Source organism: Chlamydotis macqueenii, chromosome 4 (genome assembly GCF_036417535.1).
Source record: "Chlamydotis macqueenii isolate bChlMac1 chromosome 4, bChlMac1.mat, whole genome shotgun sequence".
Classification (NCBI taxonomy): Eukaryota; Metazoa; Chordata; class Aves; order Otidiformes; family Otididae; genus Chlamydotis; species Chlamydotis macqueenii.
The window spans coordinates 50,152,219-50,296,397 of record NC_141559.1 but is presented as its reverse complement, the minus strand read 5'-3'; the positions used below and the strand labels follow the sequence as shown (position 1 = coordinate 50,296,397).

The 144,179-nt window shown below is 37.5% G+C and overlaps 1 protein-coding gene and 1 long non-coding RNA gene across 5 annotated transcripts; one reads left to right on the top strand and one right to left on the bottom strand.

Annotated features, from left to right (window-relative positions):
* Positions 1–7,381: 7,381 nt before the first annotated feature.
* On the bottom strand, positions 7,382–9,802 carry LOC147600983 (uncharacterized). Its single transcript, XR_015258405.1, has 3 exons — positions 9,742–9,802; positions 7,639–7,756; positions 7,382–7,535 (listed from the first exon to the last, which is right to left on the bottom strand). It is a non-coding gene; the product is annotated as an uncharacterized LOC147600983 (long non-coding RNA).
* A 26,803-nt stretch (positions 9,803–36,605) lies between these two features.
* Positions 36,606–140,898, top strand: FAT1 (FAT atypical cadherin 1). Of its 4 annotated transcripts, XR_015258481.1 has the most exons (28): positions 36,606–39,873; positions 66,309–66,623; positions 84,703–84,764; positions 91,371–91,700; positions 92,237–92,447; positions 96,617–96,756; positions 106,024–106,299; positions 106,507–106,717; positions 109,208–113,275; positions 113,915–114,111; positions 114,899–115,052; positions 116,518–116,751; positions 118,064–118,453; positions 120,112–120,326; positions 120,737–120,874; positions 121,198–121,341; positions 123,506–123,703; positions 127,963–128,764; positions 129,611–129,742; positions 129,851–130,014; positions 130,621–131,083; positions 131,594–131,747; positions 131,992–132,102; positions 132,329–132,960; positions 133,213–133,350; positions 133,823–133,876; positions 135,353–135,412; positions 138,197–138,211. XR_015258481.1 is itself a non-coding variant. In XM_086747114.1 (27 exons), exons 1-27 carry the CDS (start codon positions 36,606–36,608, stop codon positions 139,797–139,799), a joined length of 13,809 nt encoding a protein of 4,602 aa, XP_086603240.1. In that variant the 3' UTR covers positions 139,800–140,898. The 4 variants fall into 4 exon arrangements, 3 of the variants coding, with proteins under 3 accessions (XP_086603240.1, XP_086603241.1, XP_086603242.1); XM_086747114.1 differs by lacking the exons at positions 133,823–133,876; positions 135,353–135,412 and adding an exon at positions 139,174–140,898 and having other exon boundaries at positions 138,197–138,232; XM_086747115.1 differs by lacking the exons at positions 133,823–133,876; positions 135,353–135,412; positions 138,197–138,211 and adding an exon at positions 139,174–140,898.
* Positions 140,899–144,179: the final 3,281 nt, after the last annotated feature.

Here is a 144,179-nt window from a genome sequence, read left to right as displayed (position 1 = left end):
TGGTCTTTATTTGTTCCCATGAAGAAATCTTGCAGATCATGCTTACTATGTACATGTACACTCTTGCTTTTATTTCATATTTACTGGAATCCTCATATTCATGAAGATAGTGAACATTTTCCGTGGTCCTGTAGTAAATAGCACCTGTAGGAAAAGCACCATAGTCTGGTCCTGTATTTATAATCCCTTTTCAACTCACCCACCCCCCAACCCAATAACCAAACCAAAATAATTGTTCAATGGAAGCTGCTTGGCTTAGCCAGCATTAATCACTAGCCACTTCTATTCCAGAATTTTATTACACTAAATGCTCAGTTCTGCAAACTATTATTGATTAGGGCAGTTGAATTTAAAAACTGATAATTATTGCATTTCCCTAGTTCACTGGGAAAATTATGGAGAAAGCACAGACTTGGAATTACGATAAATCAGAGACCAATGTCAATATAGGATACATTCTACACTGTGATATTTTAGGATATATTTAGGTAGTCAATTTTATAAATTACAGCCCACCAATGCTAAGATACTTCCACATCATAAATAAATGCCTCCTAGAAAAATAGAGAACCCACTAAAACCATATACTCTAGTCGTTAAATAAAACAAAACAGAGTGATAAATTATATGATTTTGATACTGCATTTGTAAACCTTTGATTTGAGGCTTACTACTCTTGTTCCAAATAACCCAGCTACCATATAGTTGTAGTATAAAATGAAGTAAAGTTAACTTCTGAGAGTGGCTGGAATACTCTCTCTGGTCGACAAAAAGCATGTGTGAAAAGAAGCATATGATTGTTATCACTTAATGATTTGATTTGACATTGTGCTAGGTGCTTGCTATTATTTCTTACTTCAGTTGTCCACAATTTTCAGAAAGGAATTATCATCTCTGTCATTTAATGCATTGCAATTCTGTAAGTATGAATGTGGATAACTTAATGAACCTTCTGGTGCTTGCTGGATCTTAATGGTGAAACTGAACAGGACAGAGCATTAATTAGATCAATAAAATTGCAAATACTATGACAGAAATTGCTTGACAGTTACAGTACTAAGCTCTTCTAAGTTATATTTTGATCTTGTAAAACATTGTTCATGCTATTTCAATTAATGAAATTATAATATACAATTTCATTAAATAATATCCATGTATCCATTATTCAGGCTGAAAAAAAATTGCTGAAGTCCCTTAAATAATAGAACAACTTGAATAGAAGGAGAAAAAGGACATCAGAAATGCTCAATCAGTAATAATTTTATTTGGTCTTCTATTCTTTTTTGAAGTCAGTCCAGTAAGTTTATCATACATGGGTAACAGTATTTAAACTCACTCAGTTCTCTTTGCATGGAAGAAGACGTGAGATGATTATGTGAGCTTTGCAGCTTTCCAGAAGGCTGGCAATAACAAAGAGCAACAACACTGGTAGTATCTTAAAATAGTATATCTATTTCTGTAATCAATATCTGATCATTGCTTTATTTCAAAAGAGCCCTCTTTCTCAGGATTTCATAGACATGAAGGTTGAAGGAGAGAGAGAGAGGCGCTATATTAATACCTCGGATTCTGGGTATTTCAGGTAAAATTGTCTTTCATTCTTTTTTGGTGGAAGCTGAATTGCCATGGTGTATGGTCTTGAGTTAGAAATAAGAATATGGGAAATCTTTTATAGAGCATCTTTTTAAAACTAAGACATTTGTATGCCACAATTGCTGACTCAAAGTCCAGCTGAGTTTTGCTGTCTTTCCTCCTATAATCTGGAAAAATTTCAAAGGAGCTGATGACAACTTATAAAACTCTAAGGCTGAGTCTAAGTCAGAGTTACTGGCAAATGCCATGCTGATGTTACCTGACCTTAAGATGAACATATACAAGAGTACATATCCTGGTATCTGACTACCCTAGCTAACAGTGTCTAGATAACTCATCCAGAATATGGATTTTTCCTGTTGGGCCTGGTTTTGCTTTGACTCCACCACATTCATTTGGAGACATTGGTGGAAATCAAACCCTTATCTTTGTAGATGTATTCCAATGCTTCCTTAACAACGGTGTTTATTATTTTCAAAAAAAGCACTTACAAGATTACAGCAACGGATCCAATTTTACTTAACACATTTCTGCTCTTCAGCAAGAAGCTGTAGAATAAATCATTATTGAATTGCTTGATAATAATAAAGCAAGCACTTTATTCCACTGTTCTATGCATCTATTTAGATTCATATCTTTTCCAAGTTTTATTGGAATCTCTCTGAAACCAGTTTTAACCCTGCACTGGCACCTTCAGTTAGAGGATCTCAAAGTGAAGAGAAAACCAAAATGCAGCAAATGCTTAGATGTTTTAAATTCTGATACAGTTCAAACATATCTCTATCTGTATTTTCTGTCTCAAAATGGTTTTACCTGCACTAAACTTGTTTTCTGCCAAAGTTGAAGAAATTAATAGGACTTGGACAGTTAAGTAATATTAATGTCTTAAAATCCAATTTAATTTCCTAAATTACACAGAACACTACCCTATTATTTCAATAAATATTGGATGATCTGTGTGTTTATGAGGAGCAGAGGTGATAGAAGAATTATTTCACTCCATTTTCAGCAGAGGTTATACAAACCAAATAAGAATAAATATTCTTCTCAAATTGAGTTAATGACAAGATTCGTCATGAGCAGTTAGGAACATCTGTAGGCAGTAAGGCTCAGAGAAAATAATTTATAAGATTACTCTAGTTTTTATTTATTTTTCTATAATTTAAATATCATTTAGTCTATGTTATATTCATATGTAATGTATGTAGCTTTACTCAGCAAGTCCTCTGTAGTTAGTCTTCAGATGGTGTATTCCTCTGTCCAGGTGAGCTGTTCATTTAAGATTTGTATCTGGTAAAATGTAGATTGGTAGTAGACTACCATATCATATCTTTCACATAAATTACGTGACTCACTCTTGGAAACAGAGTAATAGCAGCTAAAAATGATAACACTCTGAGGAACTACGACAGTTTGTGTTTTGCACAAAAAAAAATAGTGCAAGTGAATGTAACAGATTTTGATCTTTCTCCAATTATTTTTACAGATATAGGTGTATCACTGTATCCCTGTTGGTGATACACTGTGTCTAGAAAAGGAATCAAGCTATCTTCAGTATGTTAAAAGCAATTTTGAGTTAAGTTTTATCATTTATAATAACATAAGCTTTTGTATTTAGGATTTCTCCTGATGACAGAAGTAGCTGTCTTGAAAAATGGGAAACATATAAAACAAACAAACAAAAAACAAACCCACTATTTCTTTTATTTAAATGCCTACCTAGTAGGCTGGGAGATAGAAAGCACACATGACTTTTTTTTTTTCTCTCCCTCATAGAAATAATTGTGGATTTACAGAACTTTACGCTTTCCTTTTAGAGTTAACATTTCAACTGTCAATACACAAAATTCCTAAAGAAATGAAAGATTTTTTTTTCTATAAGAGAGAGAGAGAAAGGAAGGCTAGAGAGCTGTTATTTTTGGTTAAGGATATTATAGTTTATAAAGAAAGCTCCCAGAGAAGAATGCAATGTTTATGTGTGCATTCCTTACAGATGATAGTCATTTAAGAGAGGCTTTGTGGTTAACCCCTGTCAATGGGAATGTATGGATTCTGGTAGGAAAAAGAATTATATACTACCACAATTTGTAGGAAAGTTTTATTTTTAAAGTTAGACTACATAGTTATGAAAAAAGATGCTTGAGGAAGGCAGTAGTGAAGTTAGGATTTCTTCTTGCTCCTCCTGAAATCAGGAGATGAAATAAGCCTCTTTGGTTTAAAAGAAGGAAATATAGTTCAGGAAATTTTATGCCAAAACTACAGACCATCTTCTAATTCTATATACAACTTACAGCATGTTTCTATAGCAGGAAGTTGTAAAAAAAAAGAAATTCCATTAACTTTAAATGTTTTACAGCAACTTCTCTGGGTCAGAAAGATATTTTGGTAAACATCAGATGTTAACTATTATAATTCTGCTGGGTCTCACTATGTATCAACAGCTGAATAAATTATTCTGTGACGGAAACCAAATCAGAAACATATCATTACTTAAAGTTGTAGAATAATAATCACTACTGTCACCAGTAAATAATAATATTTCAGAGAAAATTGTTCTTCTCCTCTATTTGGTAGACTGACTTCCTGAAGAAAAAACAAAACAAAACAAAACAAAACAAAACAAAACAAAAAATCCAGAAACACTGAAATCCAGAAACACAGAATCATGGAAAGAACTCCCTTTAGGGTTTTCATCAAGATTTTACTTTCCAGCAGCTGTATGGCCTTTCAACAACTTTCGTTAGGATGAATAAATATGGAACACTTTGCATTGTATTCTACATGCTATTTCATGCTGACACACCTCCCCCAGAAGTCTGACCACATATCTAATCTTGATTAGATGTTAATAAGCTTTAAAGAGATATAAGCTGATATATGAAGTTTAATCTCTTCTTATGCCTTAAGAAGGACAATTAGGTCTAAATTTCAAAAAGACTTTTTTAAAAGCCATGTAATAAAGTGTGTTGTGGCAGAAACAGTATTTTTTTAAAACAAAATGAACACGTATACAAATAAATGCAATTTTGCAAATTATGACTAATAGTCATATAGGGGAAAGAACTTCTCCAGTTTTAATTTTATTTGATATTGCAGAACAGCAGAAAACATGCATGAATAGAATTTCTAAAAAGCATATTCCTAAGGTAAAATCAAGTTTCTGCTCTTTAAAATTACTAGAATATCTCTGAAGAATCATCTAAAGTTTTAGAATTTTCATTAAACAGGTTACATTTTGAAAAGTTCTTAAGTTAATTGTCTCATTCTTATTAAAATCAATAGCAGTCAGTGCTGGCTCAGTACAAAAGACCCAATCTTATTTAGACAATTTTCATGGCAATTTTTCATTCTTAGGTGCTTGCTTGTCTGTTGGAATCCAGAGCTCTGAGCTAGGTGGATAATTTTCTCATGAAATGCATGGCAGCTTGCCCAAAAAGGACAATGCATCTCCAGAAGTACAGCTGTGATTCCTGCTCAGGTCTGTCTAGGCCAAAAGTGTTTAAGATCCACAGGCACAGAAGTTTGAGCATTAGTATTTGCCAAATACCTGAAGTTGTGTTTCTCAGTACACTGAAGAGCTCCATTCCTGATGCTTCACAGTTCCCCACTTAATACACATCAAACCCAATAAAGATCCATCTTCTAAGCACCTTGTATTTTCAGCTGTCTAGTCTATTTGGCATACTCCAGCACTTCCTATCACATGTGTATGAAATCAGAATTAATCGAAAACCTCTTCCCCCCAAACCCTGCCCCCCCCCCCCAATAACACTATTTGCTGGCACACGAGTGAAGTGCTTATCTAATAGCTTGGAGTTCCTCACTCAAGGGCCTTTCTCACTAAAGATTAAACTCTAGCTGTTCTGGAAGAATGCTCAGACCCCAAGCTATTTAAAGAGAAAAGGAGGGGGAAATCTTTTCTTCTTTTTGAAGCTGTTTCACCAAGGGAAAAAAATCTCGGTTGAGACAGAAAGGGAGAGAGGGATTCCGGCTATGACATTATAATATAGATTATTTATGGGATTCAAGTTTTCCTCCTTAGTCAGTCTGGGGAATGGTCTTGCATTTGATTCTCAGAAGGTTTGTGTTCATGCCTTGTCCTTTGGGTAGTAAACTCATCTCAGCTGCCATTTCACTCTGTGAGTATCAAATTGGGCAATACAGAAGTTCAACTGTTCCAGTAAAAAAGCATAAGATTATTTGGGACACTCAGGAAACCAGCGAATTCAGGAGTTCTGTAGATGATATATTTTTTTCTTCAATGATGAAGTTAGACATTCACAAACCCACACCACCAATCACTCTTCCTTCACCTAAGATAATACAATAGTTTGTGGATGGGCACTATGAACAGAATGACTAAAATAAATTAGGATTGAAAACCAAAGAATCTTTGTAACTAAGCATCCAGCTGCCTTTTAACCAGGTTTTAATGACTCTTAACCACTGAGGAAAGGTCTAAAACTGTAGTTCACATCTACGCTTATCCATACCATGTGGCTTGGAGATACTACTCTGCACCAACTACAGTAGCTCCAGAACTGGAAGCAGTGTATTCGCACTGGCAAGATGTTGTACCCTATATACATATCCCTGTAAACAAATGAAGAGAAGGAGAGAAAAATATGATGCTGTATTCTGTCAAGCTGCCTTTCTGATACCCTGGAGCAAAGCTACAGGTCTCAGTCCCTAGTTAAACTGGCTATGCATGGTGCTGTTTGCATGAAGTTAACTGAGACATCTTTGATACAGCATGGCACGATGTGGTGTAGAAATATCCTACTGTAAATCAGCAGAAAGGGAAATGGCCAACTACTGGGGATGTCACTACTGGTGTTCTGGATCATGTTGCACACTACAGCTTTTCTGTGTCAAGTATCACAGTAAGATAAACTGACTAAATATGCAATGAGTTTCAATATAGGTAATGTTATGAGATATCCCTACACATAAGGTTGATAGTCACAGGCCCAGATCCTCAGCTCTTACGAGCAAATATCAGTGGAGCGGGATTAACTTGAAACTGCCTTGATTTACCCTTGCAGGGTATTTGGTTTGTGTTTTTGTGGGGGCAGGGTCTTTCCTATTCCTTTTGCTATAATCTATGTTTTTAATATCTTTAGTCTGCCCTTCTGCCCAACCTTCTCTTTATCTGTTCACATATGTTTGAGCACTACATGTTGTTGCACATTGTGAATTAACTTAAAATTTAAACCTTAGAAGGTCACAATCCCATTTTGCAAGACTTTGTTTAGATGTCATCTAAAATCAGCAAGAGTAGAATATGTTGCATTGGGAAAAAAAAAGATTTAATGAGGAGAGGCTTAATTATATACAGCTATATGAAAGGTTGGTGGGAGAAGGGAAGATATGAACCAAGAACGAGCTCATTTTCATTGCTGTATTCAAATATAAATTGTATGCATAAGCTAAAATGATGAGCACTGACATGAAAGGGGAAGGAAAAGGCAAGGGATTGAAGTTTGTTGAGACAAAAAGAAACGTCTGAAAACTTTGCAATAACACTTATAATTCATATTCTAAACATGTAAAATTGCTGTATTTTATAAATTTATCCTTATGTCAGATAGGGAAATGCAGAGATGGGAAGGACAAGCACAGTACAAAACATTAATCTGTTACAAATTCAGCACTGCATTGCATGGTGTTGCTGCTCAAAACAAAATAAATGTTTCAAATCCCTTTCCGCAGTTTCTAAAATGCTTTAAACAGTATTATCACCATCAAACAAATCATGTCCTTTCTTGCTAACTGGAAGATGCAACTTTATAACTGTATTAAAAAGCTACTGTGAAACAATGATCCAAAGTAGTGTTTAAAAGCATTTGTTGGGGCATTCTTTCATTTTGTGGTTGTACATGCTGAGGGCACAGTTCTTGACAGGAACAAATGGAAGATTGCATTTTGATGGCCAAAGATACCTACAAAAACAAGAGAGAAAAATTTACAATGCCTTTTTCTTCAGTACATCACAGTATAGTGGAAAAGAGCAACTCTTAAAAGAATAAGATGCAGACAACCTACCTTCTTAGAAAGGGGAGCAGAACACTGTCTCTGAAGTGCTGCTAACACACGCTGATCCCTTGCTTACTCGCTGCAATTTGAAGTAGATCACCATGGAAAATGTGGTGGATCTTGAGCACTGGAAAAAGCACGGATAAAAAGAATGGAAGTCAGATTCAGATGATACACAGACTTTACAAAATTTCAATTAAATAAAAAAATAAAACTAAAGAAAAACCCTAATATAAAGCCAGATTGTCCCACAGAGTTTAGACATATGAACCTAATGAAAAAGTAGAGAAAGGTCATCTAAAATCAGATGAAACTAGAAAAAAAAAAACTAAACAAATAAGCAAAGAATAAATCCCTCATACAACCTTGTATGAACAAGATCAAACCAAAAGACAGTAAACAGTTGATTTTACATACCTGAGCTACAAAGTAAGGGGCAAATTTTCAGTATGTCACTCCTCTTGGAAACTAATTTTATTCTTCAGTTCAGCACAATTAAATCTTTGCTTTTAAGGCATCAGTGGAAGGAAATGGGAGTTATTTGCTTTTTTTTTCCACCCTCAATGATGTCTCTTCAGTAGCGGACAGGAATTTGCCCTGTTTTCAGTTTGTATAACATCATACTGTGCTTAAATAACCTACAGGGTGAAATTCAACCTGCCATAGCTTCAGTTCCTTCAGGAAAATACAGCTATATTTTCCTTAGCAAGTTACCCTTCAGAGATGTGATACAACATCTGAAATACAGCATTTTAAGGATCAGAGGAAATGTCACCCCTGGAGTACAGTGATACCGAGAAACACGGAAGCCTCAGCTCTTCACAGGGGAACAAAGTTTAAATAAAGATACAACAAACCCAACAATGCTGGGTCACAGTAAACTGAGAAAAGTCAAGAAAACATGCATGGGTCATGCTTCACTTGCAGTCTTACAGACTACATCCTATAAACATCCTTCAAACAACAATAATTTTAATCTACTTTTCTAAATACTCAACATATGTATTTTCTTTAGATAAAGGCATAAAATCAGAGGGCATGCTTTTGCTCTTGAGCTACTTTTTAAAAAATTATGTCTATCTATATGGTTTCTATACAGTTTTGAAGCTGATTTTTGAAATAAACATTCAATTAAAGAGGAGTAATTAGTCAAATTTTTAGAATGATTATGCCATTCCACATAGGTCCTCAAATACAGGCACATAGGACACTCCTAGAAAGTAAAGATGGGAATAAAATTAAAAAAAAAAATAACAGAAGGTAACTTCAGGGACTTCCACTTCTTATTTTAAAACAAATGTGTAAGCAGTAAATAATTGCTACAAACAGTAGGTTTTTTTCACAGCAAAGGATGTATCCAACAAATGTATCATGGTTTTAATTCTGTGTTATCCAATAATAAACCCTAACTGCTGTAATTGCATCCCTTATTCATAGGTACAGTGTATGGATCTACAGCCTGAAAACCATCAACATAAGCAGTATGCTCCTTGCAAGTCTACTTGGTCAGTCTCCCCATGTTATTTGCAGTAGTCACTTAGGTCACACAGTGCTTTTTCTTGTCTTGCTGGATGAGTTGACTTTTTTTTAAACAGGATTATAATAAAGAAAAACAAGTAATAATTAAGAGGAAATGCTGTTGTATCTACTATCTATTTTGAATGTGAAAATCAGATATGTTTGAACTAATTTGCATTTTGAAGACTTAATAAGTTGCATGGATTTCAATTACACCTTTTTATCTGAGGAGAAAGAATATATTGTCTAGTCTTTGGAAAATATTTATTCCTACTTAGGATTAACCTATAGATAGAAAGTCTTTAGATATTACTATTTGTACAAGACAAGCACGATTAACACTCATTTTTCCCTTCAGAAATCCTATAGTTGGTAGCGTCATGTTCTCGAGATACTGTGAAGTCTGTGCTGCTCAGTGACACTCTTCAAACTTAAAGATCTTCCCTCTAATTAAACTTTATATTAACAATCAAATGCAGACAAGTGCTCCTGCTTTCAATTATACGAAGTCAGTAATTCACTGGCTATATGCACATTAATTTACCTAGTTTCCACTTAATGGAATTTGCCTACCCAGTTTCAATTGATACTCACATTTGCAGAGCTATGCTGAAACTCCATTCACATTCCATATATTCTTGCTTGGTGAAAAAATAGTTGCACATGCATGTGATCGCCTCTTTGGATCCCTTTCAAAGCCTTCTTTAGGAATCTGAATACGCCCTTCTGTGGGAAAAACTGCAGAAACAAAAAAGGGAATGAAAATCTTTTTAAGACTGTCCTTCCTCCCAGAAGGTTCTCAGAACTTGATTGAGAGCTTCAAATACAAGGGATCCTAAAAGAGCAGGAAGGATCAAAGCCCCCAGCATCAAAACATTTTGGTTTCACCTTTCATTGCACCTCCTACTTACAGCCATTGGTGTTGAAACAGTAAAGCACAGAGAGGGAGGAGATGCAGCTCAGGAAAGATGTTTAAATGGGAATTCCACTGTGGAGGGAGCCTGGTGGAAAGGTTATCTAAGTTGTACTACTTTTCTGCTTTGATCCCTGCTGGGAAAATATGCACCTTTCACTTTCTCAATGTCTGCCATCCAAGAGAAATTGCAGAGTATCTGGAGCTACAAAAGAATTGTGTGATCTATACATTCATGCACACAAACACACTCAAACATACTGAGAGCATAAATCAGCAGACACTTACAGTGATTCATTCACTGTGAAATCATACTCCGCCAAATCAACAAATTACTGCTGTGTAACCGAAGGTAAATTTCACTCATCATGGACGATTCATATCTATTGTGTTTGGCAGGGTTTTGTCAAAAAGTAATTTAAAAAATTATTGTATATTATGCATGAATAGTACTGTAAACATCACAGACTATAATGTGAAAGATATCTTTAAAATTTTAGTTTTGAACCACCGCATTTTGGGCACAGTGAAAGAAGTCGAGCCATTTGGTGGTTACATGACAATTTTCATCAGAAAAGTAGGTTTATTTTATAGTTCCTTTTATACCTAGATCAAAGAAGCTTGTGATGTGCCTCATGATTCTAAATAATATTATGTCTGTCCCCAAGGTCTTCACATATACCAAGGGAATTGGCAATATGCATCAATTGCTGTATAGGTGTAAAGTATAATAAATGAGTCTTGGTGTACTAGCTATTATAAATTATAGCTCCTCGTGTTTAACTGATTAGTGTGAGAGCGTCTGTATTACTTACAAATGACGCTCAGGGAAGTGCATACCGGTTCTACCTACTTATGAGCTGAATTACTGAAAAGGCCTTGGAACATGAGTGTTTCTCAGACCCTACGTAGCGTAAATAACTATGAAGAGTTCAGACGTAGTATGCCTTGACCTCTTTCATGATGCTTGAACTGTAGGTGCCTGTGTTTTCACGTTTGGAAGGAATGACGAAAAAACAAACAACTGTTCATACGTTGTTATTACTCATTTACAGTGAAGTAACTATCCCACATTGTATGAGCAAAATCTACCCAATGTGCAATTAATTAGATGTGAGGATCAAAGCTGCTTGTTCCTTTTGATGTATTATTTTTATAATATATTTTTAAATGTTCTGTCTTTTTATGCCAGCAAAGAATAATAGAATGGCAAGTGACATGTGAAAAGAGATGTTCACACTGCGTTAATACAACACATGCAGAGGTTGAAGCCAAACAAGAAATTTTGCACTAATTTATTCCTTATGTAATTTACAGAAAATTATGGTAAGAAAGATCGTTCAGAAGGACATACATTTATTTCTATGGGCTAAGTTCATGGGTTAGGATTGTCAAGGCCATTAAAGGACAAAGGTGCTCAGCATGAAAATTAAATAAACGACTGGATATTCATGCAATCTCTGTTTTTTTTGTTTTTTTTTTCCCAGGGAACTTAAAACATCACAGCTTTATTTCTATCCCATCTTTTTAATATCAGTTAAGGGCACATTGGTCCAAGTGGTTCTCATTATATGTTTGGAATACGATTACAGAAAATCTCTTCATGGAAGTTCTTGCTTTGCAGGCCTGGGGATGTGTTTGGGAGGGGTAGGAGTCCTGGGACTATCTGATTTAAGAACAATCTCTTTCTACCTTAGTTACTAAAAGAAAAATATAAAAATGGTCATAACAGGTCCATGTAGGCCAGTATCCTGTGCTCTAACTGTGGACAAGAGATGCCTGGGGAAGACAATTAGTATCAGATAACAGCCGAACAGCTGGGCCCAGAGGGTTGTGATCAGTGACACAAAGTCCAAATGGAGGCAAGTCAGTGTACACCTCAGAGGCTGATACTGAGGCCAATGCTGTTTAACATGTTCATTAATGATCTGGGCACTCCTCAGGTAAGGAGAGGTTGAGAGCTGGAACTGTTCTGCCTGGAGAAGAGAAGGCTCAAGGGGATCTTATCAATGTGCATAAATATCATATGAAAGGGAAAGGAGATGAGGGAGCCTGACTCCTCTCAGTTGTGCCCAGTGACAGGACAAACGGCAATGGGCACAAACTAAAACATCTGAAATTCCCTCTGAACATAAACACTTTTTTTCCTGTGAGGATCATCAAAGCCTGGCACAGGTTGCCCAAAGAGCTCATGGAGTCTCCATCCTTGTAGATACTCAAAACACAACTGGACACAGTCCTGGGCAACCAGCTGTAGTTGTCTCTGCCTGAGCAGGAGGGTTAGACTAGATGATCTCAAGTCCCCTTCAACCACTCAGAGACTCTGTGTTATTCTGTGACAATAGGAATGCCTAGGGAAGAATGTCAATATAAGGTAAGCACATAGAGATATTTCTCCTGAACACTCATATAACACTTTCTCTCAGGAATTTCTTTCAGCCAGAAGTGGTGTTTTGATATGTAACAGAACAGTCATAAATTTCACAGTTTCCCATAAAGTTGTTCTTTCTTTCTTTCTTCTACCATTCGTCCAATGATTAAACAGTTAACACTGGAAAGGCACTAATTTCAGCCTGTCTACAGACTCAAAAGAACCACTGAATTATTTCAGGCTGTTATTTTGAATATTATCCCTGCAACCTGTAAATGCATTTAGGGCCTAATATCATTTACAGATGTGGATAGATGAGTTCAGTGGCAACTCACCGTTTGTGTTAACTTTTTGAATTAAGTAAGTACTTAACTTACTATGGCACTTCTGAAAACACCTATAAGCATTAAACTGCATTTTCTGTTGCACAAATTACCTTTGGACACTGATTCCTAGTATCTTAGATAATAGCATGCTAGAAGCTAACACATAGGAAATTGCACTTGCTTGCTGAGGTAGCCCAGTTTAGTTACTATTTTTGTGTATTTCCTTTTTAAGTTACATCATAAGTGGTACTTGATAGTACCCTATATTTGTATCAATAACACTTAATCTACTAAATCTCTTCAGGGTCTTTTTAGTACAGCTAAAATTTATTTACCTGCAAGCTTGCATATTTTTCATGCAAATATTCTTATTTCAGGAAAATTTTCATAGAATCTAAAAAATTCAATAGGGATTAATATAGAATAAGTCTCGAGTAAACATATCTTGAGATATAGATCCTCAGATGGCTGATGAAAGCAGCTTTTTGCTCTCCATTCTTTGGTTTTTTTGAATGAATCATAAACTGTCAGTATATTATTACACTGCAATAACATGTTACCTTCCTAAATGATGGTTGTATGCTTTTCCAAGGCTTAAGAGTAAAAAACTTGATTTGAAGCCACTCAGCAGGTTCACTTTTACCTAGCAGCTTTAAGAGTAGATGCAGTCACCACAGTTTCTCCTGTTCAGAATCAGGTGTAGCACTAGAAGTAACAGCTAAAGAAAGTCTAGCAACATGCAGTTGGTTTTGAAGTTCGCTCATATAAAATGTTAATTATTGTTGTTCTGACTTTACTGGCTTATTTTTCATGCCTCAGTATTTCACAACTAATAATTTAAAATATGGCAGTCAGGTGTTCGAATATCAATAGTACTCAGTGAGATTTCGGCATCAAAGTAATTAAAAAAATGGACTTAGGCATGTTAATAAAAGCTCTGCTTTGTGTTTCTCTTCCTCATGTATGAAATTAGTATACGCAAACCTTCTAACCACAAAGGGTTATAATAAAAAGAAGCACATTAAAGTTATGAAGTAAACAATGGTTATATGATAATGTAAGACGGTAGTTAAATAGACTCTTAGCACTGGATTTTAAGATAGATCATTGATATATGACAGTTCCACGCTAAAATTACTTATCTTATACTAGAAGGGCAGCTCTGCTACATTTTTTACTTCTCTTCTGCAGAGAAAATGCAGCTAAAATGCTAGTGGTATGCTACTGAACGGCATTTATTTTATCTAATTAGCCAATGAATTTAACAGTTCAGTTCTTAAATCTTGGTATTTACAGTCAGAAAAAGAAAATACCCAAAATGCAAGCTTCACTTGCCCAGGTAACCTTCTTCTATCCTACATGTTCCCTAAAAACATTGAAGAGTCTTGTAACACGCTCAGAAAGTTGATTCATTGGATTCTGAGGAGCAATGAAGAAGACCATTCCATTGCCATGGATCTAGAAAGAGCAATACTGTGAGAGAGAATGAAATAAACCAGCTGGAACTGGGCTTTTCAATAAAATGAGTGTCTTGTTTTTCCTATTGGTCACATACAAAAAAAAATATTTGTCTAAGCAGATAGAATATGCCAACACAGATGTGATTCAAAGAACCAAAAGAAAACTGCTTACACAGAGTAAAATATCAGCTCCTTAAGCCAATAGACGTACTCAGGCTGACCAATTAATCCTTACCAATAACTACTTTTCTTATGGGGCCACTGAGCGTCACAGAGATGGGAATCAATTGGTGTCCTTGTTACCTGCATGTCCCTTAGCATGAACAAAAACAGTTGTGCTCTGAAATCAGTTTCAAAGCTTTTCTCACTATCACTCTGGTGTTTTCTTCCTCTCAGTTCATCTCTCGTAAGTCATTTCCACACCTTGATGACAGAAACATCAAGGAAATCGCGGAAGGATCCTTTTTTAGCACTTTAGGATAGAGGATCATTTGCAAATTCTATTTAACATGTTGTTACTTTTACAAACATTCTCATATTGCCATCTGGAAATACACAGTGCAGCACAACACAGCCATCATGTGACATTCTTCAAAAGAATTTAAATTGTTCAGTTATTAAAATATCTAGTAAGTATCTTGATCTATTGGGACTCACTGGCCCACAATGTCAGCCTCTCCCATAAATGTTTTCAAAATAACCAGTTAAAATTCTTCTGAACCAACACCAAAAGTCTCCTTTGTGTTTCCTAACAACAGCTAGTTTACTGGCAGTGATACCTAGTCCTCTCCAGCTAACCACCACAGTCTCACTGCTTCTGAATACTTCTTGTCACCATTTTGTATCTATTTTGCTTATACAAACACACATTATGAAATCTTTGGAGTAGAAATTTTTTGTTATCTACACAAAATCCAAGAAAGATTGTCCCTGAAAGTGTTAGCAGAGAATCTAGGCTCTATTTATAGCAATACTTGATAATAGCAACAATAATACACTTTAAAGATTTGTGTCTTTGCTGAGTAATCATGAAAAGCTACTGAACAGAAGAGGCAACAGTAACATATGTTGTGATTTTGACCAATACACCAAACACACTTAAATAAAAGGTGAAGAAAGCAAATTCTTAATTTTCTGTAGTTTCTGGAGGGGAGGGTGGGGAGGGGAAGCAAGCAAGAGGTTTTTTGTTTTGTTTTGTTTTGTTTTGTTTAAAAAAAAAAAAAAAAGAGCATTCCTGACACTTCCATTGTAAGGGGGAGCACACTTGTGTGTGTCTTTCTACTATTGTGCCTGTTTTAGAACACATACTAACTACTGAAAGGCTCATCATGGTATTAAGAAGCCAAAAAAGATGTTTATTTAGTAGCAGAATTAAATGTACACATAAATAAACTAAGAAGGTCTAACTTAGACTAGACTATATTACACAGATCAGCTTGAAGAAATATTTTGAGATCTTAACCAAAAGGAGAAAGGAGTTAAAAAAAAAGATCAATCATTGGCTAGCTGTGTTCCTTTTTAATAACCGCCTAATTCACAACTGGAAATCTGAAAGGTGTCTTCTTATAGATAAATAATAAGAAAGCTTTCCTTGGGGTTGTGTATGACATTTTTCATTAATTTACTTCCATCAAAAATCAGTCTGGATTTTTCCACAGTTTAAGATTATGGCAAACATTTTTTTGATCTTGAAGTTTGCTTAAGGTCCAGTTCTGCAACTGTTGCTTACACGGGATTTTTCTTGTGGAAAGTTTCATTCAATAGTAGTCACAGAAAGTGTCCTTATGTTTAACCAGGTATCTTTTAAAAATAATTATTATTGTCTGCTGTAATCTGTAAATAGTCTGAGAAACTCAAGTCCTTGATGCACAGAGCAAACATGGAGGTACGGCACTACAGGCTTCACTGTATTGCTATTACCCGCTTACGGGCATTTCCAGCGAAAATGTTAGTCTTAGGATAAACTCTATAGAAGTATCCATTTTTATCTTCTGAACCTTTGAGTGCATATAACATCTTTTTCTGCATCCTAAACACATATCTACACAGACCTAGATTAATTCACAAACAAATTTCTTACAGCCAATGATGAGTTATCAGAAGGTAACAATATTCAGTCTCCACCGGAATGGGTCAGCTTCAAGCCAGTGACCCGGCAGTGAAAAATCCATTCTCACTCTCCTGAGCATCCATCACCGCAGATAGCCTTTTAACTCTGTAATTATTTATTTCCACTAAACTCTAAAGTACTCTATGATGCTTGGCAAGATACAGGCAATTTAACTTTTATATTTGATATTTCATCAAAATGCAGAAAACTCTTTCATGGTCAGAGCTTTTATTCTTCTGTGCAGTGATCTTTGCAATAAGGACACAATTGGAGAAAATACAAAAGAAGAAATACAGTCCACTGTGTGTGAAGATACTCTAGAAGAAATGTTTTAATCAGAACTGAAGGCAGCAGTCAGTGTTGACAAATATTAAAAAAAAAGGGCAAAATCTACGTAACACTTTTTACAAATACAGTTAACATAATACAATCAACAAATGCTCTGTTACAGCCACTGTGATTTAATTATGTAGAATCTTTTTTTTTCAATGAGCCTACTCAATCAAAAACATCCATTTTATTCAGAAAGAAGGCCAGGACTAAACAAAATAATTTGAATAGTTAATTTTATTTGCTCAATTAGATAGTTGCACAGTCCTTGCCACCACACAGATTAAGCACTTAGTTTAACAATGTATTTGACTGTTTAAATCAAGCAAGAGGAGAAGACTTATATACAACAATACACAGTTTCACATAATAAAGTTTCTGCCTGCCACCCCTAGTAATGAAATAAGGAGATAGTCAGAATATTTCAACTAGTTGAGTAAAACGCTTATCTCCTACCAGCTCAAACATAGTTGCTTATTGAACATACAAACTTATTCCATTACTGTGAAAGCAGCAAGTCTTTTTCAGTCTGCATTTTAGTTTGATTTTGAAAAGATTAGGAGAGAATTATGGTAGTGACTTCAGGAGATACAATCACTCAATTGCTTTTGATTCCCTGACATACTTCAATCCTGACAGGAAAATACAGGTGATAAATTCTTGCATTTATTTTATCTGGTTTTCTTTGAGTCATAAATTAAAAATTCTAGTGTAAAAATATTTCTGGCTCAACACATCCTTTCCTTAGAATTGCTTCACTTGAAGAGTGTCTTGATAATATCAAATATAAAAAAGGGAGTGATGTGCTTTAGAGTAGAAAAATGTTTACAAAATAATCTGGATTCACTGCATTTGTGGGAAGAAAGTTTCAAAACCAAGACCTCCTGAAACAGAAAGGCCTCTTATTTATATTCAGGAAACACTAGATAAATTATTCTGCTGATCTTGGGCAGATTTTCAGCAGAAGTTCAAATGAAGGTTCAGTTGAGTGCCTTATTCCTGAACACTTATGGTCGTAACAGTAATAGGAGAGAAAACTGAGCAGAGAGAAAAGTCAATAATTTGGGAGCAGAGAAGGAGTTATCATTAAAGTCAGCCTTTCATCATGCACTCAGATCATGATTCCTATTACAGTCATGGGATGATAAGTACACAGAAAAATTGTGAGACAGACAGCATGAGCAGAAATATCCTTAAACCTACTAAAAAGAGAAAGAGGGGAGGGAAAGACAGAAAATACAAACAAAATGTCAACCAAGAAAAGGCAGGACTAGGTATGATTTTTCTTCCAAATTATTTCATTTGATACAATGCCTTGGAAATGCCAAATGTAAAATTTAAAGCAACTGTTTTTCTCACTGTTTTCTCTTAGTAGACTACTTTTGTAGACTGTTCTTGATTAATCCCTTTTTAGCAGGGTCTGTATTGATAGGACAAGGGGTAACAGTTTTAAACTACAAGAGGGCAGATTCAGACTAGACACGATGAAGAAAATTTTTACAATGAGAATGGTGAAATACAGGCACAGGTTGCCGAGAGAGGCAGTAGATGCCCCGTCCCTGGAAACATTCAAGGCAAGGCTGGAGAGGGCTCTGAGCAACCTGATCTGGTTGAAGATGTCCCTGGTCCTTGCAGGGGGGTTGGACTAGATGACCTTTAAAAGTCCCTTCCAACCCAAACTAGTCTATGATTCTATGAACTGAAATACATTTTCCTGTGAGTATTAATCAGCTTGTGATGGATAAAATACACATCGAAGTATTCTTCATTGGGGAAGCACTGTGATTTATTCAGAATATTGGAATGAGCCTGGCAGGGTTTTTGATTCAATAGTCTTGAACAAAGTATTTAAAATTCCATCCATAGGTCTGAAAAATTCCATCTGTACAACATGAATATAAACGAATGAATCATCACAAGCATTTATTACTGGCTACATCTGCTTCCAAGGTACAAATAGATTTAACTACACTGGCTAATAGATAAATCTGCAGGAAACATGCAAAAATTGTCTGGAATAATGGTAAGTTTGAGCATCTTAACTGAATGTCACCTCTGTAGCTTGCATAGTACTTTTTCTGAAAGTATTTTCTTCTTTCTTTGTCATGCACCATCCGTGAACTCTTCCCAATCTATCTCACCAAACTATTTTTCTTCTTTCTGCTCCCTGTGTAAGACCTTCGTGGCAGCTATGCCTTTCTATTTAGTTTGAACTAAAGTGAATTTTTCTGAAGTTGAAGAAGCTGGTTAGGAGTTGAGTATAGGTGGCATCTAAGTTTTATTATACAGCTTCAGCTTCTGAGACACTAGCTTTGTAAAGATTGTCAACATAAAATAATAATAAAATAGAATTTTATTTTAAGGGCAATTCATGCCTGAAGGCATACTCTACAACTTAGTGTATGTAGGTAATGATGTTGCAATTACAAACAGAAAAGGACACAATATATTTTTTATGACTGACACATTTATATATGCTTATGATGTGAAAATGGGATATATTGATACTGATTCTTACTTAGATCAAATTTTAATATATGCTTTTATTTTACAGGCATTAACCTTTATGTGATGTCATTTATACGAGGGAATTTTTCCACACACTCAGAGTGATACAATATTGGTCTGAATAAACACTTCTGCAGTGTTCATTATTTGGCTAATTTACATAGTAACAACCCTGTCTGGTGTGCTGTAACAGTACTAAAGATGGTATAGAGTACGAGAGACAGCATAGAGATTAGAACTTAAATATGATATAGCTTTGTTACGGAGGATGGGGTGTTACGTTGATCTTGGATGTTCTATGAGGCTTTTAATGATTTATTTATGTAAAATAAAGAAAATTGCAAAAGAAAAAAAAAAGCAAAGAAGGCAGCAAACCATGTTCTTTGTGTTTATAATTAAAAGGAAACAGAAGGTTTGTAAGTCCTGAAAGAGTAAGAGAAAAAACAGATTGTCAAATCCTATTCAGTAATACAGAATACATGGGAAAAAAAAAAAAAAAGAAGTAGATAAGTTTACACTGAATATATGTATTATTTCATTCAGAAATTTTGTTTTAGTATCATAATTTCTTTGCATATACCAGCACAGAAACACAACAGTTCCATGAGAAGGATTACAATGGAAATTCAGATTAGGTAGACTACTAAGTGGGTAGAACAAGATCTTTCTATTACACTAAGCTTCCAAAAAGGATAGTAAATTACCTTCAAATATAGGAAAAGTAAATTTTGTTAATATTTAAAGTAGAACACTTGACTTCTTAAACAGGAAAAAAATCCTAGTGACTAGGTAAGACAGAAAAAAAAAAAAAAGAGTTCAAAAATTATTCTTTCCCTGCACACTGTGCTTTTGCAGGAGGGGTCCTTGTTTCACACGCTGGATTCATTTCAGCTAGATGAGTAACGTTTTGAGAAGTAAAGAACTGCCCCTTAGTACTCATGAAGCCACTTTACAAGAAAGAGCGTGCGCAGAGAAGGGCAACAAAGCTGGTGAAGGGTGTGGAGAACAAGTCTTATAAGGAGCAGCTGAGGGAACTAGGATTGTTTAGTCTGGAGAAGAGGAGGCTGAGGGGAGACCTTCTCACTCTCTACAACTACCTGAAAGGAGGTTGTAGGGAGGCGGCTGTTGGTCTCTTCTCCCAAGTAACTAGTGATAGGACGGGAGGAAATGGCCTCAAGTTGCCTCAGGGCAGGTTTAGATTGGATATTAGGAAAAATTTCTTTACTGAAATAGTGGTCAAGCGTTGGAACAGGCTGCCCAAGGAAATGGTGGAGTCACCATCCCAGGAGATGTTCAAGAAATGTGTAGACGTGGCACTTTCAGGACATGGTTTAGTAGGCCTGATGGTGTTAGGTTGACTGTTGGACTTGATGATCTTGGAGGTCTTTTCCAACTCTGAAGATTCTATGATTCTTTCCACCATCCCTGGCAGATAGCTGTGTATCAACTCTCTTTTCCTTTCAGCAAATTCTCCCTAAAGCATAGACTCTAATTTCCTTGCTATGATACTGTGCCTGAACTAGACAGCTAAAAGGGAAGCGGACTTCTTGTCATGCTGAACACCTTCTGTTTGTTACTCAGGTATTCAGACACTTGCAAGATGCAATAGGCATTCATTAAACTCAGATTATTTTCATTGATTTAAGTTGGATTTTGGCTAATAGTGTAAAGAACACCATATAAGCAAATGAAGAAGGAGCTTTTTCTCGTGTGTACTCCTTCTGGGTTAGGCAACTCAGTTTACAGTAGGTAAAATGTCATGTGGGATAGGAATGTCTAGTCATGAGAGTCCTCTCTTCCACTGGATGAAATAATATTCCCAAATATATTTGGGAATTCCAGAAGCTGGATATATGTACAAAAAGCTTAATCAGAAAGGTATTCTAATATTAGTAAAATAGGATAAAACCATCAGTAAAAACAGGAATCTTCATCTTGATGAAATCTAAGGGCTCCGAGCCCACAGTAAAAGAAGATGTAATACTTTATACACACAAGGGACTTAATCTTTATGAGCTTTACAGTATGCAGACAAGCACTGGGTTCTCAATTCTTCATCTTTGAAAATCCTAAACTTATCTGTAAGTCTAGATTAATTGCAACAGGACTAGGCATAGTATTCTGTACTATGGAGTAAAACATTGAGCCTTAATGATGAGGGAAAACAGCTTCCTTCCTATCAGCTTTTCAAAATTCTGAAGTCATCTAAGTTTTCAGCTATTTGGATTTGCAAATCCTAAACCAAACCATAACTCAAGATTAATTAAAGCTGGAGGAATAAGCAATACCTCTTAAAGAAACATGAAGCTTATGACATTGCAGATGCCAGCTCAATTAAAATCTCTTTGAGCCTTACAGTATACTGAATTCAATTAGGTTCTAGACTTACCTGCTACATATACTCTAATACTATAGATTTATAACCTGTCAGTCTAAACCTAGTCTTTGTAAAAGAACAGATGACCACAATAAAAGGGGTATAATGACTTAGTACCAGTAGAGACCTATGCCTTTCCTTCTTCTTTAAGACCTGAAGAATTTTGAAGACATTCAGAGTACTAAATTACAACATTAATCATCTTAGACTAAATTAAAACTGGGCTACTAATCCATGAACACTAAGCAAATCCATGGCTTACGCAGATACCAACATTATTCCTGATGTTTATGAGTACCACAGTCACTGAGGCTCTCTACTTTTCTCTACAGTTCTTCAAACCCCGATTCTAGCCTTAGGACCAGTTTTAGAACTAGAAGGACCAGTACCTTACTACAAAACAGAATATAGTACTTTACTTTAACACCAGCCCTTATTTTACTTCATTCAGCCCTACCTAATACTGGTGTCACCTGAGCTCTTCAGACTTTAATTTTGTGACCTCACATTGGCTCTGGGATAAATGGAACCTGGACAACTAATCCCAACTGCTGAAAAACAAGGAAGTTTAGTTCTCAAGTTGTCACCATATTTTAGCACTATGATATATTAATATCATCTAGATGCCAACTTTTTTAGTTTTGAAGGCCCTAAGCTTCAAATCAATAAATTCCAACTGAAGAATGAGCTCAAGAAAACAGGAGGTTTAAGATTCAGTGGTGAGTGGATTTATTTCACCTCTTTTGTCCTACAGAGTGCCAAAGTCATGTGGGCTCTGGACTGGTGAGCCTGAAGATCCTGTTCCTGACTCCAGTGTTAAACCTGTGCTTCACAAAACCAAAATACCAGCCTACACAGTTTATTTTTTTTTTTTAAAGTTTCATCACCATTATAGCCTAGCCCTTTTCTGATCTTTTGGAACACTTTAACCATCCTTTAATTGTTTAAATCTAAATTCAAGAGTTCCTCATGTCATAGGCACGGGACTGAACTGATGCTTTTCTGCCTTGAGCTCTACAGATTTGAACTCGTTAGCGCAGTCCAAACACCACTCAGTAGAAAGATAGCCACGCCTAATGGAGGAGCAGGTTTATCCTACCATGCTGAGCCAGACAAGACAAAAATCCCTGCAGATCACCATACCATCATCATTCCACCCTAGGGAACACTGAAGATAAGTAGGATTTTTCACTTCTGTTTAGGATGCACATGCACAAACCATTACCCTAACTTAACTGTCCATAACAGTGCAGCTGGTTCTGTTCCAGTTTGCCAGTATGGCATAGAGTAGGAGAAATGCCGTAAAACCAAACTTACCTTATGTGATGGTTTTTCATTATTTATTATGCAGACTTAAAGTAATCTGTTTGACCAGCCCTCAGCCTGAGATAGATTGGTGAAGAAAAGTGATGTGGACAAGTGTCTTGCTTGTGAAGTGAAGCTAAAACGATTCTCAAAAGTTGACATACACAGGGGTAATCTGTAAGATCAAAATGTTGTAAATATGAGGCTGTGTTGCTCACTGTTGTTTAAAGAATGTATTTCTCATTCCTGCTGCTTGGGGGAAAAAAAAAAATAAAAAATCACTCTTTTCCAGATCAGCTGCCTCTGCCAGTTCAAAGGCTCAGAAAATAACTGTTCACATATTTGGGTGTCCTCCTCGCATTAGTACTCAAAAAATTAGTTGCATCTAGAAACATTAAATAATATTTTAAGTATTTTTTCTTTTTTTTTTCCTCTATGGAATTGCCCCGAGTTTTCTTTACTATTGCATATGTGTTTATTTAGCATATATCCACAAATAGCAGTAGCTTGTAGGTCTAATGATTGAGTTGCCTCAGTAAACTCCTCTTTAGGTTCACAGGGCACACAATGGATTGTCAAGTAGCTGAGATTGTTCAGCATTTCATTGTACCGACACTGATATATGACTATTATTTTGACATTGCTGCCTTGAAAGTCTTGAAAAGCACTGTGAAAAGGTACCTAATTAAATAGTCAGTGATATTTTACACAGTAAGAATTCTCTAGGGTAAAAGAAAGTCAATAAAAATAATTAAACTATGAAAAGTTAAATATGAAAATCTCAGATTCTGTCCGATAGAGATGCATGCAAAGGCAACACTAAAGATTTTCAGGGGTTTTGCAAAAGTTTGGCTTAGGTAGAAAAATGCCAGCACTCTCTCAAATGTGTGCCTCATACAAATTGCCCCCTTTTCCCCTCTAGAAAGGAGAAGATGGGGGAAATGGACAGTTGTGGTTCAACCCAAGTTTGCAGAGAGTAGGTAAGAACAGCCAGAAAGGCTGAATTGTTTTTTATTCCCCAGGTCTGCATTTACAAGAGAGAAAACAAAATAGAGCAGTAAAGGAGTATACATCCTTGACTGCAGGCCAGGGAGAGGATGTTTACCAGGTTTTTGGGAGTTGTTTCGCCGTGTTTTGCTTTCCAGAGGCTACAACTAATTGAGATGCTTGGGAGTTCTTCCTGAAGTGCTGTCATAAGACATTGGGGCCAGATGAGTAAAAGAAGAATGGCTGGAGCAGAGCTGCCGGAGCAGAGCTGCCAGAGCAGCCTCCCTCTCTCTGTGTAAACACAATTTAGATAGTGTACAGGTTTTGTGTGAGCTTTTTGTACTGTAGTTAATTTTATTCTTACTGTAAAACTAATGTCAGATCTGTTCATATTTAACTGATGGAGAGCTTCCTTCAAACCGCACCTGACCCCATTACTGAGAAGATGTATTTGCCCTCTGCCACAGAGGCTCAGTGTTGATGGGCCCTTGATTGCCCCTGAGTCACAGGCGGCTATTGTGTTCGAAAGTGCCTTTTCTGAAGCTGCACTTGGTGTAGCAATTGCAACTCCTTCGCCCTCATAGAGATCAGGCCACAATTATCCTCACCTTTGCCATCTCTGAGCCAGTGTAATTCAAAGTGGCAATTTTGGTCTCTAAAGCTTTATGCAGCTGAAATCCCTACAATTTTAAAATAACTTATCTTTTACAAAATGGGAGCTGAGAGATCAGTCCAAAGTACTTGAGATATCATTCCCCACGTGCATACCTGGGGATGGTAGCAGGAAAATTTCTCTGGAGGACACTTGACTTCAATATTTACTTCCGTTCTATTGACTTACCCAGTTGATCTATCAGGTCCTATTTGTTAAATATATAGCAAACAAGTTGAGATCTATGAGGCTAGGTTTTGAGGTAAATTAGTGAGAAGAGTGTTAGTGCCATAATGCCTTACAAGGAGATGATGATTATTTTTATTATGTGGGAATATAATTTCTGATTGTCTTATTATTTTATTATAAGAGTCCTCTAACACAATTGTTTGCTGACAGTCCGACACCAGATTTTTATTTTAGTTTTTGGGACATAATTCCAAAGCTGAAGTATGTTTCTCTTAAAAGAAAACTGCCTAATCCAGAGAACTATGTTTGTATTGATAGCTGAGCTAAAACTTGTTTCAGCTTAGGTAGTTTCATAAGGACAAGGATATATTGATAGATGACAGGGAACACCGAACATATTTTGCTACAGTGGTTGTGACTGGAAGTTTTTCAGAGCAATGCATGGTGCCCTAGACACTGAAGCATGATTTCAAGTATTCTTTCCTATAGGTTAGCAAAATGTAGCAATACATTAATTTTCTTTAGGCTAACATATCAAAAAGATACCCAAGGAAGATTAATCTTTAAATGAGGCAGTCAACAATAATAATAACAGCTTTATTGACACTATTTCCAAGAACAAAAATCAAAGGGCAGAGAAAACATGAAATAAAAATGGAATATTCAGTGACTATCAGAATGAGTTTGTCAATAATATTAATGATGTTAGAAACTTATTTTAGAAGGTAAAACTATATATATCAAGAGAACTTATGAATACACTTGCCTGGACATCTTGGCTCCAACACTCTACCTGAAGTGCTAAGCACCATAACCCACTGTTAGAGAGTGATGGCATATCCCTTTATTCTTCATCTGAAGTACTTACTGTCTGCATAGCATGTGCATAGCAGGATATCCAAATCAGAAGCCCCTGGTTTTTGGGTTATCTTTAGCAGCTACTTTTGAGAGATGCTTCTGTCCCACTTACAGGAGGTTAGTTCAACTAACCACCACTGTACTTCTACAGGCATTGAGAATTAAAGTTTAAACAAAATCTAAACAACCTGCTGCTCTGGCCTTTCGTTACTTAACTCAGCAATCAACAGCCATGAATCTGAAACGCAGCAAATTTCACACTCCAAAATTGCAACCTTATGGAGTAGGAGTGTGGCTTACACTCATTTCTAGCCCTTAACTATAATGCCTTTAAAGTGTTTCCCTTTTAGTTATTTTCTGGAATGCTATTTATTTTATGAAGCTCACTTGGAAGCAGTTTTCACAGAAGGAAAGATCATTTGGATAAGGACTTAGTATAATTCCATTTAGGGTCCTGTTCTGGTTTTGTTAGTGAGGGGGGGCCTAAGGTGGTAGCTTCTGTAGGAAACTGCTAGAAGTCGCTCCCCTTTGTTCAGTGGACTCGGCCGGGCCTAGGGCGGACCTGCTGCTGGCCAAGGCTGAGCCAATTGGTAGCAGAATGTCCCGTGATAACACCTCTGCGATAACGTATTTAAGTAGGGGAAAACAGGAAAAAGAGAAGAGAAGATGTGAAGAAGCTGAGCGGGGGGCAGAGAGGGGGAGGCGCGAGCCTCATGGGCCTTGCAGGCCTCACCCTCTGGCCTCCCGCCGGGCAGCCGACTGGGCCCAACTCGGCCCGGCCCGGCTGCAAGAAGTGGAGAGGAGATGAGAAGTGAATAAGATGTAAAAAGGATCCTGAGAGACGTCTGCCAGCCTGTTGTGAGGAACGGCTGCAGACGCCAAGGTCAGTTCAGAAGGAGGGGGAGGAGTAATATGGCTCCTGGCCAAGATTCCTCTGCAACTCGTGGTGAAGACCATGGTGGAGCGGGTTGTCCCCCTGCAGCCCATGGAGGTCCACGGAGGGGCAGAGATCCACCTGCAGCCCGTGGAGGACCCCACACCAGAGCAGGTGGAGGCCTGAAGGAGGCTGTGGCCCGTGGAGGGCCCGCTGGGACAGCTGTTCTAGAGGGACTGCACCCCGTGGAAGAGATGACCCATGCCGGAGCAGTTTCACGGAGGACTGTGGCCCGTGGGAGGGACCCCACGCTGGAGCAGAGGAGGAATGTGAGGAGTTCTTCCCCCGATGATCATACAGCGGCGTAAAACAACGCGTGATGAACTGACCGCGACCCCCATTCCCTTTTCCCCCCCCGTGCCGCTCGGGAGGGGAAGGTAGTAGAGATAATGTTAAGCCCGGGAAGAGGGAGGGGTGGGGGGAGGTTATCTTGTTCCCTGTCTCATTCTCCTGCTAATTTTAGAAATAAATGGATAGTTTTCCCCAAGTCGAGTCTGTTTTGCCCGTGACGGTAACTTTAAGGATTTCTCCCCGTCCTTATCTCAAACCTTGAGCCGTTTTTCTTATATCATCTCCCCCTGTTCTCTGGGAGGGTGGGGTGAGCAAGAGAGAGACTGCGTAGTCTGGTCCCGATCGGGGCTGAACTACGACAGGTCCTCAAAAAGTAACTGTGATGCTAACTAAATCAATCAGCTGTGTCTGTTGTGGAAATCTACAAGGTCAGAGAATTTTGACATTAAACTTTCCAGACAGGTTCATTCAAAGCGATCATTCTGAATTGGCTTGTATGCCCTGTTTGGAAATGTACTTAGTATTTATATACTGCAGTTTGTATCTGCTCTTCCTAACAGAGAATATACTGCATGCTCACTTGGCTGACAGAATTTAATGGTGTATCTTATAGGAAATAACGATCCAATGTCTTCAGAAGTCAATTTGACTTTTGGAGGAAGGTCATGACTTTAAGGTTCTTAGGGATACATGGTGTCATAAAAGAATATTTTACCTTCTGAGACTCTCAGAGTGCTTTACAAATTTGGTGTTACACTATCTCTCAAGTAAATAACTCTTAAAGCAGTTTTTGTAGTTCTTCCAAAATTTCATAAATCTCACCATTCAGGACCTACTCAGGAGCCTGCTTTCAGATTCCTGCCACTTAGGCAGACAGTGTTAAGGGGGAGAAAATGGCTGGGGCTTACTTTAAACGAAGGAGAACCACAATATAAATATGCTTGATTGATTTTGATTTATTATTTTTTTGAGAAGGAGCTGTCATTTTGCTTTTTTTTTTTTGGGGGGGGGGACGACAGTGGAAACCCTTTGCTGTTCCTTGAAAAATACAACTCCCCTGAAGGAAAAAAAAAAGGAAGGAAGAAAAAAGAAAAATAAGAGAAAGAAGAAGAAAAAGGAGAAGAAAAATAAAAAAGAAAAAAAGAAAAATAAAAAAGAGGGAAGGGAAATAGAAAAAAAGAAATAAAGGAAAATAGGAAAACAGGAAAAAAAGAAAACAGAAAAAAGAAAGAAGAAAAAAAGGAAAAAAGAGAGAAGAAACAAGGACAAAGGAAAAAAGAAATAAAGGAAAACAGGGAAAAAGAAAAAGAAAAAAAAAGAAGAAAAAAGAAAAAAAAGAAGAAAGAAAAAAGAATAAAAAAGAAAAAAGAATAAAAAAGAAAAAAGAAGAAAAAAGAAAAAGAAAAAAGAAAAATGGAAAAAAAATGAAGAAAAAAGAAGAAGAAAAAAAAAGAAAAGAAGAAAAAAGGAGAGGAGAACTATTCCAGTCTTAACGAGGCTGGGAGCGAGCGGGAGATTCCCGTGCTCAGCCCACTGGGAGTCACCGATTATTTTAGCGGCTGTGCCCCGCTGCGGAGGAGCCGTGCGGCGGGGAAAGCGGGATCCCGCCGAGCCGAGCGGCGCTGCGGCGGCGGAGCCAGCGGGGCCCCTCACCGGCGGCGGCCGCGGCAGGGGGCCGGGGGCGGCGGGGGTTTGCGGGGCGCCCCGCCTCGCCTCGCCTCACCTGCGGGCGAGCCGCCCGAGTGCGCGGCAGTGTACCCGCGCGGAGCCGCGCACGCTGCTGCCGCCGCGCACCGCTGCAACGGTGGGAAGAGGGAGGGGGTGGTGCTGCCGGGAGCAGGGTCCGAGGGGGACGGACAGAGTGCGAAAAAAGACAGAGGGAGAGGGAGGGAAGGAGGGAGGGAGAGAGGCGGGGGAAGGAAAGAAGGAGGGAGGGAATCAGCGATCGGGCGCAGCTTGCTCACTCTCTCGGCGGCTGCAACTCCTCAACTCTGCTCGTTCTTTGCCTGGACATGTCTTAAAAAGTTGGATCTGTCCCTCCCTTTCGTCGTCTTTTTTTTTTCCCCTCTCCTTCTCCCCCCCCTGCCCCCTCTCTATTTTTCCTCCCCACCCCCGTTCCAGTGTAGAGCCGCCGATGGGTCGGAGCCGACATGCCGCACTGTGGCGATGGGGACGGGCGCCGCGCTCCCTGCGCGCTGGGGCCGCGCTGAGCGCCGGGGCCGCGGAGGGGTTGACGCTCTAGAGGTGTGTGCGTACCGGGGCATTTCTCGCTTCTCCTCCAAAAGACAAAAAACAAAGGGGGAGAGGAACCGTGCGGCGATGAACTGAGCTGGAGCGGACTTTGGGAGAAGAGCGCCGGGTCCAGCGGGTCTGGTGAGTTCTTTGTTTAATGAGTTTATCATCAGCAGGGTGCTTGGAGGGGTGGCTCCCATGAGAGTTTCCGTGCTGTAGTTTGTTGCGTTATTGGAAATACTCAGGTTTTCGCTTCAACCCGTAGTTTCTAAGTGTGTAGTACAGGCATGTTTCTGTGTCTATCAGTACCGATATGTACACCCACACCGACTTTACCCAAAACTACGCGTGCCTGGGGCTGAGGGTACCCGGCCACCTTCGCGGAGCGAGCGGCACGCAGGTTTCCCGACCCAACCCCCTGCAGCCAGAGCCGGGCTCGGCGCCTCCGGCTGCCGGCTGGGCTCAGCTCAGCTCAGCTCAGCTCGGCCCGGCCGCCGCCGCTGTGCCTGCCCGCCCGCCCGTGCGCTGTGGCGCGGCGCCCCCTGGCCGGTCGCCGCGGAACTGCGCCCCCGCCGCGGGGCAACGGGCCCTGGCCAGGGGCGGCCGGTGCGGTCCCGGGAGGGGGCGCGGGCGCACAGCGGAGCCTGCGGGCTGGCGAATTTGGGAGCCGGCGGTTTTAGAAGGGGTCGGTCTCTTCTGATCTGCAGCCCCCGGGGGCGGGAGGCTTTGGTTACAGCAGGGCCCTCTGCGCGGCTGGGTTTATTGATTCATTTGGCCGATAAAGGACGTGGCGGGGCTAACGGGCGGTAAATGCGTCCTCGCCGGCTTCTCCCGCCCGCGGCCCGGCTCCGCCGTTGGCCCGCCGGGTCGGGATTCCCCAGGCAAACGTTTCATCGTTATTAAGCGTGATCACTAATTAATGAGCAGGAAGCCCTCCCAGTACCATTTCGGAGCGTTAAATCTTTGGCGTCGGGCGAGCCGACAGACCCCCCGCTTCAGCAGGGCTGACGGCAGCCCCTACCCCCTTCCCCGGGCCGGGGTGGAGGGGTGTCACCGCCCGCCCCGCGCGCGCTCCCCCCTCCGCTGCTTTTCTCGGCACCGGGGCACGGAGCTACTCCTTAAAAGGGCGGCGGGGAGCCGCGGTAGCCGTCTGTCGGTTTCGGCCTCTGCGGGGAGACCTCCCCTGCGCACGGCCTCACTTAAGTTGCGGCTCACCCAGATCAGCGAAGGCCCGAGACCGGGAGGCCAAGCCCGCCGGCGCGGCCCGGGGGCGGCCGCCCGCGCCCCCTCCCGCTCGGGGAAAGAGGGAGCGGCCGCCGGGGCGCTGCGGTCGGCGCCGGGCAGTCCTCGGTGCCTCCCGGGTACCCGCTGCTGCTCGGACGGCAGAGCCCCGCCAGCGAGGACCGGCTGTCTCCCTGTAAGACACTTCCCCCACAGCAGCGTTCTGAAGTTTCTGAGTAGCCTCTCCGAGGGCGGCGGGGAGTCGGGGGGACGACTTCGCCACACACGAAGCCGCCCGCGTCCCCGGACCGGCACTCCCGTCCGTGCTGCCCCGACCGGGCTGGAGAGGGGTGAGTGCGGCGGAGGTGAGAGGGTTCCCTCCAACCCCGGTCTCGCTGTGTCTCTCGCTGTGAGTGCTGGGACACTGGGAAGACCAGCTTGTGCTGTGGTTCGCCCTCCTCCTCTGCGCGTTTCGCCCTTCCCCGGCGGGGCCCGGCTGCGGGGCACAGCGCCGCTCCCGCGCCCGCGGAGCGCCGCAGAAACGAGTTCCGGAGAGGCGGCCGTCCAGCGCCGCGGAGGAATACGGCGGCGGGGGGGCGCGGCGACCCGGCGCGGGCGGAGGGGCACCGGCGAGGCGCACTGCTGAAGAAAAAAAGGGGGATCGGCGCGGCGGGCACCATGCGGGGCTGGCCCCGGCCCGTGCCCCCACCCCCGCCCCGCAGACAGTGACCCGCGGAGAGGTGAGGCGCGGTGGGGCCCGGCGGGTCCGGGCCAGCCGGAGGGAGTTGGGAGAAGTTTTGGTGGCGGGGGGAGGGGGCGGTGGCGGTGGCGGCGTGGGCCCCTCGGGGAAGTTGCGGCGCTGAGGCGAGGCCGGCGTGCGCGGCGAGGCCGCCCGCCTCGTGCTGCGGCGGCTGGCGGGAAGGGGCTGCGGGACCCCCTCATTCACATCCCCCCCCCCCGCGTCCGCACCCCCGCTCTGGGCCGGGGTGGCTGCCGGGCGTCGCGGGCCCTGGCGCCCCTCTGCCCCACAACCCCCCCTGTCCCTCCGCTGCGGCGGGGGAGCCGGCCGGGGTTCAGCCGGCAGGTTGCCGGCAAGTTGCGTGTAGGGTGAGGGGTGGCGGTGGCGTTTTCCCCCCCGCGGCAAGGTGTCTCGGGCTGCGTGCGATGGGGCACCGCCAACTGAATTCCCTGGAAAGCCGGCAGGAGCGATTCGCGGCCAGGCAGTTCCTCGGGGTGACTTTCTTCCTTTGTTCGCACTTTAACACCGCGTCCCTCGCCGGATTCCTCCGAAGGATGAAGGGAGCGGCGTTTGGCAGCGGCTCCCTCGGAGACCCCGGCGGAACACATCAGCCGGCTTCTGCTGCCTTTTTTTTTTTTTTTTTTTTTTTTTTTCCCCATCTTTGCAGCAGTTGGAACAAAACAGATCTTTGTTTGAAAGGTGCGCTTTTTAGTCTCGTCGTGTCAGCAAGCGACGGTGTGTCTTACCACTGATAATACCCCCCCGTTGCAAACTTTTTTTGAAACGCAATAATAAGCTAAAAAATGCGGCCTTCTAACGGCAGATTTTCCTGCGGTTTAAACTGCTTGCGTGCAAGTTGTTCCTAGGCAGTTGCATGGGAAGTATTACCTGTATTCTTTCACCACCTCTGCTGTCTTTCTCTAAACCAAAACAGTTTTTAAGTTTTTGTTTTGTTCTCTGGGAAATCCTAAAATCTTACTTTCAGGAGACTGGAAGGCGAGCTTTAGTAGTCGTCCCGGTAGTAGGATAATCTCCTGGGCTTTATAACTTAGTATGCAAAGTAACTTTACATGGCTAAGTTATCACTCCTATCAGTGCAAGTATGCAAACGTAAAATCGCTTTAAACCCTCAGAGATGTACATCTTTGAATTTTTTGAAGGTTAAAACTGAGTTCAAGCTCAGTAAAACTGCTTTTGTCGTCACAAACTTTCAGGTGTCAGGTTAAATTTCGATCAAACCTCTTTCATTCACAGAGACTGGAGGTCTGCTTTTCCTTGCACAACTAGTGAGTTCAGTGTTAGATACACTACTAAGTAACTGCCGTAGAGATAAATGGTCAAAATTCTTCGTGTGAAACTTTGTTTCGCTCAGGAGTCAGAATCTTTGCATGCTGTTTGAATACAGCTGCTGCATTTTTCTTTTAACAGCAAAGATCTCGAAAGCATAAATCAAAGTATCTCATGAGATTAACTCATAATGTGAAGAATACAAGCATCAAATTTGCTGGAGTTTAGTCACAAGTTGAAACTGCGACGTTAATCTCTGTGACCATGTACATTTTTTAAATAACTTACCAGCTTTACTAAAGTAATGTTACCATACGCTTTTATCCTGTGTTAATTTTCTGGGTACCAAAATAGACAGATCCCCCTCCCTCCCAGAAAAGCGAAAGATGCTGTTGAGTGTTTTGATTGGAAACTTAGGCATGTTGAAACAACTAAGCCTGATTTTTCTTTTTTTTCTAATCAAACTACGTAAATAATTGCTTTTAAACGATTGAAAGGGTAGGCATAACTGCAGTTAGTCCAGCCCGCAAAGCCACACAATCTCTTGTAGACTTCTACAATAGGAACCCTGTCACGACAGTTTAGTTAATGCAGTAATAACTTTTCACAGTGTATTTGTGTCCAATTACGTGAGTTGTGCTGCTGGTCAAAATTGACCTTTAAAGTAAATAGATGATGTTTGATTGGTGGAGACATTTTAGTGATAATAACTTAACATTTCAAATGAAAGAAGCTGGTGCACATATAGGGAGAAACCCCCACTACATTTGTGAAAAGTTAGTGAAAGTTTTCACTAGACAAGCATTGTAGAAACAGCGCTAAGGAACCTCTTCTAGTTTTCAAAATGCTTTTTGGTGTTTCCCTAGAGCAGTGTAGCAGGCCGTGCTCGCAGAGTCTCATTCTGCTGCTATAAATGATGTAGCTTAGTCTTACAGGAAGTCCTTCGGGACTTAACTGGCAGATCTTGCATGTAGAAAAGGGAGAACCATGGGACTAAGACTCATCGCAGCTTGGGCTACATGGCCTGATTTAGGTTCTTTTTCTACCTGCTGAATGTAAATATAAATGACCTGGATAAGCATATAGATAAAAATTATCAGAATAATAATTTCCAAATAGAAAATCAAAGTTTGCTTGGAAGTAGCTCTTCAGAATAAATATGGTGTGCACTTTTTCTAAACCTAGGGCTATGATGTTTTGTTAAGCAAGCAGTTGCCTTATGTGTTGCAAAAGGATGCAGAAAATCCTAAACTGATCATATTCCAAAGATAATAAAAAATTTAGGAGTTCAAAGTGTAGCCTTTGGCTAAAATGTTTCTGAAATTCAATCATTCTGGCTTACTGTAATGAGCCATCTGAGTTTAGATCTAACATATTATCACTTTATCTTAACACTTTCATACTTTCCCTTAGGAGTTAACTGTCTTTACAACTGGCGTTGTTTAATACTTTACATATTTATCAATGATGTTGATTTTTAGGTAATCCTAGATCAACATTTTTTTAGTTTTCAGTAGCTCTGTAAATTATGACAAGATGGAAAAAGTGCCATGTAACAGAAATTACTAACTTGTTTTTATCTAACATAGTTAACTGTTCGGTTGAGAGATGCTCTTAAGCTCTCGATTGTGACTCAGCAGATCTTAGAAGTTGCTGCTGAGGAATGGATTCTTTTGCTGGTGGTTGCGTCATCATGTGTAATAAGGCTGCGTGTTGCCAGTTCTGGGTGACCTCTGCTTGAAGTTATTAGACAAAAGCAGCGAAAAGTGCTTAAGGTGTTATGGCACAGGAAAATATTTATGGTAATAGTAAAACCTACACGTGTCCAACTTTGAATTTTAATTAGGTGTTTGGATATCTTAATGCAGTCTAATGCGTTATAGTGTGGTGCACACTGTGTCTGGTGTGCCTGAGATGTGAGGAGCAAATGATAAAAGATACAGACAGGGAATGTTTTTATATAATAAATACACCACTTCAGACAGCTTATTGCTAAAGATAAGTATAACCAGTGAGTTATAGGATGCCATAGTATCAGAGGTGAAGCTGGGTTTTGGACTTCAGCACAAATTAAAAAAAAAAAAAAAGTTGAAAAATCCTAGTGTAACTGAGGGGAAAAAAGAGGGAAAGACCTGATCAGATCAGCATAAGATCTGATCATTAAGTAGTCTTTGATAATAGACAGTTTCCAAAATTCCAGCAAGATTGAGTAAAATAACTTGTTTCTATTAATTACTTAAAAATGATGCAATAATTTCTTAACATGTCTTTTAGGACAGTCTAATGGCATCTTAAATTGCTCAGTTTTGGAAGTATTAATATCAGTTTTTTATTGCGGGGTTTTGGTTGTTGGGAGAATATTTTGGTGAAAATATTTGTTTACTTGGCAATATGTTAGGGGGGTGAAGACCTGCAGTCCCAAGTGTCTGTTTATTCCCAGGACAAATCATAGCCTGGGAAGAAGAGTAGGTAGGGGAGGAATAATACTGTTAACCCATCGAAATGGTGGCTGTTCCGACCTCACGCTCATTGCCCTCCCAACATTTCCTTCATCCAGCATTAAGACTTTAGAAGTAGTGGCACCAGCTAGTGACTTTTAAAAGCTCATACATTTTTTATTGTTTGCTCATTCACTTTTTATTGTTTGCTATGGTTATAGCTTTGATCATGTAACTTAATTGCTAGATTTGGAAGACAGACGCAATTTTTTTTCCTTCCAAAATGATTCATTACTCTTCTCCACTATTTCCTATACTTTGTGTGTATCTGAGTCTTAAATTCTTCTCTTTGCAAAATCATTGACTTACTAATGGCTGTGACACAATTAGCTTCTTCTGAGGCTTTGAAGTGAACTGTTGACACAAGTAGATTAATTTGCTCTAATACTTTATAGTGGACAGAGGCAGTCCATGGAATTTCAGCCAATGCAATCTTTCATGTATCTACCTGAGCTGGAAGAAATAAGGGAGAGAGAAATAACTGTAAGAAAAAATATGAGTGGAGGAAGGAGGCAACATAATGTGATACCTTTTGAGCTGAGACAAACAGAGCTAGTGTGAGGATGGGCACTGGGGAGAGACTGACAGCCAGAGATAAAGTGGGGGCAAAACAGGGGTAAAATGTGGGAGAGAAGCTCATGAAGAATGAAAGAGTACAGTTGAGAGTATGATTAGGAATTAGTATGAATTGTATAACAGACTGGCCAGGGAAGAAGGCTAAAGGAGAGGTAAGGGAAAAATATTTGGGATAAATAGGGAAAGGTGAAAGAAAAGAATATGTACTACTTAATCAAAGTAATAAAGTCAAAGCCAGATTGCTTTCTACTTGCTGAAAAGAAATTTTTCCCCCAAGATTTTCTTGAAAGCTTGGGCTTGTTGAGGAAGCATTCTGAAGCTTTAATTTATTATCCTGTGAGACTTTGGGGAGTAAAGACTGTTGCTATAAACTTGGATGAAGAGGGCGATCCCAAAGGTCTTGTTCCCGAGGTTTCTGCCTTTCTTCCTACTGCAGTCTTGCCTGGACTTAGGCATTGGAAATAATAGACTGCCTTCTTCAAAAGGGAAAACCAGTGAGGGTGTGTCTCCATGTCTGTTTTGCTGTTTTAGGCTTCTTCCCTGTCATTTCTGGAGTGTGTTTGAGAAACATATCTTAATAGTTCCTCCAGTTATTTTGATAGATTGCTGTTCTCATTAGCTCTTGGTATTAATTTGTTTCAGATCTGTTCTGAGAGGGGAATAAAGGAATATGTCCTTATTGGTTTTACAGCTTAGTGATGCTTGATAAAAATGTTTATCTGTTTATAATTTTTATAATTCTTGGAACATGTCCTCATAGGATACTTTGAAGAATTCATGGCAATTTCAAGCCAACTCTTGCAGTTTACTTCCACATCGTTGGACATCAGCCATTTTACAATTCAAGTGAAATGATGGAGAATAATTTTCTTTCAGAAGACAATGTCACATACAAAGTAGGGGACTGGAGTGAACGTTCACTACTCTAGATTAGTTTTCACTAGCTTAAAGCAGACAGCACTGGCATATTTCTTCTAACGTGTTGCCTCGTGGAGTTGTTCATTTGAAGTTAAGTCTGTGTGTTCCCCTTATGTCATGGTAGTAATTCCTAGACTTTTGATCTTGGGGATTCTTGGCATTTTTTGGGAGTTTTAATTTATCTCCTTTTCTGTTACTGTAAATCATGTTGAAACTTTCTGCAAAAAAAAAGAATAAAACCTAGAATGTGTAACTTCTAGTTTTCTTTCAACCGTGAATTCTAAACTAAACATCAAGGTTATTTGAATAATATTTGAACAGTCATAAGTCTTAACACATCTTTCTCTTGTTTCAGGGTTTCTTTGTAATTGCTGCCATGGGACGATACTTGACTATGCTGTTGCTGCTGATGCTGCTGGTGCAGCATTTTGGAAACTGTGAAGGAAATCAAAGGCCACATCATGCTCCAGCAATGCAGTTTACACAAGCACAGTATAATGCCACTGTGTATGAGAATTCTGCAGCCAAGACTTATGTTGGGCATCCAGTGAAAATGGGCATTTACATTACAAATCCATTATGGGACCTAAGATACAAAATTATTTCTGGTGACAATGAGAACTTGTTCAAAGCTGAAGAATATGTTCTTGGAAACTTTTGCTTTTTGAGAATACGGACCAAGGGAGGAAATACAGCTATCCTTAACCGAGAGGTAAAAGACCATTATATGCTGACTGTTAAAGCAGTTGAAAAAAATACAAATGCTGAAACACGCACGAAGGTCAGGATACAGGTACTGGATACAAATGACTTGCGGCCTTTGTTTTCTCCAACATCTTACAGTGTTTCTTTGCCTGAAAACACAGCAATAAGGACCAGTATCGCAAGAGTCAGTGCGACAGATGCAGATATAGGAACAAATGGAGAGTTCTACTATAGCTTTAAAGAAAGAACGGATGTGTTTGCTATACATCCAACTAGTGGAGTGGTAGTTCTAACTGGTAGACTTGACTACTCGGACACTAAGCGTTATGAGATGGAAATTCTTGCGGTGGACCGTGGACTGAAGCTGTATGGTAGCAGTGGCATAAGCAGTATGGCAAAACTAACTGTTCACGTAGAACAAGCAAACGAATTTGCGCCTGTTATTACAGCTGTTACGTTGATTCCGTCAGAATCAGACAAAGATCCAACTTACGCAATTGTAACTGTAGAGGACAATGATCAGGGTTCAAATGGGGAAATAGCATCATTAAATATTGTTGCAGGTGATCCACTTCAAGAGTTCAAAACAGTGAGATCTGTTCCAGGAGGTAAAGAATACAGAATAAAAGCAGTTGGTCACATCGACTGGGAGAGCCACCCTTTTGGGTACAACCTTACCCTTCAAGCTAAAGATAAAGGAAATCCCCCACAGTTTTCTTCTGTAAAGGTTGTTCATGTGACATCACCACTGTTTAAGTCTGGGCCTGTCAGATTTGAAAAAGAGATATATAGAGCTGAAATAAGTGAATTTGCCCCTCCAAACACACCTGTGATAATGGTGAAAGCTCTGCCTAGTTACCCACATGTAAAATATGTATTTAAAAATACACCGAGTAAAGTAAAATTCAATTTAAACACTCACACTGGTCTTATTACCACTTTAGAACCCATAAAAGCACAATATGCATCCCATTTTGAACTTGAAGTTGTGACAAGCGACAGAAGAGCTTCTGCAAAAGTATTAATTAAGGTACTAGGCATGAATAGTAATCCTCCTGAATTTACTCAGACGTCCTATAAAGCCTCCTTCGATGAGAATGTGCCAATAGGTACGAGTGTCATGAAAGTAAGTGCAAAAGACCCTGATGAAGGGGAGAATGGTTATGTGACCTATAGCATTGCAAACTTAAATCCTCTGCCATTTGTGATTAACCATTTCAGTGGGATTATTAGTACCTCAGAAGACTTGGATTATGAATTGATGCCAAGGGTTTACAATTTAAGGATTAGAGCTTCTGATTGGGGTATTCCATATCGTCGAGAAGTTGAAGTTCCTGTTACTATTATTTTAAATAACCTGAATGACAATATACCCCTGTTTGAGAAAATAAATTGTGAGGGAACAATCCCCAGAGATCTTGGTGTTGGAGAACAGATAACAACTGTGTCTGCCATTGATGCTGATGAGCTCCAGTTGGTGAGATACCAAATTGAATCTGGAAATGAACTGGATTTATTTAGCCTAAATCCAAATTCTGGAGTGCTTTCCCTCAAACAGTCACTAATAGATGGCGTAGGTGCTAAAATATCTTTTCACAGTTTGAAAATTACAGCTACAGATGGAGAAAACTTTGCAAAACCCTTGTATATCAACATAACTGTAGCTACTAGTCGCAAACCGGTCAACTTGCAATGTGAAGAAACTGGTGTTGCCAAAATGCTCGCAGAGAAACTCTTACAAGCAAATAAATTGCACAGTCGTGGAGAAGTTGATGATGTTTTCTTTGACACTCACTCTGTGAATCTGCATGCACCTCAGTTTAGAAGTACTCTTCCTAGTAGCATTGAGATAAGAGAAGACCAACCTGTGGGCTCCAGCATAATACTTATGAATGCTACTGATCTTGATACTGGCTTCAATGGAAAGCTAGTGTATGTTATTTCTGGAGGTAATGAAGATAGTAGTTTCATTGTTGATATGGAAAGAGGAGTGCTGAAAATTTTATCTCCCCTTGACCGAGAAGTGAAAGATAAATATACTCTAAATATTACTGTCTATGATCTTGGAATACCACAGAAATCTGCCTGGCACCTTTTAGATATAAAGATTTTGGATGCTAATGACAACCCACCGGAGTTCCTGCAAGACAGCTATTTTGTTGAAGTGAGTGAAAACAAAGAGCCAGACAGTGAAATAATTCAAATTGAAGCTACTGATAAAGATTTGGGGGCTAATGGAGAAGTGAAATATTCTCTTCTTACAGATACAGACAAGTTTACTATTAATGCTGTGACAGGAGTTGTGGAAGTTGTAGGGGTTCTGGATCGTGAAGAACAGCACATCTATTTCTTGAAAATAGAGGCTAGGGACCAACCTACTGAAGAACCTCAGTTATTTTCAACAGTTATTTTGAAAGTATCTGTAGAAGATGTTAATGACAATCCTCCCAAGTTTATTCCTTCAAATTACCATGTGAAAATCCGGGAAGATCTTCCTGAGGGAACTATTATTACGTGGCTAGAAGCCTATGATCCTGATTTAGGCCAGTCAAGTCAAGTACGATACAGTCTTTTGGACAGTGGAGATGGCACCTTTGATGTTGACAAACTAAGTGGAGCAATACGTGTTGTACAAAGACTGGATTATGAAAAGAAACAGCTTTATAACTTGACTGTGCGGGCCAAGGACAAAGGAAAACCCATTTCGTTGTCCTCTACGTGTTATGTTGAGGTTGAGATAATTGATGTGAATGAAAACTTGCACCCCCCACGGTTCTCTGTATTTGCAGATAAAGGCTTTATAAAAGAAGATGCCCCTGTTGGCTCTTCAGTAATGACAGTATCTGCTTATGATGAAGATGCAGGACGAGATGGGGAGATTCGATATTCCATCAGAGATGGATCTGGTGTAGGAGTTTTTCGAATAGATGAAGAAAAAGGTAAGGGACCTTTCTGTTGTTTTTATAGTCTAAATAAAATCATATGCCAGCAAAGAGATAAGAGAAACAGCATTGTCACAGTTGACACGGATGTTCTTGTTAGGACAAAAAGATGTGGGCAATAATGTGTGTAGTTCTATCTACCACTTTAGTGAAAGTATATGTATACGTCTGATACATAATTTTCCTCTGTTCTCATTTCTATCCAGCCTACCTAAAGCCTTCTTAGATCTTAAAATCTCTGCCACCTAGCAAAAATAAGAATACTATTGCTGTAAAATGAAAGTCTGCATCATGTGAACACTGTTGTCTTGTAGACAGTGGGACTGTGAGGCTAAGACAGCAAATTGCTCTCTGCAGGGATTTTCATGCTTTTTAATCTTAAGTGACATCTCTGTTGTTTCATTTACTGGAGGTATGCATGGGTGTGATATTGCCATACATGCTGGTTTTGGTCATTATCTATCAGAATTGTTACAGGTTCCCATCTCTAAGTTAGTAAGCAGTGTGTTCTTCTTAGAAAGGCTTCTGTCAAAGAAGCATAGATACAGCCTTTAAAAAAAACTCATATAAATAATGCAGACTGAACTGTTGACCTGTTTAATTAATAATGCATAAATTGATGAGCAACTGTGAGATTTATTCCAGTATCATGTATTCAAAAGAAACATAATTATAGTTTCAGTAAAATTCTGGTGCTGGCTACTAACATTTTAGTTGGACACCTGCATAGCTACCCATTCATTTATGTCTCTGGTAAGGATAGAGCATTGCTATTGTGCTACTGTCTAAGTGCCTTAAAATAAACTGAGGAGGAATCATGTGCAAAATTTGGCTACGGGTTGCATGTAGGTAAATTATGACATACGTGATTGTTGTCTTCCAGAAAAAACTTGTAACTGAGAATAAAAAATCCTATCTGATTCATCCAGTATCCATTCTGTGTGTTCTATGTACTTTCTGCAAGTGTGAGTGTGGGTAATATGGACTCAAAGTCACTTTACTCTTCAAGGTTTAGGTGAACAAACTGTTACCGGCAATATTTTTTCTTCTATAGAAAGTCAGTTATTAATTTATGCAGTTTGTGGCTAAAGAACAAATTCTAGAGCTTGAAATAAAGCATTGCTTCTCTTAGCTTTGCTTTTAACAAAGCACATAGTTAAGACTGTAGAACAGATCTTCTAAAAATGGAGAATTGAGTACTTTCCAAGACTTTGTAGTTTCACTTTAGTTTTTTGGTATGTGTACAGACTATTAATTTGTGTATAATTATGCCTTTCTTTTGACGGAAGTACATTCAAGTTTACTGTGCATTATAGTTTCTTAGAAAAGTGTCTAGCTGTCCTACAGAATGAGTCTGAGTTTGCCAATTTATTGTTCAAGTGATAGATAACAGTAATGAGAATGAAGGAGTGAAGAAATATTTTTATTTTTACACCAGTGTGTACAGATGTACCTGTTTATGTGTATGTGGATAGGTACATGTATTTTTGTGACACTACTACTGTGGTAGAATTAGTTGTCTGCATGTGTTGCATCTTTACTTTTTCAGCACAAGGCTAGTTTGCCTTACGAAAGTATTGGTGTGAGTTTAAGTAAGTTCTTTTTCATCTGCCAGGTTTACAAAGTTGGCAGAACTTGGGTCAAAACCAGCTTCTGTTTAATAATCTTGTCCAGGACAGCAGCTCTGTATTTTCAAGGTGGGGGAGAGGCATTTTCTGTATTTGTATCTAGTGTTTGCAGTTCTTCAGGGGTGAAAGGAGAGGGATTTGGTGAGGAGGGAGTTGTGGTGAAGAGGGGTTGCTTGTTCTTAATCTTAGTGAACAAATTCTGCTTAAGGCACTGGCATGGTGAATAATGTGTGTATTTGTGTTTGGTAAGTGCGTTTTTTCCATCAAATGTTGATCTAAAGGAACCAAGGAAAGAACATGGAGTATCTACAAGTTTGACATTGTAGCTTAAATTTTGTCTTGCTCTTTTTTTTTTTTTTTTTTTCTTTTTTTTTTTTCCTAAGAAGCCATCCAGTTGTTACAGAGGCACTCTTTATACTGCATTGTCTGAATATTTGTCATGTTTTCTCAAAATGAACTGGCCTTGATACAGGGAGCAGACTGATAATTAGCCAGGAAAGCACATTAAAGAATGTGAAAGAGGAGATCTGGCAAGCAACTCGGTAACTTTTTCAGCTCACTAAAGGGCTCTTCTGACTTTACCCTTGAGCTGCATGTCTCTTCCTGCTGTCTTTGAAAGCATCATACTACAGTTTCAGTTCAAAGATGGATAAACTGGATTTAGGAAGTTATCTGGAGTCAACACTTAGCTATTCCATGGCTAAGAGGAATCCTTTTGAGCCTTGCTTCTTAGGAGTCAAGGACAATGATCACATTTGCACAAAAACTAGATGATTGGTGACGATAGAAGAATCAAATGGCTAGTTCCATACATGGAATTTTTGCTGGCTTTCAGGTTATCTTTTCCATGTTAATGAATTTTTAAACTTTCATTTCAAAGGGTAGGAAATTGTTTTAATGTTTGATATTTGTACCTGTAATTTTGGAATTTTCACGAGAATTTATTATAACTTTGCCACAAAATTTTGAGTACTTCTTTCTAACACTTAGCTTTATTTTAGGTTAACTAGTTTTCACAGGTTCTGGTTTTTGCAGTCCTGTCCAAACCCTTAGAACTAAGTCTCTTTAACAAGGAGCCCTAAGGCACCCATTCGCCCAAACTGTGGAGTTGCTTTGATTACTTTGTTGCCTAATTGCTCTGAAGACACAGAAACAAGTACTTTAGGGGAGAATTTGATATTCAGTCATTTTTTAGCTTTCATGTAAGTATTCTTTAACCTGAAAAGGCAATAGTGGTCAGGAAGGCAGGAGATCAAGATGACAGAAATCCCTAAAATTGAAATACTTCTGTACCACCTTCCTCGTATCACTTTTGGGTTTGTTTTTTTTTTGCCATGCAAGAAATAGAGCACACACAGTTAACAGGTAACCAACCTAAAAGGAAGTATTTTTCACATGAAGTGTAATAAAGTCATGAAAGTCATTTCCACTGGAAGTTATAGAGATCAAAAGTATGACTAAAGAAAATAAATGATACTAATGAGATTATTTTGAGGTTCAGCATCATGCTATCTCCAGCTCATAAATTGTTATCTGGAAGCCAAGTGGGTAAGAGAAGGAGATTAGAGATCATCGCTCAGTATGTAATGATTCAGAAGTAAAACAGTGTGTTGTGACTGTTATTGTACAGAAGTAAAATTAAAATTATGTAATAAATGGAGACTCAGTGTATTGGAACAGTATGAGGGAAAAAAAATTTAAACCATTATTTCTGTGCATACATTTATACATGCATGTATACAACAAAATTATACAACAAAACAATTTTTTTACCCTTCAGATATGTATGTTCAGAAGTTGGAATTTCAGATGGCTTTTTGTGTGTGAGTCTAGACTGAAGTCTGCAAATTGAGATGATCAACTGGCTTATAAATTGCCTACTAAAGCAGCTGTAAAGTATTTTCCCAAATAATTTGATAAGGAGTTGAGCAGATTGGGATGTTTTAATAATAGAATGCATTGTGTTGATACAGATCCCAGTATGCCACAAAAAAAACCCTCATGCACCATCTAAATCCCATTAGCACTGAGCAGTAAAAGTGAGATAAATCATGTCAATACCATGCTGCTACTGCCATTTAGGAAAGCTCTAAAGAATGATAGAAGCAATTGCTGGAGGAGAACCTAAAGCAGAAGCTATGTGGGACCAAGACAATACTGAAACCTCTCTCTTCCTTGTCCTAGTTTCCATCCCAGCAGGCAAGCAAGGAAAAGCAGAATGCTTTCCTGTTTGCTTTTCGGTCATCAAATATAAGAATGAAGCATTTCCATGAAGTATTTACCCTCCTAAAAGGTGAAATGAAAGATGGAAGCTCTAGTATGTAAAAATGGTATTAGAAAGAACTCCTAGTACTTCTTCCAGTTGTATAGGTGAACAAGTCCATTCAGTGTTGCCCGCTGGGTGGGATGTGACACTGTCAAGAGAGCACCAGCACGTGGTAAGCAAATTTGCACATTGATTTTCAATTGTTAAAATGAGAACTGTTACTAGTTTTGCTCAGTATCTGGTCTTCTCCAAAGACTTTTTGCCAAGCAAGCTGCTCCTTTCCTTGAGATATCAAGGCTTCTAACTAACTACTGAGAGCTATTTTTTACCTTGTTTCCAGGTTGTCTTCTTTTGGTTTTGGTTTTCTTTCTAGTGCTCAAAATTTAGATAGCTGAGGGAGCCAGCAGACTTTGGGAGTGTAGATGCCCTGGGTCATTTAACCTAGGAAAGGTCTCATTGCAGTGTTGATGGAAGATGGGAGCCCATCCTGGAAGCTGATTTTCAGAAACAACAGAAGTTTCAAGAGTCATTAATTCCCTGGTGTTCAGCTGTGTCTAACCAGTTGTGTACTAGAGTGGTTGGATTTGCAACCCTTGTACACCTGGACGCAGGGCATTACATGTAGGCGCTGTACAGTAAAGTTTCCCCTCATGACAGTTTCCTTGAACCATTTTAACAAACTGCGGTGAATTTACAGACATGTTATCAGAAACTTCCCAGCTAGTTCAACTTGCAAGGCTACCAGCTGGCGTTTTTAAAACTGCTGCCATTGAGGATATTTCCCAGCACATAACCTAGTTCCAGAATGATGTTGAGAGCGATGTGGCAGTCTGAACTTCATGCACGATAACCTTAATACTCGAGTTTGATCCCGTAATACAGTTATTTGTTACCAATCTTACTGTTCTTACAGTAACCTGAGTTAAAGTTATTAGGCTATGGGTGTTACAGAATAACAGTGATTCTGTTCTAGCAACAACAATAAAGTTAAAGGTGATTAAACTAATGTGCTGACTTAAAAAGACACAAGTATGACTGTGCTTTGTTAGAACAAAGGTCTGCCTACCCTGATATGGTGTCTCCAGTAGCATAAAGAAGAATAAGAGCAGGGCAGACATGTGATACTCCCTTTAGTACTTTCCCAGTCTCTAGTTATTTTCTATTTGGGGAGTTTTTGTGTCAGACATGGTTTGTAACCTTTAGCGGATTTATCTTTCTTGTGTAGTCTTCCCTTGGAACCATGTAATTTTCAAGTGTAAACTTGCTACCATGATAAGGAAGGATGATTTGTTTTGGTAAATAATGTTAAAGGAACAAGTAAAAAAAAAAAACTGTTAATGGGGGCACGTAGAAGAGAATTAATTTTATTGCACTATCTCTGTGTGCATAAAATACCATCCATAAAGCTTAATGGCTGTGAGACACTATTTTTAATATCACTAGAACAATTTCCAGCTGGGAAGACAGTAATTCATTAAGGAGAATGAATAGGATTTTAACTACGTAAAGCAAAGTACTGAATTAGAGTTTTAAAAGATGCAGAGCATTGCTAACACATAATAAGTATGTTAACATTTCTTTGTAGTGTTCTCATAATTGCATTAATTAAAATGTAGGATATTATTTACATTTATATATAAAGCGTAGCTTCTGTTTCTGTTCTGTTTCTTCAGTGATCTTTGGCTTTTGAGCTTTTCAAATCATTCCACCACTCACTGTTGTTGAGTTCTAATATGAAGACAGGCATTAGCAAAGATTAAATACTGTGATCATCAGTGGAGCAGGACACTTAAGTACCTGTTGGATAGCTATTAAACTAGCAGCGTTGTCTGGAACAGCAGCCAATTGGCCTGCTTCTGTTCTAACAACTCTGGTGCCTTTAGGTAGGGTGGCTGCACCCGGATTGTCTGTTGGGAATGCTGTGTGCTGCATTCCAACTCCTGACTGTGCCCCAGTGCCGTTAGGAGGAGTGGTAGCTGGCACAGATCAGAAGCAGTTTAGCAATGTAGAGTATCAAGTTCCAATCTGGGAACATTGTCTGTCTGTTTGTTGTACTGATGCAGCCATAAACCCCTTGAAGGTGGGGGAGGCATTTTTGAACAAAACTGAGATTAGTATGATTTGGTTTTAACTTAATTGTGGTTTAGCAGCCTTACAAAGGGACTTCCTTCAGACTCTTTCAGTGAATACTTCATGTTGAAGTTGCACCTTCTGTATGTTTAAATTTGTTATCCCTTTTGTATAAGTTATGAATATAAACACCAGCATATACAAGAACTTAGTTTCCCTCAGTTTAATTAAAAAAAAAAAGACAAACCAAAAAGTTCCTCATAATTTTAATTTTTCTACTATACGTATTTCAAACATGCTGCTGTCAAAGCCATATGGTGACTGTGTGCTGTGTTTATTCTGAGTCCTTGCAGATCTGTCAGATAGGTTACAGGTCACTAAGTACTGTTAACAGAAAAAAATGTTGAGCAAATCTTGTTGTAAGAAAGCTGTTCAACGTTAAATTAAAAATTGTAATCTATTAAGTGATGTTGATAGTCAGGAAAGAATATTCCTGGTGGGTTTGATTTGATAGACTATGAGGAGGAGATGCTGTAAGATTTAGTAAAAATCATTTTTGTAAAAATGACATTTCCTGCTTAGCTTCTGTCCACAAATACAGTCTCATTGGCACATAGGTTTTGATATTGAAATTTGACATACGAGTATTTTGATCAGTTAAAAATGGGGAGTGAATGGGAAGACCCTCTCCTATGAGGGTGTTCTCATACTGTTTTCTTCTTGCAAAGCGCAGTAGTTCTTCCCACTGTTTCTGAAGAGAGAGCTGGATTAGAAGATGCTCTGTTTCTGTAGAATAGTGATTGCAGCTTTTTGCACAATAAATTTTTACCCTAGCTAGTTTGTGTACAGACATGAGTGAAGCTCAGACCGCAGACTAATCTCCCAGGTATCTAATTAGCTTTTCAGATAAGGTTTTTTTTCACCCTGCATTGAGTTCTGTACTGCCAGTTTACATTGTACTGGAGTTAATTATTTGCCCATATAAATATAGCAGCTAACTTTCTTCAGTGGCTGAGGTATAAATGCGCTGGAGTAAGAATTTCTAAGGTTATTCCACCGTGGTTTGTAAAACAAACAAACAAAAAAGCCAAACAAAAATCCCCAAAAACAAACCACCCCAAAACTCCCTTGTAGAACGATTACTGGGTTCTGTAAACTTCAAGTTAGAGCTGAATTCTTAAGCCTGTGAATGTTAATTTGGAAGGCTAAACTCTTAAATGACAGGCTGCATCAGCAATTCAGTTAACAGTTAAGAGAGCTAAAACCCGATTGTACTATGTACACTGGAGATTTGAATGAAATTCTAGTCAGCAGAGAGGAGTTTTCTCTTAATCAAAGGACTTATGCAGCTTATTCTTGGATTCTGGAGTTGGCCAGTCAGTTGCTACACTGATATCTGGAACAGAATTCCAGGTCAAAACTTGTAATTCAAGCACAAACTGTCAAACTCATTATTTATTTGGAAAATAATACAAGGGCAAATGTCTTTATTTGTTTTAATAGCGTATAATTAAACCTCTTAAAGGAATTCAAGTAACAGTTTCTGAGTTGAGGGGCATTTTTTTTGTGCGTGTCAGGATAAAAGTATATGTTGGGTTTTTTTGAGAAATGTTGGGATCATACCTGTTCAAGAAATATTAGTTTATCTCTGCTAAACAATAACAGTAAAAAATGCAGCTGTTGTTATTCTGGAAACAAGAAGTAGTTTAAGTCTGAGATGCAGAAACAGTCATTCCCTTAGCTTTCTCTCTGAGGAGAGTTTAGTAAAAATAATACAGTGTTTTTTAAAAAAGCAGGGGGCATGTGAAGATTAATTTGGTAGTTAACTGCTCTGGAAAGGTATTTTAATGCTGATACATGGTTCAGTGTTTTTTCTAGTGGCGTATTTATTTTGTACTGTGCCCAAGCATTCTCTCCCTTTGGTATTGAAATGAGAAAGACGAACAGCATCAGAACAAGTTGAATTGATGTGACTGGGAGACAAGATCTACATATTTCAGCTCTCCCACCAGCAGTCTTGTGAATCCTTTGCAGAAGAGTCTTTATCAAACTTTACCAGAAGAAAGGTTTTGTTGTGACAATAAATACCGAAGCCACTTATAGTACCATGCCTACTCAAATACAGTAACTTGTTTTTTAAAGCATTTATCCCATGTTTTGATGACTTCTCTTCCCTACCAGAATTTTCAGTGAAAGTTAAGCATGCGATACATGGAGCAGAGCTGAAATCCTAGCTTAGTCTGCAGGATGGGAGAGACAATTGCATCTGTGTGGGACATTTAAATTGAGGAGGCATATTTATGGTTGTTGGTTACAGATATTTAAAAAACTGGTTAGGTTGACTATTTTTAAAATGAGGTATTATCTTACTTTCTGCTTTCTAGTTAATGATATCCAGTGGATTTGAGTGTGTTAGGTATGATGTTGAAAATAAGAGTGAAGTTAACACAGAGGAAGATCTGTATGGTTCCATTCTTTTTTTTTTTTTTTGTGGGGCTTTTCTTCAGTGGCATTAAGCCAAAGTCAGGGCATTGTGCAAGAAAAAAAAATTAGTTATGTTTAAAAAAAAAAAATAACTGTGCCTAAATTGAGTAACAATTTGTGTTTAAAAAACATTTGCTTAAAATTTCATGCCACTGAAATATATTTTCCACCAATTTGTTATGGTTTTAAAAATGAGGCATTTGGCACATAGATTCTCTTTTATGAGACAGTACAAATAGCTGTAACAGCAGCTTACTAAGAATAGCTGTTGTATCTTTAGATCCGCTCTCATATTAGGAGAAACTTTAAAACTTATTTTGAAGAAGTATAGACCTGGTTCAGCACAATTTGTGTCTGTTTAAAGAAATAAAGGTAAGAGCCAGAGACCCGCTATCAATTAGACTGAGGACAGGTCCTAAATTTGCTGATATCCAGAAAACCAATCTAGAAAGCTTTTTTCCAGGAGATAACTAACTTCTAGGGGTGTGTTATTTTTCTTTATTGCTGGTATCAATAGCCTGGTGGCCTGATACCTGAATGTGCATCTGACTACTCAAGTTCAGAAGAAGTTACCTTGTTAACCTGTTGGCGACCATCTGGTCTTGACTACAGTTTGCAGCTTCGCACTCCTGTACTCGAGGTGTGATTGCATTCAGGGTAAGGTCTGGAAGTCCTGCTGCCGCTGGGTTAACATGGGGAATGATGCTGTTGCATCCACATTTCTTTTCAGGTGCATCAAAGAGCTAAGCCCAGCATGTAGAGCTAATGCTGAGTTTCGGTTTGGCAGAGGTTAAAGAGGCCCGGGTTTGAACCAAGGTCCTGAGCAGCCTGGAGTGGAGTTGATTACCTTTCTTTCTTTGGCTGGAAGGAAACTATATGATTTGCATTTGTGATGGTGGTAACTCACAAAGTGCTATTAGGTTGTTAATGTAGCTTTTAGAATGTGTCTTTGGAAGAAGCTGAATTAGTTTTAGACAAACATATTCATCTTGTGTTTTGCTGTTGGCAGGGGGATCTTCTGAAGTAGTTTGAGAGGGTTTCTTTTAGGTATCCTGCTGAGTAAAACATCACCTTAGCTGCCAGAGATCCCGTGCAGAAGCTGGGGCTCCCCTCCCTTTCTGCATGGATGCTGAAAGTAAGGGATTGTTTTGTTGTGAAAGATGTTGATTGGGTTACAACTTGGTCTGATGGAAACAGAGCTGCCTGAGGGCTGTGTCTCTGTAGGAGATGAACTGAGCCACATGCGGTCCCAAAGATTACCTAATAAAAAGCAATCAGTTCAGGTGGCAGAGTACATATTAAGGGCCTATTAACTTCCTTAGGCCTCTCTTTGACTTGAAAAGCACTTGTGAGCAGAGGAATAATAAAAGGGAAGGGTTGCCAAAAGCTATGGAAGGTGCATCTTGCCATATCACTGTTGGTACATCTGTTGAGTTGGGGATTTATTTCTTACTAAGCATCTGCTTAGCTTTTGAAGTACATATTAAGGTCAAAGGAGAGGAACTTGAAAATGATTGCATAATGTTTATTCTTTTCTTTGAAGATTTTAAACTTTAATCATACAGCATTTGGACATATTTAACAAAGGACAAACCTACATGAGTATTTGGCAAACTTCCACAGTTTATAACATGCAGTAGTTGCAGCTTTAGAACTTGGATTTAAAAATACTTTGGGCCTTGCTGAAACTATGATTTGCAGGTCCATGTTGTAATCTGTGTTTTATTCTTCTTGGATCTGTGACTTGATTGCACTGGTCATCTGACTGTGACTGAAAATGAATTTTCAATTCAGCAGTCTCCATGTGGCTCAACAACAAAAGAAAATCTCTGACATTCCAGTGACATCAAAGAGGGATTTTTGGAAAAACAGAAGTGTCCAAAGAATCTAGCAACAGGACTGCAACAGATAATTTCCTTATTCAGAAATGAGGTTTCCCCAAACTCCTTGTGTTCTATCCATGCTTCTAATAGCTGCTTCAAATTTTTCTTGAATTGTTTGTGAACAAGGATAAAACAACATTTTCACAGTTCTTATAAAGAGTTGCATAATTTTGATAGGCATTAGGGTTAAAGAGCAAACTGTTGAGCTAGTAGATATAAATTGTCTTAACCTAGTGGCAATCATTAATAGTTCCTTTGAGTCAGAGTTCTGCATCTATGCAATTTTGTCAGTGTAGCGTTGCTGATACTAGAACTGAGTGTTTGCCTTTATGACAGGGAAGGTTGCACACAGAAAACTCAGTACTTGCATTGTTTTATTGTCCAATCTACTTCTTGAAATAATCCTCACTGACATGGATTGCTTCCAAAATCTGCGTGTTTCTTAAATCAAGCTTTTTGGGAGCTTATACAAAAGACCATTATTACTTTGCTGATGCAAATGCTGATGCTGCCTCTATACACTAAAAAATGAAAAATTTTGAGTTTTGATTTTGAAGTTCCTGGTCACAGTGTGTTTATTCATATCTTGTACAGGACTTAAGGATTAAAAGATTATGATATTAAATGTAAGAAGTATAGTTACAGAAGAGCCTTCTGATTTTAGTGTTACTAGTGAATGTACATGAGCATTCTAGAACGGCTCCAGTCATGTGAGTAAAGAAAGGTAGATTTTGGTAACATAAGGTGCTAAGAATGAACACAGGATGAATGAATAATGTGCTAAAACCAAATACAGACTTCTCCTCATATGTGTTGCCTGTAGTCCCAGTTGTATTTATGCACAGAAGGAGTTTGGTAGTTCAGCTTGAAAGACTTGTGGTACAAAGAAGCTTGTGATGGAATGTATGAATGGAATTATGTATGTGATCTTTAATGCTCCTACCTTGTCCCCTGCATTTCTCCAAAGCTGTGAGGGTGACATGCATAGGTCTTTTATGGGGAATACATCTCATACAGATTTTTTTTTAAATTTAGGGTTTTTTTTTACCCCTACTTCCTGATCCTTTGCCTGTAGATTTACCATGACAGAGTATATCCTGTCTCTATGAAAATTAAAGATTGCTGTCTAATGATAAGAGTTTAATCTGCAACAAATCAGACGTGTGGAAACTTCTGTCTGTGGAATTTTCTGTTTGATCTAAGAGGAATGCCCTTGCTGTGCCCTTCCTGTAATGAAAGCAAGGTAGAGTGAATCAAAGTGATTCTAGATAAGATTGGAATGTGTGCATTGGTTATGCCTCTATTATATTTGGTGTTACAGTTCTGGTCATATGTATTATTTTACTATCCAAGAGATTAACAGCATAGCTCGTCTTTTTTGCAGGTATCTTTTTCTTTCTCTTTTAGTTAAAAGTACTGTTTTTTTTATTGATGAAATTCCTAAGTTAATTACTTAGGTTTGAACATGGGAAGTCTTGGTCACAAATACAGATACTGTCAGAAAAATATTAAATATCTATGATAATACAACAGATTTTTTTTTTGTTACTGTAAAGAATTTTACACTGTTCACTAAATCTTCTGTCTTGAAGATTTTGTGTGTGTGTACCATTGTGAGGAATGGCTAACAGTTTCTCTCCCTGTCTCCCTTCTCTTTATTACACAAATAGTTAATGATTAACAAATGTCCAGCCGCCCTTTGTAAGGAATGTTAATTACTTTGGGGAAGGAGGGAAAGATGACTATGCCTTTGCATAAGAAGTATGGTATCATAGTTTGCTTTGAAGGTAGTTTGAATATTACAGTACCATTTTTAGCAGATTAATCTGAAATGGAAAAATGACCTATCCCTCTCTCTTTGATGCCTGGTTATACATAAGTGCTTCCATACCTGTGCTACTAGCTAGTACAGTAGTATTTTGAGTTGCCTGGGTTTGTCCAGATGATTTTGAAGTAAAAAGTGTGTAAGAGGAGATGACAGTTTGTTAAGAAGTGGATTGCTTTGTATATGAATACAGGGGGGAAAAAAGTCTCCAAAAAAAAAAAAAGTGATAAAATAAAAATCTAAGCAGTTCACAGTCTATTTCACTCCATTCCTAATCAACTTTCTGAACTGGGACTTGTGTGTTAACTAAGTACAGAAGCCCAGAGAGCAAGAACTGTGCTTGCAAATACTTAAAAAAAAAAATAAATCTTGAAACTTGCACTTTCCAATTAGCTTTTTCCTTGCTTAAAAATCTTCAAGCTGAACGGTGACTTGAATCGTGTGAAGGTTCAAAAACTCTTAGGAAAAGATGAGTTGTCAAGTTGTCATTTACTGAAGTGATGCATCAGTTTTGATGCGCATTGTTTAATAAGAAGTTAAGGGAGTGATGATTACAGTGAGAACAAGATTGTTGCAGATGATATGGATTAAATTTGGAGTGAATATTGATCCACCATGTGATGATAGGAGGAAATGGAGTAAGAAATAGATGTCATGCTATGTCTGTGATTCCAGGGGTGATTAAAAAAATCCTTTGGAAATTGAGCTGTTCAGTGTAGTCAAACACAAGAATGGCCAGCTTTTGAGAACATACTGGTGAGAACAGTCCTGCACAGATATGGAGACCTGATAAGGTCATGTGGTGTGACTCCATCCCTGGCCACTGTAGATTCTGTGAGTTTTTTAAACAAGGAGAAAATCTTCAGTGGTTCAGGAGCAAAATGCGTTTTGTACCTAAGTGGTCTACTAGATACCTACAATATTGTAGTGTTCTTTCATTTTGCACTGGGTGTACTGGTGTAGACAGAGTTGATCTACTTTTATCATGACGGTTAAACTTCTTGTTTGGTGGAGAGTTATTCACATCACTCATTCTGTTTGGTATTGTTACTAAAGGTGCAGTTATCTTCAGTGAAAAGTTCTTCTGTGGTGAATAGTTAAGAGGTTTCCAAAGCAAACTCTCACAGAGAAACTCTGTGGTCTATTTATCCAAATGCTCGCAGGTTCTACTCTTAAGCAATGAATACAGAGTGAATTAAATTTGTAGATTTTTTTTTAAAAAAAAAAAACCTGTTAACTTGCATTAATTTCTGCTACCTTTAGTAAATTTTTTTTCTTCTTCTTTCGGAAAATGTTGATTAAACTATGGGGGCAGTTATCCATTATTTACGTGAAAAAGACCAAGCCCATCTCCCAACAAGCATCCAGGGCACTTACAAATAAATATGCTTGGCATCTAATAAGTAATTTCTAGTTTTCTAGTTGCAAGTCTCCTTTTTAGATGTTAAGTATTGATTCTTCAGTGTGCATGTAAGAATTTGCTTGTAAACAGAGAATTTCTCATTTACTTCGTACAGAAATCTTAACAAAAGAAAATGAATGCATTTTTTTAATCCTGAAGTTGTCTTCATGACTGTCATGTCCTGAAGCTTTTACTCAGAAACAAACAAGTTCAGAAACATTTATTTGTATGGCCTTTTAAAATTTTGATTCATATTGCAAAAGCAAACAATAAAAAATTAGTATGACAAGTACTGATCAGTGTGGAACCCCTCTGGATACAAGAGTAGAAATAAAGTCTGAATAAATAAATGGATACTTTGTAGGTTAATAAATCTGACTTTGTCAGAACAAGGATGAAAATGTCTTTTGATGCCACTGGATCCCAGATGCTTTAATTTCATGATGTTGTTGATTTGCTTTGTTCTAGCACTCACATGCCCACAGGTACACCAGCTCTTCTTTATACACCTGAATCTGCCTGGGAGCAGCATTTCTGTTGTCAGTAATTAAGTGCCATTGTGTCTATAGCTAACTGGTGCAGTAGCATGAACAGCAGTAAGCCTGATTTCCACTATTCCTCAACATGCTACTTGCCTTTTGATAGGTATCTGTATCTTTTCTTGCTCAGAGCTGGTCTGGGAACTGTCGTTGTTAACCAGCAGCTTCTGCAACTGAAAATAGTCTGAAGCAAAACAGCAGCAGTCCGAAACACAAATCAGTATAAATAACGCACGCGTGCTCACTGACAATTTTTTTCCATGTGGGTTAGTCAAGAGCCTAAGATAGTTAGTAGTTGCTGTGGAGCACTACTAAAGAGTAGGACTGCTCTGTTCAACTTGCTGGGCCTTCAGAGTTATGTTTGTGGAAGTAATATGAGATAGTCTGCAATTTTTTTTTGAATTACAACCAAAAAGGGAATCTAAGAGAAATGCTGTGTATGCAGGAAAAAGATCCTTGGGATACTTGGAACAATTTTCCTTATTTAAGATGGCCATTAAACTTTGAGATTTACAGACAAAAAGTGAGTATACTTGTTGCAGAGCTCTCCAGGTATTTTAGTAGTTTGGAGAGGTCTAAACAGCTAGATCCTTCTGGATCAACAAACCAATTTCTGTACAATTGAATGTGTTGCCCTTCTGCATAATTGGCTTCCCATGCGTCTCATTATTTTCCTTGTAGCCTCCTCTTCTGCCTAAGGGGGATCTAAGTTAATCTGTCAACTTCGGTTAGTTTTGAAATTCCTGGGGCCATTTGCAGAGGAATTTCCTCTTCAGAGGCTCCTCATTTCCCAGTTAAATTATTAGAGTGGTAGTATAACTGCTCACATTGTCAACAGTTCCTCAGCACTAGGAAGACTGACAGTGAAGTTAGAGGGATTTTGCAGGGTGAAGCCAGAGTTCTGAAGAGTATATACATGTTCATTTGTGTGTGTATATAAGAAATTCTTGTAAATTTTAACAAAGAACATAGAAATTTATCCTTTGTATTTCTTATGCCCATGCAAGTGCACATACATTCTAAAAATTTGATTGAATAAATTTACTTCTTTGTCACTTGACACTCTAAGTAAACAAACAGTAGGACTGTAGAACCCTTCACTTGTTTCTGAATTACCTGCATTTCACTAGAAATTCTCTGTTGGTCGTGAAGCTGTAGTAAGAGCACAGGCTTGAAAGGTAACCGAATAGTGTAACAATATTATCTCAAAGTATTTTCGCTTAAACATAGTTACTTATTCTAGTTTTACTACAATATATAATTGTATTTCTCGGGACATAGAAGCCTATAGTTGTGTCCTTACCTGAAGAGAAAAGTCTGTCCTGAATAAGGGAGTGGATGTCTGGAGCAAGGATTTGCATCAGATGCTACAAACTTTGCTCATGTAACACAGTAAGAGATGCTGCTTTTGTGGGTACTGAGAGCTCATGTGCTTGGCCCAGAATCTGCTGGCGGTTTGTTCCATTTTCACTAATATTTTATAAACCTGCTATAATGCTAACATAGTAGTGCGGTCATGTTCTTTCAGCATGCTTTCTCTCCAAGCGTGAATGACTGCTCGTGTTAACAGCAAAGCTCACTTTACTTGCTCTCTCTTCAAAGAAACGTAGATCACATGTGGTTGTATTACAATAATTTTTCCTATTGGCACAGGAGTTAACATTTCATTTCCCTAATGTGTACTCATCAGGGGGTTTTTATGTCTCTCCATATCGAGCTTTAGCAACACGGTACTTTTCCTCTGTATAGCAATTATATTGCCTGTCCGAAAGCCTGACATACAAGCAGCCTAGCTGACAGAAATAAGCTGGAGCTATTAAAATAACCGTAAATGAGGCTGACAATAGGAGCTGTCTGCCATTGTCCCAAAAGATTTTCTGAACTGGAAGTAATCAGTTGAGTTCTAAGGCAACCCTATCAGGGATCTTCTAATTGCGAAAATTCCCCCTCGCCACCCCCCCTCCCCACATCCTGAAAGCAAGTTCACAATCTTTGTGGACCTTAGCAGATTTATTACTTTTCGCCCAGACTACCTAGTACAGAATCATAATTTCTGGGCATAATCTTTAATGTTGATAATTTTAAGAACATGTTTTCAGAACTTTTTTCTTTTATAAAAGGTCTAAACACTGTGTTTTCATTTGACTTGTTTTTGTACCAATGTGCAGAAAGCAATGTGGCAGGAACTGGAAGTCAGAATGTTACTGAGTCTAATTATTTACAATTCTTTCTCTTGTCCCTTATTTTGTTCTACTTTACACATTTAACTAAGATATGCGAAACTTCTTTTCTCAATGTTTTAAAATATAGTCTGTGTTTGGTGCAGAGCTTTAACTATGCATGTCTTTGCTTCTGTACCTTTTGTACTATATCTGGATGCTTATTTAAGTGGTAGCTGCTCTTAACTTTTGAACGTTCTGTATTTCTTAGAATCTCTCGGTATTTATCTTGTTTATAAGGTGGATATAGCAGAGATCAATAGTGATCTTTTCTCTCCCTTCGCTTGAACACAATTCAAATTACTGCTCTCTGTTCATAGCTCAGAATCGAGGCATAAACTATTCTGTTTTTTTAATTTTTACGTCAAGGTCTGGATTTGACCATATGCTGGAGGTCTCTGGATGCCAAGCTTTTGTCCTCCAAAGCGTTTTACTACAAATGATTTGGTAATTTCTATGCATTTTCAGAAATGAGTCTGCCAGGTTTGACTATACACTGATAGTGTCTGATAACAATCAGACAGCAACAGCACCAGCTACTCTCTCTGTTGTTCCATATGCAGAAGCTGTTTAATTTTGGATACAATAGCTTATTTAATGGAATTTGAGAGGCTTTGAAAACTTGTATCAGATTTACTTAACATATTGATAAAAAATGGATTTGGCTATATATTTCATTACGTCTAGACAGTGAAGTTAAATTTGAGATATAGAACAGGTTGTCTTTTTTTTATGACTGAGTTTTTACTTTGTTCATTTTGGTTTTGTTTGGTTAAAATCTCAAATCTGTTCTGATAATTATGGCCCTCTGTTAAGAGTTCTGTGTGCTCTAGAGACCACATATGCTCTGCAGTGATATTCTTCCCCTTCCAGAATTTGGAGTCACTAGTCCCTGGAAAGAGAGCAAGCAGTGATGGACTTGTTTGAAGGTCTTGCAGCTGCACAGTGAAATGGTATTTACCAGTAAAAGAATTTGTGCAAATTCACTGCAGTTCCATTAGCTTGCTGATACTGCTAGTGATAAGTTATCAAAACTTTCTAAGCCCTGGTTTGTTAGAAAATGAGCAATTTGTCCTTGGTACAGTAACAAGAGTTGCTTTCCATTTAACAATCCTGTCTAAGCATGATTTCTCAGCTGGTAGTACACAAGAAGACACGATTTTAAATGTATACAACTTTCTATTTCAAAGAGCTATAAATAAAATTTCATTTTCTGTGCCTTTATAAATTCTGACAAAGGACTTGTAATTTCAATGTTACTTTCAGCTTATTTTCAGTATTTTTTTCCTAGCTTCTCCTGGGAGACATTTTTCTATGTGTTCTCTGAAGCAGGAATTGTAAAGTTCAAGTTTTTGCTTTGAATTTCTTCAGTACTTACAAAGAAGAAGTCTTATATATAATGACCACTATATAGAAACTTACTAAGTATCTAAATAAATAAATGTGTAAAATCTAAATATGTGACAAGCTGTAAGGAAAGAATCTTTATATTGATGATGATAGATGTTAGATTATATTATCTAAGGAATTTTGGGGTGCATGTGAAAATCTTAACTCTATGGCCTGCAAACGTCATTTGTTGCAGAACTTTTAAAGGGTGGTTGTGTTTTTGTGGGACGTGGTTTTGTTGGGGTTTTTTTGAGTTTTTTTTTTAAAAAAAATATGTACAGTTAACCAAGATGGATGTAAAAGGTAAAGCCACCAAATTATCTGAGGTATAAATCAGAATGTGTTAATTTAAGTTACAACGTTACTCGGGCAAAACAGAAGAATCATTGAGTGACTGAAAAGAAGCAATGAAACTATTTCAAACTAGATTGAATTATTAGTTATGCACATTCATATTCCTCAGACGTGTTTGCAAACAAGTAATCTGAATTCGTCATGAGTTATGCAAAATGCAATCTCAGAAGTTTGTTGCTAGGTTACTGTCTTCCTATCTGTGCCTAATTAATGCTCCTGGAGAAGAGGAGAGAGAAGAGCAGTGACGAATACCTTGTTCGCGTGTGATTCAAATGCAAGTAATAGTTGCTAAAACTTTCTGCTCTCCTTCAGGGTGGCAACTAAGGCCTATTTATATTCTGAAACAGTACAGTTTAGTCTGTGGGAATCTTCAGATTCAAGAAGTGTGATATGTGAATAGTTTGCTTTGTCAGTGATAAGTTTTAAATTGCTATGGAGTTGAAGAGCAAATCATATTTCTCTGGGTGGCTGTTGCACTTTGTTCTGTAGATGTAATACTTCCTGCTCAAACTGAATATATGATACCAGTAAGGAAGGCTAGCACGTTTCCAGCTCAGTTTATTTGTAAACAATATTACTTCTTTTAAAAAATAAATTGTATATACTTTTTTTAAAAGTTCACACTGCATGCTGCAGGTCTTTAGTATTTCAGGAGTTAGAGTGCAGTGCCTCTCTTGGCATTCTGCCCTGTTTATAGAGTGAACGAGCTGACATTTCACTTCTGCAAAAAGAATCTCATTCCATTCCTTCTTTAGGAGGAGGTGGTTTCAAGGAGTTCATAGGATGAAGATTTTGGTCTTTTCAACTGACGTTTTAAGTGCTGAATAATTCCTTGTCTCTGTGGCAGGACATACTTGAAATCTTCAATGCTTAAGGGTAGTTGGTTTCTGTAGAATAAAGACTGGTGTGATATTGTGCTGCCTTTGTTTTGATTTTGCCAAGTGGTTATTACTTGACTGATCAAATAATCTTAAATTTTGTTGACATTAGCATTGGATGCTATTTTAGAAGGACTTTAGGCTTAAGGCTCTGTTGTACCTTACAGACTGGTGCTTGGTAGAGAGCTGAGTTACGCTAGCACAACAGCCTCAGGGAAAGAAATTATTTTTTCTGGACAGTTCAATAGATAACATGTTTCAAAACTTTAATTTTATAGAACTCTCTATGGCATGTAGGGTTGTGGCTGTACTTGGCTGCTGCTTCAAGGCGTTTCCCAGCGTCAGACTACAGTGGTGGCTAGAAGTTATCAGAAGGAAGTTAAGAAGTTAACAGAAATACAGATAAATTGGCTAGAGGATTTTTTTTTTTTTAATTGCTCTGAAAGTGGAAAGAATCTGAGCTATGACAGTGGTCACAATTAGTAACAGAATCACAGTTTAGACTGACTACTACAGATGGGTATAGTACTTAGTGCACTCCAGTCTGCTGTACTCTGTTTTATCTTGTGCGAGTGGATGCCATAACTATTAATAAATTTGTTTTTTTTTTCTTTCAAGTCACTTTGGTTTCTTCTCCTATATCTGACAGGATGCATAAAATGGAGAAAAAAACCCAGAAAAACTCTATGCATAATACACAGGATTGCACTTGCCAACTGTCCTGATTTGACTGTGCCTCTAGAAGTTACTCAAGGGGAAAAGGAGGACGAAAGAGTATGGATGTGTTCCTCTTTGAGGCCTCTGGGGACTGCTGAGAAGCAGACAAGCACTCCATCTTCTCCTATGCCAGATGCTTTTTCCTGTGGTTTTTTTTGTTGGGTTTTTTTTTTTGGCAGGGTCAGGGGGGAGGGTTGGGTTTATCCTGTCAGCTCTGCTATAGTCTCTGTATTTATACAGCTCAGGAAAATGCTTATCATGTCATGGCAGGTAATAATCTAAGAAAGAGAGGTGTATTGCAAGAAAGAAGAAAAATAGGACATATAAGAAGGGATGAATAGGAACCAACCATCTGCCAGGAAGTTGTTGACGTTCATCGGTGTTCAATCTGGATAGTGTTGAAGAACTGCACTGTCAATAACTTGAAACAAAAGGCAAAGTATGGGTTAGAACAGATGCTATTTTAAATAAGATGACCTGGGCAGAAATCAAAAGTTAGTTAAAGTGGAAAATACCAGCTTTGTAAAAAATTTTTTTTTTCTGCTTTTTCTTCCTGTGTGGAGATTTTAGTAACAACCTGAAAACAATCTGTGCTGAATTGCTCAACACTAGAAGCCAAAGTATAATAGTATTGTATTTAGTAAGATTTTACTTAAAAACAGAAACAAAACAACCAAACCACTAATCAGTGAGGCTGATGTGATTCTTTCTTTGTTTTAACAACAACTAAGCAAAGTTCCACAAAATGTAAAGCAGAAATTTGACCAGAAAAACTGTAAACTGAGAGTTGGGGTTCTTTGGACCCTTGTCCATGTAAAAAGTTAATTTCATAAATATTAATAACTTTCTGGAAAATGTATGCAGCATACCTAGAGGTAACAAAGATTCAAGAAGTAAACTGCAGTATATACTGAGCATTTCCCCCAATTTTATTTTTAATTCAAAAGCCTGTGCAGACCTTAGTGATAGTTTACGCTGCATTGACTTACCATTTGTTTAGAATTCAGGATGAAGTTGCAGTCTGTTGGTGTATTGGCAGGCTAGTGCCATTGAGGGACAGCATGCCTCTGTGTTTATAAGAGGCTTAATCTACTCGATGTTAAAACTTTGGTTGGAATTGGTTGTTCATTGAAGGTCATATTTGATCAAAACCTTTGTTCGTGCAGTTCTTAAAATATTGCCTTTTCCCCCCAGAGATGGCTTTTAAAGCAGCTGAAGAAGCTTCTTGATTTTCCCGGCTTATTAGAATTTAGATTAATTAAGTTTGTAATAAGATTTCAAGCATCATGTTCCGGGCCAGGGATTTCTCTTCGTTTGTTTCAAACGTCACTCTCAGGGCAAATTCTGCTAAACTGCATTTTCATGCTTTGCTGAGAAATGATTGCAGGTTTTGATTTCCATTACAGAATCATTAATATTGTTAATGAGAGTTCTCATGGATAAGCACACTTAAGGAGGATCATCCCTGGGAATTGGGGGTATTATAGTTTGAGCATTTGTTAATTAGATAGAATTGGCGTATGAAAGACTATCAGATTTGAGGTGGATTTGTATGTTTGTTTTTGTTTTAAGAGTGACTTTGGGCGTAGTGACTTGGGTTGTGGGATTTAAACTGGAAGTAATGTTGGTTTTTGTCAAGAGTGGGGTTAGTGTTCTGATTTTTCCTCAGTTGCTGTATTCATAAACCAGTGTTATTCCTTCATATTGAGTTCTGTCCAAATTATATTCTGTAGTATTCACTTAGGACTTTTGCCTTTTTTAAATTAAATTGATAGAAAAATCCTATTGCATCAAGTGGGAACAATAGCTAGTCTAACATTTCAGTTGTAATGTTGTTAAATCCGCTCTGATGTCCTCTTGCAGATGACTGAGAAACATTTCATCAGAGCTCTTTTGTACTCCCCTCTGGTGGTTAGTGACTGAATATAAATTTCTTTTTATCCTGACCACCTGGAAGGCTTCAAGACTGCATATCCAGCCAAGTGAAAAAGGTTTTTGGAATCCTCACTTCACCGTATTTTTTGAACAATAATATTTACAAGTCTTTGGGATTACCATGCATGCTAAAGGTTCTTTAGTGGCACTCTGCAGAGGATTTCTCTGCTTGTCCTGCTACATAAAAAGCAAATGGTTTGTAGAAGTTAAAATTACCAAATTGCCTCAGTGTAGAGAATTGATGGGAAATTTGCTGATTAAAGATTTTTCTGTGAATGGGAGAAGAGTTAGTGCAGAGATGGAGCTTTTACAGGGTTGAAGATATAATAGAAGCACTTAAACTGTATTCCTTAAATGTGCTTTGCACCACTGAAGAAAACGGTAAAATACTTTCTAAGAGCCCAAGTATACTGCTGAAATTGATGATACCGATCAACGTCTTACTGGTGCTTGATGGATCTAGCTGATTGAGAGATCAAAAGAAATTAACTCTTACTTAAATTGTTTTATTACTTCTCTTTGATATATGAATTCCCATCATTTTTCTCTCTGCTGTCCTGAGAACCACTAGAACTAGAAGCCAGTGAATTTATGAACTCTTGAGTGCTGGCTTTCAGACGACATACAGTATTATGCTTCCCTAATATGTGAAATAGGCCACTGTAATCTGCAAAAGCAGAATGTTGGCACACTAAGCAATGATACTTTAAAGACTGGTTCTAGACCTGTGATTTGGTAGGAGAACTATCATTAACTTTGGGGGTTTTTTTTAAAAAAAAAGTTGTTTAAGTTAAATTTTTCTTTGGGCTTGTGTTTTCTAGATAGTATAGCAGACTACTGAAGTTTATGTGCATTTTTTTTCATTATTGTAACTTAGAAATTAAAGGTGAAGCTATTGATGTTCTCATAGGCAAAATCAAGAAAGATTTAGTGTTAAACTTGCAGAGGCAGGAGCAATTTCAGCTAGAGTAATGAGAAAAGCAGAGTGTTTTGTAATTACTGATCTAAGGTCAGATTATACAGTAATGTTAAAGGGGAAAAAAAAATCCTAGTACTCTGTGTAGTCGTGTGTGTTTAGTGTTGACTGTATTTTGTGACATAAGGGCTGATGCAGCACCAGAAGAAAGTCAGATTTTGGTAGTCAGAGCTTCCCCCCCACACACCTCAGGCATGTGTACTGGATCAGTATCTGTTCCATTTTATTGCTGGGTGGAAACAACGGGAAGAATGCTGAGTCATATTAATAGGCTAGTCATCCTGTCCCTTGCTGCGCCTGCAGCTTGGAGTGATGAAGGAGAACAAGGTGTGGTGGCCTCTCCTCCACCCCCCTCGATGTGCTGAAGGGAAATTTTTGCTCCCTATCTTCCTGTCCTCTTTGCATGGCTTTTATACTCAAGGAATGTTATTTTGAGGCTTCATTTTTAATATTGTCCAAGTAATCCACTTATGTGTGATGTTCATCTCTAACAAGTTTTCCAGCTTGTGTAGATACATGTCTATTCCACCAGTTTTAAACTGTAAGTGGAGTACATGGAGGATTTTTTGAGTACCCTTTATGCCCTTAGGAAATGTTAATTCAGGAATTGATCTGTTGATCAGTGTTAAACAGTTACCATAGACATTTTTGTATATCTGACTGATCATAAAATCATTTTCCTATATGGTTTCTATTTCACTTTGGAATTATAAATAGCACATGTAGAAAAAATGTGCACCCAACAATTAGGGTCTGTTGGGTGAGAAACATGAGAAAAATGGAAAAATCATTTTATTGAATGACATTTCACATTACTTTGACTAGTTCATGCTTAGAGTGTGGGTGTAGAAAACTTGAGACATTCTGAAAACCAGAGCTGCTTGGTTGGGTAAACTGTGTTACTTGAGTTGTTCAGTGGTCAGATGATGAAACAGATTACAAGCCTTTCATGGAACATTTCTGCAAAATTCAGTATAAAATATACAGAAATAACATCACGTGTGCGGATATGATTTGAAATTAAAAATTAAGAACAAAAAATGTTGCCCATTCTGCTGTATTGCACTGTTAGTCACTATACCTGTTATCTTTTTATGTATTTCTTTTTGAGATGCTGTTGTTACTGGGTTTTTTTTGTGTGCTACTTTTTTCCCTTTGTCCCTTGTGAAGTATGTGACTTAAGAGAATGGACACTTGAGAACTGATAAGTCCACAACAGCAAGAGAGTCAGTCATCTTTTTCCTTGAGGTAGGCTTTGAAAAATTTGAAAATAGCCAAGGTAGTAGAATTGGTAAGTGCCAGGTGAGCAGTCTGCAGGAGGAAAGCTCCATTACCACAGGAGTCTTTTTGTGGGTTTGGGTTTTTTTTTTGGTTTTTTTTTTTTTTTTTTTAACCAGGCAAGACTATCTTAAAATTAATCTGCCACTTCTCATGTAGCTACTGTTAAGAAAGCAGGACAGGTGTAAAATGATCACAGTTGCTCAATCCAGCACATAAGCCTGCCCACTGTGTTCTGCATGGATCGCAAGCAACAGCACAGCATTGCTGGAAGCCTTGCTCAAAGGGAATTAATACAGTTTACTCTTGTGTTTGGTAGGACATGAAAGTTTTACAAAATTTTCCAAGGCATACGTGGAGTCTACCCAGATTTAAGATTAAGAGCTTGCATGCCACATCCAGCATTTAGGTTTAGAAGTGAGGCTACAGTAATTAACAAATTCATTTACTGCCAAGTCTCCTGGCTGAAGGAGAGAGGTGCAGAAGGTGTAACGTGAGTGAGTTACAAACATAGAATCCAGGTAACTGGGTGCTCAAGGCTGCCTGTCCAGTTTTAAGAGCAAATTTATGTAAATTAACAATCAGAAACTATACAGGTAACTACAGCACAAATCCAGTGACTACACAGGATTATTTTTTTTTAATAATAATAAAACTGCCATTAAGCAAAATATGAATACTGAGATGAAGAAACCGGAAATGTAAAATGGCAATATCCTTGTAATTAACACCTTGGTTTATTTTTTTATTATGTTCTTCTGGGAAAAAAAAAAAAGGAAATTATAAAGCCACCAGTTTGCTTTCAAGAAAACTTTTATACACTGTCTGTAATGCATGTATATTTTTAAATTGCAGTGCCCCTCCTTTTATCCGGGTTCTGAACCCATTCACATGACATAAAACCAATTTCCACACTGACATCTGGTGGTAGTTCTGAAATGCTCTGTTGCTTCCAATGCTATATATAGGTATTTGGCAGGTCTAAGCATTAGATGCTATCCCCTCCAGCCCTTCTGAAGTGATCTCATTGACATCTTAAAATTTCAAATTATCATTGTTATATGCAGCTTTCCACAAGGCAAAGAAAGGAATGAATAATTGAGTATTTCCTCAATATTTATCTCATTTTGCTCAGTCGGTATAATGCATTAAACAAAAAGTGTCTGGAGTGTGTGAAGGAGATGATACTTCTAGTTAATTCCTTTTCTGAAGAACTCCTGTAAAAGCACAGTGGCAGAGTTTTATCAAAGTCCTATTTTACTAATGTTTTATATATATATATATATATATAAAAATATAAATATGAATATAAGTGTGTATATATATATATAATGTTGTGTGGAGTAAATGAGCTCAGGAGAAGGGCCACATCACTCGTAGTTACATTACGTGGCGGCATCCAGAGTCCAAAACTGGCTGTCGTGGTGATCATTTGACTCATCTCGGCTCTGATCGTACTTAGGCCTGGTGTGCATCAGTATAACAAACAATAAGAGCCATGACAAAGCCCTTCAGGATTTCCACAGAAATGATTGCGAGGGCTTGCTCTGTCCCTCACCCTGACATATATCAGGTTCATTTTAAGTTCTATTTAGAAAATATCTCAAATCAGACAGCATGTGAGAGCACCTGGATCAGGAAAAGTGCAAAATTTTGTTGTGCCACGGCTCCATGAATCCATTTAATATTCATCCTCTATCATATAGGTTACGCCACATCACGTACCCTTTTGACAGATGCATGTTATGACTGTACCTGTAGAGTAAGCTGCTTATAAAAATAGATCTGTATTTCTTTCACAGTGGATAAAAACTTGAGTCCCTCATTCTTTCTTTAGTTCTGGCTCAGACAAGCTCCTGTAGATTCAGCAGACAGATTTTTAGCAAGTTTGTGAATTGTGTAGCTGTTCCTTAAATGGTAACTCATTTTATGTGTGTAAAATGGAGCTAAGCGCTGGTTTCCTTTGCCAGATTAATGGCAGCCGTTGATTGGTCCTAATGCTACACAGGTTAGCTGCAGGTATAATTTTTGTTTTCTCTTCTTTGAAATTAAGAAAATTCAGTTAAATAATTAATCTGGGCACATAGATAAGAATGTTTCAAATTTAAATAGCTGCTCATTAATATGACTAATAGTAAACAGTTCAAGAGTTTGGCATCTAAATCAGATAGTTTAATTTGGTATAAAATTCACTACAATCAGTGATGAGTAAAGAGGGTCATTCGAGCCCCAAAAGACTGAATTACTTATTATATTTTATCTTTTAGGCAAAATAGCTTTTATGAACAGTGCTAAATGATCTGATAAATCTCAAAGGATGTTGGAAAGGAAATTAAGTAATATATTGTTTTAATATCTATAATTTATAATTGCTGAAAACTGTGGTAGTAATTTTATGTTTTGTAGCTTCAAGTTAGCCTCAGTATGTTTGTCTGTATATTAACACAGAGTGTAGAATCAATGTCAGTTATTTCAAACTTGTATTCATTTTCACTTATTCATTTATTTAAGCTTGTTGCTTACTCTATTTTTACACACTTCTATGTATTTATTGAGCATTTTCTATTTATCTTTCTTCCTATTAAACAGGTATTATTGAGACTGCAGATCGCCTGGATCGAGAGACTACTTCACATTACTGGTTAACGGTTTATGCAACAGACCAAGGCGTTGTGCCTTTATCGTCCTTCATTGAAATCTACATAGAAGTTGGGGATGTTAATGATAATGCTCCTCAGACCACAGAACCGGTTTATTACCCAGAGGTCATGGAAAACTCACCTAAAGATGTATCGGTCATTCAGATCGAGGCATTTGATCCAGATTCTAGCTCAAGTGAAAAATTAACCTACAAGATTACAAGTGGAAATCCACAGGGATTCTTTTCAATAAACCCCAAAACGGGTAAGTACAATACAGTGTTTTACTTTACATGTGAATGAATCAGCATATTTGCATAAATACATAAACTAAGGCAAGATGAAGATCTTTGGTTTCACAATAGTTAGAGTTAACCTGGTATTTCGGGCTGTGTCAATATTAGTAAGTTACACAAACAAGTACAAGAGGATTTGAGAGTGAAGCAGTACTTCACATTCACATCATGCATGCTTTGGGAAGGTTTACTTCAGAGTAGCTCCACTCTAGACTGGTCAGTGCCCGTTTGCTTCTGTAGTGTAGTAAATATACAGTAAAAATACATATTTTAGCTTAGGTTCATCCAAGCTGTTTTTAGCAGTCTCAGTCTTTCAATTTTCACACATAGGGGTTTTTTTTTGTCAGGCTCCCCCGCAACCTCGCCCTGAGTAGTGTTAGTCTAAGCAATGCAAGCGATTTATTAACTGCAAACTTACTTGTCCCACAGTCAAGAGGGACTATCTTTGTAAGTAACTTATTGTTGTAAGATATACAAAATCTGGAAAGTAATTTGCAGGTGTGGCTGTTATGTAATGAAAAGAAAGAATCTGAGTTCAATGGTTGTTTGGAAAGCTTCACAAAAAAAACCCATACTGAGGTTTTAACAGGAAAGTACAAATAAAAGAAACAAGTGATCTTTTAGTAACTGTGAATTACAAATACTGAAATGTGTGTAGGGTAGAGAGACAGGAAACAAATAAAATAATCTATTTCAACTGAAGCTACACAGTGATTTTGAAAACAATGTAAAGGTTGCCTACCATCCCTTGCTTCTGAATGGGTGTAGAGAAAATAATACATTTTTTTTTTCCACATGTCTTTCCTAATGGTAAAGAAGGGTTTGGTTTTAATTAAATAATATTTTGCTGGGTTGGGCACAGCTTAGCTTTTCGTCTGTGGCATTTAGGTACTATTTCACAGTACAAATAACACGAGATGCTTCTGATTCACTTACCCAGAAATTTATTCTCAGAATTTAGAGATTTTTAGACTAGAGGTGCCGCAGAGATGTAGAGAGTGACTTTAATCTGTAACAAACCCAGTAAATAGAAAGGAGCAATGGAAGGCTTATTCATTTAGATCTTGCTCATTCACGGAGGAAATTTCAGGGGATTCAAAGGAGCAAAAACTGGGTGAAAAATATGTTTTGGAGACTAGGTTGATACTGTGGCCTTCATTCTATTTCATAGTTGTTTCAGCTCAGGCTCTGAAAGACTTGTGTGCTGTAACAGCTGTAATTTCTGTGTCAGCAATGCTCTGAGTGCAAGCACAGGTATGTTATTTAGGTTATTTCTGACAATAGCTTCTTTGTCAGCATGTGCTGCATCTGCTTCTGAAGACGTTGCCAAGAGGGACATATGAAAACAGCTATAGCAACAGAAGATCTTTAGCATAGTTAAAGCCCGTATCTAAGTACGATATTTACAGAAGCGTTGGTTTTAGAGCAAAGGCAGCCTAAGAAGTAAACCAAGAAAAATTCAACCACAGAGTCCTCCAAAGTGAATGCAGATACTCTGTGAGTCTGTGTACTTTATTTCTGTTTGTCTTTCTCTGCTTACACATGATGCAAAAGAAAAAGTTTTCCACTCTTCTCCCTACTTCCTTGCCCTTTCTGTTTTTGAAAAGTACTGTTTGCCTGCTACTTTGATATTTCTTGTCATCTCAATCAGTAGTATTGATAAAAGTGGGAGTAAAGTTGCCTGAGTTAGGTGGAAAGAACTGAGTGACTGCAGTGCTCAAATTGCAAGTGAACTTAAACTCTTTCTACATTAATTTGGTCTTTATTGTATAATTGGCCCACTATTTTTGGTTGCTGTTTCCTTATTTTTTCTGTAGCTCATTTTCTCTTCCCCTTTCTTCCGGTCCTTTCCTACTCATCTCTGCCTTCTGTATCATTATGTAGCATTTTCCAAACTTTGCTTTAAAAAAAGACACTCGCATGCCTCACATAAATTTTGAGGTGAAGAAGCATCTTTATTCCTATTTAATGGATAGAAAAATTAGGGCAGCAGCAGATCGTGACTTGTCTTCAGATGGAGTCTGTAGTTTTCCACATCAGTAGTTTTCTGCCAAGCTCGTTTATGTTAGAAAGGGAGCTTGAGGGAGCTCAACACACTAGATGGTGAAGTGATAAGGAACACTTAATAGGAAGCTAACAAAGATTTTCTGTCAAGAGAGTTTCTTACCTGCCTTTATTGTAGCATGCATACTGTAGAGGCAACCAGTGTGGTCCGGAGTCCTTCTCAGCTCTGTGTTAAAGGAAAGGGAAAAAAAAAAGACACAACACCAAAACCAAATGGTAATAATTAATTAATTATATTCCAGAATACAAACACTGGAAAGAAAATCATCTCCCTCTGATTTACATTCATCAGGAGAATTTTTTTTAAATATAGTTAAAGTCACAGGGATAGATAAATTTATTGATATCAATTACTGTTAAAATTGTAATGCTAGGTAGATATAATAAACACAGAGAGGAGAGGAAGAGAAGAGGTGGGCAGAGGAAAAGAGAAGGGAAACCTCTTTGACTGATTTCTGTTGTGTTCCCAGATTGCATTCAAATAAGTTCAATGGATATTAAATACCTAGCTCATGTATATTGTCTTCCTGTTATATAGGACACAATGTCCTGTGATCTAACAGGCTGTCTTGTTTTTCCTGTACATGTTCGGTTTGAAACTAGTGCAGCATGCGCTAATGTAGTGATCAAAAGGAGATTTGACTGAGGTTATCAGGTTCGTAACTTCCCAAGTCTCTCTTCTGTCTATTAGAAATCAAATATGTGTAACCTGAATAGATCTTATTTGGAGTAAAAGCGCTTTCATTAGGATTGGGATGTTAAGGAGTTGAAAAATTACTTTAAAAGACACCAGTTACTGTTGTAGTTATAACACAGTGTATTTTATCTCCCTCAGTTAATTAAAATAGGGCTCAGCTGAAGAGCATGTTTGACTAGAACTGGTGAGATCAAATCCTGTCTTGTTTGCTTATGCAGGTATGTTACCCTTGGTGGACCTTGTGAGGCTGTCACACTGTAAGGTATATTTACAGGAAGAGAAACCTTCACAGGGCCCCAGGTTTCCCTTCCAGCCAAAGGGGAGATAAGGCTGGAATATGAATCAAGGCTTTAACCATATCCCATTGTAACATTTAAAGTGACAGAGGAAGAGTTACGTGTGTGTTACGTTTTTTACTTTAGGCTGCTCTGCAGCCCCAAAGGCAAATTGAGGACTGTAGTGGCATTCAGTGTGAGTGAGGGAAGGGCTAGTGTTGGGATTCTTAAAATATGTGGTGACTCTTAAAAATACGTTTCAGCTGATAATATGGTATTGTCTCCTTTCCGGGTCAAGGATCCATCTTTTTCTGTCTCTTTAGAGAATTTAACACTATGGTATTGTGGTCCATGGCTAGAACTCCTACACATAATAGTAGTGCGGATTATAAATAGCAATAACCTACATGTAACCTATGTCAAGTAAAATGCTGCTTTCTGTTCTCTGGAAGAGCTAACTCATTTCTAGAATCTATAGGCTGCAAACTGAGATGCCTGTGCCTGTGTAGTATTCCTGAATTTTTAGACGGTGAAACTGACTGACATGGACCTACGTAGGATACAGTTCATCTGTCCCAGAAGGAAGAGATATTTTTTTTTTTTTATGACAAGAGCTATTGATTGACTGATCTGTTTCTCAGAAATGCTACTAGCTGAAGTAGTATCTGTGTGCTTCTTACAGTGATCAGTTTCTGAGTATCCCCTTCAGTAAATCTTCATTGACACTTAAACATCTTTCTTATTTTAAGTAATTATAAAATAACTTAGTTAAAGAAACATTGATAAGTTTTTCGTTGCATGCAGAAATGCTGTTTCATTTTTTGGAGCAGGATACATAACACGGGACATTTTATAATCTTTTCAGATATACCTGGCCGTTCATTAAAGCAAATGAAATATCATTTTCTTTCTTTTTGGAGTTTCCATGTAGTGGCAAAAACCTGCTGTATGTATGAGCTGGCCAAGTGGAATAAAAATAGTTATCATAATATTATTTGTAGGAAAGAATTAGAGCAAAGACTAATTGCACAACTTTAATGCTCAACCTGAACATGACGGTAGACAAATATGTAAGTTATGGTAACTATGTCTGCTTAACTTCTTGCAAAATAGCTTGTAATTAAATACAGAAGTAATTGACAATAACAGTAGAGTTCCAAGGCATTTTAATGTGTTTAGATTGAAGGAGTTGGCAGAATTTGATAGCTATTCAGAACACACGTCATGGGACTCTATGGTTAATCTTGCCACTTAACCCTAGAGCTTTTGCACTGTGGATCAGAAAAGATTTACACTTTTAGCAACACACATGGAAAGCAAAGGATTATATAACAGTAAACAAGTTCTATGTTTTGTGCTTTAAAGCTCAGAATGTACAATGTTTTTTTCTGATATGTATAATGGAAAGTAATTTAGTAATATTTCACTGTTTCTTGTGGGTGTGGTTTATTTGTTTGGAAGTTATTCAGTTTTGGGTTTTGGTTTTTTTTTTCACGTTTTGTAATTACCTTGTAACAAGGTCAAAGACTGTGAAACTTTATCAAAATACTCATAGTTGCTAGCCTCCATATTTCAGTGGATGCATTTCGATCAAAAGAAGTGTGGCCAGCAGGTCAAGGGAGGTGATTCTCCCCCTCTGCTCCACTCTCGTGAGACCCCACCTGGGGTACTGTGTCCAGCTCTGGAGCCGTGAATGCAAGAAGGACATGGACCTGCTGGAGCGAGTCCAGAGGAGGGCCACAAAGATGATCAGAGGGCTGGAGTTCCTATGAGGACAGGCTGAGAGAGTTGAAGCTGTTCAGCCTGGAGAAGAGGAGACTCCGGGGAGACCTGATAGCGGTCTTCTAGTACCTCAAGGGGGCCTACAAGAAAGATGGGGAGAAGATCTTCAGCAGGGCCTGTTGTGACAGCACAAGGGGTAAAGGTTTTAAAATGGAGGGAGGTAGATTCAGACTGGACAGAAGGAATAAATTTTTATTATATTTTCATATTATAATATCTTAATTTATTGCTTTTGAGGAGGGTTGTTGGAAGTATGACAGTTGATAGCAGGATTGCAGTAATTCTTAAAGAAAGTGGAACAGGTACTTAGTATGCCATCTACTAATAATAGCTGATAATACCATTGTATATAAGTGTACATTTATGAGCCGTTTATGAATTATTATTCTGTACTTTCAAATCTAAGTTGGAATAACAATTTAGAAGTGGATCTATTGGTGCCAATTCAACAGAGAGTGATTGTATTCGTTTTACTAAGAGCTTTCAATCAAAACATGTAATTTCTTTCTATCTGAGACAAGAGAGTGGAGCATGCATTGAATAGGAGCTTTTTGTTGCACCCAGTAAGAATTGTAAAGGTAGTATGGAAACTAGCTCTCCAATTTGAAATGTATACTTAAAGTTCCCTAGAGTGACATTGTCAACAGAATTCTTTTTGTATCATTGTTTCCTATGTTTTGTAGTTTTCTTCTATTTTTATTCTTTACATATTGGGATTGCACACTTCATGTGAAATTAGAAGAAAGGTATTCACCTTTAACTGACCAACAATAATGGCTCAACAAGTCACATGTAAAACATAGAAATTGAAGAGCTAAGGAGAACATCCTTAATTGCTGCAGAACTAGAGCCGTTAGGCTGAACTCTCTCTAAACAAAAGGAGCTCACTGAATTCCCCCAGGCTCTGTATCGGTTTCCATGTGGATGGAATAGTTTTTCCATGCCACAAATTTAAAATATAGCTGCTATTCAGTGATACAGACTTTGTATAATTAATATCTCAAAGATTACTGAGTTAAGGGACCTGAAAAAAGCTTACGCTGCTTCCTTGTAAGTGGCAGTATGCACATTAGAATGGCAAAAATTGTATTTGCATAGTGAAAAGTTCCAGTTCTTCTTGGTATTACTAAGCAAGAAACTGGAATCTTATCCAGGTATCCATACAGGGTGAGGGAAGACCCTTGTAGTTTTTTTGGACTACTTTGCCCATGTACGCAGGCAAGAAGTAATTTCTGATCTTTGTGCCAAATTGGTATGCTTATTTCTACTCCCCCAGGACTTCTGTTAAAAAGAAAGAAAGAATCAGGATTGGGTAGCAAATAACGCTTTCTTCAGAAGCCATGCCTTACTTCAGAAATTTAAAAAAATAATAGCAAATGAGGCAAGGAGTTACTTGACATTGCTCCACGTAACAATTTTGAGTCAAATTTGCGGAAATGCTGATTGCAGAAATATAGCTTTCTATGCCTTTGATGCGACTTGACACAAAAATATTACATAATTTGAAAAGCTAGACTTGGGTTTATAACCTGGACCCAATAATGACAAAATTAATTTTGAGTGTTAATTTCCCCGTACTTCAGTTTTGCAGCTATGAAATGCATGACCTAGTTGCTTGGGTGTCTTGTGAAGATACATTCATTCATATTTATGGAACACTTGGGTATTATCATGGGAATGCCATGGACATTCCTTTGGGGAAATTAGTAATCGTGTGGTGTAGGAGTTAGGCCATTTAGATTAGGCTTTTCTTACATAGGGAATTCCAGCAGAAGCATGGAGTAATTACCCCTTTCAGAACATACTTTATCCTGTCCTCCCAGTGGGGCCTGAGTCTGTGCCTCGCAATGCACACATTCAAGGCAGTCAAGTTAAGATGATATGGCAGTCTTGATTCTGGAATTTCCTACTCTGAGTGACTAAATCTGAAGATAAGCATTTGTCTAGGATATAATATTATTTGACATAACTTTTGCTCTTATTTTCTTTTACTTTTTTTTCTGTGCTCTTTTTTTTTATCTCAAGTTTTTGAAAGTACTTACGCTAAATTGATCCTGTGGCAATTTAGTGCTGTGGCAGGTTTTGTTTCATAAACTATATCACACCTCAAAACATGCATTACAAAGTTAACATCAAACTTCAAATTAAGTGCTGATTTAAAGGCATTCTTGTATATGCAATCCCAAAATAGAATGCTATTTTAAAATAAAAAGTTTGTTCTATCGAACAGCAGGATTTAAATTTTGGTAACACAGAGTCTGCAGCTCTCGCTGTCTGTTTGTTAGTCTCTAGTAATCATCAGAGCTTTGTGAAGTTATAAAATGCTAAGAGCACATGGGGAAATCATCTGCCTCACATTATTTTATAATTTTGCACTGTTTATAACCTTTAAAGCAGTATCTTTGTGTGTGTGTCTGATTTGGAGACCGGGTGAAGTGAAATAGGAAATGGGTACAGCTGCAAACAACTTCCATGGGTTTCCGATAACACTGGAGAATTACTTAGTGAGGAAATGAAGGGCCAGTGACCGCACAGTAGTACTGGCTTCATTTTAACAAAGGAAATCTTTGTTGTTTAACTACTTGTGGGTTTTAATCCAAATTGACCTAATATTTTTGAACTTGAATAAAACCAGTATTACTGCATTGCTCACTAACGTGATTTAAAGTTAAATAAAGACCCAAACACTGAGATTGTTCTTGTTACTTCTGTAGCTGGCAAACAATGCCAGGCTCAGTTATTGTTCATTCATGTCACACAGCCCAAAGTGTATGTAGCAGCATCCATGTGCCCAGCTGTTTACCTGTCACATGCAGAGAAAATAACGTATTTGACTACATTGTCTCTAGAACAAATTTCTTTTTTTTTCTTTACTGAAAATGATCAGAATTAACCCAAATGTTTGTTAAACTCCTGCAAGCAGAGATGATTACATGAGTAGACAAAAGTTTGTATAGAAATACATTTGGAAAGAGAGCTTAATTCTGCAAAAAGCTACTTTTATTTTCCCTTTTAAATATTGTTTGAAGCACTTGAAGTGCTGTTAGACTAGTGGTTTTCAGCTTGGTCTTTTTCTGGAACTGGGAAAAGTTAATATCTGTGAAATTTCTAATAACATCTTCACATCCACTCGCTGTACAATATATAGGGATTTAGCACTTGAAAAGATAGACAGTTTGCTGTACTATAGGCAGCTATTTTACAAATTATTTGCAAGCATTTGAGGTGGTGGTGTTGGGGATTTTTGTTTGTTTATTTTATTTATGCTTTTATATCTACTTGGAAAAAGATGATAGGAGCTCGGAAAATTAAATGAGGTTTTCTTTAGAAGTTTCCTATAATCTGATGTGATAGAGACAGACTCCCTTTATCTCATATGTTCTTTTGAGCTGGAATATATAACATGCAAAATTATAATTCTAGCCAGGGAAGAGATGGTGATCCAATACTGTTATGGGCCACTTGCAATGTACTATCTTCACACAGTATAATGACTTTCAAAGATATCTGTCTTTCCTTGATAGGCTATCTGAATAGTGTAACTTAATGTTGAGTTTGTGTATATAACGATACTACAATATTAGTATTGATTAATCTCCTATTAAAAGAAGATTACTCAGAATTAGTACCCTGATTCACATCTAGCTTGGCTTGATTTTTGAGGGATGAAAATAAATTATCAATCCCTGCAAAAATATAGTTCTACATGAAGTAATGTAATTTTTCTCTCTGAAAAATTCACGAAGGCTAACTAGGAATTAGCTACAAAATTCCTCTCCAGCTTTTTTGAGAGCTGAAGACCTTTGGCAGCAGTTTATGTAATTATCTCTGTCATGAGGTTGCATGGAGGTCTTTACATGTGGTTCAGTTAAAAAAAAAACAGTTCCCTTTAAATCAGTTGATAAAAGACTGCAGTGCATTCCTGGCTTGTTCCAGTAGTATTCTGTCTTGTAAATGTAGGAAATAGCATGCAATTAAAAGAAAAAAAAAAAGGGGGGGGGGAAGAAAAAAAAAGGCAGCAGCATTGTATAAATCTCCAAATTCTCACTTTGAAACTAAGATTTTAGGGTTTAGATGTATAGGGAGTTAGGGGGGGAGGCTCAAAACAAAGTCTGTAATGGTGTTGGAAGTATCCCAAGTGTTCTTAGTGTCACTTGAACAACTTTCTCTGCACTTTTGAAAACGTGTTTTATCCATAAACCATTCTTAACATCAAAGGAGAGAAGATAGTAAGGACAATTGTATCTAACATAGTTATTATACTGTTGCTTCAACTTTCTTTTCATATGAAAGATTTGAATGCGTAGCTGAAGAAAATTCCAAGAAGGTTATTTGTAGGCTTAAGGCTGCTCAGAACCCTGAAATGTCTCAAAGTGCTAATCTGCACCTAATTTATCCATATACAGAGACCTCTGGAATAAGGCAGTAGCTCTTAAAGAAAAAAAAAAAAAGGAAAAAAAAAAAAAGAAAGAATTGTTTGTTTTCATAGTGTTAGATCTTACAATGTTTCTTCTGCCATGCTACTTTTAGTTCCTGACAGAGTTCCTTCAAGATAAAAACTTTTACATCCAGTATCAGTGCTGTGATAAATGTTGAAAAACCCTCTGCCAAATCATATTTTAAATTCATCTTTTTCAAGTCTTTCAAAAACTTCCTGTATTTCAACAATAGAAAAAGAATTCTGTTTGTTGGCGTTTTAGGAGACACAATTTTGAACTTGTCTGCATTTTCAAATTTAGAAGATTATGTTTTCAATTGCATGGCCAGTTCTGAAGATGACAAAGCAAGACCAAAGATCTTTTGCGACTGATGAGTTTTCTCAAGGAAATCCTCATGGTTTGAATTAATGAAAAACAAATAGTGACATAAATAAAACATATAGACACACATACAAAAAAAAAAAAATCTAGTGACGAACATTTGGAAGGTGAATTTCCCCCCTTCTGTAAGCCATATCATCAAAATTTAGAGGGGATAGATTTTGTTCCTAACAGTCAGTTAGCTAGTTTTATATCCATTCTCTACAAATTGGTTATTTTTTTTCACATTTTTATATTTTAAAATGTAACATTAGTTAAATAAAACATTTTGACTTTCTCAGATGAGTTTGTCTTTTATGAATTAATAATTTTATCTAGATTAAAATGAATGTTTTTAATATTAAACTGTATTTTGTGTGACTGCTTACTCCCCTGTTTTGTTTTGATTTTTTGGTATCATCAATCACTAGTGTGGCGTAGTGATGGAATTATGAGCTACGTCTAACTAAGTATGAAAGACTTCTGTTTTGTGCTGGTGATATTTTATGACCTGTACACATTTAGGTCCAGTGGGTGGTCTCCTTTGTCTTTGTGTAGATGGAGTCTTAGATGTGCTAAGATAACTGAGATCAAACCCCTTCCTTTACAGTTTTATTTCCAAGGTTGTCATAGTAAGAGAGACCACATTTAAAACTAGTATTTCTGTTCAATTTTCTGACATCCTGTAGGGTTATTTGGAATCTGTTTTCCCAAAAAATACTTCCTTATTATAATATACTAGATAATAAGAAAATTTAACTAGACATTTTAACTTATTTCACTTAGAACACATCACTGTAATTTATAAAAAAAAAAGTTTTAAATACCTGTTCTCATATTTTGCCAAAAGAATTCAAGTAGTATCAAACTTTCCACTCTTGCCCAATAACATATTTTCCTGTTTGTAGAATTTTATTAAATGCCAGAAGAGTTTAATGATTTCTCATGTTACTTGCAGTCATTCTCATTCTCAATCAATGCTATCTTTAGTTACATGCTGTAATTGCAACCGAAAGACTGTTTTGTGACTAAGTAAAAATAGTTGAATTGCATAAGAGCAATTTTGACATCATGACAATAGGCAACATGGAAACCTGCTCTGATATTTCTCTTTGAGATCACGTATTCTTAACTCACTGTAATAACTCTTAAAATCTCTATTTCAAAGTTTAGGTTCTTTGTTTAGCGAGGTGTGGTTGCAATACATGCTGACTTTGACTTTATGGTTGTTGCTATTTAACTGTAAGTATAAATCTTCTTGTTGATTAATACTTCCAGTTAACTCAGTGCAAAAAATTCGAAATTAAATTTTGTTTAGCTTCCTTGCATTTCAGAGACAATATCTACCAACTGTAAAGAGCTTTTCCAGCAGAGTAAATTCCACAGGCTACATACCTTCTTTGTTTGTGGATTTGTCAGTCTTCCTTAATCCATGTGTCTGTTGCAACACTTTTATGGGGTATTAATCATAAAATGGTAAAACTTCTCTGGCAGAGGACCTCAAAACTAACCTCAGTCATTTAGTAATTGGTCTTAAATACCTTTCTCAAGTGATGCTGATTTTTTAAAAGCATATTAACAACCCAATACTGGCTACAGTAAGCTGAAAAATGCATTTTCTTTGTTCAGGGAAAAAAAAAAGACAGATTTGGAAAGGAGTGTGAAGTTTCTTTCTTTGTTCAAGCACTATAAATGCAGTCAGATTCTGTCAGGTTTGAAAAGATCTTTCAAGATGATTTGAGATTTTATTACAATGATTCTGTACTTTATTATTGAAGATGGTATGTCTCAAAATGAGATAATAAAGGCAGGCGATGAAGATCAGGTTACTTAAAGAGTTAATTACTGAAGGCATTTGAGCTTTGAATTGGTGTGGCTTTTGTATACCAGATGGTGCTGAAGGCAAGAGTGTTTTTGCAAGGTAAGCAAAGAGATAACAGAAATTTATAGTGTTCTGTTGATAGTAAGATCAAAGTTCATTCTACAGGAAATTTGTAATCACTTACTAGTTTCCTTTCGGTAATCATACTTGGGTTTCATTGTTATATTTTCCATACAAAATTATTTAAGCTATTTTAATTACATATTAAGTACCATATATTTGTAATTTCGTCTTACACTGCTTATGACTTACAGTTCTGTTTCTTATCTTCTATCTATGAGAGAAACAAACTACCAAAAGTATATTATTGGCAATGAAATGGAACACATTCTAACTGCTTTCAAGTACTCAGAATGCAAGATCTTAGACTTAGGTTTATTTTTCTCATAAAGCTATTTGAGAGTGTGTGATTATTTATGTACTTCTTTTCATTATTCCCCAAATAGCTTTACTAGTAAAAGAATTACTGCAGAAGCAGTTATACCACTGTCTAAACTGAAAATAAGGGACTGCATGACTAATTAGAGTATACAAAACTATATGGTTTACTTTTATAGGATACATTTGAGCACTTTTCTATAATTATACGATCACTAAACACAGATTTTATACTTCACTTGAAATCTAGTTGAAATTGAAGCTCTACAATGTTTATTGGATTGGATGACTTAGTTGCTTATTTAAAGTGCTTTTCCTCCTTATACCATACATTAATAATCTTTGGTGAGTTGCTTGTCTTCTTTCCCTGCTTGTAATCACCAAAATGATTCATGAGTCCTCTGATCAGCAGATTCCAGCTCTTTGTATCTATATAGTGTTAAAATAGTTCAAGGAAGATACTCTTCAGTTAAGATGTGCACCTTGCACTTACACTTTGTAGTAGCAGGATTGAGTAGTTAGATTGCCTGGTTACTGATTAACGTGGTGACTGGTGGTATGAAATAATAGTCATAGGATTAGGTAACTTAATTTTTGACCCTATATACAAAGCTTACAGGCTGTCTTGGCAACAAGTAACAAACACATAAACACTGGTATTACTGTACTTCAATAAATGTCTTATGTGCTGACACATGCACGCCCCGATGGTCTAGGCTAGTTATCCCTTATTTGATCGAACTCTGACTTGGGCAGGACTTAGAACTCAATTATTACTTCACTTTTCATGGAGTACCATTCAAAGGGCAAGACATTTATTCAGCTGGGATAAATATGCGAAAAGTGGTTTTGGTGGATTAAATCTAGAGCATATGCATCAGCATCTGAAACAGGAATAAGGAAGTGCCTAAAAAAAACCAAAAAAAACCAAAAAAAAACCCAGAAAAAAAAAAGTGACCTAAAGAGTCTGGAGTTTGCCTAGGTGCCTATAGACTGTGGCAATGTCCTGCTGGCTTTTGCCTGAGTTGCTGCACATGGGAATTGAAGGGAGTAAGGCACCCAAGCTGTAAAAGACTGCAATCATGCTATACCTAACAGAAAGGGAACACTGTTTCAGCACAGTGTACTGCAGTACGTTTCCCTTTTAATTTTCCTAAAACTATCTGTTTGTAGGATAGTATAACTCATTTTTGTAAAATCTTCTGAGCAGAAAGCTCATGCATGAAGTGGATGAGCTTTAGCCCCAAAAGTGGATTTAAACTGCCTAGAAAAGTCTGCTAAGCCACAGGGTGTATGCTGTGCTAGGCACAAGTGATCTTTGTTGTACCTAAACAACTGTGTAGCAAAAAGAGGTAAGATTCAAGAGGCCAGAGAGGACAAGCCAGCAGCAACTTAACTCTGTAGTTAAAGGATAGAGTACTCAGCTAAGAGAGTGAGAAGAGGAACCTGGGCTCTTGATTTCTCTTGAAAAGTGGTATCATTTTTACAAGCTTTATTGAAAGAAGAAATGATTGCTTTTAAATGTTTTCCTTGAGCAGAAGAGGTATTTGCAGCCATTTAATGTGCTTGTAAATGGTATTGCTAGTTTCTTTTGGGCCTGTAAGTTTACAATCATATTTTCAGCACGTGAAAATTACTGGTGACAATTCTGTTGCTGGTTTTATTGAGAGCTATTAAGGTGATTAGGACAAGGAAGCATTTAAGAATGAAAAGCAAGTGAAATTGCTAAGGAACTATCTGTAGGACTATATGTACCAGAGCTGTTCAGTTCCTTTATGATATACTTTCTCCAGTGTGATAGCTGGTTAGGACTATGATCTTGTTTGTTTTTTAACTCAGCAGCCTGTCTTCATGGTGATATATTACAAGGGCACACTGTCTAGCTTATAATCATCATCTATACATGATTAGTAAGACATGGAATTTATATTTTGTCAGCTGCAAACCTGAAATAATTCTTAAATCCCTTTGCTATTACTTTGCATTGGCCTGTTTTTGTTAACTTGTTTATTTACTTTGGTTGTGAAGCCTTGTCTTGGATTATGTAGAAGACAAGATTTGACTACAGTCTTGCCAAAAAGCGTATCTGAACATCTTTAGACAGGAAATGTGGGTCTTTCTGATGGTCACTGATTGTGAAGTAAGTTATGTATATTAAGACCTTGTAAAGAAAGTACCAAGATAATTGTTTTTAATGTTCATTAGTAATTTGTCATTTTTGAGGTTGAAATGTGGGAATGAGAGCTTAAATAATAATACATTATAAGTAGACTGATCTACAGCTTTGATTGAGTTGCACTAATGCAGTTTAGAGAAACTTTTTGCTGACTGGTTATGGTTTGCATTCAGCACAGAAGACAAAAATCTCATCAACAAAATGCGACCTCCCCTATATTTAATTCCAGTGTCTTGTGTCTGTTGAAGTTGGTGATAAAAAATGTTGTAGCTGTTTTCCATATTTCCTTAAACCTTCAGTGCCAATGTATTCAAAGATCAGAGAAACTGCATTTATTTTCATACAGTACAACTCAAGTAGTGTTATACTACATTCAAATCAAGCCTATTGGTCCAAACTCATTGGATGCAGCTTAGTAGACATGACATGTGCTTTAGTATTTTGGATCTCGGTGGGTTAGCCCTGGCTAACAGCCAAACCCCCATCCAGCTTTCATCGTCTCAAGCTGAATGTGCAGCACAAATGCATACATTTGTAGGTGTGCCTCTCGTTTACATCATGCATTCCCTACGTAGCAAGACAAAAATTTTCAGCCTTCCTCCTCCCTTTGCAAAGACTACTTTTTCTGATGCTATTTCTTTCATCGCTGAGATCATCCATGCCCTAAAAATAGCTAATAGTATGAAATTTGTGTTAACTTTCTTAACATAGTGCCCGTGTAATGTTCTATTTTTTTTTAAAAGAGATTGCCATTTCAGAATTGAATGGAAGTTGTTGATGTGCTATTTTTCAGATGACAGAGGTAATGTGAGGTAACTGGGCACTGAGATGAAAGCTTATATGGGATAAAATAAATCCCTGCTAGTGTCAGCTCCCTTGTGCTATTTTCTGTTCTAAATGTAACAGTTTTATTTATATTTACGTAATAGAATACTGTAGTTGCATTTTTGTCTGTTTGTTTTAATACTCTTTAAAATAGAAATTTGAAGTATACTGTATTTGAATACAGTTGTAACTATTTTGATTTTTCAGTAGACCTCAAATAAACAGCAGATATCCCCAGAATGTAAACTTGAAGGGGGAAGGAAGGGAGAATACAGTTTATTGTATTTGTATTGTAGCAATAACAGTATTTGTTACCTGCTGTGGGATTTTTTTTTTGTTGTTATGGATGTTAATAGTTCATTTCAGTTCATTATAGTACCTCTCCAGCAAGTGAGGCAGAACAGTTATGGTTTATCCAAAGTCTCTCTAAATTATTAAGCTGCTGTTATGAAAATGTTTTTGATGACATCAGTTTTGAAACATCACTGACTAGAATAATTGCACCAGTTCTGCTAGGGATACCATTTGCTCCTCAATTACCTTAGAAATGTTTGTTATAAACTTATGTTTTCCCAAGGGTGCTTGACCCATCTTGCCATAGTGTGCATTGATTTCCAAGTGGAATAATAGTCAGTGATGTGAATTATTAGAGCTCATTGTTCCTGTTAGTTTTGGAGGACAGGGGAGTGATAAGAGGAGGCAGAAAGAAAATAGGAAAATACAATTGCAAAACGATGCTCTGTGAGTCAGTTTTACTTTGAAAATGAATGCTTTGTCCCAGTGATCTGTTTCCCACACACTGTCATTTCTGTCCATTCAGCAGTGAATAGATTCTCCCCACCTGATAATAAGGATTTCAAAACTGATTATGTTGCAGACTTCTTCAGAGATTAATTTAAATCATCTTTTGCCTGTCACTTCTGTGGAGATGTGGTATATGCAAAGGTGTGGTTATTCATTTATTTGTGCAGAGGGAGTGGAACAGCAAGGAGATCTTCAAACTGTTACAGAAAAGAAAGGAAGGTCAATCTAAAAAGTTTGAGAACTTTTGTTTTTTAGTAGAAAGAGCAGAATTCTGGCTCTTATTGCAGGGACCTGACTTATATTATGTCCAAAGAATCTTCCCAACTGTTTTAATGGGCAATCACAAATGCCACACTGCATAGGAACACTTGACCTTATTATCACAACCTTAATTCAGAAAAGCTCTTCAACAACTGATGAAATTTGGCAGTGCAGCATTAAATATTTTATAATATAGAAAAACTTGAAAAATTTGAAAAACTTAGGGATTGCCATAATCAAACCCTTTATAGTCCTAAGCTGTAGTGAAACACTTCCCTGAAGGTAGATTTTCGCTTAGGAAAGTGGCTAGCAGTAAAGAGTTAACTAAAAAGAATGTCATGCATGTGTATGTGATTCTAAATCCAGAAGCATTACATTTCCTTTGTTGGCATTAGTTTCTGCTGAATATACAGGATATATACGGTGAAGACTAAACCCTTCTGTTATTGGTCTGAAGAGTTTTAACAGAAGTGGGGCATGCTTGGTTGGAAAGACTGAAAGTTTTAACAGATCAAAGTGTGTATATTTTGTTCTTACTGGATATTTTTCTACTTACCCATTTGAGCTGTATTGGCTAGCTTCATTAACAGAAATTATATCTGAAAAGAGACTTTCTTTAACACACTGTAGTATGTAGAGTAGTAGTACATGGTAGAATTCTGTCTGGAATGCTTGCAGCAAAAGCGTTTGCTTTTTTTTTCCCCAAAGGATTAGTTGGTATTTATTAGTGGTGGCACCAGTCTTAGTGGCTCTTGATGGGGAACAAGTGGATAGGAAACTGTTGAAAGATGCCATCTTCCTACTCTTATCTATTAGCAGTTCTCTACTTGCTGCTGCTGTGAGAGATGGAATCTAATATTGTCAGAAAGTGTAGACTGAATATTGACTATTCAGAGAAATGCAAGCATAATGAGCTATTTCTATTGTAATTACTTTATTTGACAACTAAGGATCAAGATGGCTGTGCTTTCTTGTCACTGTAAAAAGCTGAGATAGTTGTATAAAAGGTCTCAAGACATTGCAACATCTTCTGTATCTAGCATATGCTGGATTCCTGATGCAGAGAACATAGGATACTTTGGCCAGTAGTGGCTTGAGTTGGACAAATCCAAATCTTGTTGTTTGCTCCATGAAAAGCCAAGCTGGGTCTAGCAGGACTTACTAGCACAGGCTCAGTGTCACGTGATGATGTTTTTGCGGCCACCTTGTACCTGCAAACAGGTTAATGGCTTTTGTGCAACAAAGAAACTGAGTTCTCTCTTGTGCCTGCATACATGGCACAGTTAACCGACACCAGCAAGCTATTCAACTATAATTGGGAGTTGAATAAGTTTACTTTTCATGAAACTCAGTACTTGAAATTTTGAACCTACAGTCAGGGAGAATTAATTCAAATAAGTTCCTTTTGTATTTAGATTTCACTGTCTTTCTGTGACCTCTTACTCTTTGAAGTTCTTCATTTAAAGCAAAACTTATCATACCTTCCTAATCTAGCATCACAGGTGTGTCAAACTCTTGCAACAAAATCTGACCTCATGCATCAAAACTCATGCTTATTCTCTGCTAGCAACTCTCTTCTCAACAGCAACTGTTTGACTCTTTGTCATTGTCAAACCAAGCCAACACAAACAAATTGCTCTGGTTTCCATCATTAACGCATCTGTTCAGGTCATGCTTTTTCTGCTGTTATCACTAAAAATACAAATAGATGTTTCTCCTGAACAGATTGGTAATTATTCAAATAATGTGTGTGAACACCCTTTGAATAAGACATATGAACATCCTCTGAAAACAAGACTTCATGTGAGAGAATTACGTACATTACTCCTGTCAGAAGCATGACATGCACAGATGTGTTGGAAAATTGAACTATGTCTGTCTTAAGGGCTAGAACAGCTTAGCTTTCAGATTGCGAAGAATATTTTCGTGGCCTTTAAGGACTGGAAACCCCTCTCCCCTTAATTAAAATGTAAGTTCTGCAAAAATAGAAGAGACCACCTAAGAAGACATTGAGATTGAGTGTATCAGTAACTACTGGCTTAACCTAACCTTCATTGAGATTATTTTCTTGAAGGGTCTGATTAATTATTCTTTTATTTTTACAGGTCTAATTACAACCACATCTAGAAAACTAGATCGAGAGCAGCAGGGAGAGCACATACTGGAGGTAAGTAATTTCTTTGTAAGTTTATTGCTCTTTTACAGAGAGTTAAGTTTACCATCCTTGATTGCTGTATGAAAGATTTAGAGAACTGAATTTCAGAAGTAACTTGCTTCTATGTTCATTGTACTGCAATGCAGAAAGCTACCTATCTTATAAAAACTGTGTGTTGGAACTTTTTTTGTAAGAAAAAAAAGTTAAGATATAGATATAGGGCAATTTTTTGTTTTTATATCTGTAAACCAAGATTTTGGTTCAAAGAGTGCAAAGGTATAATTGTTAAAAGGAGGAGAAGAAGAGTGTGATTTTTAAAAAAAAAAATAAATCTTCCTGTGTAATTACTGGAATAGCTGTTTCAGCCTCCCTTTTGCTGAATATAGACCTGTGAAAAAAAAGTGCAGAATCTTTTTTTAACATTGAGAATACAAACAGATTGTAAGTGAATAGACCTTTTTTCTACGTAACATATTTATCAATCACGTAAGTAGATGAGTTACAAAATATGCATTATAGAATCAGAGTCCAAGAGCATGAAATTAATGACATAAATCTTTTATTTAGTTACAGTTAATTGATTGCCTGGAATTTATGTAATAGCAATTCTCTTTCTCTGTCAAACAACATGAAAGAGAAACACAAAGACAACTGTGAGCCTTCCAGTTTCAGAATGTTCCGATGCAGTGTGACAGCATTGTACTTCACCTGCGATGAAGACTTAACATTCACAGTGATACATACTAAGATTTATCTGGAACCTTTATTGTGCCTCTCCACCTGGATGATAGATAAAAGACTGCAATGTGAGTTGGCAAAACTAAAGCTAGAGAGGGAAGCCTAGACTTACTCAAAACTTGTCAAATCATTAGAAAGGTCTTCTAATAGGAGTGCAATGACTGCATAGGCTTGGAGGTGAATGTATTACTTGATAGTACAAACTATGCTTCTGCAGAACTCAAGTGTGCAGTCTTCCTGGCCCTTTTCTATCCCTTTGGTGCATTGCAAGCTGCATTAATACAGCTGTGGGACCAAATTTTTATCATTATTTTCATTTCTCTATCAGCTTTGGAAAGAACTCTTTGCACCTAAGCAGCAATAGGGTGGAATTTCCTCTGCAGTGTGTTTACAGTAGTAGTAGGAGCAAAGTTAATCAAGTGGCAAATCTAGTTTAGTACTAGACACGTTATTCCTGTAAATTGTAAAGTCATTATATTATTCTCTTTTAAAATTACCTCCTTGAATCTGCTTGTGTCAGTTTCCCAAAGCACTTCTTGTCAGTTATATCTTATTTCTTGGCCACTGCAATGTATATTGGGTGTAAAATTGGTATCTCATGACTTTTACTCCTGTGAATATTGTGCTGGCTTTCATGATTTATGCAGTAAACAAAATCAGCTGTGGATCATTCTCTGACCCTGAAGCCACCTGACAGAGTATGGCTTTGATAGCTTATACCTCATCCCTGGAACAAGGTGGCTATGTCTAAGTTGCCTGTGGAGAATGGTGCCCGAATTGTGTGAATTCTCAGGCTGCAGCTAGGCAACGTGTGGGAGTGTGCGATTTATTCTGGGCCAAAATTTATGCCAGAGATCACACTAGCAGTGTAATGTTATGGGCAATTGTCTGCTAGCAGTCATGCCTGCTAATTTAACCTTAAGTTAGCCTACATGGTAACATGTAGGCTAAAGCCCTGATAGAATTGAATCTGGCCAGGGATGTCGAAACCAACGAGAAAGGCTTCTATAGGTATGTAGGGGATAAAAGAAGGTCCAACGAGAATGTAGGCCCCCTCTGGAAGGAAACCGGTGTCCTGGTTACCCGGGACATGGAGAAGGCTGAGGTGCTCAATGACTTTTTTTGCCTCAGTCTTCACCGATAAGAGCTCTTGTCTTGCCACCCAAGCTGTGGAAGGCACAAGCAGGGACTGGGAGGATGAAGAACAACCCACTGTACTGGAAGAGCAGGTTCGGGAACATCTGACGAACATGAAGGTGCACAAGTCCATGGGACCTGATGAAGTGCATCCGTGGGTCCTGAGGGAACTGGCGGATGAAGTTGCCAAGCCACTGGCTGTCGTATTTGAGAAGTTGTGGTGGTCTGTTGAGGTCCCCGATGACTGGAAGAGAGGGAACATAACCCCCATTTTTAAAAGGGGGAACAAGGAAGACCCGGGCAACTACAGGCCGGTCAGCCTCACCTCTGTGCCTGGCAAGGTCATGGAGCAGATTCTCCTGGAAACTGTGCTAAGGCACATGGAGAGCAAGGAGGTGGTTGATGACAGCCAACATGGCTTCACCAAGGGCAGATCATGCCTGACCAATTTGGTGGCCTTCTATAACGGTGTGACAGCATCAGTGGACATGGGATGAGCAACAGATACCATCTACCTGAACTTATGCAAAACGTTTGACACTGTCCCGCACGACATCCTTCTCTCTAAACTGGAGAGACATGGGTTTGATGGACAGACTTGGTGGATAAGGAGTTGGCTGAATGGCTGCACTCAGAAGGTGGTGGTCAACGGCTCAATGTTCAAGTGGAGACCAGTCACGAGTGGTGTCCCTCAGGGGTCCGTGTTGGGCCCGGCCCTGTTCAACGTCTTTGTTGGCGACGTGGACAGTGGGATAGAGTGCACCCTCAGCAAGTTTGCCGATGACACCGAGCTGCGTGGTGCCGTTGACACGCTGGAGGGGAGGGATACCATCCAGAGGGACCTTGACAGGCTGGAGAGGTGGGCCTGTGCCAACCTCATGAAGTTCAACCAGGCCAAGTGAAAGGTCCTGCACCTGGGTCGTGGCAATCCCAGGCACAAATACAGGCTGGGCAGAGATTGGATTGAGAGCAGCCCTGAGGAGAAGGACTTGGGAGTGCTGGTGAATGAGAAGCTCAACATGAGCCGGCAGTGTGCCCTTGCGGCCCAGAAGGCCAACTGCATCCTTGGCTGCATCAAGAGGAGCGTGGCCAGCAGGTCAAGGGAGGTGATTCTCCCCCTCTACTCTGCCCTGGTGAGACCCCACCTGGAGTACTGTGTCCCGTTCTGAAGCCCCCAATATAAGAAGGACATAGACCAGTTGGAGAAGGTCCAGAGGAGGGCCACAAAGATGATAAAAGGGCTGGAGCACCTCTCTTATGAGGACAGGCTGAGAGAGTTGGGGCTGTTCAGCCTGGAGAAGAGGAGGCTCCGGGGAGACCTGATAGCGGTCTTCCAGTACCTCAAGGGGGCCTACAGGAAAGATGGGGAGAGGCTGTTCAGTAGGGCCTGTTGTGATAGGATGAGGGATAATGGTTTTAAAATAGAGGGGGGTAGATTTAGATGAGATATTAGAAAAAAATTTTTTACAATGAGTGTTGTAGAACACTGGAACAGGTTGCCGAGAGAGGTGGTGGATGCTCCATCCCTGGAAACATTCAAGGCCAGGCTGGATGAGGCTCTGAGCAACCTGATCTAGTTGGGGATGTCCCTGCTCCTTGCAGGGGGGTTGGACTAGATGACCTTTGAAGGTCCCTTCCAACCCTAACCATTCTATGATTCTATGTACAGAGCTCAGAAAGTTTTTTTAAGGTTACAGTGTTCACAATGGTACATGAATCCTCCTGCTGTCAGCATTCTCTATAAAGACAGCAAATTAAGCTGATTGCTCTTTATTTTGGTATATTGGTTATTGCCTGCTGGTTGTTTATCACTCTTCATTCTTCCTTCATTTTGAATCCCAGCTGGTTGTTAAAATTTTAAATAAAAGTCTGCAAAGTATCCAACGGAAGAACTCTTAACTACAGAACGATACTGACAGACAGTATGGCTCAAAGTAGCAGTTTTCCCATTTGTTAGTTTTATGTTTACAGCTCTGAAAATAGGTTGGAAAGAAACCCAGAAATGCACAGAATGGTGGGCAATATTATGAGCCAAGTACTGAGCATCTGGCTAATTAATTGAGCATTGAAATGTTGACCAGATGGGTTGGTGGGTTTATTCCTTGTTTGCTATTGAATTTGATCCTTGATTGCACTCCTGCTTACATAATAGTAATTAATATGCCCTATTCTTTTATTCCCAACTTGTAACTGTTTTCTGAGTGCCAGTTGGCACTTTTTACTGCAGTTATTTTAGGAGAGCTTCATGTTATTCTCTCATATCTTAGTATTCTGTTTGGTATGTCAGTAATGCCTTCAAAACTAATGTTGCATTCAAATCAAACTAGGTTTTCCTCATATTTGTCATTTTCTTCTGCTTAACTCAGGGCAATGATAATCTTATGTTAATGGACATGTTATTCCATATCCCTTGGAATTTCCTCTTTTGCGATGTGTTTTGGTTTTGGGGTTTTTTTTGCGACCTGAAAGATGCATAGTGGTGTTCCATTACAAGTACTAAAGGGAACAGATATTCATATACGTGGAAATCCTACCATCTGTTAGAGATGAGCATGAATATTTGCATTACATTTGCATTTAATGTGTTTTGTTGTGCTTAATCACTTTACTCGTGCTTTTTCATTTCCTTCATGCTTGCAAGTTATACCACATTTCATTTTTGTTTCTGTATTTTTTTCCTTAATGTAAACAAGAAAAGGCAGAAAAAAATAATGATCTGATCATATCCTCATTCATGTCAATGGAAATTTATTTTTTTCACCAAGGGTTCAATTCTAGTCTTCCATTAATATTCATTTCATTATTTTGTATCTATGCTACCCATATCAGTGGTGCATAGGGTATTTTGTTTGGGTTAAAGGGGTTGTTTTTTTTTTACACCCTCCACAGCACTAATCTTAGAATCATAGAGTCATTTAGGTTGGAAAAGACATTTGAGACCATGGAGTCCAACTGTACATCTTCCCTATAATATTTTCCCAGTGCTACTGTAGTGACTGACTTCTATATAGGGCGTCCAGGTCCCAGCAAAGACTTGTATCTTCCTTGCAAACTCAAAATCAAAATGAAACTGCAGTGTGTAACACATTTCCCAGAGAATTTGTTAGAAACTTTGAGTGTTTTTCTATTTTATTTTATTTTATATTACTCTACACATTTGACAAGTATCCAGTAGAATTAGAGGAGCGTATCTCATTTTTTCCATTTCCGCTAATTGCAGCAGAGGTGGTATAGGTGACCCTCAGACATCCCTGTGTGTTTCCGTGTAATAATAAGGAAGGTAAATTAAATGAATGAAGATTATTTTAAAGGATAAAAAGAAAAAGTGTAAGAAAAAGAAAATGAAGGGGAGACCATAGAAAGGCTGAGGAAGAGCATTGCACCTGGTCATAAAATTGTTCTTAAAATGAGAGACAGAAGGATTAAAATTTTACAGCTAAAACCAACCCAACAGCAAAAAGAAAGCAAGGAAAAGAACACAAAAGACTGACAAAGAAAAAATCTTTACCCATCATTATTCATTGTGTCTTTAATGCCAATTTTTTTGTAAAACATCCCCTTCAGAAAATGAGATTTATCTGAACTGCTAGAGATCAGGTAATACTGTTATCAGTGAAGAATTTTCATTTGTTTTAAATGCTTTATGTAATAGACTCTCCCTTGAAAATGCCTGGTGTCTAGCTGAGCCCGTTAGCTTTTTTGTGGATGGCAAGGTGCAGGTAGAAGATGATGGGCCTGATTCTGTAACTCTTCTACTAACCAAGCTCTTGCAGGAAGCAGGCACATAAACTCCCTCTCTTTTTCTTCTTTGAAGTAGATGCTAGAGTAATTTACATATGCTCATATTTAACCCCTTATTAACCAAAAAGGGGATAAATAGGTAAGAGTTAATGTAATAAGGTAAGATTTCTATAATTGAACTGAGATTTTCCATCAGTTTGATCATTTTCCAGTAGAGAAGGATTTTTTGTCTCTGTTTTCTGACTTCAAATTAACATAACTCTTACTTTTATTGTATTTTTGCTCGCTACCCATGCCAATAACATCAGATCAGCCCTAGAATTTATATTGTAGAAGATTTCATACTAATTTCTTGGCTTTTTAATCAAAATTTTGACTATTGCTGGAAAAGCAGACTTGGTTTAATTTCCCATTTCATTTAGTCTGTGGAAATAGATTGTTGTGTGTCTGCCTTAGAAAGCAATTTTTTAAGCTGCTTTCAAACAAGATAGTGATTTCATATCTTAAAATATATGAGATTTTTAGTGCATAGGCCTGTCAAATTCTGAAACTTATATTCTTTTTAATTGTATCTTTTGAGGTGTAAAGTCAAATTATTAAATTGAAAAGTTGCAAGGAAACACTAGGCTGAAAGTATATTAAGATATTATTGGAGTGAAACTGTTATCGGAGATACTATACTTCTGTGCTCTTCCTTTACTCAAGTTAATATTTCAGTTACAACGCTGCAAAATAGTGAAATAGATTTAATATATATCTGTTGACTCCTACGTGGCATACATCAAGCGTCAAAATATTAAGATAGTAGCTGAATAAAATTTTTTAGTGCCTTTTGTAAATATTCACCAAATAGCTTTACACAATGGTCTTTAAGTAACTGAAGTCAGGGAATTACTTTGCAGTTGTCATAGGCAGTCGTAGGAATATCTGATTTAAAAAGAGCATTGTTGAAAACAACGTGTTTGAATTGAGCGCTAACCATATCCTTTTTAATAAAAATAGGTAACGGTAACAGACAATGGTGTTCCTGCAAAATCAACAATTGCACGGGTGATTGTGAAGGTCTTAGATGAAAATGACAATAAGCCTCAGTTCTTGCAAAAGTTCTACAAAATCCAGCTTCCAGAGCGTGGTAAGCCAGAACGAGAGAGAACTGCTAGGAGAGAACCAATCTATCGAGTTATTGCTGCAGATAAAGATGAAGGCCCCAATGCAGAGATCTCTTACAGCATTGAAGATGGTGATGAACATGGCAAATTCTTTATTGAACCGAAAACTGGAGTGGTTTCGTCAAAGAAATTTTCTGCAGCAAGGGACTACGATATCCTTTCAGTGAGTCAAAGTCTTGTATATCATGTGAATATGTGAAATGTTCTTTTATCTGTTTTCTCATCACTTCTCATTCAGTAGCTGGCAGATGAGTGACTGCAGACTGAAGGAAGACAGCTTCAGCAAACCCAGAAGTATTGTTTTGTGGGTTTGTTTGTTTTGATGTTGTTGCTTTTTTAAAGGATGATTTCTGATGTTTATATTGAGAAAGTGAATCAAGAAGCTGCTGTTCTTTTCCAGAGCTTGACAGATAATGAACATGATGAGGGAACATAAACAATCAGTTTGACTCTCTTTCAGGAAGAAAGCACAATAAAACTGAATTTATGGTAACAGTTTTTGCTGCTATCAGGTGCTGCATACTTTTTCTCCATTTCCTGCCCAGATAATGAAGGGCAAGTGGCACTTTGAGAGACACTTAACCTTTTTGGATGTATCTCACACAAACAAACATGCTTGGAGTTTATTGCTACTTTTCCATTTATGTGACATAATGATTTATGTGATCCTGTAGCCTAAAAGATGTGTCTGTTTCACAGATTAAAGCTGTAGATAATGGTCGTCCACAAAAATCATCAACTACACGGCTTCACATAGAATGGATTCCAAAGCCCATCCCACCCACAGAGCCCATTTATTTTGAGGAAGCATTTTTTTCTTTTACGGTGATGGAAAGTGACCCAGTTGCTCACATGATTGGCGTAATAGCTGTTGAACCTCTTGGAACACCACTTTGGTTTGACATAACGGGTAAGGATGCCTGAAGGGCTTTTATTATTAGAAAGAAATGCATGGAGCCTGTGATACTGAGGGCTTATTGCAGCTTGTTTTCTTAATCGCTTTTCTAAAATATGCAAGATTTTGGCATTCTTTATCTGTAAATGTGTATATTTTTCTCTTATTTCATTATAAATCAAAATAACTTATTTTTTATCAGTGCCTCTATATCAAAGATTAAAATTACATTGCAAAATATCTGCTGTGTTGCACTTTTGGAAATGACTTATGGATGTTGTCTCAGTGAAATTAAAACTAATCAAATCAGTCTTATGGACTGTAGGATAGGGAAAGAAATAAAATGCCAGTTTTCTGCAAATTGGGATACTACATTCAGAGAGATTATACCGTTCACACTGATTTCCTGTCTTCTGGGCTGCTTCTCAGTTTCATATCCCTTAATTCAGTACTAAAAGGAAAGCTTGCAATGTTCCTAACCCCAGCAAACTTCTTCCTGTACGCATTCTTACTACTATATCATGCCTTACCCTCTACCATTGAAAGGGGAATTCTAAACCAGTAATATGACTATACATTTGTGCTATGGTGACAAAATAATTTTGGACTTACTCACTAGATCTGAGCACCAGGAATACACAGTGTTGGCTGCATAGCCAGTATTAAAAACAAGTTCTGTCATGTGTTATGTGCTTTAGAATCAAGGGGAATAGCACAGCCGTGTTTCAGGAGAGGTATCTTGTAGTGAGCTGTTTCTAATCTTAAAATAGCCCTATCAGATTGGGATTTTTTTACCACATTCAAAAGAGAGGGAAGGATCTTTTTCACCTTGGTTAGTACTGAAAATTGTAGCCATAATTATGATGTTGTTAGGGAGAGCATTTTTTGAATTATTTCTTAAAAGTGTAGTTATTTTAAAGGTTTGTTTTGCTGGTATGTATTTCCTAAGGGATGTTGAGAACAGCAACAGTTAAAAAAAAAAGTTTGTAAAACTGATACATGTAGCAGGAATATATAAATGCTATAAATATTTGAGGGTGTTCTCAAAAAACTTTCAGGCACATGAGAACAGACATAGCTCTTCCCTAAATGCATGCTTCATGCATGAACCACCTGTGTTGATATTGATAATCGTTGCCAATATATTAAATTTTTACATAGAATTTTAAAAATTATTCTTTCTACTGTATTCTGGAAGAAAGTAAATAAACAATTCCTGTCCAAATAGATCAGAGTTGAACGAAAAATGTTTGTATTTAGACAAACCAAGGGGTTAGAGATCTCTACAACTGTGTAGAGAGTTCAGGATGCCTTCTTGCATTCTCATAAGGGCAAAGTTCTTTACATTAGAGGTATTCTGGAACTGAGGCTGCTCTTTTACTGTTCTGCCAAACGTAAACACAGATAGACATGAGAGTAGACAAGCAGAAAATATAAAAGTAACTTAAGTTAGCAGGAGAGACAAGAAGATTCCATGTGCTCCAATTCAGAGTTATTCAGTCAATAGCAAACAGAAACCTCTGTAGACCAAAAAAAGTCCATCAAAGGAAAGGTTAAGAAAGAGATCTTGTCAGAAGAAGGTGAGTGGTTAATGGAGATGAAAGAGAGTAGCTAGAAGAGGCCTCAGAGGTCTTGAGAGTTTCCACAGAGTACAGCAATGATGTTTCCTGGGGTCTTTTATTAGCAAAACTTGTTACTTAGACGGGGAATGTACTCTTCTATTGTTCTTTTTAGTTTACTTCAACTGCTGTACATTCTGAACAATGTGTACAGCTGAGTAGAATTCTGATGATAGTATTATTTTGATTTGCTCCTTCTAAGCATGCAGCACAATTTGGACATATACAGAATTTTTATTGTATGCTTAATGTGGAAAACAGATGATCTTTTCCTGCTATTTTTAGAAAGATATATACAGAAAACTCCAAGGGGAAAGAGCAAAACTTGTCCATGCACTGTAGAATAAAACATTTTATTTTGACTGTTTTCCTAGTAAAAAGTTGTTTGGAAATTTTGATATGAGATCATGTTGTGAAGTTACCGGCTGCTCTTATAGGTGGTCACTTTACTGCCCTCTTTTACTGTTTCTAATAGCATGAATTAATTTTATTGACAGCTTTCCTTTGTGTTCTGTGCTTGCTTTCCATGCTTTCTTTCTTTTTGGCTGAGCCAGGAGACAAGCTTGCTAGTGAAGTATTTTACATCTTTCAGATGGCTTGTGACCTGAACTGTACAGCAGAAGGTATCTGCTGAGATCACATAATTTATTACCAGATTATGAGATCTGAAATGAAAGCGTACATTTATAAAATATTTATTTTATTAACCCTTCGGAAATCAAAGTGCTCACAGTTGCATTTGTGACAGGTTCGTTTTTTTTTTGTTTCGTCATCATTACATTTGTACAGCATCAATTCAGAGCATCCGGTTTTGGCTTTGGCCAAAACTGTTGCTGTTACCCTTTCAGTGTACCAGATGCAGAAGTTTGGGTTGAGTTCTGCTTCAGCGGATTACCAGATACCACCACTGCTGCAAAAATTAGGCAAAGCCTTTGTGATTTCCTTGATAAGGAAGAAAAAAAAGTTGGTCAGAGGAAAATGAATGAACAGATTCATACCCTTTCACCCTACTCTTCTCTTAAAATGGAAATACTTCACTGAGACATCTGAACCATCTAAGAAAATGGTATCACATGCCAGCTATAAAAGAAAAACTAGAAATTCACTTTCTGAAGGTGATATCTTGTACAAAGCTCATAAAAAAAAAAACCATGTACATTTGTTAAAAAAAAAAAGCTACCGCCTTTCCTACTGTCCAGTTTATATCCATTTGTGTCATTCAGAAAGCACTGCTGGGCCAGTAAGAGGAGTTGGCTTTCAGTGAAATTAGAAAAAATATGTTATCTTTGTCATTATCAAATATCTTAAATCCAGTGAAGCAGAATCAAACCCATCTTTTCTAAACTGATATGTCTGTCATGCAATGGAACCTCCTAAAGGGGAAATCCTCTTTACATTTGAATGGGGGCTCATTTCAGTTTTTACTGTTCTTTCTTGGATTCAGTATAAATTTGCAACCTTTCAAACTTCATGCTCTCACTTCTAGCCTTGGCTTTTCATAAAAGATATTTAGTGATTTACAAAACATAGCATGTAAAAACTCTTTAAAAAATAAAAAGCACTCAGATTATATTGGAACAGTATCCTTGTAAAATATAATTAGAAAAACACATGCACATAATTAGGAGAAATTGGTTTGCCATATCTAGCACTGGCCTGATCAAAATAAATATTGATTCATCCATTTTAGGCTGTTTATTGAGAGGTCTAAAGCAATTGTAGTTAAATGGGAGTATTTATCATTGCTAACAATATTTCTACTTAACGGACATTGTATTCTCATGACAGTCTGCTTGGGGTGATGTGATGATGATCAATTAAATATTTAAACAAGTAAGTGTAGCTATTGATCTACATGGTTATTTAACCATATTTCAAAGCGTAATTTGAAAGTTTCACAAGGGAAGTTAAGATAATTTGCTTCAGAAAAGGAGCTTGGCTATATTTAAACACTGAGCGTGTAAACATTTAGCACTCATTTGAGTTCTGCTTATCTCAGTAGCAGTTAGATAGTGAGTTCTTTAGATACTCAGCATTGAGATGAGAATCCTTTGGAGGTATTGTAGCTTTTTCAGCCTTATCTATAGTCATATACGAGTACAGTGATTTGTACTCTGATCCAAGTGACACAAATCTGACTGTATGCCTGATTTGGGATTTTCAATTATTTTGATAAAGTATTTTTTTTCACTGATTAGCCTGACAATCTGCACGAAGTAAACTATCACATTTCACCTAGAAATTCTCAGTTTCCTGCTATTTGGAATCTTTAAATTCTGATTTTAAAAAAAGTAGGGAATCTTGCTAAGAATCTGCCTACTGAATTTCCATGAGCCAGACAAATCAGCTTTGTCCAAAACTAATCAGTTTTAAATATCTATAAGTAACAGCATATCACATTACCAGAAAAAACCCAAAGTGTTTACAATAAGTCTGTATATAAGTATATGTGTTTTATAGTCCCACCTTCATTAAGCATCTGAAGACAGAACATGATCATACATGAAAACAATGAAACAGTGCTGTGTTTTATTAACTTTTCCCTCTCCCAATTTCCTGAAAAAGGTGGCAACTATGACAGTCGATTTGATGTGGACAAGGGCACTGGAACTATCATTGTCGCTAGACCTCTTGATGCAGAACAGAAATCAAATTACAACTTGACGGTAGAGGCCACAGATGGAACCAGATCTATCAGCACTCAGGTAATGGACTTTCTATGAAGTGCTTATAGAAGAAGAAATTTGTAGCTGGGGCTTGGGGAGGATGTTGCATTTTCTCCTTAACATTTTTTTTCGTTCTGGACAATGAATATGGTTTATATAAATTAGGGAATCTGTCTAAAATAGAAGTGGATTCTGGTATTCGTAGAGCCATGTTGTTTGGTGGTCCTAGTAGATGGTTGTGTGTCACTACGCTATAGTCTGAATCAGCAGCTTTTAAGTTATATAATATTCCTACATTAGCTGAGTAAATGAAAACAGAAACTAAGCCCTTCCATACATTACTTACTCATAAGAAAAGGATTAATACTTTTCTGAGTTACACTTCTTTATTCTGCTCCCCCAAAATCATCAAATAATATGGTTACTTTGATTGACATTTAAAAGGCCATCATTGTAAGGTTGTTTTGTACCCCCTCCTCGCCAAGATCTGTGGATGACAAATTTTACAATGTACACGTATGGTCTGATGAAATAGCTGCTCCTTCTGCATGGTGTGCATATGGAAACAAGGTTTAGATGGTAACATCTCTGTGTATCCTCCTGAGTACTTTCGTTTAGCTTCAGTGGAGGTAGAGATTGCCAAACACCCTCCAAAAAGCAGCAATCTCAGACAAACGACATTTTTTCAAATTACCTCCTTACTGAGGCTCCATGGTGGTGGCAATTCTTTGCAGTTGAACTAATAAGTTCATTTTAAGGCAGAAGCTTTTTGTGACACTGCTGGAAGTAACTAATAGCAAAGTAGGTTATGATGTATATCACTCCTGTTTTTCCCATCTAGTTTTTTTCCCCAGCCCAGAACCTGAATATATTTGGAAGTAAGGTGTAGCTGAGGTTGGTGTGAGTGGAGCCAGGAGCATACAGGAGCTCCACTTTTCTTCCAAATAGAAAGAAAAGGATTTATTTACTGATTTAAGACTGTTGGATTGAGACAGTGATGTATCTGTGTTACTTGCCCCTATCACTGACCGACCCCTCAGGAGCTCAAAGAGCAGTTAGTGGGTTGCTGCTATATTTTCTGTAGACGAAAATCTCTGTTACGAATGGAATTTCTTGTTGTTCAACTTCTATGCAGTATGTATGTTTTTGTGTCATCTTTTCTAATGTCTTATATGTCGTCTTCCTCCTTTCGGCCAGAGGGAAAGATGTTTCTTGTCAATGTTTAGGATTTAAAGCAGAATCTTTATTGAGCTGACTGCATGTCTGGAGGCTTGATAGGTCAAATAAACTAAATGCAATAGCAGAAGATTGCAAGGTTAGTAATTGAGAGCAGAGAGCTGCCTTTTCCTTTAATGGTGACAATTGTGAGTGATACTCTAGACCATGAATCTCCAAACATAACGTCCCCCAGTCAGAACTTGCTGCTATCATAGCCGTGGTGCCATTGCTTCTGGTGCTGATAACCACCATAAAAGGTTTGGAGAATCCTACTGTAAATTTATTGCCTAGTTGTAGTAAAAATATTGAGCAGTTTCATTTCTACTGATTACAGAATGCTGGGTAGAAGGCATGAATTAGTTTGAAAAAAAAAATTAGAAGAAACACAAATCCAGCTGGAAGATAATTACTTTTGCCAGGAAAGTCAGAGAGACAGCAAGAGGCTTTCCACACACTCTTCCCCTCTTCCCAAGAATGCAGTAAAAAATGCCACCATGCAGAGTGTGTTGGGGTAGCCTGGGGACTAGTAAAGGCTGAATACACGGTCTAGATGACTGCTGATGTTCTGTCCACCACTGCCGTTTATATAGCTGAATTTATGCAGGCATCCTGAGCTGTCGTAGTTGAACCATAATCTGCTTTGTGTTCTGGAACAACCAAGAATTGGAAGGTCCCAAAAACACTTTAACCATCACCCCTTCTCTTCCTCTGGGTTATCCGATTCATTTAGTTCTTCTTGGAAGTGCACAGTGTAGCTTTTGTCCAGTTCTTTAAATAAATTTGTTGTTTTAGCATTTTGTAAAGCTGAGTGAACATTATAAACATTTACCACAGCAGTCTTCTGCAGAAGAATCAGAGTAGTAGTCTCAAATTTATCGTCTCTTATTTCTTTTTGTATGATTTTCTTTCATGTCTTTCCTTTCCTCTCTCAGCTAGAGTTGGCAGGAGCAGAGGTTGTGGTTTCTGTTACAAGCAAGCACAAAGACTTCTTTTGCATTGTCTTCCTTTTTCCCCTGCTTGCGGGATAAGCAGAAGTTATGCTGCTGATGTTTGAGTCTCACGTTACTGTGGTATATAGATTGAGGAGTATGGGTTAGTTCAAACTCTGCAGCTGTTGGTGCATGAACAGACTCCTGATGTTGACTGATTCTCTTATCTCCCTCGTGACTCCTGGCCCACCCAAATGGAGTCATCTGTTAAGACAGCCTTCAGGACTATCGTTGACAAGATGCATTTCAGATGAGATGTAACTTCAGGGGAATTAAAAATGTTGATATGATATCATAGTTGAAGGTGTGATTTCTGGCTGTCAGTGTGTAAATTCCATTACCCAGTGCTGAAATAATGGTGATTAAAGTTTGAGTGTTAATGTGGTGTTGGATTCTTCCGAGAGCTGATAAACAGTTAAAATGGAGTGACAGGCGAAAGAAATTCTGAATACTGAGTGCATACGGTAGAAACAACAACATGCCATGCACAGCTTTTAGCTTACAAAATAATTGCTGTAAACACTGGAAATACAGTAAACAATTTTACAAACTTTGATTAACAGCAGATTAAGTAATTTTACGTTTAATTCGAAAAAGGAAATTACATTTTCAAGACATTGGGGAGGGGGACAAGAAATGAAAATCTTATTGTATAAAAGCAATATACTGAATCTGACTTTAAACCAGAAGGCATTTGCTGGCCTCGGGCCATTAACATCTGTAGAGCATTTGACTCTTTCAGGACTTCAGTTAAATAGCTTTTTTGAAAAATACAGCAGCAGTAGGCGTGCAGGCTATTAGAATTTTGCATGCATCTAAATGCCAAATGCATGATGCAAAAGAAGGACAAACAGATTCCAGGCCTACAGTAGTGGTGTTTGACAGATGATATTAAAGATTACTGGTGTCACACTAGGAAGGAATATCATTAAAAAAACAAATCAATGTACTTATGTTTTTGTTTTATAATGTTTTGGCCTGAAATAGAAAAGGTTATTCACAGGCTGTAAGTAGCAATATATGCACTATTGAGTTGCTTTTTGGTGGGAAATAAAAAGAAAAAAAAAAAACAACCTGTTTCTAGCTATAGCCACTCCTAGTCATTGCTATGTCTATATATTTTTTTTCACTGGAAGTAATACTTAAGATGGTTTAAAGCTAATTGCGGCCTTTCACCTATTGCTGTGCTATTGCAGAATATTTAATCTTACTTTATGCAAAATTGATGTAGATATTATGCTTTGGGAATGAAGGATAGAATATTCTTCATTGATTAAATTTTTTTTTTGCTTGCGATAACCACATTGATCTAGAGAGACTTTTTAGAACTGGAATGCAGTTATATTATCTCTGGATAATATAATTTTTTGTTTATGAAAATGATTGTAAACACATCACTGTAACTATAATGTAGTTATGACTGGAGAGAGGAGGAGATTTAAACTCCACATAGAATCAACAAATGAAAATTTGGATTAAAACAGTCCAAAGGAACATCATGTTTACATATTACGCACTGAGTATGTTTTGTCAATGGCACATATCTCCTCTATAACTTGCTAGTAATCAATGCATTCCTATGCAAATTGAGGTTTCACCTGTCAAATAATTAAAATATTTCAAATCCTCCCCCCAGATAATCCCGGGCTGCTTTGTTCTCTGTCTGTATAACCAGGTTGCATTGCTCAGTGAGATCTATGAGTACAGGGCAGTTGTCCAACACAGCCCTTGCATGGCCTTGCAAAATTAATCAAGTTTCTTTAGTTCCAGACCATTTTGTTTCAGAGGTCACATTATGGTCTTTTATGTCAGACTTTCCTTTATCATGCCTCTTTAATATGCAGCTTCTTTCTTAGGAGATAATATTAATATATTTCATTTGAATTTTATCTTATAATTTCATTGATAAGTGCCCAGTAGCTGTTTTTATTGGATTATACATACATGTTACTTTAGAATAACACAAGCTCTTCATGTATTTTGTTCTCAGGCACACAAACCCATATTTTTCTGTGTTGGTCTTTGAAATTACACTCACACTTACTACTTCAGGTGCCTTTCATTTAATTTGAAGGCCTTAACAGTTTACATGAAAATTTAGTCCTCTTACATTTAAAAAGAAATTGCACACCTAGCACCTGTCACTTAGCAGCGGTAAGAATCCCTGTCTTGGAAGTAAGGTTTCCTTACTACATTTATTTAATAGTTTAGATTGGATGGAGCCCCTGGAGTTCATCTAGTTAAAACTCCTACTCGAAGCAGAGGAAACTGCAAAGTTGTATCAGGTTGTTCAGGGACTTGTCAGGTTCTAAGTGCCTGGGGTGACAAGACATGACACCTCTTCCTTGGACGTGCTTTTACATCAGTGTTTAACGACCCTCCTTGAAAAGATTTTTTTCTGATGTGCAATTGTAGTTTCCCTTATTGGAGCTTGTGAGTGCCACCCCTTGTCCTTTCACTGTGCATCCCTGAGATGAGTCTGGCTTTCTTTCCTGCAGCCCTCCCTTTACACAGTGGATGGAGAGCTTTTAGATCCCCATTGACTTTAATGGCCCTTCGCTGGGTTCATGTCAGTTACTCAAGATCTCTCTTGGGCTGCAAAGCCCAAAACTGTAGTGGATCTACAGTCCCACCAGTGAGTGTCAAATAGAGGGGGATAATTCCTTTCCCACTACCTGCTCCTCCCCTTATTAAAGCAGCCCAGCATGCAGTTAGCCAAGTTACCAAGAGGGTGCCCATCGACTCACATTATGCTTGTCCGTCAGAATCCGCGGAGAGGCACAAAGTAACAACATCAGTGAGCGAGAAATTAATCCTAAAGTATGTAGATAAAACACCTTTCACTTGAGTCTAAGATAAACTTTGGATTGTAGGTACACTTAAAATGATGGCACTAATAGAACCAAATTGTGTATTTGTAGTGTTTACCAGCGTGGAGAAAAACTGCATGGCTGAGCAAGTAATTTGACGAGTAATGGAATACCTGAGCATGCCACTCATAGTGACTGAGTCATTATGTTTATTCCTTAGCAATATTTTTGTTAATAATTCATATTTAATAGTGCTGTACATTTTGAGGAGCTATCTACTTAGCCCAACAGCCCCTCCTTTTTGGAGGATGTCTCCCTATGTGTTCAGCAGTAAGGTTATTTTAACTGCTTCATTTGCTAATAGAAGAGGAAGTGGATGTTAAGTCCTTCTGATGGTATGGTCAACAGATCACGTCTCAGTTAAGCTGATTCACTAACTATGTGGTTAATCTTGCAAGTACCAATGTTGGTTTCACAGTCACTATATTCCTGGTGTTTAACTTGGTACTTTGCACAGATTTTTGTGATGCTCCATTCTAGAAGTGCTATTTTCCTGTATTCATTTTGTGTAGTACCAGGAGCACAGGTGGCCACATCTTCCACTCCAAAGATGCATCTAACACAGTTGCTTTGGAGTTGCATTCCCTCTCACTTCCAATTTTGACCTAAGTTTCTGTTTTTCCTCATTTGGAACATAGTTTCCTCATTTCCTCATAAATGTGAACTTAAATAGGAATTTTGATTTAAATTAATCAGATTTGACTCTATCTTTTCACTTACTGTTTTTCTGAGCCTGAGTTTAATAATCTCTTGAGGGTGGGAATTGAATTAAAAAAAAAATTGTTGACATGTTGACGTATTTTGAAAGTATAGCATCAGTTAATTAAGTGTTGTAATTGTATATGGTCTTCTAACCTTTTATTTATATAAAAAGATTGTGTAGTTTGTTTTGCATTGAGAGTTGGCTTTTTCTGCCTTTTTTTTTTTTATTTATTAGTCATCTTAATTTGGTTCCATTTATCATCTTCCTGAGCAGCAATGTTCAGTGAGCAGGTGTTTTTACTAAAATGCTATGTAAGTGACTGTATTGGACCTTTCTGTATTTCTTCTTCCAAGTTGCATTAAAATGTATTTTAGTTAAACAGAATTTTGAAAGAAATGAACCAAGTGTGCTTGTGTTTCTTTATTACATCCTCTCTAATCACGGCAATCTAAAAAAATCACGTATTTAAGGTCACATTCTTTTCATTCTTGCTGTTCATTTTCCAGTTGAATTTGTTAGTGTATTTAAAAGCTTGACCTAATATGTATCCTGGGTCACCTACCATTAATTTTTCTCCCTACCAAAAATCAATATTTATTCCAACTCTCTGTTTCATTTCTTTAATCAGTTTCTAATCCATAAGAAAACCAAACTCCTTAGTTTCCATAGCAACATCTTGCAAGGGATTTTATCAATGTGCCAAATGATTAGTTTATTTCCTATTTCTTCCATTTTCTGAGGAATCTAATAAATTGTGGGAGGCAGCATTTTCCTCTGCAGTGATAATTTGTATTTATTCTAACAGTCTGTTTCAAACACTGAAGAACTACCTGTGTTTATGAATGTTTCCCTAAATGTACTATGTATTGGATTATGGCTCAGTGACCTGCAATGCCTAGGAATATGTCTGCTAAAGAAGTCAGAGGCTTGTGTGTGCACACATTTACTTTTACCTCCCTATCCACACTGGCTGTCAGTCTGCAGGTGGAGTTCATTGTTATTAACAACATGCATTATATTAGGAGGATTTTTTTTTTCTTTTCTTTTATTTCTTTCACACCCCCACCCCCCCGCAGTCCAGCAGAACCAGACCCTGGCTCTCCTCTTGCTTTGGTGATTTGTTTCCATTTAGCAGCTTATTGCAGCACCACTGCTTTGCCAGTGTCTCATTTTGATTTTGTTTTGAGCAGGGTCATGCTCCCTATTGTTGTTGGTGAATAAGATGGAGGCAAAATGGTAATCTGGAACTGATTTTCCTCCTTCTTAATTGCTCTTTGTATTTCCTGGTGGTCTTACTTACCCACAGATTATTTCATGGTTTCAAATAAACATAAAAACCCTTTTTATTCCTTACCTGGCTTTTTATTCCATATCTGGCTTCTGACTCTTGAGATTCCACATTTGCCATCTTCAACTCTGTTCCTGTATGCTGTTTTATATGCCTTTCTATTCTTTTTCACGATCAGAATGAAATTCTCAGTGAAAATAGTCTTTCTGGTGACAGTTATTTTAGCTACCAGTGTGGCAATATCGCAGTTTTTGGGAAGACTTTCCTATGTTACAATACAAAGTTACACCAAGAGTTCCACACCCCGTTCTTTGTGTTCCCAGATTCTCACTTCCATTGGTCAGTCTGCCCCATGGTGCCTCTAGAGTTGGTGCAGGACTACATTACTTAAATGCAAAAGTCTTTCTGTTTTTACTTAGAATAAAATCCTTCTACCAGTCTCCTAAACTCTTGGTATAGCATTTGTAGAGTATCCTTGTATCCAAGGACTACCTATGTCTGTCTGGAAGTTATTTAAATGTTTTCAGCTTGTATTAAAATTTACCGTTAGGAAGAACTCATGGTATCGGAGCTTAGGTAGTAGTTGCAACCTGGGATAATACACCTGCATCTGAAATAAATATTTTAGGAATTGGTATGACTCCTGTTGATACACTTAACACCTGTTTTTCTTTGGTACAAGTTTTAACATAAGGTACTAGTTTTGCAAGGTTGAAGTTGGGGAAGCTTTCTCTTCCTTCAGCGAGATACATGGCATTTCCTTATTATTTACCACCATCAGGCTCCATCTCCTCTAGTTTCTACTGGATACAGTTTGGTACTTTGTCTAAATTATATCTCTAGACTCCACCAGGTATCAATGGAAAGTAATAAATATCTTCAAAGAGCAATTTAACCCTCTTATGGTATCATAAGTACTTTAAACACCTGTTGGTGCCACTTAACTATTTTAAATATTTTAGGTGGCTAAAAGCATGGCTGTATGTGTAGCATATAAAGAACTTGAATTTAGCCATGTGTTCTTGGAGCTTTGCTGTCCACCTGCCAAATCCTCTGCATTGCTGTTACTCGTCTGATGTTATCACTGTTGAAGGGACAGGATGGTGGCTGAGTGTCTTACCCTTTTTATACAAGAGTTTGATGCTGTGAAAGGCAAGTGGGTGTGCAGGGATCTTGTATGGTTCCAGTGAACATTATTATTCAAAGAGAGTCTTGACTGCATAGCACATAGGTGAACCCAGATGAACTTCTGCAGGAAAATGCAATTTGAAGCATTGAAGTTAATATACCTGTAACTTCAGAGAAATTGTGTTGGTGACTGGTTACCTATGCTGACATTGTGCTACATTACTGAAGAAGAGCAAACAATACCTGTGGTTATTCGAAATAACATACTTTTCTGTAAATTCCACAGCTTTTCCATTCTTGCCTAGGCTTCAAGATGAAAGGAGCTGAAAGAGAATTGCTTCCATGTGAGGGCAAGGAGTACAGTGCAAACACTACCTTGGAAAATGTTGTTTAAAATTCCAAATTTGCACAAATACAAAGGATTTTTACCCACCCCTGGATAAATGTTGAGAATTTTTAATGTTTTTTAATTCCAGAATTACTAAGGAATTATTTTTCATCTTCCTTTAGACAAAAATCATTCCCTTTAAGATATCTTTCAGTACTTAAAGGGGACTTATAAGAAAGATTAAGACAAACTTTTTATCAGAGCCTGTTGCAATAAGACAAGGGGTAATGATTTTAAACTAAAAGAGGGCAGATTTAGACTACATATAAGGAAGAAATTTTTTACAATGAGGGTGTAAAAACAAACACTGGAACAGGTTGCCCAGAGAGGTGGTGGATGCCCCATCCCTGAAAACGTTTAAGGCCAGGTTGGACGGGGCTCTGAGAAACCTGATCTGGTTGGAGATGTCCCTGCTTCTTGCAGGTGGGGTGGACTAGATGACTTTTAAAGGTCCCTTTGGACCCAAACTATTCTATGAACTTTCCTAAGGCATTTTTGATTGTATAGATTTCTGCTTTGATTTTGGGGGAGGTGGGGCAGATTTGGGTTTAGTGAGATTCTTCTTCCCTGTCCCTCTTAGATCTCTCCCACTCCCTGAAAAAAAATCGTCTTGATGTGGAATTATTTCAGTGTCATGGTCTGATTTTTAATGAAATATCCTCTTTTCATCTCTATTTCCTAAATATAATCAATTCTTTCCCCTTCCCATTTTGTCATTTCAGGTGTACATCAAAGTTATAGACACAAATAATCACAGGCCTCAGTTTTCTGCTTCAAAATATGAAGTTGTTATACCTGAAGACACCATGCCAGAGACAGAAATTCTGCAAGTCAGCGCCACAGACAGAGATGAGAAGAATAAACTGATTTATACTATGCAGGGCAGCACTGATCCCATCAGTCTTAAAAAATTTCGTCTGGATCCTGGAACTGGCTCTCTTTATACTACAGAAAAACTAGATCATGAGACCATGAACCAGCATATTCTCACAGTAATGGTAAATAAACACAGAACTTCTCCTGTAGTCAATAACAAACATATTTTTAAATGTCTTTTTAATTTGTCCACTCAATTCAAACATTTATTTGTGTGTTTAATTTGTTTGCGGTCTTTGTAACTGATACAGATTGGACCTTGAATTATTGCTGATGTTTGATGAACTACTAAAATAACAGTGCTAATTACTTGTAATATGCTGTTTCAGGTTCGAGATCAAGATGTTCCTGTAAAGCGCAACTATGCTAGAATCATCATTAATGTTAGTGACACAAATGATCATGCTCCGTGGTTCACCAGCTCTTCCTATGAAGGACGGGTGTATGAGTCAGCAGCTCTTGGATCAGCAGTACTCCAGGTTACAGCATTAGATAAGGACAAAGGAAAAAATGCAGAAATTGTGTACTCTATTGAATCAGGTATATTGATTTTCTTACATCTTCACTTTATTTTGGAAAAAATGCTTGCTGATACTTTGTTTCAACTGTAGACATGTAAAAAAAAAACTATAAAAGAGAGCAGTACAGGGGTATGTGTCATATTCTGTGAGATTAATTTAAGGTATAGCCTCAGAGCATTTAAAAGAAAACTACAATGACAAATATTCATCTCCCTCCCTTAGGTATTTATATTATCCTTCAGATACCTTTGGAACATTTTCCATGTAAAGCTACTTTTAAACCCTGAAGAGGGGTGTGTTCTTTAGAAATTACAGAAGCATTAAATTCAGATCTAAAAAAGCATTCTTTTTGTTATAATGTGAGTGATATTTTGTAGCACAGGCAAAGCAAAGAGTTGATTAAAAGAGTAAGGGCCTGAGACAAATGCTTTAGTGTTTAGCACAATGTGAAAGAAAGGAGCTCAAAAATACCTTATAAATATCCATATACTTAACCACTGAATAGTCCCAGTTTTTAAATTAAACTTTCTGATAGATATAGAAGAGAAGGAGTTGCTTTGCATGGTTCCCTCTGGCTGTGTTTAGATAGAAGGACTGCTATTCCATCTCAAGAAAATATATAAGAAATTCTTTAATAGCTAGTCAGCTTGGCATTAAGGTTCCTTTCAGATTGCAGGCCAGAGAAAAGCATTAGGTGCTGCTCTTTATTTTTAGTGTCAGAGTATCTTTTTGAACTCACCTGTAACAATGCTGTTCAAATTATGGCAATTTTGAATAATATGAAAATAGGATGATATTGACTGAGTTCACGTAGCAGATGGAAGTGATTTTGGTTCAGTCCATTAAACCTAGATACAAGCCTGCCATTACCATGTGCTGAACTATTTAGGCACTAGGACTGTAAAAAGAAAAAAAAAAGTTATTTAAATTTCATTACCTATATGGAGTACTACTTTCAAGGTAGAAAGTAATTTAAAATAAAAATCCCAGTAACAAGCATAGGAAACTTCATATTAAGAAGAACAGTAGATAAAAAGTTATTCAGTTACTATTGCATGCAAGGTGATGTACACAAATGCTTTTTTTTATTATTTGACACATTTTGCTTTGTAAAGCATAGGAATTGTTTGCTGTGAATATTTTCCTTTTCTTCCCCTAAAGTGTTGTTTTGAAATGAAAACAGACTTTAACACTGTATTAAAACAAAGCTCTGATTATGATACTCTGAAGAGGAAGAATGTATTTAACTGTCTCATAATTTCCTTAAAGTGTATGTTTGTTTTCTGTTATCTGTAGAAATGTGGCCTTTTTACTAAGCAAGACATAATAAAAGTTTTTGAATTGTATTACGAATGCTAAAGCATGGCAAGAAAAAAATGTGTATGCATGCTGTCTAAAATGAATTTACACTCTGTCCTCTTCCCTTCTTCTAGCTTTTTGTAGGAGTAAATGTAAGACTTACTTAGGTTTATTTTACAGGACTGTGATCTACTGGGAGGTTAAAGCATTATAATTGATGTTCTAAGCATATGGAAGGAACATTCCTTAAATATTTGTAATGGCTGCTTAGATTTGTAATGGGATATTCTAAGAATGCCACTGTGTTTAGAGCCTCCACTAAAAAAAAAAAAAAAAAACAAACTAAAAAAAACCCCACAAAAAACCCCACTCTTGCCTACTTGTTTGCATAACTCAGAAGTTCTTAATGAATTTTTTCCATGCTGAGAACATAGCTTTGGTAATGTAATTTTTTAAGGAAGTAAAATGTTAAATCTTACCATATTTAGTACATGAGCTGAATATTGTATGCAGTGTAGTTCAGCTATGTATTTGAAAATATAAAGAAAACAAGTGTTTATCAAATGACAACTGGTAATCCTCAGCAGATAGTATTTTTTTTCCTAGTATTATCACAGGGAATAATTGGCCTATGTATTAATAGGAAGTTAAGAGAGAGATAACTACTGTTCCAATTCAGAAAGATTAATTTTGAAGCAGTAATTGAAACAATACTTGCATAAGCAATTAAGATTCACTTCTTTTTTTCAAAGCAGTCTAGTTATTTTAGATCATAAAATGTAACTTGTATTCCACTAATGTTAATTTCTGAATATAATTTTCTTTCAGCTTCAGGAGTTATTTAAGTTGGCTTAAAAATGAACTCAATGACAAAGATAATTTGAAGAAAATAAATTGTTGAAACTTAAAAAATACTTGTTTAAGGTTTTTTTAATGGAAAATGGACCAATTTTTTTGCACTTATTTTCAAGGCTTGGATGGCTTTGCTATTATGTTTTATGCAATGTTTCCACAAGTAAACTTAGAATTAGTGCTAACTGTTGATTACAGGAAGCTTTACAGAGAGGTTAACAAATGTTTGTTAAACAAAACTAAGAAACTTTAATATTCTGTGTGTTCTCGCTATGTGTTCTTAGTATATAGCTAAATAAGCAATCGTCCTTCGAGTTCTGTTTGCCTCTTTCTTAACTGCTTTTCTTTTTCTTCACAGGGAATATTGGAAATTCCTTCTTTATAGATCCCATTTTGGGTTTGATCAAAATTGCAAAGGAATTAGATCGTAGTAACCAGGAAGAATACAACCTGATGGTAAAAGCTACAGACAAAGGAGATCCTCCAATGAGTGAAGTGACCTCTGTGCATATATTCGTTACGGTTTCTGATAATGCCTCACCAAAGTTCACAGCCAAAGAATATTCTACAGAAATCAGTGAAAGTGCCAGCATTGGCAGTTTTGTTGGAATGGTTACAGCATACAGTCAGTCTTCTGTAGTTTATGAAATAAAAGACGGTAATATAGGTGATGCCTTTGCTATCAACCCGAACTCGGGTGTCGTTGTTTCTCAGAAGACACTTGATTTTGAAACTTTGCCTATTTACACTCTAACTGTGCAAGGAACAAACATGGCTGGCTTGTCCACCAATGCAACAGTTTTGGTGCATCTTCAGGATGAGAATGACAATACACCAATTTTTATGCAGGCTGAATATACAGGACTCATCAGTGAATCAGCTTCAATTAACAGTGTGGTTCTGACTGACAAGAATATCCCGTTAGTAATTCGAGCTACAGATGCTGATAAAGAATCTAATGCTTTGCTTGTTTATCAAATTGTTGAACCATCTGTCCGCAAGTATTTTGCCATTGATTCCAGCACTGGTGCCATTCGAACAGTAATGAGTCTGGACTATGAGGAGACAAATATTTTCCACTTCTCAGTGCAAGTACATGATATGGGGATACCACATTTATATGCAGAATATGCAGCTAATGTTACTATTTATGTAATTGACATCAATGATTGCCCTCCTGTGTTTTCAAGAGAGTTGTACGAGGCATCCGTTTTGGTTCCAACCTATAAAGGCGTGAAAGTCATTAGTGTAAATGCTACTGATGCTGACTCAGGCATGTTTTCACAATTAATTTATTCCATTATTGAAGGCAACATTGGAGAAAAATTTTCAATAAACCCTAAAACTGGAGATATAACAGTACAAAATACAACTCAGTTAAGAAGCAGATATGAATTAACAGTGAGAGCATCTGATGGCAGATTTGCAAATACTGCATCTGTAAAAATTAATGTGAAAGAAAGCAAAGCAAGCCAGCTGAAGTTCACACAGAGTTCTTACTCTGCAACAGTACAGGAGAATTCCACAGAGGCAAAAACAATAGCTGTTGTTACTGCTATAGGAAATCAAATAAATGAGCCTTTGTTTTACCATATTCTAAATCCAGACAGCAGATTTAAAATAAGCCCAACTTCAGGAGTCCTTTCAACAACAGGAATACCATTTGATCGTGAACAGCAAGAATCTTTTGATGTGGTCATAGAGGTGACAGAGGAGTATAAACCATCAGTTGTTGCACACATTGTAGTTAAAGTCACAGTGGAAGATGTAAATGATAACGCTCCATTTTTTGTCAATCTTCCATATTATGCTGTTGTTAAAGTAGACTCTGAAGTAGGCCATGTCATTCGACATGTCACTGCAGTAGATAAAGATACAGGCAGAAATGGAGAGGTGCATTACTATCTCAAAGAACATCATGAACATTTCCAAATTGATCCCACTGGTGAAATCTCACTGAAGAAGAAGTTTGAACCAGACACACTAAATAAGGAGTATCTGGTCACAGTAGTGGCAAAAGACGGAGGAGACCCTGCTTTTTCTTCTGAAGTTATAGTCCCAATTACAGTTATGAGTAAAGCTATGCCAGTTTTCGAAAAGCCTTTCTACAGTGCAGAGATACCAGAAAACATTCAGCTCCACAGTCCTGTGGTACATGTGCAAGCAAACAGCCCAGAAGGACTTAAGGTGTTTTACAGCATCACAGATGGAGATCCTTTCAATCAGTTCACTATCAACTTCAACACTGGAGTTATAAATGTTGTTGCCCCTCTTGACTTTGAGTCTCATCCAGCCTACAAACTGAGTATTCGAGCAACAGACTCCCTAACTGGGGCACATGCTGATGTGTTCGTAGACATAATAGTGGAAGACATCAATGATAATCCTCCTGTGTTTACAGAGCAGTCTTACACTGTAACCCTTTCTGAGGCATCTGTTGTTGGAACCTCTGTTGTACAAGTGAGCGCTACAGATGCCGATTCTGGAACAAACAGGGGGATTTCCTATCACTTGGTTGAGGATAATAGTGAAAGTCATGATTACTTCCACATAGATGGCAGTACTGGACTCATTCTTACAGCAAGAACTTTGGACTACGAACAAATTAAACAACACAAGTTACTAATAAGGGCCATAGATGGTGGCATGCTGCCCTTAAGCAGTGATACCATTGTGACTGTTGATGTAACTGATCTCAATGATAACCCCCCTCTTTTTAACCAATTGCTTTATGAAGCTAAAATTAGTGAACTGGCTCCCCGAGGGCATTTTGTGACATGTGTGCAAGCCTCAGATGCAGATAGTTTGGATGTTGACAAGCTGGAGTACTCCATTCTGACAGGCAATGACCAGAAGAATTTTGTAATTAATAGTAAAACTGGCATTATCACCGTCTCAAACCTACGCAGACAGACACTAAATTCACATTATAATCTTAATGTCTCTGTTTCTGATGGCGTCTTCAGAAGCTCAGCCCAAGTCCATATAACTGTAACCAGTGCCAATATGCACAGTCCTGTTTTCAGCCAGAATGAATATGAGGTTGAACTAGCTGAAAATGCTCCGTTGCATACTTTGGTAACTGAAGTTAAAGCAACAGATGAAGATTCTGGTACATATGGCCACATCACTTACCACATTGTGAATGACTTTGCCAAAGACAGATTTTATACAAATGGCAGAGGGCAGATATTTACCTCTGAAAAGCTTGACCGTGAGACACAAGCAGAAAAAGTAATTGCCATTAGTTTAATGGCCAAAGATTCAGGAGGAAAAGTTGCTTTCTGTACTGTTAATGTAATACTTACAGATGACAATGATAACGCTCCTCAATTCCGAGCAACAGAGTATGAAGTAAATATTGGATCTGATGTTCCACGGGGTACCTCTGTCATTAAAGTCTGGGCATCTGATGCTGATGAGGGTACAAATGCAGACATCACATATGCTATTGAAGCAGAATCTGAAAATGTTAAAGAGAATTTAGAAATTGATTCATTGTCTGGAATAATTACTACAAAAGAAAGCTTAATTGGTTTAGAAAATGAGTTTCTGACCTTCTTTGTTAGAGCAGTCGATGGTGGATCCCCTCCAAAAGAGTCAGTTGTTCCTGTCTATGCTAGAATACTCCCACCAGAAGTGCCTTTTCCAAAATTTTCAGAGCCATTTTATTCTTATACAGTTTCTGAGGACATTCCAATTGGGACTGAGATAGATGTTATCAAAGCAGAGCATAATCAGACTTTAGTATATAGTCTGATTAAAGGGAACACTCCTGAAAGCAACAGAGATGATGTTTTTGTCATGGACCGACAGACTGGACAGTTGAAACTTGAGAAGAATCTTGATCATGAAATAACTAAATGGTACCAGTTCTCAGTTCGAGCACAGTATGCAAATGAAGATTATAATGTTGTTTCCTCAGTAGAGGTAAGCATTCAGGTAAAAGATGCAAATGATAACAAACCCCTTTTGGAATCCAATCCATATGAAGCATTCATTGTAGAAAATATGCCAGCTGGAACAAGAGTCATCCAGGTTAAAGGAACTGACTTAGATTCAGGACTCAATGGGCAGGTTACTTACAGCTTGGATCCTTCTCAAGAACTAGACATCATAGAGTCTTTTGCCATAAACATGGAAACTGGCTGGATTACCACTCTCAAAGAACTCGATCATGAGACACGAGACAAATACAAAATTACGGTGGTTGCATCTGATCGGGGTGAAAAAATTCAACTGTCTTCTATGGCTGTGGTTGAAGTTACTGTTACAGATGTGAATGACAATCCTCCGCGCTTTACTGCAGAGATATATAAAGGAACAGTCAGTGAGGATGACCCTCCTGGTGGGGTAATTGCCATCCTGAGTACAACTGATGCTGATACAGAAGAAGCCAATAGACAAGTCTCTTATTACATTACAGGTAAATCTTTTTGAGTAATGTCAGAATAATAATTTGAGTGGTTCTGGAATGATGTGAGATACAACTTAATCTTTCAAATTATTGAAAAGTATTTGAAACCATAGAGTTGCAAAGAAAGAGTGTGTGTGTCTTAATACGAATATTAAAAACTTCAGGGAAAAAGAAAGAGTTTTAGAAAACAGGGCCTGGGTTTTCTGTTTTGTGCGTGCCTTGCTTAAAATGCTTTCCTATGTTTCCTCTTTACTTATCTATCAAATTTTGTTTTACAAATACTCTTACACTTAAATTAGTAATGTAGTTAAAGTACAAACAAAAGAAGTTTCACAAAATAATAGACGATTAATTTCCAATTGAGTATTTTATTGGTTTTGTTATTTAGCATATGTCTTGATATGATGTTATCTATAATGCTACATGAATTTCTACATTGATTTTTATAGGCTGCAGTTAAATTTGTTGTATGAGCACCTACTGACTATTTCTACCTGGAAAATTAAGCTATTTCCCTATAAAGCCACAGAGAGCGGCTGCTTATTTACACTTACATTTTTTTTCTCTTTAGCTGTAACTTAATGTTGAAAGAGTAATAGTAGCAATCTCTCTCTTGTCTTTAATTAAGTATTTATCTTTGTATTTCAGGAGGTGATCCCTTGGGACAGTTTGCTATAGAGAATATACAGAATGAATGGAAGGTCTATGTCAAAAAGCCTCTGGACAGAGAAGAAAGGGATAATTACCTTCTAAATATTACAGCTACTGATGGGACCTTTGCAACTAAAGCCGTGGTGGAGGTTAAAGTCCTTGATGCCAATGATAATAGCCCTGTTTGCGAAAAGGTAGGCACAATCTTGTGCAAATATGGACTTTGCACAGCCCTCTTATTGAACACAGATTTGATGTTACCAGGTGGAAATCTTTTCTTGATATGGGAAAGATCAAGTATACAGTGAGCATTTGATTCTTTTTCTTAGTTGATGTTTATGTTGGTTACTTCTATATAAATGATTGCAGTTACATACAGACTGGTAAGCCAGTGTTTTTAGCTTTTTTCCTTTTTTAGTATTGATATTATACGGCTCAGCCCTTCTAATTTAATGCACATCCCTGACATAGATGAGCTGTAAGAATGCTTAGTGCCTTTAAATTCTGAGTGGTTTTTTGGTAGTTTTTTTTTAAACTGGAAGCTTTTATTTCATGTCATTACAAAAAAAAAAAAGGCAGGTATTCATTTCTTCTAAATTGAGCCAGATCTAGGAAAGATTATTTACCAAAAGAGGAAAAACTGAAATTACAAAAATTTGTAACTCCTGTTTTGGAAATGCATTTAATTATCAGTTAATCAGTTACAAGTAGTTAGAGGTCTTAGCTATGCAGTGATACTCAAGAGTCCCTAAGGCTGCAGTATTAATTACCTTTCTAAATAATCTAATAAATGTGAGGTAATTAATTAGAAGATCATAAGTTCTTTTCATTTTCAGGTATTTAATCCTCTGGTTCACTTAAACATTCAAATAGTGTTATTAAACATTCACATAGGATATTTTATCATCTGTCATTCCTTCTCCCCTTTCCAAGTGCTACTTCAAATGTTTAGTCTTTCAATGTAACTTTAAAATCTTGCAGGCTTTATACACTGATTCGGTTCCGGAGGATGCCCTTCCTGGCAAACTGATAATGCAGGTATCCGCTACAGATGCAGATATTCGTTCCAATGCAGAAATTACTTATACGCTGCATGGCACAGGAGCAGAAAAATTCAGACTCACTCCAGACACAGGTAATAATACTTCATACACTATACAGAATTCCACTCATCACTTCATTTTATAAAATGTTTTACTATTACATTAAGACATACATACATGCATGTCAGTACTTTAAACTTTACTTTAAGGGTTAGTTTATTATATAACTGTTTAAAATGTGAGTTTCTACTACACAAATACTAATAATATATTGAATAGAAGACAGGGAAAAGGCAAGTATTTTAATGTATGAGGAACTAAAGAGTAAATAGGGTAATTGCCCTGAAGCCAAAAACTTTCATGTTTAAGTGACTGGAGTAAAACTATGCTATAAATTTTGTACTTTTTATATTCATTGTAGTTGTAGTAATAATGGTTTATAACTGAAAATATCTTCATTCAGATTGTCTTTGCCATCATTTGGTTTGGCATATTAAATGGGATGAGGTTAGATGGAGCAACAAATTTATTTTCTGTAGTAAACACCAAAAGCACTTCCAGTTTTATTGGAAGTATTATATAAATGAAATTAAGATTTCACTTGCCTAACTTTGGTTTTCATGGCATTCATGTCTTCTGGATTACAATATAGGTCAAAGCTAATGCCAAAATCCTGTGCTCTGCAGGCTGCAGCAGACAAGCAGTAAGAAAGAAGTAGTAAAAAATGTAGAAAAAATAAAATACAATAAATACAAAGACATAGTGGAAATATGGAGGAGGAAATTAGAATACTTCACTGTCAAAATAAATGAAGGATTTTACTTCATGCGTTGTTTTTACTTTGAATGTCACCTGCATGCTGTGCTAGCATGTTATTACACAAATTCAGTATTGGTGGGGCTAGAATACTCATAAATAATATTTCAGAAAACTTTTTTGAATTGGTTAAAAGGAGACAATAGCTACACATTGTGCCTGTAATTGTGTTTTCTGTCATGTTGGAAAGAAAATATGTGTTAGACTGCTAGAGGTTTTTCTGTAGCAGCAAGTTATATTTGATAGTGTGACTAGCTCTGTTTGTTCATTGAATGTTAGAAGAGGAGAGTCAGCTCAATAGCTGTGGAAGGAACACAGCTAAATAGCCCAGGAAAACCATATGTGGATTTTACCTTGCATTTTGTTAAAGCCAGAGTTCTGATATTTTAATTTTCTTTATAGAAAAACACATGGATTCGTGCATCTGTACACATTCTCTCTCTTTCTGCATGGTCAGGTAGTTTTACTTTACCTGATTTCTATTTCAGAGGCATTTGAAAAAAAGGGAGACAATTTTAGTATTTAATCTTTCAAAGCTGAAAAGGCAAGCTGTTGACATGCTTTGCCCAACGTGGAGCTCATTAGTGCAGTACAGCTGTTGACTTAGCCACTGATGAAATTACCATCAAAAATAAAACTGTTGTTTAGTTTTTCGAAGTATAAAGATTTTAGAGGAAAACATGTTAGGAATACTTAAGTCCTGCAACTCGCATCAACTTATGTATGTTATTCTGTTTATAGGTGAACTGAAAACATTAATGCCACTTGATCGCGAGCAGCAAGCAGTTTATCATCTTCTAGTGAAAGCCACAGATGGAGGAGGAAGATTCTGCCAAGCTAATATTATTCTGACTCTGGAAGATGTGAATGATAATGTCCCAGAGTTTACAGCTGATCCTTATTCCATTACAGTATTTGAAAACACAGAGCCTAAAACCCTTTTGACAAGAGTGCAAGCAACAGATGCAGATGCAGGTATGTATGTTTTGATCAATACTTTCGTCATGGTCTCAAAATTATAGTAATGTTTATTTAGTCTTATCCTGAGAGGTGGTAAGTCTTTCAGCAGAACTGACAGATGTTCAATACCACTTAGGATTAGACTCCTGAAAGATACATTTAGGTCTACTAAATCGTGTAACACCTGACTTCCATGTGTGAGTAGCTTGGAAGATATCCCTTTTGTGTCTTGGTGAAAAAGAAGAGGGGAAAGGGAGGCAAAACGTAGGATATCTTTAGTGTGATAAGCTATTAATGTTAGGACGGATTAGTTCCGTCCTTTTACTCCTGCTGTAAGTAAAAGTAATATCAAGCCACGTCTGTTCATGACAATGTGCATTCATAGATTTTTGAATGTGTGCTTCTCAGGCTAGCCATTGGTGATCATACCATAAAGAGAATCCTAGTCGATTGTAGCTTTCTGTATATGCTACCCTGATGAAATTTTTGTTGTCTCTTTATCTTCACTGTTCAGTTACAAGTATTTAAGTGAACATGAACTGAAAATGACGTTAGAAAGAGTTTGTTCGTAGGCTTGTTGTAAGGAATACAACAGCATAAGACCTTTTTAAAGGTGTATGATTTCCATATATCACAAGTTTATTAATCAAGTAGTATTAATTGCCTCAGTCTCATGAAAAAAAAACCAACCTACTTCGTGCTATGATAAAGCTAGATTGCTGAATTCAGAGGTAACAGACAGATGTGTTCACACTTCACTAGTCTTTGAGGCTCAGGAGGAGCAAAATACTTGGCCCCAGAACCTAAGGGGTTTTTGTTTGTTTGTTTTATACAGAAAGGTTGCCAGAAAATATGTTTTTGTTAATTCTGGGACATGGCTCTGAAACAAACTTACTGGTATTGAGCCTAGTTATTTGAGGCAGCCTAACTCTCCCATATCCTCCCATGTTATTTATAAGCCTGCTAAGCAGATGCTGTTGTTCTAAAGTTATAATTAGATTTATATTACTAATCGCTTCATATTAGCTAGTACTGTGACAGAAGCAGAACAATGCTTCACATTTTTTGTGTGGCAGAAAATTGGCGCAATGAAGTGTCAGCTTAATTTTTAAAATCAGATTACATCTTTCAGGAAATCATTCTGCCCTTCACAAGAGCCTTTAACTCTTGCTGAAATTTACTTTAACATGAATTATAATATTTAGCATGTATATTTTATTTCTATTTATTTATGGTATTTCTAGCTATCAGATCTATTATTATGTATCAGATCTATTATTATATTTCAACGGCTGCTTCATACTCTGCAATTGGTTTCAAAATGCAGGCATGAACCGTAAAATCCATTATTCACTGGTGAACTCTGCAGAAGGCCAGTTCTCTGTTGATGAATTCTCTGGAATCATTCGTTTGGAGAAGCCTTTGGATCGGGAATTACAAGCTGTGTACACTCTAACTTTGAAGGCTGCAGATGAAGGTTTACCTAGAAGACTGTCTTCAACAAGTAGTCTTATAGTTTCTGTTTTGGATATAAATGATAATCCACCTGTATTTGAGCACAGGGAGTATAGTGCAAGTGTATCAGAGGACATTTTGGTTGGAACTGAAGTTCTCCAGATCTATGCTGCAAGCAGGGACATTGAAGCCAATGCTGAAATCACATACTCAATAGTCAGTGGGAATGAACATGGAAAATTCAGCATCAATTCAACAACAGGTAACAGATTAGAACTGTGAATATTCTTTAGACTAACCAAGCACAGTGCCATACTGTGTTCTGCAGTAATTCAACTAAATAAGTTATGTATAGTCTGTGTGCATCATCCTGGCTGTAAAGCCAGTGCTACTGTCTGTTCACCCATTTTGCCAGCATGCTTACTAGAGGAGTGCAGTAGAATGAAGAATAGGAACTTTATTTGTTGCTGCTATTTATTGTTATTTGGTTTAGATTCATTTAGCTGGCAAGAGTAAGGGTTTCCTAGCTGGAATATTTCCCCCCCTGGGGGCAGCTGGGGTGGCAAGGCATAGATCTGTAATGATAGAAGCATAATAGTCTTTTCACAAAAGCTGTATAATGAGAATGAGTGGCCAGGCTTGATAAAAGAAAATCAGAAATTAAATTGATTGGGAAGACTAGTCATTGGTCCACAAAGACAGTAATCCTAGAGGAGTTTGATATGGCATTAAAGAGAGGTTGGAATATGCTATTCAAGTATATATCCAGCTTGACAGTTGTCGTGGTTTTGTTTAGTGGGGGGGGGCCTAAGGTGGTAGCTTCTGTAGGAAACTGCTAGAAGTCGCTCCCCTTTGTTCAGGGGACTTGGCCAGGCCTAGGGTGGACCCACTGCTGGCCAAGGCCGAGCCGATTGGTAGCAGAATGTCTCGTGATAACGCCTCTGCGATAACGTATTTAAGAATGGGAGGTGGGGGGAGTGAGAGAGAGACTGCGTAGTCTGGTCCGATCAGGGCTGAACTACGACAACAGTGGAGATTTTAGGCTTGCATGTTAGTCAGATTTACTCTCAGGAAGCATTTAGGTTTTCTGGATATTTTTTCCCTATTAATGACAATTGTTAAAAATCAATTATAGTTTTGTTTTCTTATATAGTTCTGGTTTTTTGGGGTTTTTTTTAGAGTTAATTTCTGGTAAATTTTGCCTTTTTAAGTAAAATTTCTACCCAAAAGTTAGTATCATATCAGCACAGTAGTTAATTATACCAGTGTAATTTGAATTACAATTACTTCCAGCTGCTTTTTCCAGTGTGCATGCTGGTACTAAGATATGGAAAGAAGTACTTTGCCAGTTTAATTTATTCATATATTTGAAAACAGGAAAAAGGTTCCAGGAAGACACTCTTCCAGCAGCAAATCTGCATGTATGTTAGGGACTGCACTGTCTTAACCAGTTGGTTGAAAACTCACACTTAACTCAGATATTTCTATGAATCAAAATTCATGGTCAGGCACTTCTCTTACTTCTTCTGCATACTCCATGCCTGACAATAATACTGGGTGCAAGGAAAGTCAAGTTAAAGGTCATTTCATATTTATGGTTAATTTTAATTGAAAATTAAGAAAAGGACATTTTCTAAACATACTTTTTATTTTTCTTATTTTTTTTTTTTCATTACAGAATGTGAACCAGGTGGTTTTAAAGTGTGAGTCTTTTGTGGCAATGCAGGAACTTCTCACTTTCTTATTTTATGTGTAAAGCCTGATCATTTCACTGTGTAGCTCTAGCTTTACAGTGACAAATCAAGCCCTGAGGAAGCTGAGTATTTAGCAGACCAAAATCAAAAGTTACAATGTGCAGTACTACAGTAATAACACAGCTTGTGTGAGTTGTTTGTTTGTTGGGTTTTTTTTCTTCTCTAGGAGCCATTTTTATCATTGAAAGCTTGGATTATGAAAGTTCTCATGAGTACTATCTGACAGTGGAAGCCACAGATGGAGGCACACCTTCATTAAGTGATGTTGTAACCGTGAATATTAATGTAACAGATATCAATGACAATACTCCAGTGTTTAGCCAAGACACTTACACTGCAGTAATCAGTGAAGATGCTATACTTGAACAATCGGTCATTACAGTACGTATTGGTTTTTTCCTTTGAAATATTCTGTCATGACAGTCATGCTTTTAGTCTTGAAGGAATAAATATTGATTTGAAGATGGACATAAATGAAGAGATAAGTTTGACACTGAGTGAACTGAAAATTTATTTTGAAAAAGTTTCAGAACCAAGGACTTGAGAAGCTATGGGAAAGTAGGAAAGATTTTGTGATATATTTGTGTTCTTTGCATGAGAACATTACTTCACTTTCAGAAGAAATTCAGGAAGTTAAGTGGTGTTGGTGTCTTCTATTTGGATGACATTTCTTCTGAGATCTATGAAATGTGTTAGACCAAAACAGCTGTGCTCTTTTTCAAGACGAGTTTATCTGAAAGATGATAGAGTCCATTTTGACCGGTTTTAAATGAGACTGTAATGTCCCTTAGGTCATGGCAGATGATGCTGATGGGCCTTCAAACAACCGCATTCACTACGCAATTATAGATGGCAATCAGGGAAATCCTTTTACAATTGACCCTACCAGAGGTGAAATAAAGGTGACTAAACTTCTAGACAGAGAAAAGGTAAGTTTTTGGTACATTTTGAGCAGTTGGGATTAATTTAGCTATACATAATTGATGACCAAAATTTTTTTTATTGATTTGTAAATTACCATTTCAAGTATTCCAAAATTAATATAGCTGTGACAAAGTGAAAGCATCTGTTTATGTTCATGTTTTTTGGGGTGGGGGGCATCTGTGGGGGGAAGAGAAAGTATTAAATATATGAAGGGGAGTTTTACTGGGGGAGTGGCACTAAAATATTTCTTCCTTAAAAGGAATGCTGAGTTTGTTACTCTTTGCTTCTTAGTGAATGTTTGATTTTTTAAATTCTTATTATTTCTTAGATTTCAGGATATACTTTGACAGTTCAAGCTTCGGATAATGGAAACCCACCTAGACTTAACACAACCACAGTTAATATTGATGTTTCTGATGTAAATGACAATCCTCCAGTGTTCTCAAAAGGGAACTATAGTGTTATCATCCAGGTAAATACAGATAGTGAAGTAGTCAAATCAATTACATTATTGGAGTGTTAATTTGTGACTTGAAAAATTTTGCAAGATACAATGAACATAATGCTTCCGTTTTATTTTTCTGTATTTTTAATTATTTTAGGTTGTCAGTGAGACTGCTTACCTGAATAAGTGTTAAGGGTTACAAAATTCATTTTGTGCAGTCTTTTTAGGAACTTATGTTGCAAGTTGAGCGTGGTTTTTTTCATGTACTTCATGTGTGTATGTGTGTATATATATTATACATTGTACTTAGAACATTCTTGGCATCATACAGATAGGCTAAAATACATAATAATTTTGCTATTTCTTTTTAATCTTAGAGTTACTGCTTAGAAAAAGATACTTTAGGTACCTATTACTGTGAGGCAAGTGTTGTGCACTGTGGCACATAGTCCAAGACTGAATCCCTATTGGCCTCCTCCGGGATCAGGAGCAGTTAAAACAAAAGTAGTATTTCATGTTGCTACATATCAATCCTTTGACTAATTTTGCACCTTAGGATGGTAGTAGTGGGCCAGGTTCTCAAATACTTGCCTGATTCAGAAAATTCTCTGCTGAAGCAAAGATAGCAGAGGCAGTGTCTGTACTTCTCGTCTTCCTGAATCCAATAGAGAATAAATGGAAGGGAACAGAGGAATTACATTAAGACCTTTATACCTGTAACGTAAGTGAGCTCAATCCCTTGGGTCCTTTTGCTGTTGCTGGTGCCTGGCCTTGTACAATAGATAAGTGGGGATCAGGCAATGTTATCTGATGCAGTGTGCCATCCTAACATACCACTTCTGTTTGAGACCGTGTACGTGATTTGTAGAGGTAGCTTTCCGAATAGAGGACAAAGTGATTCATCACTACCCAATCATACACAGAGTATGCAAGTAACATGTCCTGGATCTTACTTTTTTTTTTTTTTTAAAGCAACAGATTTGTATGTTTGGTTGCTATCACAGATATTTTGCTTTTCCCAATTACAGTCTTTCTTAAAGTGAATGTTAATTAAAGTATCCCCTAAAACTGTAGACTATATAGCCAATGTCTGTAATGATTCCCTTACTCAATTACAAAGGAAGACCTTGTGTTTTATAGTTCATTCATGTCAGTCTGTCCCAGTATGAGGGTAGCAGAGAAAAAGCTGGAGGAGTTGCCCAAGAATGCTGGTGTGCTTTTCCTTATATATTGGGTGTGGACATGTTTGGACGTAGCTAGAAATGTGCTTGGCTATTATGAAAATCAAATTACTTTAGATGTCCAAATGTAAATATTTGTATTTTAAAATGATAGTTGTTGTCTGTTTTGCTGAAGGGAAAAGAAAACTTCAGCTGCAATATCTGATAATTAATTTGACTTACTCTCTTAAGAACAAAGAGTATGCTTGTTATTAGGAGTTTTTGCAACTGTGAAAGAAAAGCATTTTGTTATTGTTGTACTTCAGAACAACGCTTCTACTTTATTTTGCATTTAAAGTACATATATATAAAAATCTGGTCAATACAGTATAGCATAAATATTCTGGGAGAGGTCTTAAAGGGTTAGATAAGGTTGTATGTGTGTATCAGATACATGATAAACAAAAGTGCGTGAACTGTCTGAAACCTCGGGCATCCACGTGATACAAACTCGAAAGAGTTTTATGATGCAAATCTTAAAACCTGGATTTCGTATTTTAACTGGACTGTGGCTGTAGCAGCCACAACTGTAGTCAGAACACTAATTAGGCATACCACACAAGAGGTCAAGATGGAGGAGTGTGTTTTTCTAGTCCTCTCAGGAAATGCATTGGATTATTTTTAACAGGTGTTCTAGTTAAATGTGAAGTCTTTGACTTGGTAAGTAGTCTAGAGTAATCTTAATTTGGACCAAAAGTAGATAAAGTTTCAAGAATGAGCTACTTTAAAAAATATAAGACAAAGTTTAAAAACCCGAAGTTTATAAATGTACTGCCTCTCTCCTTTTACTGTTTTCATCATTATTCTCAGAAGAATTTTCCTTAAACAATATTGTCATTGTGATTTTTCTTATACTAATTAACTAGTTTGACAGTAATTTGATTTTTTTTTTCTGTTGTGAAGAAGAAATCAATGTTACGCTATATGCTTGATTATCACAAAACCAATGTGATGGTATTATGCATTTATAGGAAAATAAGCCTATTGGATTTAGTGTGCTCCAGCTAGTGGTGACAGACAAGGATTCTTCTCACAATGGCCCTCCTTTTCTCTTTACCATCCTGAGTGGAAATGAAGAGAACACTTTTCAGATTAACCAGCAGGGAATACTGACAACAACTGCTGCACTGAATCGCAAAATGAGGGATCACTATTTACTTCATGTTAAGGTAGGATCTGCTACCTCTAGCTGTTTTGCGTTACAGGTATTTAGCTAACTTTTCCCACTTGTGCCCAGTCTGCCACTTTTTCCTGTCTATTCCATGTCTTTCTGTCACAAGATCCGGACATGCCAGGTAGTCATTTGAGGCATGTCCCTTATGGTCACATCTTCAGAGACGATGTCTATTGATTTAAATAGAAATGTACACAGTTGCAACAGTAAGCTTAATTAAACTCATGGTAAGGGTAAGGTGTAAGTGAAATGTTAACTAGGTGAGTGGTCTTGATAAGCCTTTTGCCTTTCATGTGGGATGCTGGAAAAGCCAGCAGGGGATAAGTCCCTTGAGCCATCTACTATTGGCTGCAGTCTTTCCCTTGCCCCTGTCGCTTTGACTCTTGAAGCTGTGAGCTGGAGTGTATACTGGTACGATGAAAACGGGGATATTAAAAGTTGCACATCATGGCATACTGAAATATTTTTCTATTATACTGCTACATTCTTTTTCCAATAGCAATTGAAAACATTTTTTTTTAAGTTTGGAAAACCAGGTCAGTGGACTTTTGCCGTAGCATTGAAACTTGCAACACAGTACTTGGAGATCTCAGAATCTTGCAGTGGAAAACACAGCATAAAGTTAAAAATGACCCTGAAATGCTATAATATATACCTACATTTGCTGCTGTGTTGCAAAATGACCAGACCGTGTCCAAAAATCCAGGTTACATTAACATAGCTAAGTTCTCTAAAATACTTTTTCGTAACCTAATGTAAGAAAAGTTCAAACCAATTTTTTAATCTTATCCAGTCCTTTTTAATTCATTTATAAATTAAACAGCTGTGAACAGAGGACTTAAAATTGGTAGGCTAAAAATAGCTGGCCTTAATTCTTAAACTTCATTTCCAGAATCGTTTTTTAAGAAAAAGTCTTACCTTTATTTTTACATGACAAATTTTTTTCGATCTCCAAATTATTCTCATATGTAATATTGCGGACAATTTCTGAGTAAACATGCACTTGCAGAGTTTTAGGGCAGTACTGTCTGCATCACTGAATTCTATCCATGTTGGGATAATAATCATGGTGTATTTACACAAAGTCTATCTCTTTTCTTTGGAGAAGGAAAAAAAATTCCCACAGGTACTGTGATGTGCTGGTTGAGTCACTAAAACAGGAGCCATCAGTGTAAGAATAGATAAAGGTTCCATTTAATGTAGTTTAGTTTAGGGTTTAAGAATTGAGATTAAAAAGGGGGCAGTGAGGTATATTACTCCTCTGTTAGCCATTTTTTTCTTAATAGTGACCTGCTAATTAACAGTGGGACTGATTAGCCTTCAAGGTACCTAAGCGATGACTCTATTGGCCTTCCTAGGCTGCAGAGCTGGGCTTTGTCACACTTAGCTAATAGGCTTTCCAATTTCTATACCAGTTCCTGAAAGTCACTTTTTTATTTAGGGAAGAAAAGCTAGCAGTGTTTTTCCTGTATGTGCAATCAGTGTAATACAAGATTGATATGTTTTATTTTATATTTTCTCTAAGCAGCAACTAATTTCTATTTATTTTGCTTCTAAAGCATATCCCTATGAATACATGCACAGGCAATTATGTCTAATCTGTGTAGATTGTTACACTGTCTTTGTCACATTTCATGATTTAGCTGCTCTTTTGGCCTTTCCTAATGTGCCTGCCTTTACTTAAGTATGAGGCAGCTATCTAACACCTTCCTCTGGGTGGAATCGTGCAATCGTTTCACTTCCAAGCCACTTCCTAGGCTGTAGGATGCTTGTAAACAGCCTGTCAGTACTTCAGCTATCTTCTCTTTCACACAGAATTTGAAAAGTGCCTTTTTTTCTAGAGAATTAATAAGGGCTATTTTAATGGCATCCAGTAGCTAAACAAGTGTCTTAAAACAAATTTACTCATTTAGAACAAAGGCTTCTCAGAGATTGTACATCATTAAAGCAGACTATACTAATGTGCATTTTTTACTCAGTCTCAGTATTTTGAACCTGTCTAATCCCTTGATTTACAAGTTCCTTGCCTGGATTCTGGAAATATGTCACTGTCTTTTAATTACGATTTATCATCTTATACTATGACAGCTTTTTTAAATAGACGCAGTGCTATAGTTTGCTATTATCTTTTCCTTAGTGAGTCACTATACATGAGTATGAAGGCATCTAAGACTAAAGCTAGCATTTCCATATCACAAGACTTCAGTTCCAGTGATACATACAAAAATAGATACGTGACTTTTGTGGAGAAACATTCTTCCCCTGCTCATTTAAAAGAAAGATTTTTCAAAGGCTGTAGGAAGGCATCTCCTCAAGTTTACACTGTCTTTAATTTCTGCACTTTCATCTTGCAGCTCACGAGTTAATAGCTGGGTCTGATCTCTTGATGCTAATTTCTTTTTTTTAACTGACCTTCACTGCTGTGCTTTTCAGTATTGATAGCTTTCACCTTAGTTGCTTTCTGAATGGATTGCTGAGGCAGAGGTCTTCTTATGTTACAGGCATACTTGAATTGGGGGAGGGGAAACCCAACCAAAACAATCCCAAAACCCGCAAACAACCCCTCCCATACACACCCCACACACCCACTACCACCAAAAAACTTGACTTAACAGGAGCCTTTCTTTTACTTTACTTTTGTGTTTTTAATAGAAATAAGGAATTTTTTTTTTCCCCCCAACAGCCACCTACCTACATCTGCATGACACTCACATTTGCTTTCCCTCTCTCCAAAGGAAATAGATTATCCATTAACAAATGTCTCATAGCATTAGTGCGTGAAATCCTCAGCTGTGAGTCATACACTGCTTTGTGCCACACTCTGAAGCCTTTAGTTTAAAACCATAGCCGATTTTTAAATATCTGCACTATTGAAAAATCATTTCTCCTGGGGCTCTTCTTTCCTACTTGCTGTCCATTTGTTATAGTTTTGCTTGCCTGTTTGTTTTAAGCCCTTTCTTGTTTCCCTTGGGCATTTCTCCTGTAACTAAACTGCCTGACTTGTCTTGTTTCCAGGCAGAAATCTAGGCAAAACAAAACTTTGCCAACTTGAGCGTGCTCTCTCTCCTTACTTGTGTTTGGGTAACTAGAGGGCAAGTCTCTAGCCATGCCTGTCTTTTGGAGTTAACAGATGAAGACATGTAGTTCTATGAGACATGTATCACTTTTAAAAAATGCTATGGTTATGTGCACACCCACAGATAATCTTGTGCCTGGAGTTTTTCCTCTTTTGCTTAAATTTGAAAAATCAAAAGCAGCTTCTCTGCATAGATCTTCAGAGCGTACCAGCTACCTGTAGTAATTGTAAAATTATTTTAAAACCTTATGAACAATGCAGAATATCTTCAACCTTCTGAGCTCTGTGTATCCCCTCTGTCCCTCTTTGCTCATTTCTTTTGTCTCACTTTCAGTAATGGGAAAGAGCTCTGAGAAAAAGGTAGATGGGAAACAAGAAGTGAGAACCAGAAAGAAATAAAGTGAACCCAGGGGAATGCTCTTTTCTTGCTTTTCTACTCTTTTTTTTTTTTTTTTTTTTTGTCCTCTCTTCATACAACAACAAGGTATGCTTTTGTCAAAAAGGGGTGGAGTACAGGGGACGTGATGTTTTAAAAGGCTTTAAAATAGAATTAGACTGATTCAGTTTAAAGATAATCACTTTAATTGTCTGAAGCAAATAGCACTACAGGTGTGGGGTTTTTTTTCCTCTCCATGATGATAAATCATGAAAGATAATATAACTAATTTTAACTTTCTACCTGTATTGTTTTCCTTTTGAAGTACTATTTGGTATACTGCATTTACATTGTCTTCAAGACCACCTCCTAATAACTGTGATGAAGCATGTTGTACATTTCTAGTGCATGACTCATTTCAAGTTTGTATTGTGTTTCCATGCTTGAAATAAAAAAGTTTCAAGCACCATCTGCTGTCTGAAATGGGCTACTGTGCATTTCCTCTGTATTTGCTAGAAGTGTTAGTGACTTCCTGGCATTTCCAGGTATTAAGAGCACTGTAGCCTTTTTATCTTGGAAGAAGTGAAAACATGCTTGTGTGTGCCTGCTTACATAAGCTTTTTAAATTTTCAATATTAATTTCTATGTCAAAACGTATGTTACAAAATTTTCATAAAGCATTTTCCTGTAGGAACTTTTTTTTATTTTGTAGAAAAATACAACTCTACTACATACAGTACAAATATCTACAGTAGAGTTTGAGATAAAGCAAAAATCTGACTCTATCCTCATCTTCCTTTAGGTGGCAGATAATGGAAAACCATCATTGTCATCTTTGACTTACATTGATATTAGAGTTATTGAGGAAAGCATTTATTCTCCAGCAATTCTGCCTCTAGAAATCTTTATCACAGCCGTTGGGGAAGAATATTCAGGTGGTGTCATTGGAAAAATTCATGCAACTGATCAAGATGTTTACGATACTTTGACATACAGTCTGGACCCCAAAATGGAATCCATGTTCTCAGTTTCCAGTACTGGTGGCAAACTAATAGCACATAGAAGATTAGATGTAGGACAATACCTCCTAAATGTCACTGTTACAGATGGAAAATTTACAACTTCAGCTGATATTACTGTACACATCAGACAAATCACGCAAGATTTACTAAATCACAGCATTGCAATACGCTTTGCAAACCTCGCCCCTGAAGAATTCATTGGTGATTACTGGCGCAATTTCCAGAGAGCTTTAAGAAACATCTTGGGCGTGAGGAGAAATGACATCCAGATTGTTAGTCTGCAGCCTTCTGAGCCTCCTTCAAACCTTGATGTCCTCCTGAATATTGAAAAGGCTGGTAGCTCACAGCACCCAATGAGAATTTTACTCCACAAAATAAACTCTTCTGTGCCTGACCTAGAAGAGATTTTAGGTGTCCGGATAATTGATGTTTTCCATAAGCTTTGCGCAGGCCTAGATTGTCCGTTGAAATTTTGTGAAGAAAAAGTTACAGTGGATGAGAACGTCATGTCAACCCACAGCACAGCCAGGTTGAGTTTTGTCACTCCTCGTCATCACAGAACAGCAGTTTGTCTTTGTAAAGGTAAGAAAAGCAGTAAAGAAAAGTATCCTTGGAAAGATTGTTCTAGTTTTGAACAGCCATAATCCACAGGGGAAAATTTATATTACATATATACACACACATATAAATTACTGGTTTTTAATAATTATACCTTCATTTTGCATTTTATGAAAGAAGTTCCTTTTTTTTGTTGCCTGTTCTAAATTGCGAGCCATTTTAATTCTTGTATGCATGAAGGTGAGTTCCTGCAAAGTACGTGAATACTTCCTGGTTTCTGCTTAGAGGAGTAGCCCACACAGCTTCCAAACTTGACTGGGAATGACAGGGTAAACTGGGAAATTAATATTTATTAAGATACATGTAAGTATACAGATTTATAACAGAAAATTAATCTGTCTTTAGCTCTGAGGAAAACAACATTGCTTTTTAAAATCATGATTTAATGTTGCTGGGTGAATTTGCACACCTTAAGTAAATATTTAAAGCCCATTTCTTTTCTGTCTCAAGTACAGACACATTCTTCTCCTGCTCTCCCCAGCCCACTCTGTCCATGTTTAATATTTACATGTTGGTTTTTATGGTGTATGATAGTAATGGTAAACCTTAAACCACAACACTAGTTTCCAAATTTTACCAATTGAATTGAGTGATCAAGTTAAATATGAACATCACCCACTATATATGCCATTTGTCTAGTCTGTGTTTGTGCCAGTCACGTCCCATAACTGTTAATTTGTTACTTCAGTTCCTTGTCTGATAGTTAGGGATATCATTTGAGCTGCTTTCTGCTCCTGTATACGTAAGTGTCCCTTTTCACAAAATACCATTACCACCATCAGAAGAGAAATAATGTATTTTGTTTTACAGAAGGGAAATGCCCCCTGGTGAATAGTGTGTGTGAAGGAAATGCATGCCCTGAAGGTACCGAATGTTTAGGAGATCCAAAGGAAGGAAAATACACCTGTGTTTGCCAAGACAGCAAAGGTGGACAGTGTCCCGGTAAGAAATTAACTCTAAAAATATCTGCATAAAACCATATTACTTTTCAAATATAAAATTGACTCCAGTCCTATGTTAACACATTTTATGCTTTTCTGTATTCCTAAGCATCAGCTGGCTCTGCTGTGACATTTACTGGGAGCAGCTATGTGAAATACCGTCTCATGGAAAATGAGAACAAAGAGGAAATGAAGCTGACAATGAGACTTAGAACTTACTCTGCTCACGCAGTTGTTATGTATGCTCGAGGAACAGACTACAGTATCTTAGAGGTATATTAAAATTTCCTAGTGTGTATCTCCTTCTCTTTTTTTCTTACCATCTTCTTACTGTTTTTTTGTACCAAATTAAAAGACTGAATCATAACATCACTGTAGAATTGTTGTAATTGAGAACTGCCTTCAAGGTAGAGTGTGTTACACATCTAGGTGACAAACTTGTACAGAAATTTTTTTTAGATGTAAAAGGAATTAGTTTTCTTTAACGTTTTAAACATAAAACAAAACAAAACAACTTGAATCATCTATTTTAAATTACAACTTTAAATTTATTTGCTTATAATACTGATTAAGTACGAACAGAAAAAGTCACTTAAAGTGCAAGATGAAAGGTCTTGAAGTATTGTAATATTTTGATGATCATCTGTGACTTCTTTACTGGAGAAAAAAATGTACAATGTATACATTTTAATTAAAAGAACCGTATAGAATGAATCACAATCACTGTGTCTGTTTGGAATACAATGTTAGTGAACTGCCTTTTATGAACACCACCATCATCTTGTCTCTCCAGCAAACATAAACTTTTATAGGCACCAATATTTTATACTCTTTAAAAGTGTGCAGACCATTTGTTGATGTTGTGGCTTTCCTCCATAGATTCATCATGGAAGGCTGCAATATAAATTTGATTGTGGCAGTGGACCTGGGATTGTCTCCGTTCAGAGCATTCAGATTAACGATGGCCAGTGGCATTCAGTATCTCTTGAAGTTGACGGAAATTACGCACGACTTGTTCTGGACAGGGTGCATACTGCATCTGGTACCGCTCCTGGTACACTTAGGACACTAAACCTAGATAATCATGTGTTTTTTGGTGGTCATATTCGGCAGCAAGGTACAAGACACGGTAGAAGTCCTCAGGTTAGCAATGGTTTCAGAGGCTGTATGGATTCTGTTGTACTTAATGGACAAGAACTGCCCCTAAACAGTAAGCCACGAAATTATGCACACATGGAAGAATCTGTGGATGTGACTCCTGGATGCTTACTGACTACCACAGAAGGTTGTTCAAGCAGCCCATGTCAGAATGGAGGCATCTGCAATGCACTGTCAAATGGAGGTAAGCTGTGCTGTATTCTTCTGCTATTAGTTTTCAAAACTGCTTTTCCACTTCCCTGCCTTGAAGGACAAAACAACTTTGAGAATAATTCTTGCTTTCCCAGAAAGTTGTAGAAGGCTGGTTGTTGAGCAGGTAGGAAGGCTGTCTCTGTCTCTGTTCTACATTCAGTCCCTTGGGGTATGAAGTAGACAAAGTCCATCAGACAAAGTGGGGATTTAATCTCCCGTGTCAACACCTGAGGTCCATCCTCTTAACTGCCTACTTCAGCATCTTCTGTTAAAAATTCCGAAATCATTGTGACAAGCTTGAGTTTTGTGAGAGAAATGGAAGTTACCCGTCAGTCATATCTAAGAGAAACCTTACCGTTTGGCTTTCCTTCCCCTTTCAATAAAAATATTTCTGTTTCTTCTCATCCTCTCTCTCTTTGAATAGGCAGGTGGGCAGGGAGGATTTTATCTTAAATCCAGTAAAGGCATGTGTGTCTTTCAAAAAGACTGTATTTGATTTCAGGTTACTACTGCAAGTGTGCACCTCTATTTATGGGAACTCACTGCGATTTAAGTGTCAACCCATGTGCTTCCAACCCCTGCCTGTATGGTGGTACTTGCATCCCGGTCAGCGATGATTTTATCTGCCAATGCCGGGGACAATACACAGGCCAAAGGTATGTTTGTATGGTCTATTGTACCTTTGAACCCCTTAGAGAATAGGCTATAAATGTAACACATTTTCTCTTTTCTTTTTTTATGTTTCCTACTTAAAGCTCAGACTTTGAAACCCACTAGAGTTAGTTTAAGTTAATGCCAGCCCCTATGTTACAGCCCTGAATCCCACACTGTATACTCACTTGCAGTAAGTTAATGTTTTCTTTCCCCTCCTTTTTTTTTTTTTTTTTTTGGCCTTTGCAGATGCCAGCTGGGTCCATATTGCAAAGACAATCCTTGTAAAAACAGTGGCAAGTGTATTGACAGTTTGGATGGACCTGTTTGTGAGTGTGAAGCAGGCTTCCGTGGAGAAAGGTAGGTAGTGTTCCACATATATAAAATTTTTAACAGTATTACTCAGTATTACTTGACAGTTAAGAGTTCGAACTGGTTGAAATCTGAAATGTTGATAAAATAGCAAATTGTCTGGTAGTCTACAGTACTGTAAATAAACATATCTAGAATTGCTGAGAACAAGGAAATGACAGCAGAAAACTACTGATGTTAACTAACCATCATTTCTCTGCTCTGTTTCTGGTAGGTGCCTGACTGATGTCGATGAATGCGTAGAAAACCCGTGTCTTAATGGTGCCCTTTGTGAGAATACTTACGGTTCATATCACTGCAATTGTAGCCGTGGATTTGGAGGAAAACACTGCACAGACATTGTTCTTAACAAATATGTCTCAACATCTTGGAACATTAGCTTAGCCGAAGTGATTGGAATTATTGTTTTCATCGCAGGAATATTCTTGTTAGTTGTGGTTTTTGTTGTTTGCCGCAAAGTGATTAGTAGAAAGAAGAAGCACCAGCCAGAACCTGAAGACAAGCAACTGGGAGCTACAACAGCTTTCTTGCAAAGACCTTATTTTGATGCAAAATTGAATAAGAACATCTATTCTGACATCCCACCACAGGTCCCTGTTCGTCCCATTTCATACACTCCAAGCATTCCAAGTGACTCCAGGAACAATCTTGACAGGAATTCTTTTGAGGGGTCTGCTATCCCTGAGCACCCAGAGTTTAGTACTTTTAACCCAGATTCTGTACATGGTCACCGGAAAGCTGTAGCTGTTTGCAGTGTAGCACCAAATTTGCCACCTCCACCTCCCTCCAACTCTCCTTCAGACAGCGATTCAATACAGAAACCCAGCTGGGATTTTGACTATGACAGTAAGAAATTTTCTTATTTTATTACTTTTCTGTTAAAGGTGCATTCTGGTACAATTTTAATATGTGTGCAAAGTCTCTATCTGTGCCAGTTAGGCTAGAAAACGTATTATAACTTTACTGGGTTTTGAGTCTGATTGGGCTTCCTGCTGTATTAAGCTTTGTAAAAATGTGTAAATCTCAGCCTTAAATTTTATTGATTCTGATCTAGAATCTATTAGTCTCAGTTATCTCACTTGAAACTCTTTCTTTCAGCTAAAGTAGTAGATCTTGACCCCTGCCTTTCAAAAAAGCCTCTGGATGAAAAGAACTCCCATCCTTATAGTGCTAGAGAAAGCATGTCTGAGGTCCAGTCTCTCAGCTCCTTCCAGTCTGAATCATGTGATGACAATGGTACGTAAAATACAATCATTCTGTACTGCCGCTCCCATTCATTTGTTCTGTCTTTGCATCTATCTCTCTTAGTATCAATAGGACTTACATATATTGAATATATATTAAATAATAGCTTATTTAATATATATCTGTATTTACTTATATAAGTACCTGGATCTGTTAATTTTTTAAAAGTATTTTGCCTATCTTACACCTCATGTTAATTGCTTTACCATAAAGTTATATATCTTCATTCTGCTGTTAGAATATTAACAGTAAAAATGCAGCCCAAGGTGTTCAGAGCCTTGTGTTTAAAAAGTGTTAAAAGCATGTTCAAATTTGAGAAATTCTTCTTAGAAGAAGAATGCAGTGAATTTAAGAAATGGGCTCTGCACAAAAATAACTTTCGCTCTGACGTTCAGCTTTCAGTAAAGCTTTCTGGTGTTACAGTTTCATTTGTTTCCTTCTCTTTTTCTTGCTGCGACCTCAGCTCCCATATGGATCAGATCAGTTCTGAGTGAGAGCAGAGTTTAAGGGACTGCTTGTAAGTTTGATTGCTTTAGTAATGAAGGAAGCTGCACAAAAAAAAAGGAATTTTGTTATAGTAGAACAGTATATTTGGCTTTCACCATGATTAAAATGAATTCATAAAAAAAATTTCATACATTGAAAAAAGACAATATAAAAATAAAAATGTTTTGATCACAACACCAATCCATCAAAATAAAATCAGCATACGTATTTGTGGGTTTTGCTGTTATTATTAATTGGAAGTCTCTTCCATTGTGATCATAGATGCTTTTACAGTTGATATGAATGCATCTAAGTATTCAGAAACACTTCAGACAGACTGGACAAAGCCACAGTTGTCTCATAACCTGATTCACTAAGTGTTTTGACTCTATTCCAATTTCTGCTTTTGTGTCTGAATGGTAAAAAGAATTTGAAATTCCTTTAGCTCAGAATAAAGAATATTCTGCTTCTCAATGAAGTAGAGTGATTTACTCTTAACAGCATGAAAAGAAACGTGTTAATGATTGGTGAAAGTAAAATGGTATGCTTACAGTACTCATCATTTTATTTGTAGACCTGATATCAACTTTCAACTTTTTCCCTGTGGTGTTAAGTGTTGTGTGGTCCATGTTGTTCTTCCCTCCTCTCCATCCCGTATATTTCATACATTCTTAACTCTTATTTCTTGTCATGTATTGATTACTCATTAATACATAATTTTAAAAGAAATAGCTGTAGCATCATAGATACTGTCCTTTGTGCCTTTTTGGTAGATTCTGAATTTATTAGTTTGAAATATAATCCCTGAGCCATGCCAACAAATTTTATGTGGTTACCTCATTCTACCCTGTAAGAGTAAATCCTTCTCCCTTCCTAATGTATCTCAGGAAAGGGAAGACATTAAAAATACCTTCATTTCGGTTGTTTTTAAATGAGAATGTTACAACCTGAATTTGGTATTCTTACTGTGATACCACTGTTTGCACACCACTTAAGTAGGTCAGCAATAGAAGTTTTCAGTAGATATTTTTCATTTTCTAGCATTTCAGTTGATATCAGTGAACACTTGTTGCGCTGGTCGTCCACTGAGTGGGGTGGGGGTACTTTGCAGTCTAAAAGGGGAAGTCTAATACAATACTCCTTAATTCACCCAACACAAACCTTTAAAAAAGCCTAGTTTATTGCTGTCTAAATGAAGTATTATGCACAGAGTATGTTTTAAGCAACATTTCAGAAATTCTAACACAAATAAAGCAGCTTTGTGCTCATGCAGAATACAAGTACTTTTCCATGTTTATCAATAATAAAATTCGGGTTTAGACAAGTATTTTACGTATTATATGCAACTGCTTTCCAGATAGAGACTAAATGTATATGTACACCAATAATCTTGTTTTATAAAATAGTGATGAACTGTAGTGGGATTTTTTTTGTATACTTGTATGATGTTTAAAGTGATACTAACTATAGGTTTGTTTTAATTTGCTCCTTTTATACCTTTTACAAGCTTCCGTAGTGACTGTAATACACCTTGTCAATGCTGTTGTTGACTCGGTGGAAAAAGAAGGTATATACATGTTTTAATATTTATTTACTGCTTTGGCAGAATAATGCACGTTTTTCTTCTAATAATGTAGTTCTAGCAGATGTGAGTTATAAAATATTATTTACTTGGGCTTTATGATAAGTTTTTGCAAATTTATATATATTTATATTGTATATCTGTTCATATTTTCACATGTAAGCTGTAGCTATCCTGTGGACAGGTTTCAGAGTGTGATTTCTTGGGGAAAAAAAAAGGATCGGCATGAAAATATCTTAGTGCTTACTCTCTTCTGAAATTATGCACACTGAAGTTCCTAGCAGGATTGACATAGCATCAAAAGCAGTTACATACACTAAAGTAGAGGAAAAAGCAGCAGACCCTGCTTCCATTTTTTCTCCCACCCACATCTGTTGCACCTTGTCCGGCTGAGCAGAATGGGAGTAGTCTGATATCAGTACTCAATTCCCTGGTCTCCAGATCAATCTGTCTCTCTAGCAGAAAAAGCTGATTTGTAGCATGCAGTTAAGGTATATAGGCATACACATACCTATCAGTTTAAGTAGTTAGTTACTACTCAGCCTTGCATCAGTATCTAAAAATGTGTATTTGGGTGTATATATGTACGCACACTTATATTTGTGTGTATGTGTCTAGTATGTATTTAGAACTTAGAAAGAGATGAAGTAGACTCTTTCAATGGAATTTTATTTCTTTTCTGATAACATTTAAGAACTGACCACTCTGGAAAACACAAACTCTTTAAGAAATAATAGTTGCAATAAAGATGCCAATGACTCTATACAAATGCTAAGTATGGTTTTAATTCACTTTTAAATCTTTAAAGTCCCAGTAATACGAAAGTAATTCACTCCATGGCCATGAGTCTGCAGAGGTTATGGCTGAAATAACATCCACAGTCTGTTTCCTATTTCTTAATACAGACTAGGAAACCCTGCTTTTTTGTTAAGTCCTACTTAAAACTAAGCCATTTTAAGAACATAAAATTAATTATAATTATTATAATTGAAGATTCTCTTTGGTTTGTTATGTGATGTACATCCTGTCTAATGTATGTAGACACACACACACAAAAAAAGTAGACAAACGCAAAGACTTCTAATTACAGGAGAGTATTTCATTAACGTGTGCTTATAGACCATAGTCCTCAGTGCTAAAAAAATGAAATGCACAGTAGTTATGAAAGGGAGAATTATAAGACTAGAAGAGGCAAAAGCTATCAGGAGAAATATTAAGTAATCATTCAGATTTTCTCTGAGATTTTAATTGATAGAAACTAAAAATTATGGATGTAGCTCTCCAGTCAAAGTTGAAAGTATTGCTTGATGGTTTAGTATCACTGTAAGATAAATACAAATATTTTTATGCATTACAGAATATTCACAGAGAGATTAAAGATGTCCTGCTCAGCTACTTCTTAACAGTTGGAAGTTTCTGCTCTTAATAAACATTCCTTCTTTCAAAGCATCTTAGGTAAACCTGAGTTCTGCTTCTGAGCACCCTCAGCAGAGTGCCAGTTCAAGCAGCAGAGATCCTTGCTCAAGCCTTCAGCAAGGTCAGGTTCTGGGACAGATGGTCTTTTCCTTTAGTCTCCCAAGTGGTTCTGTCCAACAATCATTCATTCTGGAAGCATGAATGTAGCTAGTTCCATCCTAGGACAGTTGTAGGCCTGCATTCTCTGCACTGCTCCTCAGGGACGGTTGTAGCTCCCTGCAAATCAACAGAGCTGAGTGCAAGAGGAAATACGGCTGCAGTCTAGCGAATAGTTACCTAGAGAGATGGGCACATCAGGTTCTAGTTTGTGTTTCTGTATTTTACGTAAAAGAATCTTTGCCTTAGAAGCAGAGAACAGAGATGTCCCCATTCCTCAGTAAAAGTGCTCTAAATCATAAGGCCTATTGGCTTTAGTTTTGCACCAATTTCCCTAGGAAAATGAAGACTGTCATCTTCTACTTCTAAGTAGACTAGTGGTCGGAACCTTCTTCTGGAGGTGAGGCCAGAAATGTTTTAGGAGTCTCAGATCACAGATAACAACAGACTGGTACCTCCTTTAGTGTAGACAGTATTTTTCTTGTCTGGGCTAGCCAAGATTTAAAAAAAAGAAAGGAAACCTGTCCCTCCCATCTTTCAAGAACAGATAAAAGTATCAATTCTTAGGAGAATATTCTGGTATTAAGATAGGCATTGCCCATCCTTACAGACTTGAATATGGAATATAGATTCCTGAAGAGATAAAGGTTTAAAATCTGTCAGATAACACAGGATAGTTCTCTGCTGAGCATGAGTTGTTGAGATTGCTGTACAAAAGGAGGGAGGTCTCACAGTGCATGGAAGCTAGATACTAAAGGGAGAGTTCCTGTCTTTGCATGAGACACTTTAAAGTCTAAGTCTTAATAGATGCACCCCTGTATCAAAAATGAAGGAGATAAAAGGAAAGAAAAAAATCAGCCCAAGTCTTCTTACCCTTTTTAGCAGAAGTCCAAAATCTACTGATAGATTTCCACAGACTGTAGATTTTTGCACTACACAGCTGCGTCCCAGGTGGGCTACATTAACTCAGCAGATATTCTACAGCTCAAGTCTAATAAAGAAGGAGCCCAGGAAAAAAAAAAAAAAGCCAATTTTAGTACTTCTAAGTAAACTGGTGTATTTTGCCTACTAATAATGGACAAAAGCAGCATGAACATCATAGTGACAGTTATTGTTTGTCTTCACGTCAGTTCCACTATTTGATTCCTAACTACAGATGTTGTTTTCTCCTTTTTCTTCTCATTCTGCCACCTAAAGAGTCTTTTGCTGTTCCTGACCTCAGCAATTCAAGAGGTGACTTCTGCATGCAGTTCATTGATGTTCACCAAAATATTTCTGCTTATACTTGGTTTTAACACAGACTTACTATCAGTTGCTTGCTGTGCATTTGTCTGCAGTGATTACTCTTTACTAGATTTGCACCTTATTACACTTCTGTATTATTTTACTTTTTGGTGTTTTGATGAGGAAAACTTTATTTTTTTTTAAATTACATACGGCTTACATCTATTTTCTAGCAGATCTATACAAACTTGTTCAAAGGGAGTTTGCAAGAGAGGATCAAGTTCGGTCATTTACGCATGATTAAGCTTGGTTTTCCTGTTTTGTTCTTGTATTTGAATGTGGAATGTTTTTACTAATAGTCAAAGATATTTAATAGAGGTGTGGCAGTTACTGCAGAGCTAACAGCATTTTGTGAAATTAACTGTACAATCCAGTTAAAGGGTAAAGTCACTTTAAATGGTCTGGATGCTTTACCAATTAGAAGTTACTTCTTTTATGTAAAAAAAAAAAAGCATAGTTTATATATGCTAAATACATTCACAAGAAAAACAGGCAGCTGTAATCACCCTAACTAATTACTCAGCAACAATTGATTAAGAATTCAGCTGCACCAGGGAGGCTGTTGGCTCTTTGCTATCCAGTAAAGAATTCTATACCATTATATATTGTGACAGCACATTCCATAGGTGACCTAGAGCTCTTCCCATGTTAGGCGAGATGACTGAGAAAATGTAAAAGTTCAAGTGTGAATGATGCGCTGTCTAATGCATGGCATAATGTAAGTTGTGTTGAATGTCTTTTGTGGAACTGGGGCAAACTGCTCTCTAATTAACTAGTGTCCTAATCACAGTGATTGCATTGTCTTAATACACGTGTTGATTCCTCAATTCATATTGACTTGAAGACAAGATACTAATGCTACTTTTTTTAAAAAAAAATTAACTTTCCAGGTTATCACTGGGATACATCAGATTGGATGCCAAGCGTTCAGTTGCCAGGTATCAAAGAGTATCCAAATTATGAAGTGGTTGAGGAGTCAGCTCCCCTCTACACGGATCCAAATGCCATCGATACAGACTATTACCCTGGCGGTTATGACATAGAAAGTGATTTTCCACCTCCACCTGATGACTTCCCTGCACCTGATGAGCTTCCACCATTACCACCCGAATACAGCGACCAGTTTGAGTCAATACAGCCACCCAGAGACATGCCAGCCGTAGGTAGCTTGGGTTCTTCTTCAAGAAGCAGACAGAGGTTTAACCTGAATCAATACCTTCCCCATCATTACCCTGCAGACATGTCAGAACCTCAGACCACAACCGGTGGTGTCAGCAGCAGTTACAGAGAACCTTATGCTCCTTACAAATTAGGGTACAATAGAGACTTTGAAGCACCCACTGTAGACAACATGTCCATGTCTGTGTATGCTTCCACAGCTTCATGCTCTGATGTGTCAGCATGCTGTGAAATGGAGTCTGAAGTCATGATGAGTGACTATGAGAGTGGAGATGATGGCCATTTTGAAGATGTGAAAATTCCTCCACTTGATTCCCAGCAACATACAGAAGTCTGACACACTCAACAAAAGTGCCTGGACCTCTAACAAACTTTGTCAATTCTAGAACAAATTTCAAGAGCTTTTCTATTTTTTCTTTTTCCCAGCCACAGTGAACGCTTTTGTTTCAGTGAGCTAAACTGGCATGGCAGCATTGGATCATGCAGTTCATTTCACTAAATCAGCCTATTTCCATTTCCTGACCTACTGTAATTGGACAGTTCCAAGATTTCCATTGGCTGTGCTATTTCTGAACATCCTTATTGAGCTTACATTGTCTGTGTTTAAAAAAAAAAAAAAAAAATCACATACCACTTCTCCATGTTAGCATGATGCATATATTTATATAGTTTTAATGCAATTAATTTTCTCCTACTTTTTGTAAATTTTATGTACAGTTTTGATTTTAATAGTTTTAACTAGATTTTGTAGATATTTTGTGAATTTGTTTTCCACCGAAACTAGTGGTGTTAGTGTGCCATTAAAAACTAGCACCCTGACTTATTATAATCAGGGCATCACTGTATGTATTCCCCTGAAAAATAAGGTTTGACATTTCATTATAAAAAGTTCAACATAATCACAGAATTCCAATTGTACATAGGTAAGGTCTGATATTTTTCTGGGTCAGCTACATGGAAATGTCTTAAATGGGTTGCTGTATTTTAGAACTGTAAACATTTTTTCCCTTCTTGGAAAGTGTGTTGGGGACCCTCTTACATACCAGTTTAGAACCAAAACCACCATGACACAGTTTTTATAGTGTCTGTATATTTGTGATCCAATGGTCTTGTAAAGGTTTTTACTGAAAATTACCATTAGCCAGTCTTTCTTACTGACAATAAATTATTAATAAAATACTTTAGCTTTGCTCTGTGTATCTCTATTACATAATATACAATTGACAAAGCATTAAGTGCAGCATTTTTAAGTCTGTAAATGTTTCGTACTGTATTAAGTTAAGTTACTTGCTCCAAGCAACACATTTTCCTCTCCTCAGAAATCAAACTGCAGCTATGTTAGAGATGCTCACTAGATGGCAGTGTGTGTCTACTTAACGCTGTTTTAAAAAGTAATCGGGCCAGTACGAATAAAGATTGATGGGTATCAAACTTCAGTAGCCTTCTCGGTAGTTTGCATTTTTCTTTAAACATATAATATCAGCTATGTAAATTACTGAGTATTTTTTTCTGAAGCCCCAAAAATATATACAGAAAAAAAACCTCCAAGCTCTTTAAAGCAGTTTCTTCCTTTCTCAAGTCACCTGAATAGTTATTTTCATGAACAGTTGTCCCTTGATTGTGCACTTGCATGCTAAAATTTCTGTGCCAATTTCTGAGTTCCTACTACATTGGGGTTTTTTAAATGCAATTATATTCCAATTGTAGTTTCTTACATTAAGCTTACACTACAAGTTTACTTTGAAGTTAAGACAGGATGCAGTTTGCCTATATATTATCCATCTGCTTTTCTGACTAGAAAAATAACAAAGTAAGTTCTCTAGTGTAAGGAATAATAAGCTAAAGGAGTAAGATAACTGTCTTCTACCTTTTGCATAAGGGACACTTTTAAAGTTCAAAACAGATTTTTCTAGCATATTAGTCAATTTTTAATAATAGCCTGGAATCATTTGAGCTCCAGCTCCATTTTCCTTTTTTTTTTTTTTTTTTAACTACTGTCTCATAAAATTCTGTAGCCCAGAAGAGTACAATATCAGATTTTTCTCAGGCACAAAAGCTAAGCCTTGGCCTTCCACTATTTGGGGGGGACAGGGTACTGGATTTGGTTTTGGAGTGTTATTTATGCACAAAATGGAACAAATCCCAGTCTGTCAGGTGTATGATGGAAATGGATGGATTACAGGACAGAGCCAAGAGCCAGGCACAGACATTCTTCAGTGTTAACTTGCCCAGATGCACATAAGAATCTCATGATGTATGTAAAAAGGCTAAAATCAGTGGGTTTAAAACCACGTTCTGGCTGTAGGCTAAAATATTAACGATGATAATAAACGGGGGGGGGGGGGTTGTACATTGGGCCCAGTGCTAGCATTTTCTTATTTAAGAGCTTTAAAAATCTTACAGAACTGTAAGTAAAGGGTATCATGCATTCTACAGGAGTTGGCATCATTGCTTAAGGTCCATTTTAAGCTATGGAGGTTAAGTTTAGTGTCAGTTCTGCTCAAGATTTCTTAATATCTGCTTCTCAGTAGGAATGGACCTCACAAGTCAGCAAGAGGAAGACACTTACAGCCTTGCATCATTTCTCACTTAATAAGGACTCCCAGTAAATATTAAAGCCTGCTCTACAAATACATTTTCTTACTCACAGCAGAAAGGTCTGAAAATAGGTTTGGGGGGGGGTTTTGAGAACACCATGCTGAGAAGGAGCTTAGTCTGCAAAGAGACTCAAAGTCAGCTTAAGAAAATCTTATGTTGAAATTATCAGCATATCGGGGTCGGGTTTTTTTCCCTCTTCACAAGAACTGTGCTGCTAGGCGACATGCAACACTCAGGTTATACTTCACAGCAGAAGACAAGAGGGCATCAGAGCAGTCTCTGATGGCAGTTTCAACTCCACAACAGCTTTGCTGTTGCTGAGTAAAGCAAGACCACGTCCCTTTGAAGACATAGCAGGAGCTGTTATCACCTAATTCAAGTCCAGTACGTGCAATTAAACCTATTTTGTTGCACAGAGCTACAATACATAAGACTAAGCATTTTTAACCAGATTAAAACACTGATGCAGCACAGCATTGCTGTTTAACTCAACAGTAGTCCAACACATGCAAAAGCACTCACCAGATTATTTTATTTTATGAAACAAACATTTAAAATACGTAATTTCAGTGAAGTTATACATTCAAGCCCTCTTAGTTACTGTTAACATGTTTTGCCTAACTCCTTATACAGATTTTTAAGTGGCTAAAGATCTCTAAGTAGCTAAACTTCATCTCTCAGCTTTTCAGTAGTGGCATATCCATGTTAAAAAGTCTTAAAGCAATACTGTGAATGATAGAACAGTTGAGGTTGGAATGCATCTCCTGACTGTCTCCAAGGATGGAGACTCCAAACCTCTTTGGGCAACCTATTCCACCATTCATACTCCCACACAGTAAGAATTTTATGTTCAGATCACATTTCCTGTGTTTCAGTTTGTGCCCAGTGCGTCTTATTCTGCCATAGGGCACCACTGAAGAGCTCTACCTTTTTTATATCTTCACATCAGATATTTATAAACATTAATAAAGTCCTCACTGAGCCTTCTCTTTTCTAGACTGAACAGTCCCAGCTCTCTCTGCACCTCCTCATAGAAAGAGGCACCAGTCCCTTAATCATCATACTGGCCCTTTGCTGGGCTCACTCTGGTTAACTCCCTCTCTTCCTTGGACCGGCGAATGTTAAGTGATTTTTTTTTTTTTTTCCTGTTTTAAAATACTTATGAGCTAGTAGAATTCAAAGTTTTATTCAGCAGATTTGAGTCAAACTCGTTGTTCCGTACAATCTACATTTTATTTGAAGTGTACAAAATGTCATCGGTCTGCCCTGGAGCAGAGGACAAATTGTAATTCTACCTGATTAATAGTCTTTGAGGTAGAAACAACAATAGACAATCCTGTAAAATTTCTTTCAGTCACACACCTAGTCTTAGAATTCCAGGGCAGAGGCATACACTTACAAGAAGGAACACAACCAGACTACACCAGGTTTTGGCCTCTCCTCCAAGGATATTTACTCAGATTGTTTGTTGACTGTTCCCTGCTCTACCTATGGCCTCCATGAAAAAAAGTACTGTCCTAGCAATCAAGTTTGAGGGCAGTTCCTGCACCACCCAAGGGATAACAATCTGAATCCATTTAAGCCAAAGAAAGTATTAAATCAGGTTCTAACTGCAAGACACAAGATCCATCCTGTTATTGGAGTGGAGCGGAAGAATGAATGCCCCACCTCCACCTTGACGCTGTAAAGCCTGTAAAGACAGTTGCAGGGATTAGTCCACACTCTCTCAAGGGTCATGGCCAACACCTGTCTGCAGATGGAAACCAGTGAATAGGTACAGTTCGCTGAAGTGCCTAGGATGAGTCTGGACTTTGTATTCACAAGCTCTGTCCAGATCACAGCTCTGCACACTAAACAGCAGCGAACTGCCACACCAAGGTACCTGAAGCCTCCACACAAGGAGGCCGCACTGCAGAGCAAAGCTCTGGGCACACTCCACACACACAAGTCAGCCAGCAAAGAGATGAGTGCTTCAGATTCTTTTCATAGCTCTTGCGACTTTTTAGTATTAAACAGCTTTCAAGCCCACACAAGCCTTCATAAAAATATTTAAAAGATGAAGTCCTCATTAAACCAAGCATGCTGAAGTAGACGTAAATTCTTGGCTGCATTACTCATT

Bases quoted from the DNA above. Each gene is read 5' to 3' on its own strand.
- FAT1 (XM_086747114.1), top strand. From the start codon at position 36,606: ATGGGACGATACTTGACTATGCTGTTGCTGCTGATGCTGCTGGTGCAG. The intron at 39,874-66,308 runs GTAAGGGACCTT...CCTATTAAACAG, and splicing joins TCGAATAGATGAAGAAAAAG to GTATTATTGAGACTGCAGAT. The intron at 106,300-106,506 runs GTAAATAAACAC...ATGCTGTTTCAG, and splicing joins AGCATATTCTCACAGTAATG to GTTCGAGATCAAGATGTTCC.